Source organism: Aquarana catesbeiana, linkage group LG13 (assembly GCF_042186555.1).
Source record: "Aquarana catesbeiana isolate 2022-GZ linkage group LG13, ASM4218655v1, whole genome shotgun sequence".
Classification (NCBI taxonomy): domain Eukaryota; kingdom Metazoa; phylum Chordata; class Amphibia; order Anura; family Ranidae; genus Aquarana; species Aquarana catesbeiana.
Genome location: NC_133336.1, coordinates 60,710,154 through 60,854,332, shown reverse-complemented (window position 1 = coordinate 60,854,332; position 144,179 = coordinate 60,710,154). Strand labels below are relative to the sequence as shown.

The 144,179-nt window shown below is 43.0% G+C and overlaps 2 protein-coding genes and 1 long non-coding RNA gene across 6 annotated transcripts; all 3 read right to left on the bottom strand.

Annotated features, from left to right (window-relative positions):
• Window positions 1-25,085: 25,085 nt before the first annotated feature.
• WDR89 (WD repeat domain 89) lies at window positions 25,086-143,283 on the bottom strand. Of its 4 annotated transcripts, none has more exons than XM_073610182.1 (3): window positions 59,932-60,068; window positions 31,761-31,906; window positions 25,086-28,186 (listed from the first exon to the last, which is right to left on the bottom strand). In XM_073610182.1, the coding sequence occupies exon 3, from the start codon at window positions 28,148-28,150 to the stop codon at window positions 26,981-26,983; it is 1,170 nt and encodes a 389-aa protein (XP_073466283.1). In that variant the 5' UTR covers window positions 28,151-28,186; window positions 31,761-31,906; window positions 59,932-60,068; the 3' UTR covers window positions 25,086-26,980. The 4 variants fall into 4 exon arrangements, with proteins under 4 accessions (XP_073466283.1, XP_073466281.1, XP_073466284.1 ...); XM_073610180.1 differs by lacking the exons at window positions 31,761-31,906; window positions 59,932-60,068 and adding exons at window positions 108,809-108,898; window positions 143,237-143,283 and having other exon boundaries at window positions 25,087-28,186; XM_073610183.1 differs by lacking the exons at window positions 31,761-31,906; window positions 59,932-60,068 and adding an exon at window positions 105,417-105,555 and having other exon boundaries at window positions 25,087-28,186.
• Window positions 85,832-98,119, bottom strand: LOC141116989 (uncharacterized). Its single transcript, XR_012237078.1, has 2 exons — window positions 97,284-98,119; window positions 85,832-96,876 (listed from the first exon to the last, which is right to left on the bottom strand). It is a non-coding gene; the product is annotated as an uncharacterized lncRNA (long non-coding RNA).
• On the bottom strand, window positions 104,141-143,907 carry SGPP1 (sphingosine-1-phosphate phosphatase 1). The gene is made up of 3 exons (XM_073610178.1): window positions 143,237-143,907; window positions 108,809-108,898; window positions 104,141-105,872 (listed from the first exon to the last, which is right to left on the bottom strand). Exons 1-3 carry the CDS (start codon window positions 143,795-143,797, stop codon window positions 105,321-105,323), a joined length of 1,203 nt encoding a protein of 400 aa, XP_073466279.1. The 5' UTR covers window positions 143,798-143,907; the 3' UTR covers window positions 104,141-105,320.
• Window positions 143,908-144,179: the final 272 nt, after the last annotated feature.

Here is a 144,179-nt window from a genome sequence, read left to right as displayed (position 1 = left end):
GTATGAAGGTTAAACATAATGGGAGCAGATTTGTGGTTGGACCTCATAACCCACAATTTCAATAGAGATGGACCACTCTCACACAAAAACACAAAATAAGCATCTCTGTGATGATTAGGTACATTACATTAGGTAAGGCCTGTCACAGTAGAACAACACACCTAAGGATATTTGAAAACTGCATTACCTCTTTAAGAAAAATCTTCCCTTCGTTTAGTATAATGTCATGGTGGTTCATAAACAATATGCCAACATAAGCCATATATATAGGAAACTTGGTAGGGACACCACTTCACATGACCATCTCCTCAGGCTATATACAGTAGAATGGCCATTCTGAGCACATGTACTGAAGTAAAGATAGCCATTATTCTTTATGGCCCAGTACATGGGCAGTGATTCCACAGCTCCAAGCACTGCAGACACTGTTTTGAGCCCTGGGGAAACAGAACATGAAATATTAGCTTATATCTTTTAAAATGGCCTGTTGAGCAGGTCTAGTTTTCATCTCGGCTGCAAACACATTCCATCATAGTTGCCATGATCCTTAGATAGGCCATGAATCTTAGTCTGCAAATCTTAGCGTGCAATCCATGTTCCATGGTTCCAACTCGTTCCGCTCTCTGAGCCCTCTACAGCCTCCATAATAAACACACTAACCTGTCTGATCCGTATGAAAAAGACTACAAGTCCCATCTTCCAATGCAGCAGAGGGACTTGCATATCTGAATGGAGCTCAAGTGCAGTGATGTCAGCCTTGTAGTTCACAGATTACTTCCCCCAGACCCATAACGGTTGGTACATACTAGCCTTAGGCTAGGGAAGGAGTCTGCAGGAACCTGGGCATTGCATCTGTGTTGCATTGATTGTGACTGCAATGCTCTGAAGGCTTCAGTGCAAAGAATTAAAGTAAAACTATAGGAAAAACTTTTTTTTTCATCTTGGATAGAGTACGGGAAGGTTATACCCCCTGTTGTTTTTTATTTTTCACCAACTGTGTCCCATTGCGTAGATTTCTCTTCACTTCCTGTCCCTTAGCCAAACAGGAAGTGAGAGGAAATCCATGCTAATTAAGGGAATTCTTTGGGGACCCAGTGGTGACCCAGTGCCCCCAGTGGAAGATTTCCACTTTTTTTTTTAATACTTTTCTATGGACAACCCAAAATTTGAAATTTTATTTTACTTTCACTTTCAATGATAATGGTAAACAGGACAAACAGAGAGGGTGAATCTCACTAACGGGGCGAAGACAGCAATAAAACCTGACAGGTGTTCTACTTCATCTCCACTCTGTCCATAACTAAATTTAGTTATACTTTAATGCATGCACATTTTTTTTTTTATATTCTCAATGTGGGCGCATTTATTATTTTTTTTCTCCCAAAAAGTAGATTATGCCTTTAAAGGATAAGTTCACCTTTAAAAAAAATAAATACATGCACATGCAGGTAATAAAATGTGCATTTAATATTTTTTTTCTAAGGAGCCTGCAGAGCATTGCACCTACGATCAGCAGATGGCAGATGCAATCTCAGGCTCCTTCAGACACTCAGCATAGCTGTCTGCTCATACGTTGTATAGGCAGGCAGTTACCTGAGAGCAGGAAGATCAATGAACTATGAGAATGCTCACTAGTGCCCTCATAGTTTATTGAAATCTACAAGCCTTCTGCCTCAATGGCTGACAGCACTTGTAAGCATTCATAAACAGGAAACTGTGAATAAACGATGCGGCTGTGTGGGCAGAGCCCCGCATTTTTAAATTGTAACAGCGGGCGCGGGGAACGGATCCCCTGCCCGCTGTCACAGGGAAGGAGGATGGGGGGGAAATCGGTAGAGACTGCAGATGCTGGAACATGTTACAGGTTTCACCCTAAAACTGGGTGGTACATGTAATGTGTTCTAAAGGTGAACTTATCCTTTAAAAGCTCACAATGGCTGACATGTTTACCTTAGGCATAGTGGTAGTGTTTTCTAGATAGAACTAGAAGTTTACGGTATGACTGTACTTGGGGCCTGCAGTTCTATAAATCACTTCCTGTATCTTTCTGCATAATTTATATTAGTCACAACTGAATTTTAGATGCTTTGATAGCTTCACTGCTATTAGTCTGATTGAGTATTTTAAATTACCTTCAATTACCGTAGCAGTGCAGAGTATATTTCCTGATACTACAGAAAGGAACACGGATCACCTTCTTTATTTAATGTTTAGCTGACTTACAAATCCAGTCTGTTAAAAAGTAAAATATTACTTTCTTGCTCCATCACAGAATCAAACTTCTTTTCATATATGTTGGACAGTGCACAGAGGGAATCGTCTACAAATCACAAACACGGAGAAACACTGAGTGTCTGTAAGAGGAGAGTAACAGCCTGAAAGAATTCAACAGAGTTTATTATTAACCTTGAGAAGAGAAAAAGAATGAGGCGGTGTATATGGCATTATCAGCCAAGTATTTTGCCCAAAGCCTTTTTAAAGCGGAACTTTACCCATAACAGTTTGATAATAATCAAATTTAACAAAAGAACATACGTTCCACATTAATTGTTATGCTACTAAAATGAATATACGCTGTAAACTACCTTCAGTATTGCTCCTGTTTCTTGCTGCTGGAGGCCGCCATTTTGTTGAAGCCCACAGCAGTCACTTCCTTATTGGAAACTCTCCCCATCTCCTTGGTTTCGAAAACTATATGTCAATTTCTTCAATCAAAATATTAGCTTAGAAGAGGAGGTGTAGAACGCGCTGGAATGATGCGATCAGTCACTGTTGTAGGTTATGTGGAGTATAGGCAGATGGAAATAATTGGTTTCCAGAGGTTCGTGCCCAGTTTTAGGAAAAGGTGGTTGTCAGGATGCACATGCCAGCAAACAGAATAATCCCTCTGCAAGAACTCTTGGGCACAAGCTAAAACTGATTCTCTTTCATGCTCGTAAGAATTGGGCACTGGCTAATAGATGTGTGAACTCACACGCAAGCACAAGCCGCCGTGCGCGCCGACGCTTGCATGCACCTGTGACAGACACTGGCGCCAAACAGACTCTTTAAACCCAGCCAGTGCTCAGATTCAATGCTGCCTTGTCTTCAGCCTCCTGTGTATCTGGCATCATGTGAACCTGTATCCTGCTTCCAGTTATCATCCCGGCTTGTCTTGACCATTCCCTGACTTCCACCTGCATCGACCTCGGCTTGTCCAGTGGCCATTCTTCTGTCTGCTCCTTTTGGCTCCAGTTCCACTGAATGGTTCCAGACCCGGCTTGCTTCCTGACTACGTTCCTGTCTGTAACCTGTACCCGATTCTTCAAGTCTGTGTATGACCCAGCCTGCCTGACCCTGCTACCCTGCCTGCTGTCACCAGCACCAACTGCCTGCCTACCTGTCTACCTGCTGAAGCCATCTGACGACTTCACCTGCCCAGCAAGGACATCCGCCGTGCTGCTAGAAGGACTTTCTGGCACTCGTGCGACTGCACTCTTGTGCCTCCTGTCTACACTATCACGGGCCCCGAGTTAGAGGTGTAAGAGAGGCCTTCCTCATCCTATCAGGCTCTGCTACCAGGTATGTGATAGTGGTGGCGAGCCGCGTTCAGGCGTGGGCTGCTACCTCAGGGTACGACCTTATGGTCGGCTCAACGTGTGTTTAGAAAGAAGTAAAAGTATTCAGTATAGGTAAGTATAATTGATATTTTATTGAAATTTCAGCAATAGAATGAGGCCAATGCGTTTCGGGGGACTAAGGACTCCCCCTTCATCAGAGCTGCTAATACAAGTGGTTATTGAATGATCCTGTTGGAGGGTGCCTTTGGCACATGGATTAGACCGCTAGATGTCCAAAACGCTGGCTGTGTGTTCAAAGACAGCAACCGAACACACAGCCAGTGTTTTGGACATCTAGTGGGAGTGCCTGCAAATTGCCTGAAATTTTCAAGTCTAAACCATTTCCTCCTTCTAGTAACTAGCTAACTTACATTGACTAAAACAAAAACGCTCAAGCCTGAATATTCCTAAAAAAATTGCCTGTAAATGCTCAGGTGTGAATGCAGACTAAAAGGTATTTATTTAAAGGTTTATTTTTGTCTATTTTAAAAGTATAGTCCACCTTTCTAACCATACACCCATATTTAGGGTGAAACATAGTCACATTACGCAGCCCCCACCCTCAACTGCCTCCCACTTACCTGAATCACAGAGTTCTTCGCCCTGCGACCAACTATTTTGCTTTGAACATGGTGCAGCAGTGTGTTGCTCAGCCCCCACAAACACCTCATCCATTCACAGAGGCCAGAGGGACTTGTAGATCTCAATACAGCACTGTAGTCCACAGTTTACTTCCTTCAGCCTCAGAAAAAAAAGGTCTGTACCTGTGTATGAACCTAGGACTGGAAGAACAGTCTGCACTGCACCATCAATGCACTGATTGCAGCTGCAAAGCCCTGCAGGCTCCGATGCAAAAATGTACTAAATGCACATTTTTTATTGTATTAGTGTGAATTAAGTTGTGGGTTAATATTAGTTGCAAAAGGTGAAAAATGCCTTTAATATAAGTACAATTCTGTTCTCTTTAGGGGCTTTGTGCTGCTGTTATAATAGACTGGGTCCCCAACAGCCACAGACAAGGAGATGGGTCTGGATGCAGATGGACTCTAGTCCAAAGTGAAAAAGTGGCTCCTGACAGCTGTAGAGATAAAAATTTTAAATAAGGGATGAGGGCTGTAAACTCTGCTTCAGGCGAAGTGTGTGAGAATGCTATGGTAGGTGTATTGCCGGAATGACAAACCATTTCTGAGAATTCCACTGCTGTGTTTTCTTATGAGATATATCTAAAATGAAATGTGATTCTTACACATTTCCTCTTTTGTTTTTGGAACTGTAAGCTAATAATGCAATGATTATGGAAGTATAGAAATAAGCTTCATGAACTCCTAAAAAGTTTAGTAAAATATTCTTTTATAGATTACCGAGCTGCGTTTTTTTTCTCCCCACGACCAGTTGGCTGTAAGTCCAGCTAACGTTGCATGGGCAAAAGAAAAAAGCAATTGTTAGATCGGCGGCTCCCGCTGTATTTACTTCCTCCATTCTGAAATCTTCTCAGTGCAGCCTACTCTTGTGAAGTAACTACCTGAATGGCCCTTACTCCAACAGTACATGGATGGCCCATTCAAGTCTATGAGAAGTTACTGTGCTAGGAGCACCAAGCAAATGTCTGTAAACATTGTGGGATGCCATAGCTTTCAGAACGAGGTTAGTTCCAAGGGGGAGGATTGTAGCATATAGTAGATGAAGTGGGTAGGGAGTGGGATCTAGTTGTGAACTTGTCCTTTATAGTATATGTAAACCTGAAAACTAAAACCTCCATATAAGCTTTAACATGTCATTTCCAGTATTTGTAAATCTGCAGTTTTCATTCAAATATTATCTTGTAGTCCTGCTGTGAAAGTCCTTGTTCAGGTTATTCTATTCATTGGAGTAATGTTGGATATATATTTTTTATAGACATGAATTCTGCATTTGCTTCTGAAGAGGTGGAATGTATCCACGAAACGCGTCAAGCTTATTAATGCAGTTTTTTATTCAATCATGTTTGTAATTTTCCTTTGATTTTATTAAGTTTGTGCAATAATGCATTATTTCTTTTTTTATATGCATTATATGCCCATCAGCTCGTCATACCTGCTATGTACCATGTCCTATGCATATTGTTATGAATACATTTCTTTTGATCATGTAATTTATTTAATTTTTCTCTAACACACATCTCATTCAAAGTCCCAAATTTCCCCTTTTCCCCAATGTCCTTGTTCAGGCTCATCCTGCGATGGAGTGACAATGCTTTGTCCTTGTCTCCCAATTGCTCTCCAGTGTTACCAATCCTCCTACGAATGGCCATGCCCACACCAACTGTGCAGGTTTAATCTGATGTCACCATAAGGAAGCCTTCTCTGTGCAATAATAAATTGCAACCAACACTGGAGTGAGTGCATGTAGAAAAAGCGTGGCTGCAGGTCAATAGGGTGATCAGTAAAAAAAAAAAAAAATTGTGAACACAGGATTTAAAATAAAATGGCAATTGTTTATGATACACAGTGCTTTAAAGCAGTTGTAAACCCCCCCCCCAAAAAAAATAAAAATAAAAAACCCTGTAAGACAGAGGCATAATCAGCTAGTATGCATTGCATACTAGTTCATTATGAAACACTTACCTTAAAACGAATCTCTCTCAGCGGCGCCCGCACACCGCTGAGATGGCAGACATTTTGTTCACGGGCTCTGGCGCTGTGATCAGCCGGAGCCACGATGATGCAATCCGGGAGCCGCCGGTCACGGGACAGGGTCCTGAAGAAACAGCACCAGCGGCCGTTTCTTCAGAGCCAATGCGCTGATGACGTCGGCATATATAGTAAAGATCACCTAAACGGTGGACGTTTAGGAGATATTTACAGTACCTACAGGTAAGCCTTATTATAGGGCTTACCTGTAGGTACAATTAAAAAGGAAGACTTTACTTCCTTTTTAAGCTGGCCACACATGGGTCCGTTTTTTTCATTCAACCAGTGGGTTAAAAGAAAAAAAAACTAACCTGATTCCCCTATCTACACATTTTATGTGGATGTGGGAATCCTACAGTACATTTACTGCGACTGCTGGATCATGTACATGATTGAGCCTGTTCTGGGTTAGGGGTGAACAGCACGCCACTCCTGTGACTGCTGTGTCCACCAGACACAGTGAATTGCATATCCCAGTACCTGGTCGCCTTTGGATCATGTGATCGCGATGATCACAATGTCAACAAAGCTGTTATGAATGAGTTTCAGCTTTGTTTACTCTTGAGTAATGCTGTGATTGGCCCACAGCTATCACATGGTGCCTGGGCCAGTCACAGCACACTGTGACACTTAACTACTCTGATGTAAGTATTAAAAAAAAAGTAAAAGAAAAAAAAAAATGTTAATAAAGTAAAATGCTAACGTTTAAATAAATTGAATGCATTTTTTTAACATGCTGTCACCAGTCAGTATCCTTGGTCACCGCCACACAAGTCAAATGATGCCGCTATACTGGTGACAATATGTAAAAAAAAAAAAAAAATAACATTTCTTAATTTTTCGAAAAATTGCAACTTTAAAAAGCTTGCCACGCCTCTTACTAATTGCCCCAGACTGTCTACTTTCCAAAAAGGGTAATTTGGGGGGAATTTGTATTGTCCTGCGATTTTAACCACTTCAGCCCCGGAAGGATTTACTCCCTTAATGACCAGGCCATTTTTTGCGATACGGCACTGTGTAGCTTTAACTGACACTTGCGCGGTCATGCGACGCTGTACCCAAGGATTAAGTTAACTATTGAACAACTACAGTGCTCTCAGTCAGTCCAATACAGGTATCTGTCCTATCTAATACAGGTAATTTGCTCCCACTTCCAGGCATAGATACCTGCGCCACCCGCGGGTATCTATGCCACTTCCCGACCCCCCCCCCCTGTCTTCTGGGAGACACACAGGTCCCAGGAGACAGCAGGGACCAGTGGGAACACACAACACGAGTCGCGCATGCGCAGTAGGGAACCAGGAGTGAAGCCCCAAGGCTTCACCTCCTGATTCCCTTACCGAAGATGGTGGCGGCAGATCGGCTTCGGATGCCGACATCGCGGGCGCCCTGGAAGGTAAGTGTCCATATTTTAACCGCTTGACATCCGCGCTATAGCCGAATGACGGCCACAGCATGGACCTGAATTTCCGGGAGGCTGTCATATGACGGCCTCCCCTGTGCACGCACCCTGCGAGTCACTGAGACTCGGGTGATCACCGATCTGAGTAAGGGGCCGGTCCCGGCCCCCATACAATGTGATCAGCTGTCAGCCAATGACAGCTGATCACATAATCAAAACAAAAACTCTGATCTTTTTTTTTTCTCCTCACGCTAACAGCCGATCAATAGCCGATCACCTGCTTATCTGCAAGGGACATCGGTCCCGAAGAGGAAGAGGCAATTCTGCCTCATATGTGCCACCAGTACCCCCTGCCAGTGCCCACCAGTGCCACCTATCAATGCCCATGAGTGCCACCTATCAAAGCCCACCAGTGGTGCCAATCAGTGCCACCTAGCAGTGCTGCCTATCAGTGTAACCGATCAGTGCCCGTTACTGCCACCCATCAGTGCCCATCACTGCCACCTATCGGTGCCCATCAGTGCCGCCTCATCAGCGTACATCAATAAAGGAGAAAAATTACTTTTTTTCAAATTTTATAACAAAATAAAAAAAAAAAAAAATTTTTATTTTTTTTAAATTCGGTCTTATTACATTTTTTTAACAACAAATAAAAACCACAAAGGTGATCAAATACCACCAAAAGAAAGCTCTATTTGTGGGAAAAAAATGATAAAAATTTTATTTGGGTACAGTGTTGTATGACCGCGCAATTGTCATTCAAAGTGCGACAGCGCTGAAAGCTGAAAATTGGTCTGGATAGGAGGGGGGTTTAAGTGCCCAGTAAGCAAGTGGTTACAAGTCAGCACCTGCAGTATTTGTAGCTGCCGACTTAAAAAAAAACAAAAAAAAAAAACGGCGGAACTCCGCTTTAAGGAGAATATCTATATGTGCCCAATTATTGGGCAACTATTAGTGTGCAGAATTATTATGCAACTGAATGAAAAATGAAAATGTTCCCATCTCCCATATTTAAAAGGAGAAGTCCAGCCTAACACTAAAATCGCTACATCTATAGACATCCACGATCTAACACTAATCTATCTAACCCTGTAAATAAGAAATCAGTATACATACCTTTTCTGATGCTAATCCGACCCGATTCCACGCTGAGCTGTCAGCCGCGGCTTCGCTGTGGAGACGGGTACAGAAGAGGCAGCCGACAACGGAAGCCCCATTAGTAACTCTATGGGTGACGTCACTTCCCTTTCATTTCACAGCCGTTGCCGGTGCTGTGTCCTCTGCAGAGCGGCTTCAAAAAAGGTATGTATACTGATTTCTTCTTTACAGGGTTAGCTAGGTTAGTGTTAGATCGTGGATGTCTATAGATGTAGCGATTTTAGCATTAGGCTGGACTTCTCCTTTAAATAAAAATAAAAATCAGTGACCAATATAGCCACCCTTCTTTTCAATAAGTCATAAGCCTTCCATTCATGCTGTCTGTCAGTTTCTTGATCTGTTGGCAATCAACCACAGACACTGTTCAGAGAGGTGTACTGTTTTTCTTCACCATAAATCTACAATTTAAGAAGGGCCCACAAGTTCTCAATAGGGTTTAGGTCAGGTGAGGATGGGGGTCATATCATTATTCGTACATCTTTAAGGCTTTTACTGGCAAGCCACGCAGTGGAGTAATTTGATGCATGCGATGGAGCACTGTCCTGCATAGATATCATGGTCTTCTTGAAAGATGCAGACTTTTTCCTGTACCACGGCTTGAAGAAAGTGACTTCTAAAAACTGGCAGTAGGTTTGGGAGATGATTTTCAGTCCATCTTCAACCCAAAAGGCCCAACTAGCTCATATTTACTTTATTACCAGCCCATACCAATACCCCTCCTCCACCTTGCTAGCATCCGAGTTGACGTGGAGCTTCTTGCCAGTTACTGATCCAGCCACAGGCCCATCCATCTGGTCCATCAAGAGTCACTCTCATTTCATCAGTCCATAAAACCTTTGGAAAAAAAAAAAAACCTTTGAAAAAAAAAAAAAGACGTTTCAACCTATGTGTCTTGTTCCGTGGTAGTCGGGTTTCAGCCCTCCTTACCTTGGATATGTCTGGGAGCACTGCACACCTTGTACTTCTGGGCAATCCTTGTAGGTTGCAGTTCTGCAATAGGACAGCATTGGGGGATGAGCTCCTAGTAGCTTCATGTTAGATTCTTCTCAAATCATTGGTAGTTAATTTGCATTTTTTTTCTTCAACGCTTTTCTTGCAACCCTGTTGACTATTTGCAACAAAAACGATGATGGTTCTGTGATCATGCCCCAATATCTGAGCAATTTTAAGAGTGCTGCATCCCTCTGAAACACTTTTTACAATTTTTGACTTCAGAGTCAGGTAAATCTCTTTTTTTGGCCAATTTTGCCTGCGGAAAAGAAGCCGCCTAATAATTATGCAAACCTTGATATAGGGTGTTGCCCTCTTTAGGCCACACCCCCCCTCATTACACAAATACACATCACCTGATATGCTTAAATCCGATAAGCATTCAAGTTTATACAGCTTGGAGTTAGACAATATGCATAAAAATGATGATTTGGTCAAAATACTCACTTGCCTAATAATTGTGCACAGTGTATGTATATATATATATTTTTTTTTTTTACATTGGCCTTGATTTAAAAAAAGTGCATTTTAGTATATGCACACAAAATGAAAATGGGTTTGACAGTAAAGGGGTTAATGCCTTACCCCAGCAGGTACTTACCCTTTCCTTCTCTCCCCGCCACTCTAATCACCCACCAAAATACCCGGTATTTCTGGGTATGGAAGAGCATGGGGATTTGTTCACCTTCCCCCATGAAGACACTGGTGGTGCTTGCTGTTTTTTGGTAATGGGGAACCCATCCAATTTACAACAGGTCATTTGGGTTTTTGATCCTTCAGGTGCATTGCCAGCTTATTCATATTGAATTGGCTGCCTTAAACCTACGTTCACACCTATGTTTTTTTTAGTGCGTTTTGCAGTTTGTGGAAACGCACTACAGTCCATTTAACATGGTTTCCTATGGTATGCGTTCACATCTATGTGTTTTTCAGCAGGCAGGAACAGCTCTAGGACATTCTGAGAATGCGTTCCATTTTTTTGTATTGATCATGGAACCCTGTAATGAAACGGGACTTACCAATCCTTCCGTTTGGGAAAGAAACCCAGGGCCAGAAAATCCTCAGAAGGGTAGGTGGCACGTTTCATTACAGGGTTCCATGATCAATACAAAAAAATGGAACGCATTCTCAGTAAACACTGGAACATCCTGAAGCAGGACCTTCATTTGAGTGACACTTTACCCTACAAACCTAAGGTCACCTATAAGAGGGCCCCCACCCTTAAAAATAAAATAGCTCCCAGCAAGCTAAGACCTATAAAGAAAGATCATCCTCTTTGCCTCATTCCACTTAAAGGGATGTATAGGTGCAACAAACCCCGTTGCAAAACCTGTCATTTTGTCAATAATGGACAAAAGAGCTTCACCCATAAGAGTAGGGTTTTTATGTTTGACAACTTTCATAATTGCTCCAGTGATTATGTGGTCTATTGTCTCATATGCCCTTGCCAGATGTTATATGTCGGTCGCGCAATTCTTCCGTTAAGGCGACGGTTTGGGTGGCACTGCTGCCTTGTCGAATTGGGCAACGACCAACATAGCGTACCACGTCATTTTCTGGAACACCATGCCCGGTCTACAGTGGGCCTTCAGGTTTGGGTCATTGAGTCTATACCCAGGGGCTCCTCCGAAGCAGAACGTTTCTCGCGACTGTGTGAATGCGAAACGTTCTGGATGTATACCTTGGACACACTTGCCCCTAATGGTTTAAACGAGGAACTTGAGATTAACACTATCTTATAATCCCTTGTTGCATATTTCGTCCGAGCACACTTGACTATTCCCCCATTTCAGTCCCCTCTTTACCATTAAATATTATATAATAATTGCCCTACTATATTTCTCCTATACGTTGCTGTTTCATATATGGTGAATGCGGGTACCTGTATACCTACATACATTGAATTTATTTTAAAATTATTACCACTCATAAATCCATATTGTGCACCTAGGTGCCAGCTAGAGGTTTGGTTTTTAGCCAAAAATGTCTTCATTGGTCATCCCCGTTATATATTGTATTATGCAGTAATTATTAATTTTTATATTTTATGTTAATTTCATTTTAATATTAATTTTCATCATTATTAATAAAAAATGTTATTTACTTTATTCACTCATACTTTTATCATTCTCACATATTATCCTTATTATGATTAATCTTCTATTGTTATTATGATTTTGATTTCTCCTAATACTATTGTTAACAATATGTGTATCAATGTTATGTTATTTTGGGAAGGTCAGTGAATTTCCTGCCATATTTTTACTATCAATTTTATTATTACTGTTATTCTATTTTAATTTTCATTGTCACCATAATATTTTTAATTTTTATTGTACATTTATATCTTTTTGTAGATAATTGGTATTATCACATTTTGTAACGCCTAGATTTTTTAATGCCACACTTATGCCCCGTACACACGGTTGGATTTTGTTCTGACATTCCGACAACAAAATCCTAGGATTTTTTCAGACGGATGTTGGCTCAAACTTGTTTTGCGTACACAGTGTCACACAAAGTTGTCGGAAAATCCGATCATTCTAAACGCGGTGACGTAAAACACGTACGTCGGGACTATAAATGGGGCAGTGGCCAATAGCTTTCATCCCTTTATTTATTCTGAGCATGCGTGGCACTTTGTCCGTCGGATTTGTGTACACACGATCAGAATTTCTGACAATGGATTTTGTTGTCGGAAAATTTTATATCCTGCTCTCAAACTTTGTGGGTCGGAAAATCCGATGGAAAATGTGTGATGGAGCCTACACACGGTCGGAATTTCCGACAACAAGGTCCTATCACACATTTTCCATCGGAAAATCCGACCGTGTGTACGGGGCATAAGAGTTCTTTTGTTTTAGCCACTAGTGCGTTGTCTTGCAGCCGGCGCACGCACATATAAGCACCCCCGTCTGTTCCCTATCACTACACTTGAGAATGGAGCGCGAATGCGCCCCACAGGCGCTGCGCATGCTCTGAAACACGTTGTGTTTCCGTCCACCCGACTGACGTCACACGCTGGTTCAGCGAGCTGCTCTCTCCCCTGCATGAGTGGCGGTTCTCTGCCCTCGTTCGCATCCATGGAATACCGGCTTCTCACCAGCTTGTGCTCCAGCCGCAGCCTGTCTTTAGTCATTGACTCACAGAGAGCATCATTCCTTGCTGACATGTAAGTGGCTACTATTTTTGTTACCACATTGAATAAAGCAGTTTTAACTAGAGGCGCTACTCTCTCTCTCTTTTTCTCATGTGTTTTTCAGCTGGTGCATTTTGGAAACGGTCAGGGACTTTTTTTTTCCTGCAGCAGATTGCGTTTTGCGTCTAATAGACTTCAATGGAGCAGCACCAAAAATGTAAATGTTGCATTTTTAAATGTGTTTTTTTTTCTCTTTACCAGTGTATAACTGGTTGCCAAGGAGCGGGCCGGGAAGCCAGCCGTTGCATCCTTAACAACCCAAGAGTCATCAATGTAAAAACAAGAATTGTCGGAAGAGGTGGGGGGGGGGGGAACAACATGGGGTCCCCCCTAAATCTATACCAGGGCCTTCAGGACCAGACCCCCCATGTTGAGGGCATGTGGCCTGGTAAGGTTCAGAAGGGGGGTGGCACTTGCTTGACCCCTCTCTTTTCTGACCTGCCGGGCTGCATGCATGGATAAGGGTCTGGTGTTTGGGGGGGGGGGATTTTTTTTTGTAATTTTGGCGTGGGGTTCCCCTCTAAAGCCATGCCAGGCCCCAAGGGCTTGATATGAAGTGGGGGGGACCCCACGGCACTTTCCTGCTGGCAATTTTAATTTTTTTTCATTCAGCTGCCACTGGGGAAACCCGCTGACAGCTGATGACTCATCAGTTGTTAGAAGCGATGGCCGGCTTCCTGGCCCGCTCCTTAGCAACCAGCTATACACAGTGTGTTAAAAAGAAACAAACAAATGCAAAATGCATGAAAACTGTATGCAAAAATGCAGGTTTAAAAATGCAAAACGTGCCTGAATACCGCATGAAAAGCATAAATGTGAACGTAGACTAACACAGGGCGCTTTAACACACCACAACAGATCACTAACGTGGTAATCAATCCTCCGTGAGATCCTCCTGCGAATTGCCAGAAGCAAATCTTGGAATGAAGAAGAACCTCGGCTGGATTCACACCTATGCATTTTTAGTGCTTTTTGCATGTTGCAGATTTGCACTACAGAACGTGTTGCATAGGAAACCATGTTAAATGGACTGTAGTGCAAATCTGCAAAATGCGTTAAAAATGCATAGGTGTGAATCCAGCCTTAAAGGGTTTACAGCAATACCTATAAAATGACTGTTCACTACATATATGCTTATGCAATGTGGATCTGCAAGGTATGTGACCTGAGTCACTGACAGGAAACTCCTGACTCAATTAGGTGACGGATTGGGTCAAGTCAGATTAGGGTGTGAAGCTCTCTTATCTTCTCAGCAATTATTACATAAATGAGTAACATCGTGTAAATTACCTGGGTGCATAATAACACAAATAGATTCACGCCTTTGGAGATTGTAATATGTTGTCGATTACATGGTCATCTTGGACGAAACTGGTCATAAATAGTTAGAAAAGCTACGCTAAGCAGTATTTGCAGCAAAATTTCATACAAAATAGTAGAACCACCACCCTTTCTGTAAAATAAAGAACTTTTGGGTAATAGCTGTAAATAAGTCATCAAAAGGTTTTTTTTTGTTTTCTTTTTTTAAGGCTATTAGAAAGCATAGCCCAAGGGTGCCCTTCAGCACCGTTAAATGTAGCATCACCTTCTCAATGCAGAACTGAAGTCCCCGTGCCATCCTTTTTGTGCCTTTCTTCAGGCTCCATAGTTCCACCAGTCACAGTTTCTTTCAGTTCCCAAAGCTCCTAATTATGCATTGGGAGACCATAGATGTTGCAACCGCAGCACAGACACATAGGAATTACCCTTGCCCTTTTCAGATGCTGAAAATAACATGGAAATGTACATAATGAACTATTAAGAGCAGAGAGAAAAGCTCTCTTCCGCCAAAAAAAACTAATTCGGCCATTTTCAATGACAGTTCCTCCAGAGTTTGTTAGGGGGGTTCCTTGAGCAGTGGCCGATTGTCCTACCATCTAATGGTGCCTGCATATTTTCCAAGGACCTCTTTAATTATCTGTAAGCGTGGTATTATTCCCACTGCTGCCCCAATGAGTCTGTTCTTTCAACTGTCTTAAAGCAGAATTACACTATATGAGCACCACAACCCTAAACGCTTTTTAATTTTTAACATTTAAAGAAAACTCACCCATCTATCCATGTCTCCATCCTTTATTATTGATAAGAAATCACTTACAAAAACACACCCCTAGCATTTCTGGCCATGGCCATCTTCAGTAAGGGCAGATGATTCATGCAGCAATTACTTCCTGGAATCCATCTGCCCTTATGTCTGGCATGCTGACATAAGGGTGTGCTTAGCTGAGAAAGCCCCTCCAGAAGACTCCTGGGATGTATGACCCTCCTTTCCTGAAGGCTCCTGGGATGTATGGCCCTCCTTTCCTGAAGGCTCCTGGGATGTAAGACCCTCCCTTCCTGAAGATTCCTGGGATGTAGGACATATTTGCCTAGGCCCAGAAGCCAGGAAGTAACTGAAAAAAAAGAAAAACGCTTGCCGACCAGTCGCCGTCATTATACAGCGGCAGGTCGGCATGTTCCCGCGACCTGTCGTAGCTATACGTCGGCTCCTTTAAGTGGGATAGCAGACGCGTGCGCACTGCACTGCGGGTGTGCCGATGCTCGTGGCTGACGATCATCCCGACCGTCGGCCATAAAATATTTTTTAAAACTTTCCATATCGGTGCTGTTTCAGTATCGGTTTTCGGCCTACTGTATTTTTCATTTTCGGTATCGGTTTCGGCACCAAAAACCCATTCGGTGCACCCCTAATTATTTTTTTGTAAATGTCCTTCACTGGTACCAGTAATGGCCGATCAAACCGTTCTATCAAAATATTCTATAATCTAGGGATAAGGTACCCACTTAGCCCATAAATTCTTATATAGAATGAAGTTCCACTTTACTATCACTGACCATAACACAAGGAGCAATTTCTTCAATGCCTCCCAATGTAAGGTCACACCTCTCCTACTAGCCACAATGTAAGGGGCTCCTTCATTGAATTATGTAAGGGGGCATTTCTCCACTGACCACCAACGTAAAGGAGCCTTGTCTGCATTTCTTTTATATTATTTTTCATTTTAATTTTGTAAAAAAAAAAAATACTGGAAATCCTTTTATCAAATAAAGTAGAGGGTGTTAAAAAGTATTCGCATTGGGTGTTAAATATTGGATATGTCACATACTTATTTTATAATTATATCTACAACATACTAAACGTTCTCATGCACTATGGATCATTTTTTGGCAGGGGTTTTCTGTGACCTGAAAATATTCTTAAGGGTTCTGGGCTTAAAGGGTTGAGAAAGGCTGCTTTAACTCTTGTGAGCCTTTAGTTCCACTTTAAAAGTGACTGTGCAGGCATTCTGAAAGATTGAAAATAAAGTTCCCTGCAATAAAAGCTTTAATACTTTCTGCTCCCAAAGCCCGCGACACCTACCTTCACTCAGCAGTGTAACCCTATTAGACTTTACAAGCATCACTTCTGAAGTGTCTTTTTCTGTGTCACACCATGCTCCCCATCCTTCAAACTACATCACTGCTGAGTGCTGTAGTGACATCGGAGGACGCAGGCATGGCATGCAGAGGATAGGCATGCTCGTTTACCCAGCTAGCAGCCTGCAGTGATAATCAAAGTATTGCTGGTGCTATGTATTAACACTGCTTTCAAAAAAAGTTGCTTTAAAATTAATGTTAAAAAAAAAAAAAAAGGTAGGACTTGCATGAACACAATCCAGAGATGTTTAAAAAAATATGATTTTTTTTTTTCTACAGCTTACCTGTAAAATCCTTTTCTTGGAGTACATCACGGGACATAGAGCAGCTATTATAACTAACTGGGTTATACGCCACTTACTGGTGAATGGACACTGGCAAAATCAAACAAGATGTCCTCCCCTATATAACCCCTCCTACACAGGAAGTACCTCAGTTTTATAGCAAGCAATAAACTTCCTAGACAAGAGGGGAGGGATCTCTGTGTCCTGTGATGTACTGCAAGAAAAGGATTTTACAGGTAAGCTGTAGAAAAAATCCTATTTTCTTTATCGTACATCACGGGACACAGAGCAGCCATAATAACTAACTCGGATCTCCCCAAGCAATGTTTTTATGGGGAGGGAACCCATTATGACCAAAGAAACACCATCAGAACAACAGGATCTATATTGCAGCCTGCAGCTGTGTCCAAATGCCACATCCTCCTTAGTCCTAACATTCACTCGATAAAACCTAGTGAATGTATGCACCGAAGACCAAGTAGCAGCCTTGCAAATCTGAGCCATTGATGATGAACTGCCCATGAAGCACTCACTCTTCTGGTAGAGCGTTCCCTTACTGGAAAAGGCAGGGTTTTTCCCCTTAATCCATGCGCCTGAACAATCACTTGGTGGATCCATTGAGGAATAGTCAACTTAGATGCTGCCTGTCCCTTGGGTCTTGGGACCTTCTGGCAATACAAACAGAACATCAGTCTTCTGCATCTGAGCAGACATCTTCAGACTGCTACTATTACTGTTTGTAATACGCTGAGATCAAAGGCAGTCTCCTCCATGTTCTTGACATCCACCTGGTAAAAACCCTGTGGATGTATAAACTTAAAGACCAAATAGCGGTCTTGCACACCTGGACCACTGACCCCTGATGGCGGATGGCCCAAGATACTCCCACACACCTGGTAGAGAATCTCTCCCCAGAAAAAAAATGGATTTTGCCCATTAAAACCATAGGCATCATTGATAAACTGGCAGACTACTACTACCTCTACCTACTACCTAAACATTCGACCTGGATGCTGCCTGCCCTTCCTGGGCTCTTCTGGCTGCACATATCAGGATTCCTGACCTGTGCCGAAAACTCAAGTAGACCCTGAGCGTCTGAACTACCTCTAGAGTAGGTAGTGATCTTTCTCCTGCCGACTGTGGATTAGGAGAAAAATTAAAAAAAGTAAGACACTGTCCTGATTCAAGTGAAAACTAGAAACCATTCCAGGCAATAGAGATGGATTAGGACGCAACATCAGAGTATGATGCGAGACCAAGAATGGCTCCTTGCATGAAAGCCGCCAGCTCTGACACTCCACTTAGTGAAGTGATAGCAACCCCAGAAGCCATCTTCCGAGATAAAGGACTAACAATCTCCCAACTGGTTCACAAAACGGCCTCTGCAAAAACAGCCAAGAGCAAATCCCAGTCCCAAGAACACAAGAGTGGCCTGACATGTGGGACTGTCTACGCTACATGCCGTATGAAGTATGAATCCAGGAGTGAGAAACAATGGCCTCTGGAAAAAATGGATAGGGTTGAACTAGACCCTTAATTGGTACTTAAGGCCAATCTCCTTTCCTCCACTGATTGGAGAAAGAAAGAAAGAAAATGTCCCACTCATATTCCTGTGGGTGCCACTCCCTGGCTTCACCCCAGGCACCAAAAAAACAAAAAAAAAAAAACAACCTTTCCAAGACCTGTAATTGAAGTTCCCCGAAGCTGGCTTCCAGGGCTCAACAGTGCTGAGATACAGGACTCCACTGGACTGGGAGTGTTCAAGGAGCGACCCCTGCAAGCCTCGCTAGGTCAGCATACCAAGCCCTCCTGGGCTAATTCGGATAACACTTATCAGTGTTACCAGCTCCCGGATTCTTTGCAAAAGATGTGGAAGAAGTCAAAACAGAGGGAATAAGGGAGAACTGGTCCCTAAGGTGTTACCAGTGCATCTGCCCCTATAGCCAGTGGGACTTTCGTCCCAGACACAACCTATTCCCACTTGTTGTAGAACTTGAAATCTAGTAGATCCACCTGCAGAGTTCCCCTTGCCATTTTTCTTTACCTGGAATATGTACTAGTGATAGAGACAGCACGTGTACCGTCTCATACAGAATGTGGTTCACCTTCCTGAGCCATATAACTCCTGGTGGTTGATATATATGCCTGCAGAGGCATTTCCGGATTACACCTACAACTGGTTTGTCCCAACATCCAGAGCAAGGCGTACTGGCCAAAAATCCAAGATATCGATGGACAGTATTTTTTCCTGTGGAGACCAAGTCCACTGAACTATAGCCACCTTCAAACTACCTGGAGAAGCTAGCATCAGTGGTCATCTTCCCCATCCCTTCTCCAGATTTTGAACCATCCACCAGCAATCTTAGCTCTGCAATAACCCGGGAACAGAGCCCTCTGGCAATCCAATGCCTGGATCTTCATGTTCCAGACAAAGAGAATGATCCTCTACCAAAAACCTGGAGTAGGACTGTATGTAAGGAATGTGCCTTAACCTTGATACAACTTCCTCCTGCAGAAATGTATCTAAGGAAATTCTGGAACAGACGGCTTCTTAAACAAAGATTATTGAAGTATACTGAGATTAGCGCATCTGCATTTTCAGCAAGTCCAGTACTGGGCTGGGAGCCTTGTGAACCCTCAGAGCTGCGGCCAGCCCCAAAGAGCAGTGTCACAAAATGACGACTTTGCACTGCAATTTGTAAAAACCCTTGATGAGCCTGGAAAAAGACGGCACATGAAGATATGCGTCATTGATGACAATGGACCCCGAAATCTATCTCTCGTAGAGGTCAACACTAAATGGACAGAGCCGAACTGAAACAGAAGGATGTCCAGCGGCTTTAGCTCTAAGCTAAACCTTATGTACCCGTTTGGTCTTGGGACGGCTACTGGTTGAGGTTTTTTTTTTCTAAATAATGAGCCCATACCTTCTGCTCCAAGAGTCAAATTCAAGGCAAAAGACTGACGGCTCTGTGGCAGACACCAAAGGCCAAAAGAGGTGTACCTAACCTACCAAGCTTTTGCTGGGTAAAGATGGAGCAAAACCACCTCAGAGACTGCCCTAAGATCTTCTGGCCTGAGATACACTCAAACCACAGCAGCCTCAGATGCGTCCCTCACACAGGTGGGGAAAAGCTTACAGCATCTGGTATTCCCGAGCAGTCTCACATCCATATACTAACCAGGCTTGATCCTGCTTAGGCTTCGATCAACAGAGATTAGGCATTATCAAGGTGATACGGCCACAGTCTGTCTGATGAAAAATAAATGCGTCAGGAAAACACTGCAATGCCAAACACCACAGTGGCTCAGAAGCCTCTGACACCACTGTTCATCGGGGGATGCGGACACCGCCAGATCACCCCCGCTAGATCACTGAACCTGAGAGCAGTGCACCTGCCTCTCCTTTCTGGAACCATTTAACTGGTGTAACAGGTAAAAAACGTAGCAACTATATTAGCCAACCTAAAACACAGGCCTAAAACAATGTTAGTTTACCACTATGCAACCCCTTACGTATGTAAGTATGCAGGTACCCAGGCATGCCATTATGTAGGTACTGAAGTATGCAAATATGCAGGTATACAAGTATTCTTGCCATTCATGCACTTATGTATGCAGCTCAAGGCAAATAAGCACACATGCATGTAGTCCTGGGCAAATATGCATGTAGTCCCAGGAAAATATGCATGTAGTCCCAGGCAAATCAGCACGTATGCATGTAGTCCCAGGCAAATCAGCACGTATGCATGTAGTCCCAGGCAAATAAGCACGTATGCATGTAGTCCCAGGCAAATAAGCACGTATGCATGTAGTCTCAGGCAAATAAGCACGTATGCATGTAGTCCCAGGCAAATAAGCACGTATGCATGTAGTCCCAGGCAAATAAGCACGTATGCATGTAGTCCCAGGCACATAAGCACACACGTATACAGCTTAATGTAAATAAGCACCTATGTATGCAGACACATGTAAATAAGCATATACGTATGCAGTACAAATTAAAACATGCCAGTATGTGTTTAAGCAATATGCATTTATGGAAGCATGTAAGCATGTGCTTATGCAACTATGCGATTAGGCAAAACACGCACTTATGCAATACGTGCCCATGGAAACATGCATTGACGCAATAAGCAGGCCTGCATTTATGCAACCTATATTACACAACACGTATCTATGCAAACATGTATAAACATGCATCTTCATGCAACCATGTATCTTTAGGCAACCATTATCTTTATGCAAAAACATGTATTTTTATGCAAATGTGTTTTATCAACCGTGCATTTCAGCAACTGTGCGTTTTAGCTAGTTTGCAAGCATGCCCTGCTTCACTGCACTTGGCACCATGCTAGTCCTGCAGGATTAACCAAGCACATATGCATCCAATGCAGCCTCTATGCTGTTTCAGAGCAGCGAAAAAAGGAAAAAACACGCTTCTACAGACCAAACGCCTGTTATACTTATACTTTAGCCATGCTCATGTTTTTCCAATCGTGTATATTTAAACATGCATTTAAGCAACAAGTTTGCAAGCATGTATACTACACGCTGCACCTGCCTTCCGAGCAGTCAACAACACTTTAAAGTGAACTGCTATCCATCCAGGGGTGTATAAACTTACAGTTCCCCCAGACAAGCAGTAAATATGCAGCATTTAACCATGACTTATCTGCCACACAGTTCTCCCATAGTAAGTACTCACTTTTTGTTAGTATCCATGGGCTGCTGTTATGTCTCCAGAGTCTCTGCTGACCACACGGCCTCCCTTCCACTTTCTGCCTATATGAAAATAGGCCATACTGAGCAAGCCTGCGCCCTCTAGTGGCTGGAGGAGAAACAGCAACCCACACAACTAAAAAGTACTTAGCATGATTGAGCTGAGCACACTGCCCCCAGTGGCCACTGGGAGAACATACAGGTTTTTGTTTTAAAAAGAGAAACTGCAAAAATGCAGACTGACCATTCCTGCTGCAGGACTCATAAACAGGAGTTCAATCCTCACCCATCACGGCAAGCTGTCATAAAAGACCTTCAGAGACTGGGTCCCTCTTAATCTGGGGTCACTCCCCTGGACCTGTATAGCACCCTGCATGAAAGCACCTTGGTCAGAACAAACACTGCACAGGGTTCCATTACACAGGGTCCAGTGCCATAAGGCTGCATTACAGGCAAAACCTCAAGGAATCTTCTCTCCTTCCAATAAGCCTCGGGTACCATCCATTTTGGCTGATAGCTTTTTCGAATGGATCAGATTGAAGTCCATGATTCTTAATAGAACCGTCCAGACCTCCAAGTATGCTCCAAGAGCACATGTCACATCCGTGACCATCCACCTAACAGACACTGGCGAAAAAAATGAGGTACTTCCTGTGTAGGAGGGGTTATGGAGGGGAGACTTCTTGTTTGATTGATTTACCAGTGTCCATTCACCAGTAGGTGGCGTATAACCCAGTTAGTTATTATGGCTGCTCTGTGTCCCTTGATGTAAGATAAAGAAATATACTTTTATTGTGCATTTTGCTTGTTGTATATATAACTCTAGATGTTCGTCTAAGATACAATCATTTAAAAGTACAATGCAAAAAATGAGAGCCAAAGTAAAACCAAACTTCAAACATATGGGGTCATTCACAGCAGATGATTTGGTCATGCATTTTTGCTACATTAAATATTTTCACTAATGCATTGCATTAGACCAGCCCAGGGGCCGGATGTGGCCCTTTGCTTGCCTTTATCCACCCCTTGGGGCACTATTCCATCCACTGACACCAACAATGGGGCACAATTCCTGTCCCTGACCCCAACAATGGGGCACCATTCCTCCCACTGACACCAACGATGGGGCACCATTCCTCCCACTTACACCAACAATGGGGCACCATTCCTCCCACTGACACCAACGATGGGGCATCATTCCTCCCACTTACACCAACGATGGGGCACCGTTCCTCCCACTGACACCAATGATGGGGCACCATTCCTCCCACTGACACCAATGATGGGGCATTAATTCCCTTCACTGACACAAAAGATAGGGCACGGTGTACTCCCACTGGCCCTAGTTCAGCCCCCCTAGAGTCTGAAGGACAGTAAACTGGCCCTTTGTTTATAAAGTTTGGGTACAAAAGAAGGCTTGTGTACATGCATGTTCTGGGAGCATAATCCTGAATTTTGGCCATTCATGTGGATTAAAAAAGGGGTTTTCAAATGTGCAGTGCATATAAAACACAGATCCAAAAAAATAAATGCAAAAAGACAAAAAAAAAAAAAAAAGGCTTCATCCGGTGAACATGTTTCCTTCATGGTAAAAAGATTACAAAAAAAAAAAAAATATATATATTTTTTTTTTTACCATGAAGAGGACAAACGACGTCTAGTTTGCCCTTGAATATAAATAAACTGTTCTGAATTGTTGGGGGAATCAGAACAGTTTATTAATATTCAAGGGCAAACTGGACATCGTTGGTCCTTCATGGTAAAAAGATTTCATATTGAATGTATATAAAAGAAAAAAACCCACACACCACAAGCACACTTCCTCAAAACTTTGTTAGTTATGGATATTGTAGCTTTTGTTGCTGTCAGTGTACCCCTTGGTGAGATTTTCCCTCAATTCCATGGGTTCATTCTAAACCTTTCCACATGAAATATAAAATGAAATGTTGATTTTAGCGAAGTTGTATCCATCTTTCATCTATTAAACAAACCTATAGTCCAAATAGTTGTTAAAACATCATAGGGCATACACATAGCTCCTTTTTGCAAATCTTTAAGGGCCAGTTCACACCAGAACACAGTGGAGTAAACCCATGTTGTGTGTGTTATTGGACAGCATTTAAAACACACTGGTGTCAATATTATGTTGACACCCACAATGCAGGTTGCAAACGCAGTGCGTTGGCCCACACAGTAACAAATGGTAACAAAGTAATATGCAAAGCGTTTGCAGCACGTTTCCAGAATTAGTGCATGCATTACTTTTGGTGCGGTGTGATTTCAGCCTATTTGAAATGAATGGGTAAAATTGCACTGCAAAGAACTGCATGGGAATCGCACAGGAATGCATAGCATGTTCCTCTGCGATTCCCTGTATGACTCGCCCCTTAAATCTAGTTACGACTGCAGCATCTTAGTAAGCACTACTAAGGGAGTAGATTATGCCCCCAAAAAATAAAATACAAACGGCAGTTGGTTCAAATCACTACATCTACACAAAACTGAATTGTTTGTAGTGGTCTGGGCATTTAAGAGTAATTGTGTTGGCTCTTACATTTGCCTTTGATCTCCTCCTTAATATAGAAAATAATATGCCAATTGCTTGGTCAACATCCTCCAACCAAGCAGTGTTCTAACGTCACCAAGAAAGCAAAATAAAAGGGTGGTACGGAGCCCGGAAAACCTTTTGTACCAATATTAGGGTGGGGCTACACCAACTTTCCTGCAGAAGCTTTTGTGCATTTCAACCAAATGTCCTCATGGGACCTCTAATAAATGTGTACTGTAGCAAAGTTTCCATCATTTTTATCCTGACTGAAGGTTAATGAAGGCAGTGTGTTGGAAATTTTCTTGGTTGACTGGCAACTCCATTAAGTGGGATCATCAGGGAAATCAGGGAAAGCTCAAGAACCACACCTTTCTGGAGCCTCTGTGACCTCTTATAGCTACTGCAACAAGAACTCCCCTAAGCTATAGTGGGAGAAACAAAAATAGGGGATATATAGGAGAGGTCATTGCTAGCTTGCTTTTAAAAAGGCACAGGCTCCAAAGATGGTCATCCTAAACCTTGCTTTACTACCTAGTAAATTACTGACTTGAGACATGTTTGCAACTACCCAGGCAATTCCAACATGCACTTGCTAATTTTTGATAGCTGTATGTATACATACAACCTAAAAGCAACTATCGAGAAGGGTCCCCCCCCTTCCTACAGTGGTTCCAGCGTTCTCCAGTTCCTCACAATCAGTGCTTGTTTAGCTGCTTTTGAGAAAAGGGGAGACATTGGGGGTCTATTATACCCCTGATATCTTCAAGAAAAGTACCTGCCAAAAGCTCAATCACATTTGGGGGGGTTGCGATTGCAATAAAGTTCAATTTAAAAAAAAAAAAAAAAAAACACACATGCATGTAGGTCCCACACGCATATGTAAACAATTGAACTACAATGTGAGGTATTCCCACTAATGTGAAAGCAATAATTCTAGGGCCAGCATTCACAATTGACTCTATACTGCTCTATCGGAACTATTTACGCAATTAATTTTTTATCATTTTTTCCCCACAAATAGAGCTTTCTTTTAGTGGTATTTGATCACCTCTGCGGTTTTTATTTGTTGCGCTATAAACAAAAGAAGAGTGACAAGTTTGAAAAAAAAAAAAAAAAAAACACAATATTTTTTACTTTTTGCTATAATAAATATCCAATTTTTTTTTTTAAACAAATTTTTTTCCTCAGTTTAGGCCGATACATATTCTTCTACATATTTTTGGTAAAAAAAGAAAAAAAAAAAAAAAATCGTAATAAGCGTATGTTGATTGGTTTGCTCAAAAGTTATAGCGTCTACAAAATAGGGGATAGATTTATAGCATTTTTATTATTATTTTTTTTTTTTTTTTACTAGTAATGGCGGCGATCTGTGATTTTTATTGTGACTGCGATATTGTGGCGGACATATCGGACACTTTTGACACATTTTTAGGACAATTCACATTTATACAGCGATCCGTGCTATAAAAATGCACTGATTACTGTATAAATGTGACTGACAGGGAAGGGGTTAACACTAGGTGGTGATCGAGGGGTTAACTGTGTTCCTAGGGAGGTGTTTCTAACTGAAGGGGGAGGGGACTCACAAGGGGAGGAGACCGATCGGTGTTGCTCTATACTGAGAACACACATCGGTCTCCTCTCCTCTCTGACAGGACGTGGATCTGTGTTTACATACACAGATCCACGGTCCTGCCATGTTACCGGGCAATTGCGGGTGCCAGGCGGACATCGCCAACGCTGGGCATGTGCATCGTGTTCCCAGTGACACGGTGCGCGCGCGCCGCCGGCAATCGTGGTGGCCAGGGAAGGCGAGGGCGTCATATGACGCCCTCCCAGAACGAGAGCCATTAATTTAAAAAAACTAAACAGTAAAGTTAGCCCAATTGTTTTGTATAATGTGAAAGATGTTACGCCACGAGAATCGTGAGAGAATTGTGATCTTTATTCTAAAGTAAAAAAAATTGTGATTCTCATTTTTCCCCAGAAGCGTGCATCTCTAATACCTAGCATGTCATGCTTTAAAAATTACGCTCATGGAACGGCAACAAACTACGTTATTTAAAAAGCTCCATAGGCAAGGTTTTAAAAGCCTTTATAGGTTACCTGTTTGGAGTTAAAGGAGGTCTGGTGCTAGAATTATTGTTCTCGATCGGACGTTCGCAGCAATACCCAACATGTGTGGTGTAATTGGTGTTAACTTATGCATGCGTTTGCCATTGCACACGAGCATGAGGGGACTGGGGACACTTTACATTTTTTTCACATTTTATTATTTATTTTATCTCCACCCCCTTACTTTGCTGCCTGTAAAAGCCATCTAGCAGCCAATTAGCCGCTGGGATAGCTCTTGCAGAGAAGAGCCAATCACCTCTTGAAAAAAAAAAAAAATGCCGGGATGACGCCTGAAGCTGCAGCCATCATCTCGGTATAACCACTTGGAAGTTAATCACGTACATGTACATGATTTGCCGGCAAGTGGTTAATGTTCACCTGCCTACATTTTTTTAATCCACTGGACAGCTTAACATGCAGCCCTCACTAAGGTGCTGCTCATGTGTTCTGATCATAGGCCCCGTATGATGTACCTAGGTTTGTGTCACATTTATGACTGAATATTGATTGATTTGATTACATATTAGCTTCAATGGTTGTACTAAGTTTAAAAGGGACTTAATCAGAAATTAAAATGATATAATGGAAGCAATTTAAATGGAAGCAATTTAGGGACCATAATTAGAACTTCTGAGCCAGCGACTTGGTAACTAGGTTTACCAAACTTCCCAGAACTAGTATATGGCTGCTTCCATCTGAGCCATATCACAAAGGTCCCCTTTAATAATATTGAAGCAATTATACAACATATATAAAGCGAACAGTAATTTCATATACAAAACAACATTTGATATTATTACAAAATAGAGGTTTGCTTCTCATTTCAGATGGAATTTATTTAGAAGTCTTTGTTTTTCTTTTGCTTCGTGGAATAAGATTTGGAGTTGTGCACGCGAACCCTGTGCTGTACCGAGGAAGTCATTTTCATGGAGTCTCTCTTTCCAGGGGACAAGCCCTTAGCTTTCAGTTTCCATAAGAGCAACTGAGCATCCTCTCCACCAGTTAGCAGAGAGTTGTCGTCAACACACCAGTTGAATGACCGCACAGTGGCAGTATGTCCTCCCTGTAAACTTTTTAAACACGTCAGGTTATCAGAGTCGCAGCTTAACAGATGGATATCACCAGTGTGAGACCCGGCCACAAGAAACATAGAATCTGTTTTGTCATGATAGAGTCCACCAATGAGATAGTCAATAGAACAGCTGGTGACTTTTTCCCTCATATCCTCAACTTTACAAAGCGTGATGGCTTCATCGGTGTCCACCTGGGCAAGATCCCACCAACAGAATCCTTCATCATGTGTCAAGCAATAAATCTGGTTGTAATCTTTGCCTGCCCAACCAACAACACTAACTGAAGAATCAGAATTGTAAGTGGAACTCAAGGCATCGTCTTCATTATCCTCTGCAATATCAAACACATTAACAAGGCCATCAGTGGAACCCGTTGCCATCAGGCCTGGCTTGTTTGGATGAAAGCGCACTTGAGTGATGTCATCATTGTGGGACTCAGAATAGATGCCAAGAGATTCTCTAGAATTGCCTTCAGAACTATATCTTGCATCCCAGAAGACCAGAAAAGAGTCGTCGTCTATTTTTTCAGTACCGGCACACAAAACAAGGTCATTGCAGCTAATATCAAAGCTAATAAAAACATTTGTTGGGTAGCCATTAAATATCTGCGCAGGTTCTGAACCAGAAGCTCTAACATCCCACAGTTTTACAGTGGCATCGCTGCATGCAGAAAACAGCAGGTTGTTGTTTGAGTGGGAAAAGCGAATACCACTCAGCACTCCAGGGTGTGCATTATATTCTTGAAGGCAGGTCATGGTTTCCTTGTTATATAACCTAATTGATTTATCAGAACACAAGATTGCAACTGTCTGATTGTTTGGTGCCTCCACCACTGCGCTTGACACGCCAATGTCAAGTATATAAGTCCTGTTGTCTTTCATAGCCGATCGTTTTGCTACGCGAAGATCTGAAAATTGCTCTTCTAAACGCTCCATGGTGGAAATGTATTTTTATCCTTCGCATAGAATGATCTAGAATAAAGATTAAACAACATTGTTAAAGAGGAAACAAACCACATTCTTAATATTCTCTAAGGCTCCATGCACACTAGGAGCAGAAAAAACCTCAATGTTTTTAGCTTAAAAAACGTGGCATAAAAGACACAAATAGAAAGCATATTGTACAAAGTTTAGGTGAGTCTATGAGAGTTTAAGAATTTTAGTTTATAGGCGTTTTTTGCACTACACGCCCCTCTGCAAAAGTTTTACTCCCAAAATAACCAGAATTCATTTCACACTGCATTGCATTTTTAATAAAAAACGTTGAAACTTGACATTCAGAAGAGATAAGAGGAGTTTAGGAGAGACTGATGTTTTTATAGCTCCTAATCTTCTCCAGAAAACGCGATAGAGAAGGGTTTTTTTTCCTGCCTCTGAACGTCCCTGACAGAAAACGCCTGTAGAAGTCATAATGTGCAAAGACACATAGAATACAACAGAAGTGCTTCTAGAGGCAGGAGAAAAAAACATCAAACGTCTGTAGAATCAACGTTTTTTAAGTCCAGTGTGCATGGAGCCTAAAAGCTGCTAATGACAAGTAAGCTCTGTATTAATTAATTCTCTAGAAGAGGTAAAATACTGCTGCTGCCCTAAGCCAAAATCTCATTTAAAATTTACCAAATTCTGCTTTCTCTACATACACCAAAGCAAACATGCCGAGCAGCCCCAGGTCCATGAAACAGGCACCAACCTGCAGCAGGTCTACCTACCTCTCCAACTGTGGTAGGCGGGCTCACTTGCAAGTAAAAAGGCACAGTGGGTGAGAGGAAGTGGGCCACAGCATGGTGGCATTGGATATTTACATTAAGGGTCCTTTCACACTGGGGCGGTTTGCAGGCGCTATTGCGCTAATAATAGCGCCTGCAAACCGACCCGAAAGTGCCGCTGCTTTCATTCCAGTGTGAAAGCCCCGAGGGCTTTCACAATGGAGCGATGCGCTGGCAGGACGGTAAAAAAAGTCCTGCCAGCAGCATCTTCAGAGCGGCGAAGGAGCGGAGTGTATACCGCTCCTTCCCATTGAAATCAATGGGACGGCGCGGCTATACCGCCCGCAAAGCGCCTCTGCAGAGGCGCTTTGCGGTGATTTTAACCCTTTCTTGGCCGCTAGCAGGGGGGTAAAACCGCCCCGCTAGCGGCCGCATACTGCCGACAACGCCCCCGCCCCAGTGTGAAAGGAGCCTAACAGAGTATGCCCCTGGGGGTGTCGGAGCAAACTCAACTTTTATAATATATTGTATGTTAAGAGGGGAAGTGATTTTTGCCCTTTTTTATTTATTTATTCGCTTTTCTCTTGTTTTTCTTCTTTTTGAACAGAATATTTTGATGTGTATATAGAGCCTTGGATATCATGTAAATGTTATATATGGACATACGTCTTTGTCCTTAGTTGACTGTTAAGCTGAATTCTAATAAAATAAAAATGTAATTATTAAAAAAAAAAAAAAAAAAAAAAAAAAAAAAACAGGGTATGCCCTGTGGATCCTGGGTCAATGACAATAATTTGAGGATAAAAACCAAGCACCCTACAAAAGGTAAGAGACCCCACCGGTTTCTTTTCATCAGTTACTGACCACCCACCACAAAAAAAAAAAAAAAAAAAAAAAAAAAAGGGAAGAACTTTGACAGTAGAACTATAGTAATTTTTCAGAATGAAATCACTGCAGCACTCAACCCAATTAGCACTTCTGTGCCATATTTAAGCCTCTTTCACACAAGTGGTTCGATTGGGTCCGCCTGTCTTGTTTTTAAGGAGGACCTGATCAGACTCTCCATTCTCCTCTTTGGGTGGTTGAATGTAAATGGACTTATGTCCGTTTATACCCTGCTACCTTCGATCCAATAAAAACAAACGCAAGGGGATCCGTTCCCATTTGGCCGGACTAGATCGAAGGGCAGTCAGGTGTAAACAGACAGCCGGTTCGTTTACATCCAACTGCCCATATAGCAAAGCAGGCTGTGTCCATGTCTGCTCTGCAGAATTGGCGTGGACACTGACCTGTCACCCGGCCGCTCCGCTGAGAAAAATCGGATCTGGCCCATATAAAAAGGGGTATTATAGAGCAGGAAAGATCTTGGTGTCACCACTGAAAACTCTTCTTTTTGATCGTAGTCAGTGCTGGCCACACCTATCTCCTCTCTAGGCATGGAGTCTAGTTCAGTTCACATTGCCTGGGGAGAAGTGATGGAAGGTGCTGTCTTCCATCCTCCTCTTAGCTCCAATTGCCAGAAGAGTGTTAGAGCCCCTCTGATGGTGTCAAATAGGGTTGGCAGCATCAGTCCCGATACCGAACATTTGCGTGAGTACTTGCACTCGTGCAAACACTCCGATGCTTAATCCGATACCTGGACAGCCGCAGACATGATCGGTGCAGCAGTGGGGGCAGTTACAAGCACCAATCTCTCTGTATAGCTTTTCTGACAGCCGCTTCTCCTCCTCTCCCTCCCACGGCTGTCAGGGATATTGGTGCATGTAACTGCCCCCACTGCCGCACCGACTGTCCCTCGTGTCCTCCTCAGAGTCGCCCTCTATGCTCCCCCGGTTCTATATGATATGCTCCAGGTCCCCCTCTGTGCTCCCTGTGTCCTCCTCTGGGTCCCGATTAGTGGCGGCCAGTCCATAGAGGACGCATAGGCGCCGCCTCCCTTTTCCATGCATCCGGCCCCCCTGATCTACATATCAGTGGCGCCAAACCATGGATTTCAATTTGGCGGGGTGTTTTTTTTTTTTTAAGCACACGATTAGAGTCATAGGCTCTAGTAGGCTTCAAAAAAGGTTGGGTCGGAGCGTAGAGCATTGCGCTCCGAGCCCACCCAGTTGTGTGACGATAAGCGACTAAACTTTCGCTATCATCACACTAACGTTCCTCCCTGCCAATCAGGGGGCAGGTCTGAGAGACCCGTTTCCCGATTGGCCAAAGTGTCAGGCGATCCTATTGGATGCCTAGTGCTTTGGCAGAAGAAGAGACAAATGGCGGAGGAAGCTGGAGTGGACACTGGAGCCGCACTCTAGGAGTGGACGCCACAGCCCCGCCACACGAGCGAGTAATTGCCGGACCGCCCAAGGGGAGGGGGTGGGGGTTCTGTTTCATTGCCACCGGGGGGGGGGGGGGGTTGTTGTTTGTTTGCCCCCCCAAAGAACAACCCACCAGCAGCCACCAATCCCGATCCAAAAAAAAAAAAAAAATGAATAAATATTTAGCCACTTCCTGCCCGGCCTATAGCAGAATGACGGCCAGGTGGTGGTTCTGCTATCCTGAATGGGCATCATATGACGTCCAGAATAACATGCCGGTGCATGGCGTGTCAGTCTGATTGGCGGCTCTCCCTGTCGGAAGGGGGGGGTCTGTGCTGATAATAAGCACATTGATTATCAGCACAGCCCCCATCAAATGTACCCAGCAGCTGCCAGTCAGTGCCCCATCATTAACTCCTGTCAGTGCTTAATAAAGTGCCAATCAGTGCCCACCACAGTGCAAATCAGTGCCCACCATGGTGCCAGTGTCCATCACAGTGCCAATCAGTGCCCAGCATTAACACCTGTCAGTACCTGCCCAATCAGTGCTGCCCATCAGTGCCATCCATTAGTGTCCATCAATTCCACCTGTCAGTGCTGCCTATCAGTGCCCATCATCGCCGCCTGGCAGTGCCCATCAAAGCAGATTGTCAGTGCCGCCTCATCAGGGCCCAAGAAAACTAAATTTTATATCAAAACGAAGAAAAAAAGCTTTAGTTTGTTTAGCAAAAAATAAAAACCAAAAGAAAGCTCTATTTGCGGAAAGAAAATTACAAAAATTTGGTTTGGGTACAGTGTTGCAATTGTCAAAGTACGACAGCACTGGAAGCTGAATATTGTCCTGGGCAGGAGGAGGGGGAGGGGGGAGTGCCTGGTATTGAAGTGGTTAAAAGTTAAAAAAAAAAAATGCTGACACAATCCAGAGTAAATAGATACCAAACATGTTAGGGTTGAAAATTGCGCACACTGATGGAATGGCAACAAACTACAGTACTTAAAAATCTTCATAGGCAATGCTTTAAAAAAAAAAAAATAAATTTACGGGTTACCAGGTTAGAGACAGAGGAGGACTTGTGCGAGAATTATTGTTCACACTCTGGCAATCGTGGCGATAACCCAGATGTGTGATTTAAACATTGTTTACATTTGCGGGCACAGCTTACGTATGCGTTTTCTTTGCTGTGCGAGCATGGGGGTGCTTTAAAAATATATTTTCTTCTTTTTTAACACTGTCCCTTTAAAAAAAAAAAAAAAATCTGATCACTTTTATTGCGTCACAAGGAATGTAAACATCCCTTGTGACAGTAATAGGCGATGACAGGTACTCTTTATGGGGTAAAGACCCCAAATCCTTCCCTTGTACTTCAAAGTATTCAGATTGCCAAAATCAGCGATTCTGAACACTGTCTTTTTTTTTTTTTAATCGGCGCCATTGGCAGTCGAGTAAACCAGAAGTGACGTCGCTTCCCGGAATTTTACTATGGAGACCCGATAGAAGCTGAATCCAGCTTCGCTCGGGTGACAGCCTAGCTGGCGGACCTGCTGGATCATAGATCGGGTCTCCCGGTGGGACGGGAGGCCTGGGAATAGTGGCAGACGTCGGAGGGAGGAGGGGGTGGGGGGTAGAGTCCCTTCCTGCTGCCTGGGATAACGGGCAAGCAGCTGCTGAGCTGGATCGGTTATTATTACCAGATAGCCGACCGCCTGCTCTGAAAAACGGTACTGGGATATAGCCTGCAGCTACAGGCTATATACGTATATATCCACTTCCTCAAGTCGATGTACCGGTATGATGATTTGCGCGAAGTGGTTAAAAAAAAAAAAAAAAAGTATCGGTAATCGGTATTGGCGAGTACTTCTTGCAAATTAAGTATCGGTACTTGTACTCGGTCTTAAAAAAGTGGTATTGGTGCAACCCTAGTGTCAAAAGGGACTATGAGGAAGGTTTCCAGCATCTCTAGAACAGGAAAGTAATTAAAAGTGATTGTAAGGCCTCATACACACGGACGTTTCAAAAAACGAGCTGTAAAGCTAGTAACAACGCCTGGAAAAAAAGCAGCGTTAAAAGCACGATTTTATTAGCGTTTTGATTTGGCGTCAGTGCGCGTTTAACGTCGCTTGTAAGAGTTAAGGCGCTTTTTTTTTTAAAAAAACATCCCTCTGCTATTTTCCACTCCCAAATTACCCACATAAACATTTTTACAGCTTAAAAACGCCGATGCTAAAAAAAGTCGGTATAGCGCTAATACGCGTCTTTCAGCTTTTTTCGGCGTCAAAACAGCTCTAGCACTGGAGCCTCAGAACGCGCTGGTCCTTGTTTTTTTTTGGAGTTTAAAAATAACCATGCCTGTTACAGCTCAAAAACGCCATGGTGTGTATGAGCCCATTGAATAACATGGAGTGGTGTTCTTAAGCAGCAAAAAAAGCTCAAAAAAGCCGCTGTTAAAACGTCCGTATGTATGAGGCCTAAGGCTTGGATTTTTTTTTTAAAAAACAACATACATATATCATACTTGCCTCCACTGTGCAGTTTGTTTTGCACAGAGTGGCCCCGATCCTCGACTTCTGGGGTCCCTCGACGGCTCCTCCTCTTATCAGATAACCCCCTAGGAGAAGCATTCTCCTGGGGGTTTACCTTGCGGGCGCACTCCCGAGTCCATCATCATTCGGCATCCATAGACGCCGAATGTAGGACTCGGCCCCGCCCCCCCGCATCATTGGATTTGATTGACAGCAGCGGGAGCCAATGGCTGAGCTGCTATCAATCTATCCAATCAGGAGCCGAGAACCCCGGGCAGAGGGACAGCGTGTCTCCGCCAGGTGAAGTTCCAGGGCTCAGGTAAGTAAAACAGGGGGGGCCAGTCACTGCCAGGTGTTTTTTCACCTTAATGCACGAGGGTTTACAACCCCTTTAAAATCCACTGCAGTCATCAAAAAAGATAGGGTGAGCAGATCATTTGTATTTGACTTTTATTTTTTATTGACTATAGATGGACTTTATTCCTACAATAATTTTATTTGTAACCTGATATGCTACATCAGACTCCTACATGCCTGTGATAACATGACTGAATCACTTCAAGTGTGGATCAAATGTGCATTTAAATTCTGTATATTCTGCTGAAACACAATATATTCCCACTGAGCAAAACACTTAGAGACATAATTGGCAGACCTATTTGTCAAGCATTCAAGCTGACAGGATAAAAGGGAAATCACAGTCAATACGTATTATACCAGGGAAACCTACTGCTACTGTACAAATACAGTTCAACACGAACACAGAATTGCTGTAATTTGGAGACAGGGCCTCCCCTAGATGTTCGAGATAATACTGGCTGAGACCTTTCAGAATTTAATTAATGTTTGCTCTCGAATAAAGGTTCATAAGAAATAAAAAAAAAATACTACAGTATACTACATAAAAGAAAAAAAAAAAAAAAACACCACAGTATGAATTTTCACTATCAGGGGAAACAAAGTGAAAAGTAGGGTTAAGAGCAATTAAAAAAAAAAAAAAAAAGAAAGAAAATAAAAAAGCTGCCTTGAGTCAGATTGCTACAAAATACACCACATTTGTGGACACCCGACCATAACATCTATACTCTCGGTGAGATTTACTAAAACTGGTGCACTCCGAATCTGATGCAGCTCTGCATTGTAGACAATCAGCTTCCAACGTCTGCTTTTTCAATTAAGCTTTTCGCATTAAAACCTGGAAGCCGATTGGCTTCAATGTAGAGTTGCACCAAAATTTTGCAGTTTGTAATAACCCCCTCTATATTACCAAAAGTATGTGGACAACCCCCTCCAAATGATTGTGCCTAAAAGGGGTTTCCAATGGGGTATTAATAATGTTACAGCATACAAAAGACATTTCAGATAATAGTGTTTGTCCAACCTTGTGGTGACAGGTCTGGCCAGGCCCTTGTCTGTTCCAGCATGACGGTACCCCCGTGCACAAAACCAGCTCCAACAAAACCATGGTCTGTCCAATAGAGTGTGAAGAACTTGAGTCCTGCACAAAGCCCTGACCTCCACCTGAACACGGATTGTGAGCCAGGTCTACTCATACAACATGAGTTACTAACCTCACAAATGGACTTTAAATTTCCCACAGACACACTCCATAAACTTGTGGAAAGCCTTAACAGAGATGTGGAGGATGTTTAAGCCACAAAAGGGGACCAACCCAAAGTTTTGGAATGGGATGACCAGGTGTGACTTTGTAATGCTAACCTTTTCCTTTATTTTTGGATAGAGTAGAGAACGGTTAAAATCTTGGTCATCTTTTTTGTTGTCTATGTCCCATTGTGGGGGTTTCCCTTTTAAAGCGGAAGTAAACCCACCCATAAAACAGTTTCATTTCCGGCACGTAATGTAACAATCCCATTGGTTGTGCTCTCAACCAAACTGTCAAACTATCCATTGGCTGGTGTCAGAACTGATCACATGTGCAGCATCATGGCAGTTGTAAATTAAACAGAGGCAAAGATGGCAGCTTCCTTGGCTGAAAACGATAGGGGGGGTTTACTTATACTTTAATTCCTGTGCCTGTAGGAACAAGTGAAAGGCAATCTTTACAAAGTGTGTGAAATTGCTTCGTAGGCAGTGGTCACCCAGTCTTGCCCAGCTAAGGCAAAGACCTGAAGTAGTACACTAATGAGCTCATCTCTGTCTCTATACTTTCTTCTCCTATCAGCATGTTTGTTGCACCTAATGGGCTCCTTGTTCTGCTTCTCCCTCCTCATCTCTAAGGTCTGCTGTACAAGAGGCTGACGCCAAATGAAATTCAGATACACTGTAGGCAGTCAAAAGGGGATGCATTTAATGATGTATTAAGGCTCCTTTCACACTAGCTGACTCCAAAGTTGTACGATTTTCAGTGCAACTTTGGAGTCTGACTTTGACACGACTTCAATGAGAGTGTAAAAGTCGGATCAAAAGTAGTGCAGGAACCTTTTCTGAAGTCGCAATGACTTCTGTACTGTCAGTAGGAACGGCTCTCATAGAAAAACATTGAATTTCACATAACCTGTGACAAGTCGGATCCCAAATCACACAAGAGTGAAAAGAGCCTAATGAATACAGAGCTGCATTCATTTGTATGGTTAACATATTTGAACTGTATTATACAAAACCTATAAACAGAAAAAGATAGAGATATACAGTGGGGATGGAAAGTATTCAGACCCCCTTAAATTTTTCACTCTTTGTTATATTGCAGCCATTTGCTAAAATCATTTAAGTTCATTTTTTCCTCATTAATGTACACAGCACCCCATATTGACAGAAAAACACAGAATTGTTGACATTTTTGCAGATTTATTAAAAAAGAAAAACTGAAATATCACATGGTCCTAAGTATTCAGACCCTTTGCTGTGACACTCATATATTTAACTCAGGTGCTGTCCATTTCTTCTGATCATCCTTGAGATGGTTCTACACCTTCATTTGAGTCCAGCTGTGTTTGATTATACTGATTGGACTTGATTAGGAAAGCCACACACCTGTCTATATAAGACCTTACAGCTCACAGTGGATGTCAGAGCAATTGAGAATCATGAGGTCAAGGGAACTGCCTGAAGAGCTCAGAGACAGAATTGTGGCAAGGCACAGATCTGGCCAAGGTTACAAAAAAAATTTCTTCTGCACTTAAGGTTCCTAAGAGCAAAGTGGCCTCCATAATCCTTAAATGGAAGACGTTTGGGACGACCAGAACCCTTACTGGAGCTGGCCGTTCGGCCAAACTGAGCTATCAGGGGAGAAGAGCCTTGACGAGAGAGGTAAAGAAGGACCAAAAGATCACTGTGGCTGAGCTCCAGAGATGCAGTCGGGAGATGGGAGAGAGTTGTAGAAAGTCACTGCAGCCCTCCACCAGTCAGGGCTTTATGGCAGAGTGGCCCGACGGAAGCCTCTCCTCAGTGCAAGACACATGAAAGCCTGCATGGAGTTTGCTAAAAAAAACACCCGAAGGACTCCAAGATGGTGAGAAATAAGATTCTCTGGTCTGATGAGACCAAGATAGAACTTTTTGGCCTTAATTTCAAGCGGTATGTGTGAAGAAAACCAGGCACTGCTCATCACCTGTCCAATACAGTCCCAACAGTGAAGCATGGTGGTGGCAGCATCATGATGTGGGGGTGTTTTTCAGCTGCAGGGACAGAATGACTGGTTGCAATCGAGGGAAAGATGAATGCGGCCAAGTACAGGGATATCCTGGACAAAAACCTTCTCCAGAGTGCTCAGGACCTCAGACTGGGCCAAAGGTTTACCTTCCAACAAGACAATGACCCTAAGCACACAGCTAAAATAACGAAGGAGTGGCTTCACAACAACTCTGACTGTTCTTGAATGGCCCAGTCAGAGCCCTGACTTAAACCCAATTGAGCATCTCTGGAGAGACTTAAAAACGTCTGTCCACCAACGTATACCATCCAACCTGACAGAACTGGAGAGGATCTGCAAGGAGGAATGGCAGAGGATCCCCAAATCCAGGTGTGAAAAACTTGTTGCATCTTTCCCAAAAAGACTCATGGCTGTATTAGATCAAAACGGTGCTTCTACTAAATACTGAGCAAAGGGTCTGAATACTTAGGACCATGTGATATTTCAGTTTTTCTTTTTTAATAAATCTGAAAAAATGTCAATAATTCTGTGTTTTTATGTCAATATGGGGTGCTGCGTGTACATTAATGCGGAAAAAAAATGAACTTGAATGATTTTAGGATATGGCTGCAATATAACAAAGAGTGGAACATTTAAGGGGGTTTGAATACTTTCCGTCCCCACTGTATATGTATACTGTATAGAGATCTATTTTTTTTTTTTTAATAGTACAGCTCACCTATTAACAATTGCCACATCCAATAACATTTATGGACACTGTGGTTTATGTGTTGTATGTTGATTATAGCTCTTTAATACTTGGCCAGATGATATTTGCTAAGTGTGCTTGATTAGCAGCTTTTTGCCGTGAAATTTGAGCAACACAACCTTAGGAAATGGCTGGGATGGGAGCCAGTGTCAGGTCAGAGCTGGGTGACACTGTATCTAATGATAGACTCTCACAGTATACGTTACATATAACATTTCAGCTCTTTCTTTATCTCCAGCAGCTATCTATCTAGGTTAAAGATTGCTGCGCTATGTAGGTGTCTTATAAGTGCAATACACCTCTAGTGATCTTCAATAATTATTCTGGTATTTTAAATATGAGCGATAGGGAGATTACCCTTCCAAGTTAAACCCAAAAATGTAACACCACACTCCCCCCCCAAAAAAAAGGTTTAGCCCCCCCCCCCCCCCCCCTGCCCTCATGTACACCATTTTGTTTGATTGTAAAAGTTATATATAGGTGTGCATGCTGGAGCAAGAAGGATTCTAGGACTATTAATCCCACTGCAAAGGAGGGCTTTTAGTTTTGCCAGAATCCAGTTTAAAGCTCTGTTCACATCTAGGCATTGCTATTTTAAAGGCGTTTTTTTCCAGCGTTTTTGCAGAGTTGTTGTACAGGCAAAACCAAGACAAATTATTGTGACTTTGTAATCATTAATACAGGCAGTCCCCGAGTTACGAACACACGAGTTACGAACGACCTCAAATGCCGGCCACTTGTGCTCTACGCTGGTCCTGGATATCTCTGAGCACCTCCGGACACACCCCATACTGCAGTACTACATGTACTGCATGGCCAGAAGAGCCCCAGATAACATAACAAGCGCCCGGAACATCCCACATCCATGCACAGGCGGAAGTTACACTTACAAATGCAGTGTTCCGACTTACGAACAAATTCCACTTATGAACAAACCTACAGTCCTTATTGTGTTCGTAACTCGGGGACTGCCTGTACATCATAAATGTAATTTTTTTAAGCAGGGTTAAGTACCTGAATTTGACCTGGTATCTTGCAGTCCCCTGTACAGCAGCAGAGCTAGACTAAGAGGGAGAAGCAGTACAAGGAGCCAATCAGCTCATGTGCTGACAAGAAGCATGCCGATAGGAAGTTTAGGTAAAGTGACAGAGAAATTAGTTAAAGGAATTTTTCATTTTAGTATCATACTTACCTAGGTGGATGCAGCATCGGCTGAGACCAGAACACTCAAAGAACACCTATCGATTGGTTCTCGGGAGCCCCCTGAGCAGAGAGCTGGTGACTATCAGTCACTACTGTCTGCCCTGCCCCTCCAGCGCTCACTGGAGCACTGGGCTGTGGAGAGGGCAGGAGTGGCTCGCTTAAGCTCTCAGTAGCTCGCTGAGGGGCTGAGCCGGGTGCAGGTCCAGGCATGTGGGCAGATCCAGATCTTTCCCAAGCCTGAACCAGCTCTGTGATGTCAGCCCACTGCAGAAACAACTGCACTCCTGTGATCCACAGGAGTACAGCCAAAAGGTTGTACTACTCCATTCATTGTCCAGTTACAAGTTGGGGGGGAAGGTCCAGGATGGCCTTGGCTTAGAGGAAGTAGGTTTATCTAGTGGCAGAAAAAAGTACTGCAGACAAACTCTCTGAATTGAAGGCGAGTAATGCTGCAAGAGCTGCTCGTGCATATTTTTTATTGGGCTATTCATTTTTATCTTCTTACATTTTACTCAAGTTTTACTTTAAGGGTTGCTTTCAAGGAAGGAAGATATACAATATCAAATTTTCCAGCAAAAATTCCCTTGAAAGCATGCATGGTGACAGGGAAGGACTAGGTACAAGTTAGAAGATACAATCTGCATCGTGACTAATGAAAAATATATATCCTAAATCCAGCAGGAAAAAGGCAAGGTCATTCTTCAACTAACAAAAAGATTAACATGGGCAGTAGCCACATCTCAAGGACAAAAGGAGTAAAAAAGAAAAAAAAAAACACAGCACACACACACACACACACACACACAACAACCCCTTTAAGAAATATAAGCTTTTTTTGCTTGAAATCACACAAACTAAGCTGAAATACAACAAATATTTCTACAGAGGCATGCAACTCATACACTGATAGCCTATGGTCTACAGAGCCAGAGAAAAATAGGATGCAATAGCAGCTGGTCTGTGTGACATTGAGATTTGTAAACCTGTGGCCAGTCAGATTAAGGATAATCCACGTGTTGTGCTGAGATTAAACCCAGACAGCCTATACTCCTAACTAAAGGCGTATGTATGTAATATAATGAGGCCAGGGAAACAGAACATGGCATATGTTTCCAATACCACCAAAACAGTCTACGTGTACAAATCAGTTACTGCAAAAGTTTAGACAAAAGGGCTACATAAACTAATAAAATACATATACAAGAACCATTTTACCTGACAGATCATTTTATGGGCACGTAGTTGGGGGCACCCAGTCATCTCGCTCGGAAATTTGCTTAGGCTTCATTCACACGGCCGTAAAAGGAAGGGGGGGGGGGGGGAAGCATATACAAGTGTTTAACCACTTGACCTCCGGAAGATTTAACCCCCCCCCCACTTCTTGACCGGGCCATTTTTTGCGATACAGCACTCACTGTCTTACTTTAACTGATAATTGCACGGCCGTGCAACGCTGTACCCAAATAAAATTCGTCATTTTTTCCCCCCACAAATAGAGCTTTCTTCTGGTGGTGTTTGATCATCTTTGCGGTTTTTATTTTTGGCGACAAATTTGACAAAAAAACAAAACACCCTAACAATATTTTTTACTTTCTGCTATAAAACATACCCAATACATTTATTTTTTTTATAAATCTAATTTATTCATCAGTTTACAGTGAGGGAAAAAAAAGTATTTCATCCCCTGCTGATTTTGTACGTTTGCCCATTGACAAAGAAATTATCAGTCTATAATTTTATTGGTAGGTTTATTTTAACAGTGAGAGACAGAACAACAAAAATATCCAGAAAAACCCATTTCTAAAAAGTTATAAATTGATTTACATTTTAATGAGTGAAATAAGTATTTGATCCCCCATCAGCAAGATTTCTGGCTCCCAGGTGTCTTCTATACAGGTAATGAGCTGAGATATCACCTCGTGGAGTTTCAATGATCATAAGAACGGTGAGGAATAAGCCCAGAACTACACAGGAGAATTTTGTCAATGATCTCAAGGCAGCTGGGACCATAGTCACCAAAACAATTGGTAACACACTACGCTGTGAAGGACTGAAAACCTGCAATGCCCGCAAGGTCCCCCTGCTCAAGAAAGCACATGTACAGGCCCGTCCGAAGTTTGCTAATGAACATCTGAATGATTCAGCGGAGAAGTGTTGTAGTCAGATGAGACCAAAATCGAGCTCTTTGACATCAACTCAACTTGCCGTGTTTGGAGGAGGAGAAATGCTGCTTATAACCCCAAGAACACCATCCCCACCAACAAACATGGAGGTGGAAACATTATGCTTTGGGGGTGTTTTTCTGCTAAGGGGACAGGACAACTTCACAGTATCCCTCAGCCAGGACATTAAAATGGGTTGTGGATGGGTATTCCAGCATGACAATGACCCAAAACACAAGGCCAAGGCAACAAAGGAGTGGCTCAAAAAGAGACACATTAAGGTCCTGGAGTGGCCTAGCCAGTCTCCAGACCTTAATCCCATAGAAAATAGGTGGAGGGAGCTGAAGAGTCGAGTTACCAAAACGTCAGCCTCGAAACCTTAAAGACTTGGAGAAGATCTGCAAAGAGGAGTGGGACAAAACCTCTCCTAAGATGCGTGCAAACCTGGTGGCCAACTACAAGAAACGTCTGACCTCTGTGATTGCCTACAAGAGTTTTCCCACCATGTACTAAGTCATGTTATGCGATGGGCTCAGATACTTATTTCACTCATTAAAATGCAAAAAAAAATTTATAAAAAACTTTTTTGAAATGCATTTTTCTGGATATTTTTGTTGTTATTCTGTCTCTTACTGTTAAAATAAACCTACCATTAAAATTAAATATACACTGATCATTTCTTTGTCAGTGTGCAAACGTACCAAATGAACAGGGGATCAAATACTTTTTTCCCCTCACTGTTGGCCAATATGCATTCTGCTACATATTGTTTGATTAAAAAAAAAAAAAATCCCAATAAGCATATATTGATTGGTTTGCAAGAACACAGGATAAATACCTTCCCTTCTGACAGAACGGCAATCTGCCTTGTTTAGCTTGCCGTTCTGCCTGTGTACTGTCTAATCAGTGGGTGACGGCAGAAATCGAGTCCGCGGTACACATCACAGTGGAAGTGGGTCACCGGCGGAGCATGCCCTAGACCTGGAAGTGTCAGATCACATACCAAGTATGTGATCTGGGACCAAATGGCCACCCTGACGCAGTACATGTGCGCTGGGCGATCCGCAAGTGGTTAATTGCGTATCTGAAAGCAGCTGCAATGTTTTCAATAGAGCCATTCACACAGGTGCTTAAACATGAGCTGCTTTCAGATCCATAACACAGAATCCAAAAATCTGTACCCAAAAAACATGCTCTTTACGCGTTTACACACATATACGCTTGTAAGCGCGTACATTATCAAAACGAAGGGGAAAAATAAATGCTAATAAAAACAAGTTATGTACGCATACATATCTTTATGCATTTAAGCGCATCCTTATGCAAGTATTATACTGATCACTGCCCAGGAACTTTTCTCCTAGAAACACATATCTAACAACATCAGTAAAATGTACAGCCGTTTTAATGAGACCATATAGTATTTACTAAACAAGAACGTCAGATACAGCCAACACATTTTAGGGGATGGGCCTCCTTCTTCAGGGCTAGTGTACATGGAACTTCGAAAAACATGTAACGCTATATGTGCACCTCCCTCTACTAAAGAGGGAGCCCCCCCCCCCAAAAAAAAAAAATTGCATTGGCTGTATCTTACCGACTTTCTTGTTCAATAAATGCCATTAGTAAACGGCAAAGTAAGATGCCAGTTTTTACTAGGTTCTCCCAATTACATACCCATGAAGTCCTTTGACAGGTAATACAATTCCTGTATATGTACTCCATCGAACACAAGGCTTCCTCTGTTTTCCATGGTGAAGCTAGTCAGGTCATCTGCCCGCCTCTCCACCTTGGCTAATCAAAAAAGTTTTAATAATGTGAACAGAGAAATAAGTGGTGGCCTTGTAACTTGTGACAAATAACAGATAGCAGATGCTAGATGCTGTAAGCCGCCCAAGAACCCCAATATCTTTGGAAGAATGGGTCAGCTAAGGAAAAAAGGGACTTGTTCCCTGAGGGCAGTAGCCCAATAACAAAAAAGGCAAAATAACCACCCAGCCTTGTGGAAAAGGTCAGATGATTCCCACCTGTGAGGTAACTAAAGAGTCAGTTCCCAAGGGAAGCAGTGGTAGGCAGCCATAGACAATGGCCCTGACCCCTCCCATAAGATAAATTGTAAACGGTTTGACACGCCTTCAAAGCAGGACATGGAGCAGGAGAATCACATTCCCACAGAAGGTAATGAGAAGATCCTCAGGGAAGAAAAATGGACTTGCTTACAATATACATTGTAGTGCAAGAAAAAAAGAAAAGAAAAAAGGAGGGGGCTGCTACAAGGAAGGAACAGGAACAAAGGCATAACTATGGCTGCCAGAGCAATGGATAGAAGGCGGCTCAGCTCTTGCAGAGGGCCTATAAAAGGAAGTAACCCAAGGGCTCAGTGTGGGAAAGAGCACCTGAGGAAGGTTCCAGGGGTGATTTAACTTCACAAAATGCTGGTGGTGAAAATTCTTTAGCAGCCTCTGCTGTGATGTCTGAGTCCCCTTTGCCTTATGAAATGTAAGCATGCCAGACAATTCAGGTTGTAACTCATGAATGTAGTTCCAAAGTGGAGGAGAGGCAGGGGAGTGTTTACGGCTGTTGGCACTCGCAATTTCCAGAAGTGGTGATCACCTTTGCAGTAGATCAGACATAGTTGAAAAATATTCCTCTTTAGACAGGCTGCACGTTTCACAACTGAAGGAGTGGTGTCAGTGGAAGACCCTATTATGGAACAAGGGAACTACTTAACCTGAGAGGAACTTGGAGTTTCTTCAGGGCCTACAGCAGAATTCCCACCGTTTGTCCCATGTGCTCCTGCATCCAAGCACCTGTAATCCACCACCGCTAACTGACTGAGGGGTTTCAACATGTCTGGTATGAAGGAATCAAAATAACCCAGGTCCTAACCAAGTGTCTGTGGCTATGTCTCTAGCATATCAGGCAGCGGGCGAGACAGCAAACAATCAGCTTGCATCGACTTCCGAAAATGGTAGCCAGACATGGGCATTGAGGAGTCTTGTAAGCACTACGTCACTGGCCAGAGACGGACTTCTGGTAGTGAGATGAAAAGACTGCTGATTTTAAGCAGGTGAACACTAGAAGGCCAAATAAAGCGAGATAAAAACAGCTAGGGAAAAGAACACTGGAAGTGAAGATTACCCCCATAACCTATATACCTACACTGCAGTATATCTTGTAGAACAACAAGATATTTAACAGAGTAGAATACTACAGATCTAAATAATGATGCAGCAAAATTATATTATAATATATATATATATATATATATATATATATATATATATATATATATATATATATATATATATATATATATATATATATATATATATATATATATATATATTAGGGTTGTCCCGATACCACTTTTTTAGGACCGAGTACAAGTACCGATACTTTTTTTCAAGTACTCGCCGATGCCGATTACCGATACTTTTTTTTTAATGTCACGTGACAGTTTTTTTTTTTGCTATTTTTTTTGGGGGGGGGGGTGAACGTTGTATGTGTGTGTGGTTTTTTTTTTTGTTTTCTTTTACAATTTTTATTTTTTACAATAATATTTTTTTATTATTTATTGTTTTTTTTTTTTTTTAAATCAGCCCTGTTGGGGGGCTTTGGTGAGATATCAGGGGTCTTAACAGACCTCTGATATCTCCCCCTTGAAACAGAGAAAGAGACAGAGGATAGAGATTCCCCAGTCCCTTTCTCTGCAGTGTCAGCTGCACTGAGAATGAATGGAGAGATGACAGCGGCTTCTCTCCATTCATAAACTGACACATCGTAATCACAGAAGATTACAATGTTTCAGTTATGTGAATGGACAGAGTCAGCTGACTCTATCCATACACAAAGGAAGGAGGGGGAGGACGGAGGAACTGAGGGGGAGAACGGAGGGAACAGATGAGAGAGGAATGCAGGGGACAGATAAGGATAGAGGAACGGAGGGGGAGAGATAAGGAGAGAGGAACGGAGGGGGAGTACGGAGGGGACAGATAAGGATAGAGGAATGCAGGGGACAGCGGAGAGGCACAGAGGAACAGAGGGAGCATGGAGGAGGATGCAGTGACAGTCAGCTGTGAGCGATCACCGCTGTATGTCACTAAAGCTGGTGAAAGCCGCTGGGGGAGAATCCTGTAACTCCCCCACGCGCCGATCACAGCTGTCCTCCAGGTATCGGGGGAAGCATCGGGAGCATTTGCCCGAGTACAAGTACTTGGGCAAATGCTCGGTATCGGTGCCGATACTAGTATCGGGACAACCCTAATATATATATATATATATATATATATATATATATATATATATATATATATATATATATATATATATATATATATATATATATATATATATATCCTGGAACTTGAACATAAAAAAAAAAAATACAGGGAAAAAAAAACTTTGCCCTAATCACTGGTCCCATCATGGTGGGCATACCCACAAAGGGGGTTTCAGGGTCTGGGTGCCACAGGAATGGACCACGGCCCTGGACCTGTATAGCACCCTGTGGCCAAATCACTCATTGCACCACGTACCAAGGTGAACACCAAAGGCAGGATCCAGTGCCCGAAGCAAATATTACAGGCTGGCCCTGCTACTGCGGGGTCAGGGTACAGTTCCTAGGATGTACAGTACATCTAGGGTAACTATGAGGCAATAAGCAGTTGGATCTTAAGGCTGGGTTCACACTAGTGTGAATTGGATGTGGGTTTCCCCGCATATATTCGCATGACAGGAGATTGTGACCGTCTCTCTAGGGAGCCAATTCACATAGCTCCATGCCGGCTGCGCAGCGACTTGCACAGGAGTCCTGTGTGTCTTTGGCTCGGTTTCAGGGCTGAATTCAGGCAAAAATGTGGTCCTGATTTGTCCCTGAGACGGAGAACAGAGAAGCACCGGACCCCTGCTGTGAGCCGCATCCGGCAGTAGTGTGAACCCAGCCTTAAAGAAGTGTCAGTCAATGAAGGAAGGGAAACTAGTGATAAATAGAAAAAAATAAATAAATCTTCTTTCACAGGAGAAGGGGTCCATCACCCAAGTACACTAGAAAAAAAACCTGAAGCCTCACAGAGTGTGTGGGGTTATATGGGTAACCTAAAAGGGGGGGGGGGGCAGTCCCAGCAAAGCTTTTGCCAGTGCCCATTCACTTGAAGATATCAGCATAAAACCCATGGTCCAAGAATCAATTCCTGTGTCCCCTAATCTTTTTATAAAGCTATTAAAGAGCCTGTCACTTTGCCCATTCAGAACAGTCACATGTGCTTCCAAGGTGGTCACTATGGAGAACCCCCCATGCTTCCAGGAGGTTTACTATAGCTCTAAAACTTGGAGTAAAGCTCTATTGTAAATCACATCAAATAATCAGTACCAATTCCATAAGCCATTCCTTCTAAAATCTGAGGGCACAATAAAATCCAGAAAAAAAACCAAAAACATATATTTGCTGGAATGCCGACAAAAGACAGCCACATTTTTAACTTCAAAACTGCAGGCGCCAAGCTCTTCCTCTACAGGGCAGGAAATGGTTTGTAAGCTTCGGAGAGACAGACCTGTAAGATCTATTTGGTTTGCATCAGGGAGACAGGAAATAGGAGATCTTCCTAATAAAAGCACAAAAGAATTCTAGAATGAAGGTGAATCACTCAGACTGTTGTCAGTACCGCAAGAATTCTTCTAAAGGAGCAATATCTTCTATACACCGGGAAAGAAGCCTAATAAAAGCCTAATTTATCAGAAACATCTCAAAAAGCGGAGCTCCAGGCTGCCTCAGAAAATATTAACAGTCAGCAGCTACAAATACTGTAGCTGCTGACGTTCAATATTAGGGCACTTACCTGTCCAGAAATCCAGCAGTGTCTCACCCGAGCCGCTTTTTTAATTGGCTACTGGGTGCTGCCGCGGCCATCTTAAAGAAGGGAAACCGGCAGTGAAGTCTTGCGGCTTTACAGCCTGTTTCCTTCTGCACATGCGCAAAGTGCGCTGTGCTTTGTGAATGGGCCGACTGCTGGGGAAAGAGGGGGCCCAAAACCAGGTACCTGCACCCCCCTTTCCCCCAAAAAGATGCCAAATGTGGCAGCGGAGGGAGGAGGCAGATAAGTGGCGCTCTGCTTGAAAAAAAAAAAAAATTATATTTATTTTTTCTTCCCTGTACTTATCTGTTACGTTGGGTTGTTGGGTTGTCCTTAACTAACACTCTCACCTGCCCAGAGAATCCAGTGTTCTGCTGCGATTTATTGATCTGTAGCCACAGCTTGGGCCCTGCACCACCATCTGATGACATCAGGAGCAGACTTTTTCAGGTTCTGTAGTCAGCTGAGTCTGCCCACCACCTGTTGGGGGGGGGGGGGGGGGGGCGATCGGGCCAGACAAATCCTGGGCCAGTGTAACAAATGAGCAAGACGAGGTAAGCACTAAAACAATAACCCAAAATGCACTCTCACTAAAAACATGCAGTTCTTTGTCCAGCAGCCGCAGTGTTATTCATTTTGAATGGTACCCCAACACACCTTCACAAAGGGTTTGAGCTCTCTACAAAAAAAAAAAAAAATTCAACCTGCACTGTTTTTGTGCTTTGAAGGGCTGCCCAATGCAGCGTGCTGCAACAGATGGGGAAAAAAAATAATAAATCACCTCTGTTGTGTCACATGACATTGTACTGTGAAGCCCTTAAAGCAGGGGTCTCAAACTGGCAGCCCTCCAGCTGTTGCAAAACTACAAGTTCCATCATGCCTCTGCCTGAGGGAATCATGCTTGTAACTGTCAGCCTAGCAATGCCTCATGGGACTTGTAGTTTTGCAACAGCTGGAGGGCCGCCAGTTTGAGACCCCTGCCTTAAAGCAAAACTTTAGTTTCAAATTTGATTTCAACCCCGAAGACCAGTGCTTGGATGGAGCAGACCTTCTACAGAGGACAGCATCAGAGAGGAGGTGTGTACTGCAACAATAGCATTTTTAGGTTTGGTACTGCTGGGTCACTTTTTGAATTTGCTGCTGAAAGGGGAGTTTGGCTTAAAGAATAACTAAAAGGCAAAACTTTTTTTGTTGTTGTTTTGAATGTAGTGTAGAGGGATTAGAACACCTGTCACATCTTTATTGCGGTCTGTGCCCTCATTGAGGTGATGTACCCCAACGTTCAACCAGGGTACCTTCAGGTTTCCTCAGGGGTGCCATGACAAAATGTCCATAAATTGCCAAAAAAAATGTATACAAGCCAGCTTTTTCATTGTGCACCATTACAACCTTCCAGCCACCGGTGTCTCAACAACCAATGATATCACAAGAACATTAGGCGCCTGCACAGCATCCTTGTTTGCCCTTCCATTGCTCCTCTCCGTCAGCCCTGGTGTCACATTAGATGAGTGAGGGCGGGAAACTGAGGGAGAAGAGAAACATTGGAATACTAGCGAGTACCAAAATGCAAAGGGGTATTTAACTTTGGAAGAATGAATCACCTCTAATTCTGGGTGTCCTGTGTCTGGGGTGGTTGCTGCATAATGTAAAATGATTTGTTTAGTTTTTACATTTTAGAATGGGGTACCTCGGGATTGTTTATCATTTTAAAGGATGTCTTGGCTGAAAAAAGGTTGAGAAACACAGATTTACCCTCTCCGTTAGAGAAGTTTACTATTATCACCGAAAGTGAAAGTAAAAAAGAATCCCAAATTTTGGGTTGTCCCCAAAACAGGAATAATAGGGATAATTTCCAACAGAGACACCAATTCTGGTGACAACCAGGGATTCCCTAATTAAGATATTTTCTCACTTCCCGTTTTGGCTACGGGACAACGGAACAACCACAAAAAAACCAACAACTTTACGGTTATAGCCCTCCCTTACTCTATCCAAAAATTGGAAAAATGTTTTGCCTTTAGTTCTACCTTTAACCTCCCTGGCGGTATGATTCTTTCGGATTTTAGGTGCTGAAAGCGGTACAATTATTTTGCATGGAAATTTGGCGTTTTATATTGTAGGTCTGTAAATCTTAACAATAACACACTTAAATCTGTCCAAACCAGAGTCTAGTAGATATCCCGGGTATGATAAAGTTTGAAACACAAAAACATAAATTATAATATAATAAATAAAAATAAATAATTAAAAAAAAATTTAAAAAAATAGTAATAAAATAAATTTCCCCACAATTCACTAATCGCTCAATTCTGCAAGTGTTCTAATTTACTATCGCTGTTTTCTAGCTGGTCTAAAGCCACTTTTGACGTAAAGGGACACTTTTTGGTTGCTATGGACAATCTCCAGTTTCCAGGCAGAAAGAACAGTGTATATCATGTAAAACTGCATGCAGGGCATGGGCCAGAGCACTGGGGACAAAAGGGATGTGAAATCATTTCATACAGTACTGTAATCTGTAAGATTACAGTACTGTATGTGTTATGATTTTGACAGTTTTTTGAATTTGCCGCCAGGCTCCGCCCCCGTGCGTCGCGCCGCTCGCAGGGAACGGAGCCTGGCACGGAGAGGCTTTGGAGGAGGACGGAGCCCTCGGACACTGCGGGGGACATCGCAGGATCCCGGGGACAAGGTAAGTAAAGCCGCCCCAGGATCCTGCAATGCGATCCCGAGTGTGGCTCGGGGTTACCGCTAATGGTACTGAATTTTAACCCCGAGCCACACTCGGGAATACCGCCAGGGAGGCTACAGAGGGAAAAAAAAAACACAATCTAATAATGTGCAGTTGAGCCACTTGTTTGGAATGCACGGAAAGCACTGTAGAACTGTCTACATTACTCCATGGCAGCCAGACTAATACCCGTAGTGGAAAATAAAAGTCCAATCTGCAAAAAAATGATGGATACAGGTCTTATTTTAGACCCTCTGGCACACAAGGCCCACAACGAGGAAAGCTGGATGGTAAACGATGGACTGCATGCCATGGTTCTGGAGTGCTGTCTGTATAGTGTATTGAAAGATATCTTTGTCCTGGCGTCATACCCTGGGCAATTAAAATAAACTTCACTTCTTGAGTGTTATTAGTATTGATTTATAGAGTGCCAACATCTCCTGAAGTGCGATACACAGAGAGCAGGACAAACAGAGGACATAGCCAGATCATTCTAGCTTATCCAAGAATAATAGAGAATATGTCCAATAGGAAAAATACACATACCAAAAACCTAATGGAACAAACAAAATTGATAAATATAAAAACCATAAATTGTGTAGCACAACCCAATCCTAACTGTCTAAAGGTTTATTCACTATATGACCAAAAATATGCAGACATTTTAAATAACGGAGTTCAGGTGCTTTTAGAAAAGGGTAAATTCTGCACCATACAAAGATATCCAAGACAATTGCACACTTCCAACTTGTAGCCACAGTTTAGGGGGAAGTCTGGTGGCCTGAACAAAGCCCTGACCTCAACCCTACTAACACCTTTGGGATGAACTTTAATGCCAATTTCGAGTCAGTTCTTTTCATCTAACATCAATAACTGACCTCACAAATGCTCTCTTGGCTGAATGGGCTTAAATTCTGAAGCAGACACTCCATGATCTTGCAGAAAGCCTTCCCAGAACAATGAAGGCAACTTCATATTAACGCCCATGGTTTTGGAATAGGAACACCAACAAGCTCACATAAGTATCCAGTTGTCTACAAACCTTTGGCCATATAGCGTTAACCACTTCCATACAGGGCACTTATACACCCTTCCTGCCCAGACCAATTTTTCAGCTTTTGGTGCGCTCACAATTTGAATGCCAATTACTCAGTCATGCAACACTGTACCCAAACAAAATTTTTTATCTTTCTTTTTTTTTCACACAAATAGAGCTTTTTGGTGGTATTTAATCACCACTGGGTTCTTTTATTTTTTGTGACATAAGTGAAAAAAAGAGTGAAAATAAAAAAAAAAAAAAAAAAAAAAACAAAAAACAAACAAACCCATTTAGTTTCTATAATAAAATTTTGCAAACAAGTAATTTTTGTTCATAAATTTGGGCCAAAATTTATAATACTACATTTCTTTGGTAAAAAATAAACCAAAAGAAGTGTATATTGACACAGCAGGACTCGGCCCCACCCCCGTGTCACTGGATTTGATTGACAGCAGCAGAAGCCAATGGCTCCTACTGCTAATAATCTATCCAATGAGGACCCAAGACAGCGGCTGGAGATGCTGTGCTGGTCCCCGTCGCTGGAACAATCATTTTCAGGTAAGTAAAAGGGGGCTCTGGGGGGCTGCTGCACTACAGAAAGTTTTACAACCCCTTTAATGCAATACCCATGCCTTTCACAGGAGACACTGAGGGCAGCAGGAGCGATAGGTAGCACTATGGTGGTGAGTCACACAGCCACTCGCACTCAAGCATGTTCTGACATGTTCAAACATGCACTTGCTTGGGTCGCAGACCAGTTGACTCGATCTTTACAGAGTAGTAGAAGAAATAGCACATATGTGCATTTCGTCATTGGCAGAAAATGAGTTACAAGAATCTGGAGCAGCAGATTAACATCAAATTTTGCATGAAAATTGACAAAACTGCAAAACTCTCGGCTACAAACAGGCTTATAGTGAACATACCATGACGTAATGGAAGTGTTTTAGAATGGGATAGGTGGTTTAAAGCAGCGGTTCTCAACCCTGTCCTCAAGTACCCGCCGACAGGCCATGCTTTGGGAATTTCTCTTAGATAAAATAGCTGTCCAAAATACCAAGACCCTGCGCATTCCTGAATTGATAGTCATCTATACTAATGATTCAATAGTCCTGGACAGTTTCTTGCATAGCCACTGCCAGGCATTTAATAGCACACCATTGATGGTGCTCAGCACCAATACCATTATCAAGATTCCAGTTTCCAGCTCCAGCTAAAGCAGTCTATTCCTATGGTTCCGGAGGAGTCCATTCCAGAGGTCACAACCAGAGACCCCAACTACCTGGACACCCTTACACCTGCCATGTGTGGCACACTGCCTGTTAAGACTCTATATCACTGATATTAGAGTCCACCGGATCCGGTAAGAGCACACACTTACCATTTATCTGTTGTTGTTGGTTTCCCTGATGTTGCCCATACGGACGGATCTACATATCCATTGTCCCTATTTGGAAACTCACCATCCTGGGTGGCTGTTCGCGTGTTCACACACCGTTGGACATTTATCACTCATATTATTACACTAGCCAATAGGGCTGAAACTACTAATCGATTAATTTCATAATCGATTAGTTGTTGATTATTCGATTACTATTTTCATAATCGATTAATCAGACAGCAACATAATGGGGTTAAAAAAAAAAAACTAAAATGAGCCCTTTATAGCATAAAAAGAGCAAATAATCGTTACTGTAAATATAACTTTCACAGTTCTACAGTAAAAAAATGAACCCCTTACAGTAGTGATTATCTAAAGAGCTAATTTTATTTTTTTTAACCCCATTATGTCACTAAACATCTTAGACCTGCTTTACACCTTTGTGTTTTTGGTGTTTTTTGCAGAAATGCACTACAGTTCATTTACCGTATTTATCGGCGTATAACACGCACTTTTTTCCCCTTAAAATCAGGGGAAAGTCGCAGGTGCGTGTTATACGCCGATCCCGAGCTGTCACATTTTCAAAATCGAGGACCGCGATTTGAAAATGGCGCCGCCGGAGCCGAAGTACACAAAGCAGGTCCTCGGCTCTTTCCGGCGGCTCTCGTTTACTTTCGGCTCCACTCGTAGTCCCGAGCGGAGCTATCCGAACCTACTCGGATAGCTCCGCTCGGGACTACGAGTGGAGCCGAAAGTAAACGAGAGCCGCCGGAAAGAGCCGAGGACCGGCTCTGTGTACTTCGGCGCCGGCGGTGCCATTTTCAAATCGCGGACCGCGATTTTGAAGCCCTGGAAGCAGGGACAGGGGATCCCAGGCTGCACTGACAAGGCTGCACTGACGAAGGCTGCACTGGGGAAGGCTGCACTGGGGAAGGCTGCACTGGGGAAGGCTGCACTGGGGAAGGCTGCACTGGGGAAGGCTGCACTGGGGAAGGCTGCACTGGGGAAGGCTGCACTGGGGAAGGCTGCACTGGGGAAGGCTGCACTGGGGAAGGCTGCACTGGGGAAGGCTGCACTGACATGGCTGCACTGACATGGCTGCACTGACATGGCTGCACTGACATGGCTGCACTGACATGGCTGCACTGACATGGCTGCACTGACATGGCTGCAATGAAGGGCATTTAAATTTAAGTTTTTTTTCCCTTCAACTTCCCTCCTAAAAGTTTTTTTTCCTTAAAATTCCCTCCTAAATTGGGGTGCGTGTTATACGCCGGTGCGTGTTATACGCCGATAAATACGGTACATGGTTTCCTATGGGACACGTTCACATTTATGCTTTTTTCAGCCGCTGCGTATTTGGAAAGGGTCAGGGACTTTTTTTTTTTTTTTCTCTTAACACAAACCATGCTTTTTTGGTTCAATATACTTAAATGGAGATGCTGCTAAAAAGCACGTAATGCGTTTTTGCTGCAATTTGTGTTTTTAAATTTGCCCAACAACAAATTGTGCATAAAAAATGCAAAAACGCAAAATTGCAGCAAAATCACGTGTGCAAAAATCAAAACGCACAGCAAAAAGCACTGCAGAAATGGATCAAAAGCAAACTGCATAGGTGTTTATCAAGCCTTATGCTGGCCACACGGTCAATTTTCAGACGAGAATATTCAAAAGAAAAATCTTTGTACATTCGCTGAATGAAAAAAATTGATCTGAGTCTGATGATATTTAGCAGATTCACCCTCTAATAGTATATCTCTTCTAATAGTATATACAGTATATCTCCTCTAATAGTATATACAGTATATCTCCTCTGTCTTATTCTCAGAGTGGATTAGAGCTTTTGCTCCTTAACCATAAAGTTGGTAATTTATATTTACCACTGCATTGAGATATTTAGGAATTTTTTTTTTTTTTAAACTTTACATATTAAACTAAATTATACACCACACTTTTTTTTAAGGTTATTAACCAAATAATGGATTAATCGAAACAATAATCGGCCAACTAATCGATTATGAAAATAATTGTTAGTTGCAGCCCTACTAGCCAATCAGAACTCTTGTTTGTCACTCCTTCAGCCTAGTGTATTTGTTTTTATAAACTTTATAGTTTATGGACTTTTTGCTTTACACAGACATCACGTCATTTTGTTTGTTATGCGCTACATTTTTTTATTATCAAAATACCAAGCCATTGACTGATTTAAAGCACCTGTGCAAGATAAAGGAAAACCTGCAAACATGGCCTATTGGGGGTACTTGAGGACAGGGAACCACTGGTTTAAAAGGAGGGACAGAAAAATGTCCACAATGACGCAAGAGGTGGGCAGCCAAACACACAAAGGACAGATACAAATATGGACAGAGTGCAAACCCTCATACTTTCAGATCGAAGATTGAGTGTGCAAATGATGGCAGAAGAATTGAACATAAACAGGGAAACAGTTCAGCAGATTCTAACGTGGGATTAGGGAATGAGAAAGACTTCCGTAATGATGGTGCCTCGAATTTTGACAGAAGATCAGAAAGAATTTCATCCAATCTTTTGAAGAATGCAGAGGTGTATGATAAGGTTATTCAGTAGATAAAGCGGAGGTTCGCTGAAAAAAAATATATATATATTAAAAGCCAGCAGCTACAAATACTGCAGCTGCTGACTTTTAATATATGGTCACTTACCTGTCCAGGGAGCCCGCGATGTCGGCAGCCGAAGCCGATCCGTCCTTTCGGCTCTTGGCTGCCGCCGCCATCCTCAGTAAGGCCATCCTACTGCGCATGCGTGAGTAGCGCTGCGCGTCCTCTCAGGTCCCTGCTCTGTTCTGGGACCTGTGTGTCTCCCAGAATACAGCGGGGGAGGACAGGGTAGGCGCCAGAAGTGGCATAGATCACCGCAAGCGCCGCGGTGATCTATGCCAGGAAGTGGGAGCAAATACCTGTATTAGACAGGTATCTGCTCCCTCCTCCTCCCTGAAAGGTGCCAAATGTGACGCCGGGGGGGATCCAAAAAGTGGAAGTTCCATTTTTGGGTGGAACTCCACTTAATATGCCGCGCTCACTGAAAATAATAACGTACAATACACAAAAAGCTATAGTGAATTCCTGTAGGTTCTACCGATAATGTAAACATCGAAATAATTTTTTTTAGCATAAATGCACAAAATAACAAATTAATAATTAAGTGAATAATAAACCACACTCACTAAAATATAGGGCAATGCATAAAAGACAATAGTGAATCCATTAAGAAATCATGCAAACAGTCTTAAAGTAACATAAAGCACTGGTGTGAATCCTTGGATGGAAAGGTCAAACAGTGTCAAAAGTCCCACACCGTTTAGATAAATTCAGAATATATCAGATGGAATCCCCGTGTATAACAACTTCCCTTTATTGAAGAAACACACCATGTGCCTTAACACCCAATGACAATGTCAGCTTACCAAAGGACGTGTGACTATTTAGCATAGAAAAGTCAAAGAGCGCTTAGGGTGGGGGGAAAATCCCAACGATGGAATACAGGACTCGCCCACAGATCTCTCCAGACCAGTCCTCAGCAGCTTGTGGTCCCGGAAATAGACAAAAACAGAGCCCTAGGCTTGCATAGTATAAAATCCTTGAGATACTTTATTGTAAAGGATGTTAAAACATGTGTGCCTATCGGTTCAGTAGAACTATGTACCCCACAATGCAATGTGGGAACATGCACGGACATGGTAGCTCCACCACCTTCGATTCGACCCTACGCACGTTTTGTCATAAACTACGTCACCAGGGGCCCAAAGATAAGGTTATTACAGGTCCATTCCAGGAATAAAATTGTCACATCTTGTATATGTGCTTTTTTTTTTTGTTGTCTGGATGGGGCAACTAGGCCCCTTCAGATAAAAGAAAAAATAAACAAAACAAAGAGATTATTAAAAGGCTAAAGCCACACTATTGCGGGTACACATGTAAATCGCACACGTTCCTGCAGCCAAAATGCTTAATGTCACACCCACCCTTCAGAAAACGTGTTGCAGTTTCGGGTGCATTTAAAAAAAAAAAGGGGTCGGGGACAGGAAACACAAGGATGTGAACCTAGCCTAAAGCAACACAAACTTGACAAAAAATGAACTAGTTAATTCCCTAGCATGGCCCCTTCCTCCTTGCACAACCTTTTATGAAGCTGCCATGGAAGGAGTGAAGAGGAATACTACAGCGTGTCACTCGAGTCAGCTAGGGCTGCCTGGAACATGCACACAAATTTAAAAACAATAGATCCTACTTGGTATGGTCCATGGTCAGAATACCACAGCCAAGTAGACCTGAATTAGAAAACAATATTATGGGAAAAATATGCTATGGGAGCTTTCCCTGATCCTAAGTTACTATCATTTTTTTTTTTATGAACATGATGCAGTAGGGAGTGAACAGATATTTCACTTGTGAGGAGGTAGGCCATTAGTTGCTCAATGTATACTGTATGGAAAGGTTCACATTAAGAGAGGTATAAGGTCAGCACAAAACGCACATATGTTTCTGCTTGCAACAAAACACTATGATGCCAAGTTAAACATATAGCACAACCCAGAGGGCTGTAGAGTACGCAAGAAAAATAAGCCTCAGCAGCTGAGATTTTTATCAGCCTTCTGCACTCGCATTGCAATATTTATATTGAGTTCCACACAAATCAGATTAAAAATAAATCTTGAATATGTATGGGTAATCCAGATCATCCAACTGCACAAAATTTCCTGCTTATGGCTCCACCTGCTGGAAGGATCGAGTATCACACCAATGCCACATTCCTTTTAGTCTATTTTATTTATTATATAGTAAATGCTCACTGGTGCTTCTGTAACATAACATTATTGATATTTGTGTGTATCCAGATATAAGCTGAATGCTGTAGACTTATGATAGTCTACTGGTAGAACGGTCTTAAAAAAAAAAAAAAAAAGGAGAGACCTATCACAACGAAAACTTTTTGCGCAAAATTGATTCCTCCACCCCCCCACAAAAATAAACAAAGTAATATAAAAAAGAATTTAAACAGTGGCCAATGGCACCAAGTCCTGTTCTAAAGCAATTCTGGAAGGAGTATAGGCTGGATTCAACCACAACTACCAAGCAGCAAAGTACTTATAGTATGGATTGATCAGGATGCGATTGTTTCATCACTTATTCCAATCCACATGCACCGCTCTACAATTCTCCTGACAGTGCCACTAGAATCACCAAAATTTATTGACTTCCAGGATATGGACAGTATAGAAAAAAAACACATTTCCATCATGCCTTGCAGTGTTCAAAGTGGTTACAACATATTAACCAGGCCACAGACCATTACCTGGAGGTGTGTTTCTAAGGAAGGAATCGCACCTTGGTAATGGGTGCATTACCGCCACACACTGTAACCCGCTACTATTCCTTTTTAATGCCTCAATACACTAAAGCAACACACCTGCACTACACTACACTACTACACGTTGCAGTGCGTTTCATTACAAACACTTTCCCTTTCAGTCCATTGATCCTGCTGGGGTGTGTTGACAGCCCATTCAAAATAATGCAAACTTGTGGATCTTGGTGGCACTTTCAGGAAGGTTGAATATTGCATCTCGTGGTACTTATCATGCCTCAAGGTCATTTCACACAAAACTAATGTCAGATTTTTGGTAAATGTTGAAGAGGTTCCACCACCTGCCGATTTCTGTTAGTGAGATCTCTGGGCCGAGTTCCTGGGGTAGCACACCTTCTATATTCCTTTATTTTATGGAAACAGTAATGGGATTTTGAAGGTGCCAATCAGAAGTACAATGAGGAAAATTGACATAAAATCCACATATTTATTGGTGCATAAAATGTCTAAATGTGCATCAATGTTTAAAAGTAACAAAGTTTCCACAATTCAGCACGATGATGAGATTACATTCCAGGTCTTATATGCAGGTATCTTCATTTTCAGGAAGATAATGACTTCCAGAAGTTACTTGTTTAGCCCATATGGGCTTCACGTTGGGAGGTGTGGACACACACACACACAATGATAATTCAACAATATATTTTATTATATCATTTCGAGTATGTTTTTTTTTTCACATATGCAGTAACTTCTAGCATTGTTACTTTTCCTGACAAAGTCCGTTCGGGCGAAACATGTTGCAGTAACTACTCAACGTTTTTATCTATCTGAAAATGAAGATACCTGCATACAAGATCTTGAATCTCATTGTGCTGATATACATGGAAACTTTTGTTAGTTTTAAACTTTGATGGACATTTTAGAAATGTACGTACCAATAAATAAGTGGATTATATGTACATTTTCCTCAGGGTTATAATTTCTTGTCACCTTCAAAGACCCATTACTGTTTAGCCTTATACACACTAGTAGTTTTTTTTTCGTTCAAGCCAGCGGGTTGAACAAAAACAAAAAAAAACACCTGAAGAGCTCAGGAGCCGCTGTACTAACAATCCGATGTTAGTACCCAATCTCCCCCCGCTGAGCTATTGTGTTCTGACAGGGAGACGACCCCCCCCCCCGCCAGAACTCACCAGTTAGCGCTCTTAGCCATTGGCTGAGAGCACTGAACGGGAGCCGATCGGCATACCTTTTTCGGTCATGCCCCTTCTTGGTTTCTGTCGGACCGGCTGACGTACACACGGGATGAATGTTGCTCGGTTTCTATTGAACCGGCCGATGCCGCCAGATATTTGGCCCGTGTACACGGCTTTAGGCTCCGTTCATACTAATGCGATTTCTGATGCGACTTGAGTACATCGTGTTGGTGTGAACTGAACTAATAGACACAAGGTAAATTGACTCGTCTGTGTGCTGGGACTTGGTTGGGCAAGGCTGACCAATGTATATGATGCAATTGGACCCCTTAAATCAGAGATCTTCACACTACGGCCCTCCAGCTGTTGCAGAACTACACATCCCATGAGGCATTGTAAAACTCTAACATTTACAGACATGGCTAAGCATGATGGGAATTGTAGTTCCTGAACAACCGGAGGGCCATAATTTGAAGACCCCTGTCCTAAATCTTATGGTTTGAGCAATGTTGGGAATCGCATGGAAGACTGAGGACATCTTGTGGCAAAACAAGGAAGCTCAGGGGGACTGCTTTGGGCTGTAGGTTAGTATTGCAGCCTGATTTTTTTTTTTCTTTTACAGCTAGGAGGTGCACAGATTGAAAAAGAAGTTACCCTTGAACCACGTGGGCCAATCAGGCATCAATCTTAAATCCGAATATAGATTATAAAACTTTCCTTATAACAATGTGTTGAAATGTGTAGCAGTAATAATAGATCACTGTAATAGTGCCTGGATATTACCATTATTGATAACCCCAATCACTACATACATCTATTATTGAGCTGACATGACCCCCCACACTCACAAGTACTGTCTCTGCCTGTCACACAGCTGTCCCAAATCCAGTCCAGCATACTGTAGCTGTGATTAATCTCACCTTATCACAGATTCTGGGTAACCCTCAACCGATACAAAAAGTCACCGACCACCAAATCGCAATCAGCACACCGCACAACCCATGTGCACACTACGGCCAGACATATTCACAGACTGCGCATGCGCACCCTCCGCCCATGTCTGCCACCATTGGTTAGACGAAGAAAAACATAGAGCGTATTGCCGTGTAGAGGGAGATCCCGCCCGGTGGCGTCACTCGAGTAGGCGGGCTCTGTGTGTAGCGTACGGAAGAAGGGCGGAAGTGTTGCTAATCGGCTTCCTGTGTGACGGTCAGCTGATCTCAACAAGGAAATGTCCTTCTAAAGAGGACCTGTCATCAGTGTGTTCAACATCCAACCCCATGTGTCCGCCTATAGTAAACCATACCCCGCCTTCTCAGAGAATAATACACATCCCAGTGTGGAAGGAAGTAATACATTACGATAAAACTTTTCATACATTTTTAATATTTATTTTTGTATTTTTTAACCATATATCTTTAAATATGTACATTTTATACTTTTAATATTTTAACAGTAAATGTAAATTTTAAAAATATATTTATTTATTTTATATATTTTTTAATATGTATATATATATTTATCAGTGGCGGCAAACAAACCGCCAGCCAGCCCCGCACTTACCCCACCCAGGTCGTGGGCAGCTTCTCCGGCTTCTCGTTCCTGGCCAATCGGGTCATCTCTCCTCCCGGCCAATCCAGTCTTCAGACCCGTTTTCTGTCCTGATTGGCCGGGAGAAGAAGCAGGAAGACAATAACGCATGATGATTTGCTAATGTCACAAGTTCCCAACCTTTTTGAAGCCATTTAGAGCCTCTGGCTCTAAACATATGCTTCAAAAATAAAAAAAAAAAAACCTCATAGAAATCTGTGCCCTGCAAGGAGATTAGTGGGCGGTGCCCCTGCGTCCCTTATGGACCAGAGCCACTGAACATTATATAATTAAAAAAATAATTATAATAATTTTAGAATAATAAAGAGAGAGTAAGAAATATCATTGTATCTCAACATCAATGGGAGTAATAAGTATCTTATAGTCAGGGAGAGTAATAAACATCTCATTGGCACAGGAATAATAAAAACATCCCAACAGCGGGAGTCATATACATCCCCAACAGCAGGAAATGCCCTTCTAAAGAGAACCTGCCTTTAGTAAGTTCTACATCAAAAACTCCATTGTCCGCCTATAGTAAACCATACTCAGAGAATGATAAACATCCCAGTGTGAATGGGAGTAATACAGTGAGAATAATACATTGAGATATAGTGTTCATATATTTTAAAATATTTTTTTAATTTATTTTTGTGCATTTTTAAAAAAACATATTTTCAAATATTTACATTTTCTATTTTATAATAAACATCCCAGTGTCCCATTTTACTATAAGTTGGATTAATAAACATCCTGGTGTTAGTGGGAGTAAAGGGGTGGGCTTTAAAGCCCACATGCTGCACATGTGCGTCCACTACGTGCTCCCACCACAAAGACTGAACTGTCTTTGATAGCTCATCACCATTAACAATCGGTAGCTGGTGGAACTGACTCCCAATCATGTGACCACTGTGACAGCCAATCACAGTGGGGATATGATCGCAGAGCTTTCCCACTCCCTGGGCATTCAGAAACTTTTAAGGGGACACCGGGGCAGGTGGGAAGGGGTTCAAATTTTAGTGCCAGTGTGGGTAATGAACATCTCATGGTCACACTGGGAGTAATAAATATTCCAATTTAGTGGGAGTAATAAATATCTTTGTGCTAGTGTGAGTAAAGAATGAACCGGCATCAGCGGGAGTAATAAACGTCTTATGTCAGTGGGAGTAATAAACATTCTAGTTTACTAGATACTAGTCTAGTATCATTGTGTTAGTGTGAGTAATAAATGACCCAGTGTCAGTGGAGTAATAAACATCTTATATCAGTGGGAGTAATAAACAAACATCCCATGTCAGTGGGAGTAACAAACAGCTTATGGTCAATGGAAGTAATATGGGAGTAATAAACATCCCGGCATCAGGAAGGAATGGTGCTCCTGTGTCAGTGCAAGCAATGGTGCCCCATCATTGGTGCACAGTGGTCATTTACATCTTAGGCTCCATACCCCCTCCATTCCTTATAGTGATGTCACCAGTGGCAGTTGGTGGCTTTTTCTTTTGGGGGGGCGGCACTGACAGCAGCGTCCCCCCCGGAAGACTGCAGCGTGACACACACCAGCCCCCCCCCCCCTGCAGAGTGACACTGACATCAATCCCCCCCCGGAGAATGGCTTTGTGGCACCTACCCAATCTAGAGCTGGCGTGCTGCGGTGTCCCATCCTCATCCCCATCATAGTAATTCATGTGTCCGGCGTCTTAAAAGGGGCTGGACACATGGATAGGGAGGTGGGGGGTGGGCGGCACCCAAGCGGCCACAATGCACGGGCCGCCACTGGATGTCACAGCTGGGACTATACAAGAACCATTTGATAGTGCCTGTTACCTTGCTGGGAGCTCCCACTCTGTATTAGGATTGCAACTAACAATTATTTTCATAAACGATCAGTTGGCCGATTATTGTTTTGATTAAGTGATTCATCGGATACAAACCCTCAAAAAAGTGTGGTGTATAACCGGTTTCCTACCGACTCACGTCTTTTTACGGGGGCAGAATGGCACCCCTGCACGAAGCCCTGTGTATATATATGGGGTTCCCTTTAAGAGCCACTGGAGGCACGCCCGCTGCACGGTGGGGGACCCGATGTGCGTGGCCAGCGGTCGCGATCTCCGCCTGCTGCGAACGATCCCGTATGCACAAGAGCCAGCACGGGGATTTGTGTGTTTCACACACAAATCCCTGTCCTGTCAGGGGAGAGGAGACATATTGTTTGTTCCTAGTAAATAGAAACAAGGATATGTCTCCTCCCCTAGTCAGTCCTATCCCCATACAGTTAGAACACACTGAGGGAACACACATTTAACCCCTTGATCGCCCCCTTTTGTTAACCCCTTCCCTACCAGTGACATTTACACAGTAATCAGTGCATATTTAAAAATGTGTCAAAAGTGTCTGATCTGTCTGTCGCAATGTTGCAGTACCGCTAAAAATCAGATCACCCCCATTACTAGTAAAAAAAAAATATATATTAAAAATGCCATAAATCTTTCCCATAGTTTGTGGACGCTATAACTTTTGCGCAAACCAATCAATACATGCTTATTGCGATTTTTTTTTTAACCAAAAATATGTAGAAAAATATATATTGGCCTAAACTCAGGGCTTTTTTTCAGGGGGAACGCGGGGGAACGCAGTTCCGGCACCTCCAGCAATGAATGTATGTAATGGAAAGGAGTGCTGGGGTGTGCTGGAGGGTCTATTGATACTGGCTGCTTAGGGAATCTATTGTCGCTAGTAAGGATCTATTTTTGCATGGGGGTCTATTTTTGCTGGGTAGGTCTATTGTTGCTGGAAGGGATCTACTGTTGAGGGAGAGGTCTATCGATGTTGGCTGCTGGGAGATCTGTTGATGCTGCTGGGGGTCTATTGTTGCTGGGGTTTTTTTTGGTGTGGGGGAGCATTGTTGCTGGGGTGGGGGAGACAGTCTATTGATGTGTATGGGATCTATTGTTGCTGAGGGATGCCTATTGTTTCTGGAGGGAGGTCTATTGTTTTGGGGGGGGGGGGGGGGTCTACTGTTGCTGGGGTGGGGTCTATTGTTGCTCACAGCAGGGATTCTATTTTACTGTCTTGTTATCATTAACAAATTCTGTTATCATTAACAAATCACTTAGTACAAAATGATATTTGGTTCTGTATTCTCTGAGAAAAAAAGCCCTGCCTAAACTGATGAAGAAATTTGTTTTTTAAAAACATTTTTGGGGATATTTATTATAGCAAAAAGTAAAAGAATATAGTTTACTTTTCAAAATCGTCGCTCTTTTTTTGTTTATAGCACAAAATATAAAAACCACAGAGGTGATCAAATAGCACCAAAATAAAGCTCTATTTGTGGGGAAAAAAAGGGCGCAAATTTTGTATTTTTTTACAGTATCGCATGACCACGCAATTACCAGTTAAAGCGACGCAGTGCCAAATTGTAAAAAGTGCTCTGGTCAGGAAGGGGGTAAAACCTTTCAGGGCTGAAGTGGATAATTTAGTTAAAAGAGAAGTATGGGGTTTTTTTTTTCAGATTCATACTTACCTAGCTGGATGCAGCATCTGTCCCCCGCCGGCTCTAACACTGAGAGCCGAGCAATCAAATACCACCGATCGCTCGGTTCTCAGAGCTCCGTGAGCAGAGAGCTGATGACTGTCAGGCAGAAGCTCTCTGCTTTCCCCCCTCCTCGCTCACTGGAGCGCTGGGCTGTGGGGAGGTGGCGGAAGCAGCCAGCCCAGGCTCTCAGCGGCTGGCTGAGCCGGGTACCGGTCCAGGCAAATAGGCGGATCCCAACCATATGGTCGTGATCCTTCCCGAGCCTGGATCGGCTCGGTTACATCAGCTGATGGTGGGCCTAAGCTCTAAGCTCGTCTGCTGAAAATGGTTCTCAGGAGTACAGAACGAACTGCTCTCCTGTGATCCACAGGAGAAGTACAGCCAAACAAGCTTTGGCTGTACTTCTTTAATACAAAAAGTTTCAAAAAGACAATTTATTCTTGAATATTTCTATACAGTGGCAAATATAAAATGTTTATTATTTTACTTAAAAAAAAGGAATATTTAATATCACTTTAAAGCATAGTTCCACCCAAAAATGGAACTTCCGCTTTTTGGAATCCTCCCCTCTCCGGTGTCACATTTGGCACCTTTAAGTGGGGAGGGGGGAGCAGATACCAGTCTAATACAGGTATTTGCTCATACTTCCGGGCATAGATAGCCACAGTATCCGCAGATATCTACGCCATGTCCGGCACCTCCTCCACCCCCCCCTCCCACACACAGGTCCCAGAAGACAGCAGGGACCAGTAGGATCACGCAGCGCGACTCGCGCATGTGCAGTAGGGAACCAGGCTGTGAAGGCTTCACTTCCTGATTCCCTTACCGAAGATGGCGGCACCTCCACCCGAAAACCAAGGGACAGATCGGCTTCGGGTGCTGACATCGCGGGCGCCCTGGACAGGTAAGTGTACATATTTTAAAAGTCAGCAGCTGCAGTATTTGTAGCTGCTGACTTTAAAAAAAAAATTGGCGGAACTCCGCTTTAAGGCAGCACACTGAAATCAATGGGCTTCCAAAAAGTCCCAAAAATCAGACAAGTCACAATTTTTTTGCTGCAATATACTATTGTACATTGTGCGTTGGGGGTGCTATTCAAAATCAGCGGCAATACATCAACGCATTTAATACATGTTGCCTTGTGTTTCAGTAACACGCATGTTGCTGCAACGCATAGATGTAAATTGACCCTAAATAGTATCATTCTCACTGTGCTTTCAATTTAGCTGTGCAAAAAAAAACTAATTAAAAAAACAATATTTATGAAACCTTCCTGCACTTCAGAGGCAACGATGTATGTCCATAGCAATTATAATCATATTTAGTTTAATGTCTTGAACCTAGCTACAGCAACGGCTTCCACTCTGTTCCTTACGAACGGAATGGGAGGAAGGGGGCGGAGATTTTTTGGAAGCCAGAGGCATACTGAATGCATTTATTTTATTAACCAATACAGTAAATATATGTAATTTGCAAAACTATGTAGCTGCGTTTTGTTTATTACCTTTTTTTACCACTAGAGGTCAGCTAAGTCCTATCATTATGCTTGGTATGTACCGGTAAACTATAATCTAAAGCCAAAACTTTATACAAAAAAAAAAATAATAATTTCAAAATACGGCACGAGATTGTTAAATATTTATTATAAAAAAGAGACGTAACTATAATTGTTTGCACTAAATTAGAATTAAATTACAATGCAATTATAAGAATATCATTTTGCGTGGTGCTGCTCTTTAATAGTGAGTAGACGACTCAAGTGTGTAATCCTACCGGATAATATGTTTAGGGAATGGAGCCAGATATGGCATCCTCCCATACATCTCCTGCAAAAGAAGTTCATTTATAGGGTTTATATACACTCTAAAGTAAATAACTTTGCCCCAAGTTGTCTATGAAGACCATTTTTGTATTTATAAAAGGTGATCAAGGAAGATTCAAACTCTCTGCTTTACCTGTTGACTGTTTTCACGGTGACAGAAATTGATGGGAAATCCCAAACTTCACAGTTATCTTATCACAGTAAGAGACAGAGAAATTCTTTAAATTAGTATTAAACCCAAAAGCAAACATTTATTATATCGCAACTTATCAACTCTTATATGTGATGGCTGCATTCATTTTCTTTTTTGGCCTTTTTCACTTCTACTTTCATGTGATAATCCAGCCAGCAAGTCTGATATTTTATAAAAGCTCAAACTTTCCAGCAGAATGTATTAGCTCACACAAACCATTTAACACTGGGAGGGGTGATTAAAATTATCAGCTTTTTTTTTCATGTAACTGATTACAAAGCATTAGCTGGAGTATGGCTTCAATTAAAGGATAAGTCCACCTTAACACTAAAATCTCTACATCTTCAGACATCAGGCCCACCCCAGGCCCTATCAGGGAACCCTATATTAACCTGTCCACTGCAAGCCAGCAGTGCTGATCAACCATTGTGTGTTAGCCTCTGTGTGTACTAGCTGTGTTTCCTACATCTGATTCCTGTTACCGACTTTGGCCTGTTCTTAACTATTCCTGTCTGCTCGTGACCCTGACCTTTGGCGTGTTCCCAACCATCCCTGTTTGCCTGTGACCCTGAACCTTGGCGTGTACTCTGTTGTCCTTGTCTGCTTGTGGCCCCCGACCTTGGCTTGTCCCTTACTTTCCTTGTTGTTCCAGCCTGCTGCCTCCTTCCTTTTCTCCTGTAGTCTACCGTGAGCGTGAGCTGTGAGACCCTGGGGGCCGCGACCTGGAGCCAGACTGCAGCGCAGTCCATCCTTACCATTAAAGGCTCTGGTGAACACCTGCTGGCTCTTAGACTCCGCGCCCTGGGGAATCTATGCTCTAGCTCCCAGTGGGATCTGTGTCAGTGATCCAGTAGACCTGCTTCCTGAAACCTCCCAGGGTTCAATCCGCAGCAGTCAGCTGTAGGGTCCACTTCCTTGCGGTGCACTCCTGATCCCAACGGTGTGCATCTGTCACCTGGATACAGGTGACCTGACATCCATGATCTAACACTGACCTATCTAACCCTGTAAAGAAGGAATTTTTTGAAGGAGATCCAACCCAATTCTACGTTGAGCTGTCAGCTTCGGCTTCGCTGTGGAGACGGGTGCAGAGGACTGTAGTAGATTTTCATATTAACCAATATATATTTTATGTTATTCATATTAATTTGCATATGTTTTATTGATAATATAATTATTATTCATATTATTATTATTATTATTATTATTATTATTATTATTATATAGTAGTGGTTTTATCAATATTATTATTCAGTAAGTAAAGCAATAGTTATTAATCTTTATTAAAGTATACTATGTTATTCCATAGATATAGAAAGTCTTCATTTAAATGTTGAACTTTAGATGACCTCTGCTTTTTTCTGAGTGTATTAGGATACTTCATAGTTTTTAAATTTACTAATTAGAAGAGAAAACACTGACAGCAGTTGATCTACAGCTTGATAAGATAATATTCCTTAAAGATAATAAATAATCATTGTCTAGAATAAGTGATAAAAACTTCTTATACTAATGGTTTTAAAATAATTATTTGGAAAATGGGAAAGTTATGCACAGTACATTTATTAAGTTTGACAGGATCAAACAAAGGTCTGCTTGTGCCCTCATTAAAACTGTTAAAATACATTGAATAGGATAACAGTCACTGATGTGTGTGTGTGTGTATATATATATATATATATATATATATATATATATATATATATATATATATATATATATATATATAGATATAGATTTATTTATTTATTATATGGATAATACAGTACCTTTTTTTGAAACCAATGTATGTATACATACACATAGGATTGTATAGTGAAAAACAATAAGACATAACACATTTGGTGGGGTTATTGAAAGTTCATTTTCCCAAAGTCGTAAATCTGTTATCCTTGAAGTTCTGAAGCCTTATCAGGATGAGGAGGGTTGATTTAACACAGCTGGTTGCCATACTGTCTCTACACAGGTGTTTTTAATTGGACAAAAACATTTATAAATCCCTTTAATGAACATATAGGAATTCTGGGAATGGTTGTAGAACAGGTGTCAGAATTATGTCAGAAATATGGTTAGTTACATTGATGTAGATCTTAGCGACCAATCATATCTAGGAGAGATGGCTAAGATAAGACTTGTAAAGGTATATAAATGCAAGTTTTACAATTGTTAAACAGACAAGTCAGATAGGAGCTCATAAGGCTGAACTCTATGTATGCTGCCCTATTGCACGGGTCATAGATGTCAGAACCAATGGGCAAATATATGTCCTTTTGTTGTAACTTGTCTCCTTGTACAAGTCAAATAAAGAAAACCTGCATCACTGAAGTCCTGCCTGGTTCGATACATTATTATTCTACTTCAGGACACAGCCGACAACGGAAGCCCCATAGTAACTCTATGGGTGACGTCACTCCTCATTCATTTCACAGCCGTTGACAGCTGTGTCTTCTACAGAGTTTCTGCCACTGGAGACTGGACCGGATCAGCTTCAGAAAAGGTATATATACTGATTTCTTCTTTACAGGGCTAGATAGGTTAGTGTTAGATCGTGGATGTCTGTAGATGTAGCGATTTTAGTGTTAGGGTGGACTTAGCCTTTATTTACTGTTTTTAAATCTGTTAAGTGTCACACTCCTTTCCCCCCAGACTGACAATGCTGTTGTCTACTGTGCCTCCTGTGCTCATTCATCCGGGGTGGTGTCTCACTAATACAGGAGGTGTGTTACTAGCCAGATCACCAGCCAAATAAAAGAAAGCTGATGTACCACATCTACAGTAATGATTGGTAGCCTGCAATATACAGTATTACATTTTTGGTTTTGGGTTTAATACAGCTTTAATAAAGACAATGGTACCAATGACAACTGTGTAAGAGGGGATTTCTTTTGGAAAGATTACTTCTTCTTGTCTTTTCTCTTGCACTCACAATGCAGCTATGAGTGCTTTGGAGGCCAATGGTCGGAGCACTGTCACATGGGTATGGCCCTGGCGATTGAAAGCACCAGAACAACTTGGAGATTACAGGGGGGCGCTGCGAAGGCAGGAATGGGGGAGATTTATGTGCTGTTAAGATTACATGAACAGCAAGATATGCCTATGTTTGAGCCCAACACATGTGCATTTCATCATCATGTCTGTTGTTCTGATAAGTGTACTAAACATGGCTCCCTGCACATTAATGCTTTTCAAAACACCCACTACCAATTACAAGAGCATTTCGCTGTAACCACTGTCTGTAATGTAAGGGGATTTTCCCCAATGCCAGTAAGGAAAATAAAAACCTGAAATAAACATTAACCTTCCCCAATTCAAAAAACATATTTTTATTGCTCTATGTTTCTTCACTAGAGAGATTTCCTCTCACTTCCTATCTCAATGACCTGATGTAAGTCCCACCCCACTGGGACACAGATGACACTAAAGAACCTTGAGAAGGAATAGGTTAGAAGCATTGACTATATGAAGAGGGGCGCAGTGACTCAGGTTAGATGGCTCTCATGTACAAAGAGGCCTCTGGGAGGTACTTCAGATAAAATCCAAGAGATTTAGAAAAGAAGTGTCACACCAATGATTTAAGCCTGCATATTTTTGTTTGAATATATGTAGCCAAGTCCCGGGCCTCTCCAGGCCTAATGATGACCTCGAGAGTTAGGGACAGCTGACATCCTTCTGCGTAGAGTGGGTTACGAGGCATGGTGGGTGTAATGTAAGATAGATTCATGGGCGCCAGACACTTCTTGAATGCAAAGAGATTTATTGTCTCTTAAACAGAACTGTGGGAGAGAGGTTTAGGGCCAGGACACCCTTTAGTAGTTGCAATGTTAATTTAGCAGACTCCGAGACTTCTATGGGTAGACATGCAGGGAAAGGCATCCAGCAAGACACCACATCTGCATGAGTAAGACTGCTGTCTCCTATGGCAATAATCTTGAAACAGTTTCTAACAAAGATTGTAATGAAATTCTTCACTTTTTCTACAATCTCCTATTGTAGATCTTCGCTCAACTGAGCTCCCAGTCTTTCACTAGACTTGCTGATCCACTGCCACTGGATCCCCTGCGCTCTTCCAATCTTCTCATTTAGTATCTTCCTCAAGCGTCACCCCCGTGTCCCTGCTGGGTCCTTAGCTTGGCACTTACAGATACTCCTCAAGCGTCACAACACTGGCCATGCTCCAGGTCGTTTATGAATAAATAGGATTGGTCCCAGGACAGAACCCTGGGGGACCCCACTTTCCACCCCTGCCCATTCCGAGTACTCCCCATTTATCACTACCCTCTAAACTCACCCCTGTAGCCATTTTTCAATTCATGTACTCACCCTATGGTCCATGGCAATGGACCTTACTTTGTACAGTAAACGTTTATGGGGAACTGTATCAAACGCTTTTGCAAAATACAGATACCCCATGTCTACAGGCCTTCCTTTATTTAGATGGCAGCTCCCCATAGAAGGTTAATAGATTGGTTTGACTGGCTCACTTATTATTTGATAGAGGTTACAGCACATGACTTCTGCTTGTTTATTGGTTGCTAGAGGTTACTGTACATCAATACTGCACATCAATACTGCTCAATGATTGGTTGGTAGAGGTTACTGGAAATCCTTACCACTCACGAATTGGTTGCTAGAGGTTACTGCAATTATTACTGCTTACTGATTGGCTGCTAGAGGTTACTGCATATCCTTACTGCTCAATGATTGCCCACAAGAGGTTAGTGCACATCATTACTGCTCACTGATTGGTTGAGATCCTAGGACTCCTAGAATCAGTGGCAGTGCTGGGGGGTTGATGGGATCAGTGGCAGTGGTGGTGAGGGGGGTGGGGGGTTAGTTAGGAAGCAGTACACTGTGGCAAATTCTGAATCACGTAGAGTAAAGCTTGAAATCTTTGTGAAATTTGCAATGACCACCATGTAATGGGGGATTTTATGCCACCCACCATTATAAAGAGGGATTTCTACACTGACACCGATGTAATAAGAGCATTTACACCAACCATCAGTGTAAGGGGGAATATAAAATGGCCTCCCTGTAAGGGGGAATTTACACTGACAACCATTGTCGAGGAGATTTGTACTAACCACCAATATAAGGTGACACTTCTACACCAACCATTAATGTTAGGGGGGATTTACAATGACCACCAATGTAAAGTGGGATTTACACTGACCACCAGTGTAAGGGCAATTCTGCACTTACCACCAATGTAAAGGGAAATGTACACTGATTACCAGTGGCGGCCCGTGCATTGTGGGTGCATGGGCGCCGCCCCCCTAAACACCTCCGCCGCCCTCCCTATTCATGTGCCCGGCCCCTTTTAGAACGCTGGACAAATGAAATACTATGGTGGGGATAGGCGCGGGGGGATGTATCTTGAAGCACGAGATTAGAGGCTCTAATTGGCTTCAAAACAGCATGGGATCAGGGCGCAGAGCACTGCGTCCCGATCCCACCCTGTTGCGTGACGTAGTGAATACATTTTCGCTATTTTCCCTGCCAATCAGTGAGACCTGTCTCCCGATTCGCCAAAGCATTAGGCAATCCTATTGGCTGCCTAACGCTTTGGCGGAAGAGGAGGAGACACGGCAGAGAAGGCCTGAGGAGCTGAGCAGACACCGGAGCCGCCACTTCCCGCCACTGCAGGAGATCCCTGTCACTCCAGGAGAGGAGCAGAGCCCCGCCACATGAGCGGTAAGTGCCACCAGAGCAGCCGCGGGAGGTTGGTGAAGTGACAGCCGGGGGACGCGCCTGGCTGCATATGATGGACACAGTAGCTGTATTTGCTGGGCACAGTGGCTGTATTTGCTGGGCACAGTGGCTGTATTTGCTGGACACAGTGGCTGCATATGATGGGCACAGTGGCTGTATTTGCTGGGCACAGTGGCTGCATATGATGGGCCCAGTGGCTGTAATTGATGGCACAGTGGCTGTATTTGCTGGGCACAGTGGCTGTATTTGATGGGCACAGTGGTTGTAATTGCTAGGCACAGTGGCTGCATATGATGGCACAGTGGCTGCAATTGATGGCAGAGTGGCTGTATTTGATGGGCACAGCGGCTGTATTTGCTGGGCACAGAGGCTACATATGATGGACACAGTAGTTGCATATAATGGCACAGTGGCTGCATATGATGGGCACAGTGGTTGCATATGATGGGCACAGTGGCTGTATTTGCTAGGCACAGTGGCTGAATATGATGGCACAGTGGCTGTATTTGCTGGGCACAGTGGCTGTATTTGATGGGCACAGGGGCTGCATATGATGGGCACAGTAGCTGCATATGATGGCACAGTGGCTGCAATTGATGGGCAAAGTGGCTACATTTGATAGGCACAGTGAGGTTGCAATTGATGTTTTTTTAAGTATTTTTTTAGAATTTTTCAGTTTGTTTGCGCCCCCCAAAAATTTTGAGCACCAGCCACCGCTGCTGATTTGTAATGAAGAATCTACACTGACAACCGAAGTATTAGGGGATTTTACATCAACAACCAATAAAGGGGGATTTCTAAACTGGCCACCAATGTAAGGGGGGATTTAAAGTCACCACCAATTTAAAGAGGGCTTCTACATGGACCACTAACGTAAGTGAGGATTCCAAACTGACCATAAATGCAAGTTTGGATTTTTTTTTACCGATTACCAATATAAAGAGGCCATCAATGTAATGGGGATTTACACTGACCACTAATGTAAGGGGGATCCTTCACACTGGCCACTAGTGTGAATGAAAGGATTGTACACCAAGCCTCAATGTAATGAGAAGATTGACACTGACCACCAATGTAACTGAGACATTTATTAATATTATTATTATTATCATACAGGATTTATATAGCGCCAACAGTTTGCGCAGCGCTTTACAACATGGGGCAGACAGTACACTTACAATACAAATCAATACAGGAGGGATCAGAGGGCCCTGCTCGTTAGAGCTTACAATCTAGAAGGGAGGGTCAAGTGGAGACAAAAGGTAATAACTGTGGGGGATGAGCTGATGGGGAAAAAAAAAAAAAGTACAGTTGTTAGGTGTGGGTAGGATAGGCTTCTCTGAAGAGAAGGGTTTTCAGGGATCTTCTGAAAGCTAATAACGTAGGAGATAAGCGGACAGATTGGGGTAAGGAGTTCCATAGGATTGGAGAGGCTTTGGAAAAGGCCTGGAGGCGAGCATGGGAGGAGGTGATGAGGGAGCTAGAGAGCAGGAGGTCTTGAGAGGAACGAAGAGAGCGAGTAGGTTGGTATTTAGAGACTAAGCAAGTGATGTAGCTGGGGGCGAAATTGTGTATGGCTTTGTACGTAGTTGTTAGAATTTTGAATTTAATTCTTTGGCCGAGCGGAAGCCAGTGGAGGGATTGACAGAGAGGAGTGGCAGACACAGAGCGATTGGTAAGGTGGATGAGTCTGGCATTGGCATTCATAATGGATTGAAGAGGTGATAGACTATGTAGAGGTAAGCCAATGAGAAGGGAGTTGCAGTAGTCAAGACGAGAGATGACCAGCGAGTGAATTAAGAGCTTTGTTGTGTCATTGGTTAGAAAGGGGCGTATTTTGGAGATGTTGCGGAGGTTGAGGCGGCAGGATTTGGACAGTGATTGGATGTGTTGCTTGAAGGAGAGTTCAGAGTCTAGGACTACACCTAGAACCTTGGCATGTGGGGATGGGCTTATAGTTGTGCCATCGATTTTGACAGAGAGATCAGGGGAAGAGGCATGGGGGGGGGGGGGGGGAATTAGAAGTTCGGTTTTGGCTAGATTGAGTTTGAGGAAGTGGTGAGACATCCAGACTGATATATCTGAGAGTAAATTACTGATACGTGAGGAGACAGAGGGAGTGAGCTGAGGGGTAGAGAAATAGATTTGGGTGTCATCAGCGTAGAGGTGGTATTGGAAGCCATGGGAGGCTATCAGTTGACCCAGGGAGGCAGTGTAGATAGAAAATAGTAGAGGTCCAAGAACAGAACCCTGAGGGACCCCAACAGAGAAAGGAAGAGGAGAGGAGGAAGTGGAGTTATAAGAAACGCTAAAGGTGCGGTTGGATAAGTAGGAAGAGAACCAGCGAAGTGTACAGTCACGGAGACCAAAGGTGTGTAGTTTTTTGAGGAGGAGGGGGTGGTCAACCGTATCAAAGGCAGCAGAGAGGTCCAGGAGGAGGAGTACAGAATAGTGTCGATTGGTTTTGGCCGTTAGTAGATCGTTTGTTAGTTTTAGGAGAGCAGTTTCTGTGGAGTGATGAGGACGAAATCCAGACTGAAGGGGATCGAGAAGGCCATTATCAGCGAGGTGGACGCTCAGTCGGTTGTAGACCAGACGTTCGAGGAGTTTGGATAAGAAGGGGAGCAAGGAGATGGGGCGTAGGTTGTTAAGATTTGATGGATCCAGTGAGGGCTTTTTAGCCTGGACATTTAGCCTGCGTTCACATTTGTGTGTGTCGGGAACGCATGCAAAATCACTTTCCTGGCACCACAAAAATGTGCTGCCCTTTAGCAGATACACAGCAGTTCCATTAATTGTTAATGACACCCTCATGCATCTGCTGAGATGTGCGTATTCACATGCACCAAAATTTACGGCGCTGTGGCACCATGTTATTTTGAAAAAGGGTTCCACCTCCAATTTGCTTACCTTTGCACAACAGGCTGATGTTAGGATTAATGACCACAGTTGTAGGCAAGACTTGCAAGTGTGCCCCTTTACCTCCCCAGTGGGCAGCATTCAGCAGAAGTGATGGTGGATATGACCTCAGGGGGGCATGATATACATTTGAATGCTGCCTCTATTTACATATCAATGCTGCTGGTCCACAACTATTTACATATTAATGCTGCCACTATTTACATTACAATGCAGGTTATTTACATGTAAACACAGGTTCTGCAGGTGAGTCATCTGTACACAGCAATAGGGCAGAACCTAAGCAGCATTAGTAACAGAACTTCACACTGAGATATCAGGACACAGCATGGGACTAAAAAGGGACAAGGGAATTTAAACTGGGATAGTTGGCGAGTATGAGGCAGCTGCTAAGGGCCCCACAACAATGATGGGGCCCAGGGCAGCTGTCCCTTTTGCCCTGCCTAAAAGATGGCCCTGCTTGTCTTATCTAATGCCACCAGATACCCGGCCACCTAGTGAAAGAAGAGAAAAGTGCAGCAATTCCAGAAGACGTCAGTTGCCCCTGGAAGACGTCAGTTGTGACGAAACGGCGTAGGGAGGAGCGGCGTGCTGACGTCACCACTAACCACGCTGATCCCGGAAGCGACGGGCAGCAGTCTGAAGCCGGCCGGATATTGGTTTTAAACAAGTCTTTTACACTACGATATTGTAAGTGCATTTCTTTATTATTTTAATAAATTGGTTAAAACGTGTTACGCTATGGAAGCCTCTTTTATATATTCCTTCACGGGGGACGAGTGCCCATCCATCATCTAGAGGATTCTCGGTGAGGGGACACATTGGGATCCGTCTGCATTAAAGACCCAAGGCTGGGGTAGATAGCCACACGCCTACACGATCTCCCTAACGAGAGATCAAAGGAGCTGGTAAGGGGCAGCATTTATATAGGTGGAGGAACCCTTCTGTCATCACGCTTTCCTGGGTGATATGGTCGCATGTTGCACACCGCATGGATGCTTGTCATTTCGTCCTTTGAAAGATTACTCTGCCAGTGAACTTTTTACTCTATGTACTTTGGAATTGGACTGTATATGTTCATTGATTCATGGGTTATTTCATCACATTTGATTTATGATGACAATCAAGTTTTATTCTTCACTGTTAGTCACACTGCATTGGGTGCAATGTCTGTATGTATAGAGGTGATTACTATATCTTCATATTATTTGCAGCGCAGCTAGTTTTGCTTTTTTTGCTTTTTTTAATTCCAGAATTAGGCAAAATCAATTGATCTATCAATTGGCCAAAGCAACTACCACTTGGCAAATAAATTTACTCGCAACCCTGTCTAAAAATCAGGGTGCTACATCTAGTATATCTGAGAGAAACAGACCCCACCATAAGGACTCAGTATACTGATAGGGTAGGGTGACCAGATGTACCCGGGTTCACTTCACGGAACAGTCCCTAATTTTAGGGGACTGTCCCTGGGGAAAACATGTCCCCAATTTGTTCCCAGCTTTAAAGTAAAAATCCAGGTTAAACCCAACTAGCCTCAAAACTGTCCTCTTCCCTCTTCTAACACCTATGCTACCTGTGTAAGAAAAATGTATATACTTACCTGTTTTCTGGCCATTCGGACCGTGGCTTCAGAGAAGAGGGGGAAGTGCCGACAATGGATGGGCCATTGAAGCCTATGGGTGATGTCACCATTCCAGGCTTTACTATCCTCTCCCCTGCAGCCGCCACTGGCTGACACAGGGGAGATCACATGACTGATCAGTGCCCTGATTATCAGTGCAGCATATCAGTGTCCATCAGTGCATCATCTCAGTGCAGCAGATCAGTGGCTCTTCATCAGTGCAGCCTCATCAGTGTCCATTAATGCAGCCTATCAGTGCCCATCAGTGCAGCCTATCAGTGCCCATCAGTACAGCCTCATTAGCGTACATCAGTGAAGAAGAAAAATTACTTATTTGCAAAATTTTATAACAGAAACAAAGACATTTTTTTCACAATTTTCAGTCTTTCGTAGTTTGTTTAGCAAGAAATAAAAAAGGCAGTGGTAAAATACCACCAAAAGAAAGTTCTATCTGTCTCAAAAAAATGATAAAAATTTCAAATGGGTATAGTGTTGCATGACCACGCAATTGTCATTCAAAGTGTGATAGCACTGAAAGCTGAAAATTGGCCTGGGCAGGAGGGGGGTAAAAGTGTCCGGTATTGGGTTGGTCAATGATCAAAAAATATGAATCAGAATCAGCACACTGCTATATGCCCTTACAGATTCCTAACAAACTTTACATAAAAACAGGGATTTTTCATTCACATGCACTGAAATACATGTTCAAGCTGGCCAACTGTGTAAACGTAATCCCTCTCTGGCCAGTCCTTACTCTACCCTGCAAAACGCCAATTACCTACTTGCTTATAGCATACTTCAGTGAATATTGTGCCAATATGAACAAATAAGACACAGCTCTAGAAAAGCTACAGACTCAGGTCTGGTCACTGACCTGCATCAGCTGTACTGCAAGATATGTCTGTGCTCAGATTCAAATAGCATTAGACATATACAGTAAATAACTCATTAGGTGCCTAATGGACATGAACATTTGAATACCAAAAGTTTGAATACACTTTTACACATCCCTAGCCAACTTTCCATACAAATAGGGATTTTTGGTTCACATATATTGCAATACATGTTTAAGCTGGCCAACTACGTCAAAGTAATCCCTCTCTGGCCAGTCCCTACTCTACTCTGCAAAAGGCAAATTACATACTCACTTATTGATGATGTCACATGCTCATATCAAGTGGTCTACTGGGTCCCTACCCTCCCAATTTGTGTAGACATTTTTGCAGGTGGCAAGGATATGGATTATTTGTTGCCTTGCTCTTTTTTGTGATGGTGACCTGCAGTGCACATCTGGGCTTGGAGCAAGTATGTCAACACCTGGGTGCAGAGCCAGAACAAGGGGGTAGGTGGGCCTCCAAGAGGAGCAGATAAATGCGGCCTGGGACATGACTTGTTAAATGAGCATGTTGATGATTACCTGTGCAGAGAGATGCATGGGGGTGGCTGAGAGGTGACATGTTCCATCTGATGCCACAGACTCCTTCCTGTCCTGCAACTACATAGTGCCTTCTACAGCTGTACAGGTGCTACCACTGGAGATGAGGAAAGGGAATTAATCAGCATTGGGTGAACTGTAGGGACTCACCATCAACGCCATACCAAGGTCCGTTTGGTCCCAAGAAAGTTTGTATTGGGAGGAGGGAGAAATTTTTGTTTGTAAGGCACCCTGTGCTTTACTTATTTTTGGCTTCTACATGTTATACACTCATGACCCAGAGCAAACTAGCTTTAGGTGTCATTAAACCAAACCCCTTTAACCGCTTGACCTCCGGAAGGTTTTACCCCCTTCATGACCCAGACATTTTGTTGCTATTCAGCACTGCGCTATTTAACTGGTCGATCATGCAAAACTGTACGCAAATTAAATTTATATCACTTTTTCACACAAATAGAGCTTTCTTTTGGTGGTATTTGATCACCACTGAGTTTTTTTAGTTTTTATTATATAAACAAAAAAAATAGAAAATAAATATATTTTCTACTTTCTGCTATAAAAAATATTCAGTAAAATCAAATTTTGTCATAAATGTAGGGCAAAATGTATTCTGCTACATTTCTTTGGTAAAAAATTCCAATAAGTGTATTTTAATTGGTTTGTGTGTATAGTGTCTACAAGGGGGCATTCTGATGGGGTCACCTGATATAAGGGGGCGCTCTGATGGGGTAAATTATATAAGGGGGCATGCTTATGGGGTCACCTGAGATAAGTCGGCATTCTGATGGAGTCACCTGATATAAGGGGGCATTCTGATAAGGTCATCTGATATAAGGGGGCTTTCTTATGGGGAGACCAGTTATATGGGGGCACTGTCATGATCAGGGGTCAGGCTCGAAGACCAGTTGCTATAGCAGTAGCGGAAATACCACCAACCAGTAGGATAGATACACAGGCAGTCACCCTGGCTCACCTGAAGTACTAAGTACTAACCAGTGTTCACCAGATCTCCTGGATTTTGCTGCGTGTTAATACCAGGTCGCAGTCCTCAGGATCGGCCCACCAAGAGGTGAGCAAGCTGGCGTCCAGTAGCGGATAAGCAGGTAGGGATCAAACAAAAGCGTAGTCAGTAACCAAATCAGAAGGTCAGTATCGAGTAGTTGCAGGTTGGGATCAGGCAGAAGCGTAGTCTAGGAACAAGTAAAGGGTCGATAACGAGTGGTAGCAAAATATGGACAGCAGCGGGGAAGACAGGAGCAAGATACTGGCTAGAGAGCACAATAATCTGGCAAATAGGAAGTGCAGAGACATGGCTTTAATCAGGAAGCTCATGGGAGCCATTCTCAGATGTAGCACGCTGGTGTTTAGGCAGGGTTGCTAACAAATTCTGTTTGCCATGTAGTAATTGTCCTGGCTATTTGTTAGGAGAGCCACTGATTTCCCCCTAATTCTCGAATTTCTGCACGTTTCTCTTCTGTCACTAGGTGGCATTGTAGCTGGTGACATTAGATAGACAAGGGCATAGCAAGGACAGATTATGAATGGATGGAGTGTCTCAGCCAATGGGCAAGGGTTTCTTTAAGCCCCTTGGCCTGCTGGGAGAGCCTATTTATTTGGGTGGAGTCAGGTGATCGGACGGCTGTCTGGGTGGACATGTGTTATGTCGCCCTGGACTGCTAGGCTGGAAGCCTGAGGCCTATCCCAAGGACACCTGGCTGCTAGGCTGCCTGAGGCCTATCCAGGAGCAGGAGAAGCAGCATAGGGTTGGGACTGCAGGACTGGAGTCTGACCAAGTAGAAAAGGTTCAACCGGACAGGGAACCAGTTGTGGTCAGAGGTAGAGGGGAAGCTGTCGCCACTTAGGGACCATCCACCTCGTTACCGGAGACTACTGTGAGTAAGCTAAAGCAAGTACCTGAGCAGTCTTCTCACCAGCCCGGGATGGTGAAGAAGTGGGAAAGCATCAGCAAGTGCAAAGCCAGGGACCCAGCAGGATAGCGGGGGTGACGCTTGAGGAGTATACAGTGGGATAGCTGTGGAAGAGCTCAGGGGATCCAGTGAGAGACTGGGAACTCAGTGAGTGAAGATCTACAGTGGGATACTGTGAGATAAGTAAAAGGATTGTTCTGTGTTACCAAGAGTTATGTACAACTACCGTTAGTGGCTGTTGCAAGATTAATTGCCATAGGAGACAGCGGTCCTACCTACACAGAAGTGTTATCCGGCTGGAGGCCTTACACTGTATAGCTGTCTAGCTATAGAAGTCTCGGAGTCTGCCCATTACCATTGCATCTACTAAAGGGTGTCCTGGCCCTAACCCTTTCTGTTAAATCTTTTGTTTGCATTCAAAAAGTGACTGGCGACGATTATTCCACTTGCATCACACCCACCATGCCTGGTAACCCACTCTACAAGGAAGGATGTCAGCTCTCCCTCACCCTTGAGGTCACCGTTAGGCCTCTGGGGCGCCCGGGACCTTGCTGCACAAATATAACAAATAAAATAGACTTACTGTGGATGGACCCCTCACTAATTAACACTAATTGTCATTGGGATGTAATCCATTGTGTATGTTCTTTAGAGCTCACTGAACTATCCTAATTCAGAGTTATTGTGTTCCACTCTTCATCATGATGATACTACCTGCATTGTTTGGACATCATACAGAGTCTTCTTTGTTTCCCCTGGTAACTGATACAGACATAGGATAATGTACCCTATGTGACGCATACTCTGGGATCCCAGTGACCTGAAATGATTAACATCTGGTACTTTACAGCACAATTTTTCTCCCTACAATCTACCATAGATATAGGTTTGTGTCTGCATGGTACCATATGCAGTATAATCACCCATTGTTTCTGGGGAAGCAGAATAAGGTATGAGAAATGCTCCAAAAAATTAAACCTTCCTACTATTGACCATTCGCATATTCTTGAAAAAGTGAAGATTGGCCGCGCACTGCAGATAGTATCCATAAAAGTCCTTTATTCGATAACATGGGACAAACAGCACTAGGATGTACAATACAATGCTACCTTTGATTTTTTACCACTATGATGATGCTGGGATCATAATGTGCTCCCTAAGCTCCCTTTACATTGAAGGTAACCATAAACATAACACACCAATTGGTCATCCCGCTGCTGTACAATCTTTATACAGAATCATCATAATGATGTACCCTGGCTGAGTGTACACAGTGTGGCCTGTGCAGACACTATGGCAGTGATCTTGGATCTGGGAAATAATAGCAATGAACTGTGAAAATCCATACTGGGCAATTTAAGATTTCCTCAACCTTTCCCCCTGATCACCTGTCCTGGGGTGTTGCCCTAGAAATTATTGTTTGCTGACCTGGCCTTTTATATTTGTACAGCACTGATCTGTAAAGCACTCCTTGTGTTTCTAAAGTTAAATAAATACTAGGCCCCAATTTGAACAGGACCCCTAATGCACACATTAAAAATCTTGCAAATAAACACTAGAGTGCGATTTATTCACAGAAAAAAAAACACCCCAAAAGACTATAGTACCTTTGTGCGCAATATGAATTGTTGATTTACAGATTTAGGCTGGGTTCACGCTGCCGTGCAGAGCAACTCACAGCAGGGGTCCAGTGCGTCCCTGTTGACCGTTTCAGCCAAAAATTCGGACCTGAAACGGACCAGAAGTCGCACAAAAGTCCTGTGCAATGCGCTCCGCAGCCATCCCAGAGCTGTGTGAACCGGCTCCATTGAGAGCCAGTCACAGTGTCCTGACATGCGTATTCGCAATAGTGTGAACCCAGCCTTAAAAACGACTGTTGGGGGTCCTGTTCAAAAAACTTTACTAGTGCAAATAATTTAATACTGTGCACATAGGAGTTGCAATCTTTTTGGGGCTTTTTTTCTGCCAATAAATAAGACTTTCTTGTTGATCTCTAGGATTTTATAATGGCTGTTGGTGGTCCCTTTTCAAATTGTGGCCTAGTGCAAATAATTTAACATGACACACCCAGTCACAACAAATTTTGGGGGCTTTTCTCAGGGAATAAATAACACTGTAATGTTGATTATTTCACTCAATTTCACTTTGCTCACAGAAGTACAACAATCTTTCGGGGTGTATTTTTCTACGAATAAAAACCCTCTAATGTTGATTGCTATTTTTTTTTACAGCTGTTTGGGGTCCTGTTTAAAATTAGGCCTAGTGCACAGAATTTATTAATGAGAACCTTGGCACAACAATCTTTTGGAGAGCTTTTTTTTCTTGCAATAAAAAACACTGGATCATTGATCTCTACATTTTAAAGTGGCTGGGGTTAAAATTTGACCTTGGTACAAATAATTTCATACTGTGCACTTGTGGGTACAATATTTTTGGGTGTTTTTTTTATGAGACTAAAATTGCATTCCATTTTTATAATGGCTACTGGGGGTCCTGTTGAATTTGGCACCTAGTGCAAATAATGAAATACTGCAAAACACAGGCACCTTTTTGGCATATTTTTTTCCATCTTTTTACAGCTTTTTTTTCTGAGGGAAAAATGTCACCGTAATGTTGATTCATAGATTTAAAAGTGGCTGTTAGGGGTCCTGTTTAAAATAGGTCCTAGACTAGAACAAATAATATTTTACTAACCATAAAGGGTTTTTTTTTTCAATCTACAAATGAATGACTCAGATGTTGATTTCTAGATTTTACAATGGCTGTTAGGAGTCCTGCTCAAGATGGGGTCTAGTTCAATTAACTGAACACTGCGTATATAAGCACAACAATCTTTTGGGGCTTTATCTGCAAATAAATTACATTCTAAAATTGATTTTGAGTACTTAATGCAAATAATCTTTTTGAGGTGTTTTTTCTGTATATAAATGATAGTCTAACCTTGTCCTTGTGAGATTTTAAAGTGTATGTTGGGGGTCCTTTTCAAATTTGGGCCTAGTACAAATAATGTATTACTGCAAACATAGTCTTAGTCCTTTTGGGGGTCCTTTGTACAAATTAACGGCACTCTAATGTGTCCGCTGTCTACATGTATCCACTGTCACCTGCCAGCATCCAATCCACTAAAAACAGAAGGATGGGGATACGTTCGCCATCCGTCCGGTGTATCGAATGATTATCTGATGGAAACGGACATGCAGTCCATTTCCATTTAACCTCCTATAAAGAATAGCAGGCCTTGTTCGTGACATGGACCCATCATCTGCCTGCTCAGCGGGGATCAGTGGACAGTTTCCCCCCGTTGAGCAGGAGGATCCGCTTGGAAAGGGGTCTAATGATTGTAAGCTTCAAGGAGCAGGGCCCTCTGATTCCTAATGTATTAAAGTGTATTGTACTTGTACTGTCTACCCTCAAGTTGTAAAGCGCTGCATAAACTGTTGGCGCTATATAAATCCTATATAATAATACCGCTTTATATGTTAGTACCTCCAAAGTCTGTACTTATGCACATATACCATCCCAACCAAAGATTTTTACTTATTGCCGGGGCTACAGCCTCTTATAACAATGAGAATGAATAGAAAAATAAACTGATTATACTTAGCTGTCACTTTTAGGAAACAAAAGCCTAGATCAATTTCTGAAGAAAGAAAGCAGATAAACATCTGCAATAACAATAGGAATATGTATAATGCTGACCTGGAGGCATTTTTTTTTCGCTTAGAAAAGCCATGCTTTAACTTTAAAAGGAGAATGAAACAAGACAAAAACTGAGAATAAGCAGCTGTGACAGACTTTGTATCTTTGTAGGATATGTAAGCAGCCAGACAGCTGTACCGGCAGCTGTTGTAGAGACAATAGCCTTCTGTTTACAGAGAAACCATGGCTTACTAATAACTGAGGCCTGTGTTCAGAATGTGCTTGTCCTTAAAGAGGACCTATCATAAACAAAGAATATAGCAGATCTTACCCAACTGTTATTTGCAGGATTCAAATGCTGGAGACCAGTGCTCTGGCTGGGGAGTTCAACTCCCAAAACACAAGTCAATAGTGTATAAAGCCAGCTATTCTGTGTACTCTTGGTAAAAATTATTTTATTGGCTACATATAAAATGACACAGCATCAACAATGCAGCGCGTTTCAGCTTACACAGCCTTCCTCATAGCATAAACAGGGGTGTCAAACTGGCAGCCCTCCAACTGTTGCAGAACTACAAGTCCCATGAGGCAATGCAAGGCTGACAGTTGCAAGTATGACTCCCAAAAGCAGAGGCATGATGGGACTTGGAGCTCCGCAACAGTTGGAGGGCGGCCAGTTTGACATCCCTGGGCCATAACCGCTATGAGGAAGGCTGTGCAAGCCAAAAACACATTGCATTTTAATGCTGTGTCATTTTATATGTAGTCAATAAAGGAATTTTTGCCAAGGTTCCACCGAGTAGATAGCATTATACACTAGATCATAAATAAAGAGTCCTTTCTCCTGGCAGGAGAAAAGCGGCTTCAAAAATACACCAAAGATGCGTTTTTTGCAAATGTGTTTAGGAGTGTCAAGCACTTGGGCATTTATTTCATTGACCAGAATAATAATTTATTAATTGAAGTAAAAAAAAAAAATGTAGATTTGGAGGAGACAGAGCAACAGAAGTTAATATTTGGAAATTAGGAATACACGCGTCAATAGAATTTTTTTTTAAACTGGAGTTTATTGTCAAGTCCAGCAGTGACTTTTGGCTTTGAGGAAGAATCAGACAACACTCGGTTCCATTACTGTAAAAGCATTTTATTTATTTTTAGCAATCATTATCATAAGCATAAGTTTTGTGCTTTTTTTCAGTGAAGTCATAGTCATATTAACAAACAATTAGATCTTTTTCTTAAAAACACATTTACATGTCAAGTGCTCGAGTTTATACAGAAACGATCAAAATCAGGCAGCCAGGCAACTAGCATTTTTAGAAGGTCAGCAAAGGAGGCCCCCCCATGTGTATATTGTATTGCCTCTTTTTAGCGTAGTAACAATCAAACACAAGGAGCAAGTACTTTGCAAACAAGAAATTTAATTTGTCCCCAACAGATGTTGCCTGGCAGGATAAAGCAAATTTTACCCCAAACTAATGAGGAAAACGGTCTTGTTGTCAGTGACTTCCTGCGCTCTTTAGGTATGTCAAGTTTAGGGTTAATGATAACACTAGTTATCACTAACACGCAAACCGTGAACATTATGGTATAAAAAGGGTACATATTTGTCCACACTACAAAAGTGCAGTTACTGGGGTTTACTAAGGCTCTTTTCACAAGGGGCAGAATCCGGTAGCGGATTCACCTGGTCAGTGGGGAACCTGTCCTCTGATTTCTGTTGTTGAGCAGGTGGATGACAGGTCCATGTCTGCTCCGTTATGCAGAGCAGACACAGCATGCTGTTCTCTATGGGGCGGTTGAATGGAAATGAACCGCTTGTCAGTTTCCATCTGTCATCCGATCCGCTAGAAAGATGGGGAATGGATTCCCATCCGATTTTTGGTGGAGCGGGTCAGAGGTCCCCTGACATCCGCCGCTCCATAGAGAGCAATAGAGGTTCCGATTAGGTCCGCTTGAAAGGGGCCTTAAACTGGAGAGTGCAAAATCTGCTGCAGCTCTACATAGAAACCAACCAGCTTTCAGCTGTATTTAGAAGCTGATTGGCCACCACGCAGAGCTGCACCAGATTTTGAACTCTCCCATTTTAGTAAATTGACCCCATTGCATCTTTTTCCTTGTGCAACTAAAGTGAAATATAATTGTCTACTATGGGATAGTGAATTATGTAATGCATTACATAGGAAGCAAACAAACTTCATTATTACACTGGAAATGTATGTGGAAAAAAAAAAATTTCAGTAGGTAGTTTTTTTGGTGGAAAATAATGTATACGTTAAGTCTGCCAAAAAAAATTTAAAAATTTGACTTGCCTGTAAATTCCATATCTTGGGAATATAGTACAGGACACAGGCTGAATATTCATAAACCCCAAGTTTAGAGCTGGTACCTTCAGGTGATTGGCACCCCCCCCCCCCCCCGGGTCACTTTATTGATGCCTTTAGAGCTAAAAATCTGGTGCTGCTGCGGTGCAAGGGAAGCCTTTTCACTATGAGTTTTGTGCGTGCCTACAGAAGAGCGATTGTTCACCTGGTTTCCACCATTGCTACGGGTGATGGTATTACCCTGAGGGGCACTCATGGACTAGGGTGCAGAAATTGGATAATCACATCTGAGAAGGAGTACACAGCAACCTGGTGGCGGACTGTCCTGTAGCAAAGTCCTCATGGCAAAAGGGCTCTAGCCAGAATTGGCAGTTAAGTGTGTGACCTCTGTGGTGTGATGCAACTCTTTGTCATCCACCTGAGACTAAGGTCTGTGTGGTTGGATTTTAGTGGCAAGTTTGAAAAGCTTACACTGTAAAAGTGGATTCCAAATAGTCCCAGGTTTCTATGGTAACGGTCAGAGATACAGGGTGGCCTTGTTGTACCTGTCCACGCTGCTGGACCTATATAGGGTCCAAGCTTTGCCCATCATGGTGCACATACCACCAGAAGAGTCTTTAGGGTCTGGGTTCCATAGAGATGGACCATGGCTTTGGACCTGTGTAGCACCCTACAGCCAACTGCTTCTATTGTATTAGAAGGCAGTGAAGAATTAATGGAAGACTTGAAGAGGAAATAAAAATCTAATTAAGCTAAGAGTGATTTCTCCTTTCGGAAGAAGAGGTCTATCACCTTAGGACACTAGCAAAACACCAAAGGTGGTATACCTTATACAAAACACTTTGTTGTATAGGGTTATGGGGGGATGCAAAGGGGGTGTGTCCTGAAAATCTTGCCAGTGTCCAATCACCTGATGGTAAGTCTATAACCCAGGGTCTATGAATAGTCTGCATGTATCTTGTACTGTATGAATAAAATACTAAATGTATTTATTTTTTTTAAATAACATGTTATACTTATCTGCTCTACGTAACGGTTTTGCACACAGCAGCTCTGTTCCTCCTCTTCTTGGGTCCCCTTAGCTCCTCCCCTCTGCTGAGTGCCCCCATAGCAAGCTGCTCACTCCCGAGCCCCACCCCGGCTGTCATTGACAGCCGCAGCTGCCAACAGCTCCCTCTGCTGTCTCTGTCCCAATGAGGCGGCAGAGAGCCGGGAGAGCAGCTGCTCTCGTGCACATCAGTGGATCGAGATTGAGCACAGGTAAGTATTGGGGGGGGGGGGGGACTGCACTCAGGTTTTTTAGCTTCATGCATAGAATGCATGAAGGTAAAAAACCTTAGGCCTTTGGAATAACCGTTTACTTCTTTTCCTGTCTGCTGGCAATTTCTTGTTAGGTGTACACTGACTGCAGTACATACACAGGGCAGTTTACATTTCCGGCATCTGTGAGATGCCAAGAATGGAGATGAGTGCCAAGAGACTCAACTGCAACTCCAATAGGCATACACATCAGTGGCCTTCAATTGGCCAAAGCAAGAATGACACCATAATGTGCAAATATAATAATAGACGTCAATAGCAAATGTGGTGTTAAACTGGTTTTCAAGATTGAAACGAGCTTTACTTTTTCCCCGAGGGTTATGGAAGTTTCGGTTCATTAACCTGGACCTGTTTCTATGCCAAATCAAAGAATATAAACCTTCAGCACTGAAAAAAAATAAAATAGAGCAGGGAATGGTCAAAAAACACACTATCCAAAAGGTTGACTTTAGATAAATATTAAAGTAGGTCTATACCTTAACTTGATGACATTTCGGTTGCTTAAAGCGGGATTCCGCTTGCACTGATTACTGTATAAATCACACTGGCAGGGAAGGGGCTAACACTAGGGGGCGATCAACGGGTTTAAATGTGTGTTCCCTAGGTGTGTTCTAACTGTATGGGGATAGGACTGACTAGGGGAGAAGACATATCGTTGTTCCTACTTAGTAGGAAAAAACGACATGTCTCCTCTCCAATGACAGAACAGGGATTTGTGTGTTCACACCACACACAAATCCCTGTGCTGGCTCTCGTGCACGCAATCGCGCGTGGCCGGGGGGCGATCGTGACCGCCGGCCACGTGCATCGGGTCCCCCGCCGTGTAGCAGGCGCACGCCCCCTCTGGTGGCTCTTAAAGGAAACCCCGTACAGGGTTTCGCACAGCGGTGCCATTGTGCCACAGTATATGTGCGTGAGCCGGTCGGTAATCGGTTAACATACACTGTGCAAATGCTTCACATAGATGGGTTGCGATTTAGATGCAGTGCCGAATTTGCAACCACACGTAGTGTGAACCTAGACTTATTTTTATCTTTGCACTGCTGATCTTCATCAGAATTTTTGTAGCTAATTTCTGTTACAGGAATCCATTCCAGCATCAGCTACATCATTGCTGGAATTGGGAGGGGGGGGGGGGGGTTTATAGCCTTCATTAAAATCAATATGACATGGTGACAATGCAGGACCTTAATTAATAGACATTGTAAAGCGTTGTCACACTATAACAGGATTAGCCTGAACAAAAACAAACATTCATGGTAGGATCGTCAGGTATTATCGTAATAAAACTGCACATTTAGGGGGCGTCGGCGGTAAAACAGCGCTATTTTTAGCGCTGTTTTACCGCGGTATTCGGCCGCTAGCGGTGCGGTTTTAACCCCCCGCTGGCGGCCGAAAAAGGGTTAAAACCACTCGTATAGCGCGGCTATAGCCGCGGTATAGCCGCGCTGTCTCATTGATTTCAATGGGCAGGAGCGGTTTAGGAATACACCGCTCCAAAGATGCGGCTGGCAGGAGATTTTTTCTTCTTCTGCCAGCGCACCGCTTCAGTGTGAAAGCCCTCGGGCTTTCACACTGAACAAACAGCGGAGGCTGTTTTGGGGCGGTTTGCAGGCGGTATTTTTAGCGCAATAACGCCTGCAAACCACCCCAGTGTGAAAGTGGTCTTAGAGATACTGAAAATGATTTTAGAATGCATATGTTAGACTCTATGAGAGGGGGGTCATCTACTGCCTTCACCCTTAGGCTACAGGCACAGAAGAACTGTTGTGTTGCTAGAAAGCTAATGATATTAGTTTAAAGGCAAGATGAAATGTGAAAAGCGATCTTCTTGCAGACATTTTGTTTAGAGAGGAAAACAATGCAAAACTCTATAATTAATGTTTGATAAAAATATTAGACCTGTAATGGGAAATGAAGTGCATCTCATCCAACATCCCCCTTCTGTAAGCTTCTATCACACTAACCTAGAATGCAAATTTACTCAACAAAAAGGCTTGAAGGATAAGTTCACCTTACAAAACAATAATTATTACAGGTTAAAAAAAAAAAGTATAATTTCTTTTACACTGCAGCCTGTAAAGCATTTTACCCACGATCTGCTGATGTCTCAGTCTGCCCATACCTCCCGTATGGACACTTCTGACACATTTTTGGGACCATTGACATTTATACAGCGATCAGTGCTATAAATATGCACTGATTACTGTATAAATCACACTGGCAGGGAAGGGGTTAACACTAGGGGGAGATCAAGGGGTTAAATGTGTGTTCCCTAGGTGTGTTCTAACTGTATGGGGATAGGCCTGACTAGGGGAGAAGGCATATCGTTGTTCCTACTTAGTAGGAAAAGACAACATGTCTCCTCTCCCCTGACAGAACAGGGATTTCTGTGTTCATACACACAAATCCCTGTGCTGGCTCTCGTGCATGCAATCGCGTGTGGCCGGTGGCAATCGTGACCGCCGGCCATGTGCATCGGGTCCCCTGCCATGCAGCCCCCTCTGGTGGCTCTTAAAGGGAACCCCATACGGGGTTTCGCACAGCAGTGCCATTGTGCCGCAGTATACATGCGTGAGCCGGTCGGGAATTGGTTAACATACACCGCGCAAGCGGTTCGCATGAACAGGTTGCGATTTAGAAGCAGTGCCAAACCCGCAGAGAATTCGCAACCACATGTAGTGTGAACCTAGACTTATTTTTATCTTTGCACTGCTGATCTTCAGCAGAATTTTTGCAGCTAATTTCTGTTACAGGAATCCATTCCAGCATCAGCTACATCATTGCTGGAATTGGGGGGGATATATACTTCATTAAAAGCAATATGACAAGGTGACAATGCAGGACTGTAATTGACAGTGTAGAGCGTTGTCACACTATAACAGGATTAGCCTGAACAAAAACGTTCATGGCAGGATCGTCAGGTATTATCGTAATAAACCTGCACATTTAGAGATAGTGAAAATGACTTTGGAATGCATATGTTAGACTCCAACAGAGGGGGGTCATCTACTGCCTTCACCCTTAGGCTACAGTCACAGAACTGTTGTGTTGCTAGAATGCTAATGACGATATTTGTTTAAAGGCAAGATGAAATGTGAAAAGTGATCTTCTTGCAGACATTTTTTTTAGAGAGGAAAACTTAATGCAAAACTCTATAGTAAATGTTTGATAAAAAAATATTAGGCCTGTAATGGGAATGCACATCCCCCTTCTGTAAGCTTCTATCACACTAACCTAGAATGCAAATTTACTCAACAAAAAGGCTTGAAGGATAAGTTCACCTTACAAAACAATAATTATTACAGGTTAAAAAAAAAAAAATGTATAATTTCTTTTACACTGCAGCCTCTAAAGCATTTTACCCGCCATCTGCTGATGTCATATGCTGCAATGGCAGAATCCTGCAGACTCAGTCTGCCCATACCTCCAGACAATTACTAAATTGCAGAAGAATTCATGTACTACGAGAGCTCTCACCAACACCCTTGCAGTTCATTGAGAAATAGCTTATATAGCTTATAGAAATACCTTATCCTTTACCCAATTATCTTAAAACTGTCACAAACCTGTTACTTTAAACATCTGACTAAAAATGTATCACTGTCTTTCATAAGCCTCCTTACCGTTCTTTTAGAGCAAATCTATTAATAAAAAATAAAATGAATGCCAAGAGTATATTCAATACTTACCAGTCACATTGGCGAACTCTGATCTTTAAATGATCTTTAGCATCTGACACTTCCTGTGGCCAGATACCAGTCCTTATATCACCACTGTGTTCCACAGAGATGTAGGAGCTGGTCAATGATCCCATGAAGTGCAACGGGAATGTCCGACACTCCCTGGTAGTGTCCAGTAATTTTTATTAAGGAAGCTCTCCTCTTCTACTTTGCAGATTTTGGTAGCGCAGGCACCTTGATAAATAGGGAACTATTAAATGTTATATCTCCTGTAATTCTCCCGTTAACTGTATATCTCGTTAAACTAAGGGTTTCGACATTTTTCACAAAACTTAAAGTGGAACTTCTCTTTCAATCAACACTGAATATTTTTAATCCTTATGCTAATAGCCTTAGTAAACAGATAAGAAAATATAATATTTACTTGTGTTACTTTTTTTTGTGACAGGTCTTCAGTTACTTCCTGGTTACCAGGCCTAGGCAAATGTCATATCCCAGGATTCTTTAGGAAGGGGGAGGAAAGAGAAGATGGGTTTTCGCAGCTGAGCACACCCTCCTGCCTGCATGCCGGAGGGCAGATGGACTCCAGAAAGTAAAAGCTACATGAATCATCTGCCATTATTCAAGATGGCCACACCTAGAAATGCTTGGGGGGTGTTTTTCAAATTGATTTCTCAGCAAAATAAAGCATGGAGACATGGATGGACGGGGGAGTTTACTTTGAATATTAAACATTAATTAAATAGCATTTTTTGGTTTGTGGTGCTCAGACGCAGTGTAGTTCCACTTTAACATCTGCCTGCTCATCATATGTTTAATGTCCTGGTCCAAGTTACACATCTTATTTTTGTTCAATAAATGTTTATTTTATCAAATAGTAAAGTAGTAGAGGCATATGATACATCCTGCTGACAGATACAAATCTTATTTCATGCACAGTAAGAGAACCCATTTCATCCAGTGGCTCAAAGTTGAAAACATACAGTTCAGTGAACAGGGAGAACCCTCATGTGCACACAACAGCACATGGCCCAGTACTAGGCCGATTCAAAAGCAACTAAAATACTTTCACGTACTGTTGGCAATAGTTGCCAGAAAAGCACAGTTATAGAAAATAAAGAATCACTGCCAATGTATTTTTAACTTAAAGGCTTTAATTCAAGCAATAAAGAACAAGTGTAAACAATGACTAATATTATATTTGTGAGCATGTCCTAGTAATCTGTTCACATATTGCAATTGTACCAAGGTTCTGGCAAGGAAGCAAATAAAAAAGTCTAAAAGAAATAAACCCCTAAGTAACCAAAGGTTGTAAACCTAAGCCTTAATTTGCAGTGAATATCACTCCGTCACTATGAAGATTTATAAACTCTCATTTTAAGAGACTGAAAACACACATGCCCCTATTGCTGGGGACACCCGGTTAAAGGATAAGTTCACCAGTTAGCATTTGTTGCATCTGTATTTAGTGTGTAACATGTTCGCCCACCCCCTGAGCCCCCTCTGACAGCGGGCAGGGGTTCTCCCCCGCAGCCGCTGTCTCATTCAAAATCAGCAGGGCACCACCTTCACAGTCGCATCATTCATTCAACTGCAAAGCCACTAATCAATCCAAGTCAAACTACAAGTCCACTGATCGCAAGTGCAATACTTTGCAGGCTTCAGTGTAAAAAAATAAATGCAACATTTTTTTTTTATTTACCTGCATAAATATGTGCATTTATTTTTTACTTAAAGGTGAATTTAGCCTTTACAATGGAATGCATAGTGGTTTGGAACATATTTTCTCTATTATGGCCAGTGCCACATTTTTTGTAATGTCAAGTAAGTCCTATAGTTTATGTAAGAGAAGATAACATGAAGTAAAATGTTTTAGTTTCTCCTTTAGTTCCAGGTTGAAATAGAAATGTGGGAGTTAAAATAATAAAGTAGAATGGTTAGTAGAGGTGACTATAGGTAATCATTTGTGTGCATTTGAATGTAAAAAATTTACTGTGACATGGTAATAAGAATAGTAATTTTTTTTTCTCCCCAGATCTAATTATGGCTCTGGGATTCTGTATCAATGGCAGCAGAAAAACACAATCAAATACAAAAAAAAAACCCAAAACATAAACCACATATGCACAGTACCTAGCAGCCATTTTCCAAGATCAGAAGCCCATTATTTTTGCCTATAAATCATCCCCGTAGTATTAAAATGACCTACACATGCGCAGTGGAGAGCCTCCACATTAGGTGTGACAGCAGAGTGTCAAACACTACTAACAGCAATTTAATACTGGTCTTCGCAAATATGACTTCAGCAATGTCAAATGATGTATTAGGACTAACAAAGAATGGTGCAGAAAACAGGTGCATGCACTGTCACTGCACCAACTTGCACTTCAACAAATGGGCACACTATTGCTAGCATTAAAGTGGCAGTAAAATAAAAAATGTTTACTCTGCAAGTGAAGAGTATAATGTGGCAGTTTGTGTCACACAAAGACTTGCCTTAAAACGAAGCCCTACAGTGGCATGCTGTCACCACTGACAGGGCTTTAATTTTCATCCGGTCTTCATTCCGGGTTCGTGGGCTCCAGCCATGAACGGCAGAGCCTCGTTGTCATCACTCCTGGGCACGGGAGCAACAGTCGGGCCAAAGCGCTCTGAAGAGACGGCATACTCAGAATGGCTGCAGAAACAGTGAAGATCTCCTAAATGGTGAACATTTAGGAGATATACTTTGCAGCTACAGGTAAGCGTTACTATAAGCTTACCTGTAGGTACAAGTAGTCACACAGTGTTTACTACCGCTTCAAATTTTGCATAGTAATATTGTGTTCTTTTGAGGCATTGGATATAGCAATCTCCTTTTCATATATGCAGGCCATTTCAGTTTTGCATTGTGCTGAAAGAAGCCCATTGTGTACACACCTCAATGGGGTTGATTTACTAAAGCTTGAGTGTCAAATCTGGTGCATTTGACAGGTGGTGTAATTTGTCAATGTGTTGCCACCTCTCCAACTGTTTTTAACTCTTGAAAGCCCTCAGCATCACAACCCCATACATTACACTTGGTCGCAGCACGCCCCTAATCACTTGAATAGGTTGATTTTGGCAGGGGTACGGCCCCACATACTCAAACCGTTTTTTACCTTTGTCCATGGTAGAAAAGCAAAGCATGCGTAACCCACCTTCGGTCACCACAATAGAGGAAGGTGAGTGGTCGGGGGAGGTTGTAAAACCACGACACAATGACTTATTTTTAGCTCCCCCAACCATAAGTGTAAACAAGGCCTTAAGAAAGCAATTAGTAGCCATCCAAATAAAATGTTAAAGCCGGCTTACTCCATTTGGTCCCAGGTTAACACTTGTACGATGCGGGAACACTGCGAATCCACTGCAGGTTCCCGCATCGCACCTGATTCGCAAGGCAGTTCACACTGCCATATGCGAACTGCTGGGACTGTCAATACAATGTTGATAGCACCCCCATTTCAGCTTACATATCGCACTGCGACCTGACAGTTCGGATAGGAATCAAACCGCATGGGTGTGAACACCTATGCAATCCAATTCTGGTGCAGACCAGAAAAAGGTCCTGTGCGAGTTTGGTCTGAATGTGATGCAAATTCAGCCATATTATCTGTATGGCTGAAATCGCATCGCACAGACATCTCATGTGATTTGCACTGGTGTGAACCGAGCCTCAGTCACAAATACCCCTGGTCATGATGCACTTTATGTTTATATATATATAACACGTCATAATGCAATCGCTTTAGGAGAGGGATTACCCATGCATCTTGAATGTGAGAATGGGGAATCGATTAATTTTCTTTGAACCGACTGGTTGAATGAAAGAAAATGAACCATGTATGCCCTGCCATACTCTTGGCAAACTAAATTAGCTTATCTTTAAGTTTTCAGAAGGCTGCTCTGTCACATTTTACATAGCATCCTAGATTTCATTGAAATGAATATTGTGAAAAAAAAACTTGTAGCTAAAAAGTTATTCTGCACGGCCAGCTTGTACCAGAAATGCATTGTAGGTCGTTATTTCCTCTATCAGAGATATATATATCTCTGATAGAGGAAATAACAGCGTTGCATGACCACGCAATTACCAGTTAATGTAGCACAGTGCTGAATAGCAAAAAGTGGCCTGGTCATGAAGGTAAAATCTTCCAGAGCTGAAGTGGTTAAAAAAAAGTGAACAGTGCAATGAACCGTGATCGGTGCATCAGCACTTCAGTAATCTCATTGCATTGCAGAGCACACCAGCCGCTGTAACATGCAGTGGTTGGTGTGGACAAGCCCTTAAGAATAGGTAAGCTGCAATATAATACATTCCCCTCTTGTGTGTGAAACCTGCATTTAAAAATGACTAATAAAGAATTCTCTTCCCAAACACTAGTCAGGTAATTTTAACAACCAGTCCAGATAACTTTACAAGCAGGGGGTCAGGGCCAGAGTGCCATATGCAATTTTACCATACCTAATCAAATTACATGTTCAGTTGATCTTCTTATTAAAAAAGTTAACACCACCTCTACAGGGAACAAACTTACGTTTTTCTGTTTCCAAATGGTACCTAAATGCTCTTTTAAGCTGGGTACGCGGGTCTTTTTTTTTTTTTTCCCCCCATTCAGCTAGTGGACTGAAGTGAATAAAAATAAAAAACAAATCCCTGTACACAAGCGAGGTGGATGCAGGAATACCTACTCTTTCACACCAGGACATTGTATTCTGACAGCCGGGACTCTCTGCTGTCAGAAAATACTGATCAATGCTGCAAGCCACTGACTGAAGGAGGTTTTCCAGTGGGTCTGTTCAACGAAAGCCAATTGAATAATCTGCTTTGGTTGAATAGGGAGGGTTACACACACACACACACACACACACAAAATTCTGCAGGTCCCTGGGGTGAACCAGCCAAATTTTGCACCATGAGAACCCATTTCAGGTCTAAAAAAAGTTTAATTGCCAATTTCCTGTTGGAAGATTTGTCAGCACTTTGTCCTGAAAACACTTTGCTATTCCTGTTCTCCCTCTCTGAAGTGCATTCTATATTCATATGGAAAATATGAGGGAGCCATTGACATTGCCACACACAGTAGCCATTTAAGTAAACAAAGAAAAAAAGGACTAAATTTGCTGAAATGAGATGTAGATTAAAGTAAAAAAGAAAGTACAAAGATTAGCTTTCTTAAATCATTTTCTAAGAACTGTTTATTCTTTAATCTCAAATTATCTTAGCAGTTTGAAGTTCAAAGTGGAGTCTGGCATCTGACCTATAATCTTATGACACAATTTAAGGTGACAAGCTTTATAGCAACCCTGTTGATAAACTGATGTAACTGTACCCCAGGCGATCTATCGCTAGTAAAGAATGGTGTAAAATCTCACCTCTTCTGCCACCAAAAGACACGGTTAATGGAAAACTGTCCTCTGAAGACCACTGTAATGGCACTTCCAGGAGTGTCAACAACCCGAGTCCTCCCACAGCTATCACTGGTCCCCCTCATCCTGACCTCAATTTCAATAGACGATAATTAGCAGGAATGCCAGCAGGAATAACCAGCCAGAGTTGAAGGGGACCAAGGAGACTAGCGGCTGGAGAGGTGTTAACCATTTTCTTTGCAAGCAGGCATACTATTGATTTTGAGTTTTAAAAGATCTCAGAGGCACTTGAGAGTCAGATAGGGTTTTGATCTTTAAACAGAATGGTTCAATTAGCGATTGTCTTGGGTACAATAAAAAACAAAAAAAGGGTTTAGTTCATGCTGGGGGATTCCAATTACACATCATTTTTTTCAGCCAGACGTGACCGGATCCTCCATTCTCCTCTATGGGCAGTCGAATATAAAAACTGACTTGTGTCCGTTTACACCCGGCTACCGCTGGGTACGATCAGATACCAAAAAACAACAAAAACAGAAAGGGATTCATTCCTCTCTGTCTGGCCATATCACAGGATAGTTGAGTGTAAACGGGCAGCCAGTCTGTTAACATCTGGTTGCCCATAGAGCAGGCTGTGTGTGTCCGCCCTGCATAACTGGACAAGGACCTGTCATCTGGCCACTCAGCTCAGCAGCGGACAAGCAGATGGATCCCCAGATGAGAAAAACCAGATCCAGCCTATGTGAAAGGGGCCTTAGGCCCCTTTCACACGATCGGACCGTTTAGGTCCGCCTGTCAGTTTTGACGGCGGACCTGAACGGGCGATCCATGTTAGCCTATGGAGCGTCGGATGTCAGCGGAGACATGTCCGCTGACATCCGACCCCGTCCGATCCGCTAAAAGCAGACGTATGGCTCTACGTCCAGATCCGTTGCTGGCGGATCGGATCGGGTGAGATCTGACGAAAACGGACACGCTGTCCGTTTTCGTCCGATCCCTCCATAGGCGGCAGCGGCGCCTGACAAGCCCCTCCCCGCTCAGTGAGCGGAGAGGGATCTGTCATCCGCCGGCTCAGCGGAGATCAACGGACTGATCTCCCGCTGAGCCGGCGGACCGAGGCGGGCTCCGTAGAAACGGAGCCCGCCTCGTGTGAAAGGGGCCTTAAAGCTCTCAATAATAGTATCCATTTGCACTCTACTTATTGAATTTTAGGACCCAATGTGAAGTTTATGAATACCACAACACTCAAAGTAAAGCCTGGGCAGATATCAATGTTTTATCAGTTCTTTGACCAAAATAAAGAATTCGATAATCTGGCACTGAGAACAGAATGTGGACACAAGTATAATGAAAGCTAAAAAGAACATAGCCGGCTGGTTTAATAGTCATCCCCATTAGAAAATTCCAATAGCCTGGTTATCAAGTAGATCCAATGGCTTAAGTAGGTTGAGTTGCTAACCCAAATCAAGTATGGGCCAGTCCACAACCCAAGAGGCGAGAGCTTCCTCAACTATGGCAAAGCTGTGATCACAACACTTCCAAGGCTCCCTCGGGCATGCACACTCTTCTGTGCATTTTTTGAAACATTCACTAGAGGGTCAGCAACTCCTCAAAGGTGGCCTCCAGCATGGCTCAAATGTACAACGCTCCTCGTAAGGTAATTACCAAGCTTGAAAAACTGTTACAGGGACAGCAGCTAGGAGAAAGGATCAGCATGGTCCTCTATATCAGAGCATCTTCCAAGAGCCCTTCTACACAAACACACTGTGCAGACAGGCTCTTGGGAGCCAAGGAAGCAGGATTGTTTTGCTAGGATAAATTAATGCATTTGAAAAAGGGACAGAGAGAGCAGACATGCTTAAAATCTCACTGGATTTCAGGCAGGATGACTGGGTATTTCTGTACCTGCAATGTTTTTGCAAACAAAACATGGGGAAAAGTGTATGTATTGCAGAGGTTGTTTTTTTTGTTTTTTGTTTTTTTGGGGGGGGGGGGGGGGGGGTGTCTACACATACACTAATATTGGTGTCACTGTCCTTATAGTAGGTAAAAGTAATAGATGATAAATACACTGTACACAATTGTGGCATGGGTGGGACTTTTAATTAATTCGAAACATGGACTGTGGTAAAGCCCTGTTATCGTTCAAAACCTTGCCACAATCCACAAGAAAATAATTTAGGTAGGATAAAAACTGAAGTGTTTTTTTAGAAGATATTTTAGGTTGGATCCTTGCTAGAAGTAACAAACAAACCCCACCCCTCCTAAATTTGATCATCATTACCGCCATGGTATCACAAACACAGTAAAAAAAGAAAAAAATGTTCCCCTCAAACCTTTACGTACATGGAAAAAACAGCTGGTGGTCCGTTATAGTGCAATGATTGCACACACAAATAAAAAAAAAAAATAAAAAGGAGTCAACAAGCTCACTTAGTCTCTATTATAATCACTAGCAATTGCTTTAATGCCCTGCGCCATGGTAAGATTTTTCATTACACTATGATCTCACAAGCCATATATGTATATTTTTCTGCCTAAGTAATGGCAGCTCAGTGCATTTAATATAATCATTGTACATAAACATATATTATATTATACAATAAAAGTATTTTGTATTCTAAAAAGTTTTTCCATGATGACATAGGGTAAAACATCCAAACAAATATACACGTGAGATAGAACAAAATTCTGTAATTAGCATACTATTAAACACTCTGTAAATAGAGATTTCATATAGAAGAATAAATAAGTTCTTATTTGGGAAGGACACCTTAAATGAAAATATTGCTAACTGCTTGGCAGCTGAGTGGAAATGCACAATGGTAAAAATGCTGATTAGAAAAGCATGAGAAAGGTTACATTTACATTCTCTGTACATACAAGTCATAGGTACATTCTCATGAAAAATGTAGTTCTATACACATTCATTGAAACTTCTAGGTGCTGCAAAACAAATAGTAAAAACCTCTATTAAAAGGGAACTGAAAAACGAAGGCCTCGTCCACACGGGTGGTCATGTGACTGCTCCTGGATGTAAACTATTTGCTTTTGAGGACAGCGTTTCTTGACAAATCTAACCGTCCCGTGTACATGCCCTCACAGTGCTGCTGAGTTCAGAGGGGGTGTTTAGCTCCCTCGCAATCAAGCCACCTATCTGGCCTCATTTGCATGTCTGAAAGACAACCTTTTGAAAGTCTGCATTTCACCTCTTCATATATTAACAGAGTACCCCCTTCCATTTAGCATTAATCTAATAAAGGTGCAATTTCAGATTACAAATAACATAAATCCAGAAGAGATCTTGTATCACACTCAGAAATAGAAAGAATGACTTCTAAGAAGAGTTCTAGTTATTACACAGAGGTGGTAAAAGCAGATGTGAAATTTCCATTTATAAGCAAAGGGCAAACAAACATCTAACTGGCTGAAATAAGCCACCGGACATAGCTGTAAGTTCCGTCTTATCAGCTCTATAAGTGCTGCACAAGTCAAACAAACCAGAAAGATGTTGCAATCAAAGTACAGAGACCATGTTAGTATAGCTCTTCTAACATTTAAATGCTCCAGAGACAAAAAAAAAAAAAAAAAAAAAACACACACACAGCAAAAGTCATGGCTGAAAAATAAATCTGAATTTTTTTTTTAACCTGTTGCATTACAAATAATTAAATCTGAGGATCTGCATGCCACCTCCTGGATTGCTGCCTGTTAATTTCAATTTTCACTTTTATTTCGTACCGATATTATAGTTTTGGCTATACTTCCAGCTCTCCTACACAGTACCCATCCTGCTTCCCTACCCCTTCTGTCCAATCACAGAATGCTTTGTAAACAAATTCACAAAATAAAAGGTGTTCTGCGAATAGACAGAGAAGAGGAGCAGTGGACAGGATGGTTTGTGCGTAGGACAGTCACAAGCCTGCCGCTGGAGTGCTGGAAGAATAACACTCTGTGCTAAATGAAAGCATATAAAGCAGGCAGCTATCCAGAGGGTAACATGCATCTCCTTAGATTTAGGCTTCTTTCACGCTAGCCGACTCCAAGGTTGCGCAATTTTCAGGTCTCACGATTTAGATGGTAAGTCGCACAAGTGTGAAAGAAGCCTTAACCATTTTTGATCCAAACACTCTTTCTTCTGAGAGTTCCTATTTAATGTAAATACTAAACAGTATACCATACACATGTACACAGTTATGGGCAGCCATTCTGTGAGCCATACTAAAACTGATAAAAATGCAGTCCATTAGCAACTGGCAACAATCTTGAATGAGTTTTTCCATGAAGAGTACAAGTGTCTGATATCACATTGTGGTTGTGCATCAGCATAATAGCAGCTGTGTACAGAATAATAAGCACTTTTAAAAAGAAAATTTGTATGGCTAAGCATAAGGCTACACAACTGATCTCTTTGTGTCTCATTAGCAGCACACAAATTCCAGCGTGTTACAAAAGAGGTGACTGCTAACAAGCAGGTAAATCTCTCAGGGACTTGTTTACTAAAACTGGAGTGGGCAAGACTCATGAAGCAGCTCCACGTTTTCTTGTTAAAGCTTAAAGCGTTTGTTACCCTTAAAGCGGGATTCCGTCCCTGAAAAAAAAAAAAAAAGTTAGCAGCTACAAACACTGTAGCTGCTGACTTTAAATAAGTACTTACCTGTCCTGGGTGCCCGCGATGTCGGCCTCCCGACCCGTCTCTCGGCACCGCCATCCTAAGTAAGGTAAACAGGCAGTGGAGCCTTGCGGCTTTCACTGCCAGTTTCCTACTGCGTATGCGTGAGCGGCACTCTGTGAATGGCCCCGTGGTGTTCTGGGAACACACACAGTTCCCAGAAGACAACGGGGCCGCTCACGGAGAAGCAGAACACACCACGGAATAGAGAGAGGCAGATTAGGAAGACTGCCTAGCAACAAGGGTTTAGGCAAGTTTAAAACATTTTTTTTTTCAAATCTTTTTTTCAAATTTTTTTAGGATTTTTCATGCAATTTTTTTTTTTTTTTTTTTTAGGGTGACCCTCCACTTTAAGCCCTATACGCACTATCAGTTTTTCTGCTGATTTTTGTCTTCAGATTTACCAAAACCATGTAGTGCAAGGGCCTGCCTGATTGCATACAAATTGAAACTCCTAAGGTTTGACCTCATATTATATGGTTTTGGTAAATCTGAAGGAAAAAAATCAGCAGAAAATCTGATTTTGTGTATGGGGCTTAACACTTTATATTCCTGATATGTCCCTTTTGCTTCTCCATGCCTAAAAGAGGGTAATAAGAAGCTTACTCTTGTTTGCAGTGCACTGCCAACAGTAGATGGGCCTACTCTTGCCCAGCATAAAGTTATTGGCCATCTTACTCAATTCTGGTAACTCATGACTAACTTCGTACACTTGAGACATTTGGAAAGCCTGCTGCACTCATGGACCATATGAAGAATTGTAGAAAACAATTACATAATAAAAACAAACTTCTTACAAATATTGCTAGTTGCATGCTATAAAGCAGGGATATGCAATTGACGGACCTCCAGCTGTTGCAAAACTACAAGTCCCAACATGCCTCTGGGTGTCATGATTGTGGCTGTCAGAGTCTTCCTATGCATCATGGGACTTGTAGTTCTGCAACAGCTGGAGGTCCGCTAATTGCATATCCCTGCTATAGAGCTTAAAGCGGACCTTCAGTCATTTTTTTCATCTTTCCATCTATTAAATCTTCTGCCCTTGTTTTAACTTTGGATAGTAAAACATTTTTTTTCTGCCAATAAATACCTTATACAGCCCACTTCCTGTTTCTTGTCTGGAAAAAAGCCTAGGCTTATGACATCATGCACAGCTCTCTCTCTCACTCTCCTGAGAGTTTGCTAGGAAGGGAGGGGGATGAGTCATATAGGAGGGCCAATGAGAGCTGCGGGGCTGCAGAGCCAGAGGTGTACCTCTGTGTGTCTGTGTAAATCCAGGAAGTGAAAAAGCAGCAGCTTCAGCTGCCCACAGTTAAAATGATTGCAACCAGACTCAGTGGAGGGAGATTTCTGCAGCATAGTTGGCAAGTACAGAATTACAGTGTATATATATATATAAAATATGCAAAGTGGTTGGAGGGATTCTTCAGAATGGCAAAGATGTTTTTTATTACAAATTATGTGAGCAGACTGAAGTTCCTCTTTAAAGCATAACTAAAAGTCAAAACTTTTTTTTTTTTTAGTTCTGTTTAACACCTGTCAACTTGTATTGCTGTCTGTGCCCCCATTAAGGAGATGCACTCTCTATGTGCCCTGAAAATACCTAATATTCCAAAGGGGACACTAGCTCTGGTGACCTTGGGGGCCCCTAGGGATTCCCTTAATTTCTAGGGATTTCCTCTCACTTCCTGATTGGCTATGGGACTGGAAGTGAAATTTCCACAATATATAGGACACTGATGGAAATAGAATATTACTGGCAAAGCTCAGTCATTCACTTTTCTATAGGAAAAGAGAAGATTCACCACTCATGTAGTACATGCTACTGCTATGGTGCAGTTATTTGACTCAGGGAGTATAGATCTAGCCTAATTATGTATGTGGCTAGTTTTAAGCTGGGCATAGACAATTCAAATTCAGCCGGTTCAGCAGGGACCATACAAATATCGATCTGTGCTTGGCTGTCCCTATTTGACTTCTGTCAAACAGCACTGGAAAACGTTGGTCAAACAGCAGCTGCAGCCACTGATCAGTGTATTCTGACAGCAGCAGAAGCCACTATCACAATACAATGTCCCAATGCTTGTGTGGGTCGAAAAATCTGTTTTTCGCTCAGCCCATCAGCTGAATGAAAAAAAAAACCCAACCAGTTATGCCCAGCCTAAGTCACTGCAGACAGCAAGGTAGCGCCAAAACAAAATTTCATGGACGTCTTAAAGATTAGAAGAAAGCAAGCTGCATTCTCATCAGCTGACTGACCTCACAGAGCGGTTATCTCAACTGTATGAAAGGGACAGGTGCACTTCCAAAAACTGTTAAGTGGTCTCTTTATTATGGAGTCCACTTATGTACCATAATTATGTTGCCCCTCCCAATAACATTAGAACCTAACTTAAACAAGTATGTAATGTATCATGCTCTTCCATGTACATTGGATGGACAATGAGAATTTTCTTTTATGTACCGCTACATTGTAATCATGTAAACTAAAAAAGCAACAACTATCAGGCAGAAAATTAAATTTCAAATTGTAATTTAAAGTGCATCTGCTGCTATGGACACATTTTTACATATTAAGCAGTAAAAGAGCTTAAACATTTCTTATCGATTTCTCATGCTGCTTGTACTGTGACATTATTCATCCTCAAAAGATCACAACTAAGACTCTAAAGTTGGTTTCTAGAAGCTTACAAGCACCTGGCCTTTGTTTACGTTAGAAGGCAAGATTGTGTTTCTATAGAAAATAAAAGGGGGCGAGAAACTGGTTTTACTGCCTTGGTTATAAACTTTGAGGATGAATTTCTCTGCATGCCTACAGCTACAGAGGTTAGTGAAGGTTTTAAATTGCTTTCACTGCTTGTTTATAATATGTAATATGTAAAATACTTTTAAGTACACAGTATGGGCACAGGAAAGCAGGCATGGTGAAAGAGTACACACACATATTTTTTATATATATTTATTAGGGCTGGGGAAAAAAATCGATTTGAATCTTGAATCAAGTTGAGAGGTCAAATCGATTCAAACTTTCAGCAAATCGATTTGTTTTTCACCAGGACTGGCGCTGACACCGCGCTGCTCCTGAGGAGCTGCGGGCAGGAGTTTTTAGGCGAGGCCACGGCTTCGGCCTAGTCCGCGAGGCCGGATGCCACGGACTAGGCCATAGCCTCACCTAAAAACTCCTGCCCGCAGCTCCTCAGGACCGGCGCGGTGTCCAACAAAAAAAAAAAAAAAAAAAAAAAAAAAAAAAAAAAACTCGATTCAAGTCATGAATCGAGTTTTTTTTTTTTTTTTTTGGAGAAAATCGCCCAGCTCTCTCTCTCTCTATATATATATATATATGTCCCTAACGTCCTGCAAGCGCACCGCCCGAGTGTGAAAGCACTCATTGCACAGATAGGGAGGCAGTTTTCAGGTGCTTTTTCTAGTGCTAAAACACCTTAAACTATCACACTTCAAAATAATTTAGTTTAGGGCAGATGCTAGTGGGTTCAACAAAAATGATGTCTTCCATGATATAAAAGAATGGAGACTACAGCAACCAAAGTGTGACAACCTGAAAAAGCCAAAAGACATGATATTCAAGGGACAGAAACAGGTAGATCTCTCAAAAATATTCCCTAAAGATACCTGGATATTGACCATCATCTACAGTTAAAATATTAGTCACGAGTGGGCTTGCGCAATGAAAAAGAAAGGAAAATGTTTTGCATGCACTCCTTGATCAAACATGGTACAACTGTATATCTAAAGCCAAAACTTTTTTTTCGATTTTTGGTGGAGTAGGGAATGCTTAACACAACTCAAAGTTTTTTTGTGTCCTATTGGGGAGATTACAATTCACTTACTGTCTCGGGACACAAAAGTGTTACTTACTCCTTTAACCAAAACGAGAAAAAAAACGTTTGGCGTTTTAGATTCACTTTACATTTAGTGGTAAGCAATTTTAAAATACAATCATTAACACGCATACAATAAAACATGGCTAAATAGATATCATCTCTCTCAAGATAAAAAACACAAAGATCTTTTCTGCCTTTTTAAATGACAAACAATTAAAACTGCCAATGCTGTTGGCGTGCAAAAATATTTTTCTAGATCAAACTAGGTTCTGGATGTTAATCTTTACATCACAGTATACATGGTGCTTGTGATTTTAGCAAAAAAAAAAAAAAAAAAAAAAAAAAAAAAAAAAAAAAAAAGGCACAATTATTAAGCAGTATAATACAGTACCTGAATTGAAAAAAGTTTCAAAAGTTAAAAACTAAAAAATACAAGTATACATTAAGCCTCTTGTTAGCTGCAATTAGAATGAAAATGAATGGACCATTTGTCAGCTCTGTTTGGCCCGATTATATAGATACCTGCCCAGCGATGGTTCTGAGAACATGAGTAAGGATTATTAAAAAGCATTGGAGTTTCCCCTATAAAAAAAGTCATAAGGGAAGAAGCAGGTCATCTCAGAGCAACTTAACCCTTTTTTCAAGGATTCCATTGATGAGGTCTGTGCTAGATGATGCTACCATCATTGGAGCCCCAAACATGTAAACGTGTAAGGGACAAAGAACATGACTGAAAATCCAACCACCCCATAAGTAAGGTATCTGTATGGGAGTTCCACCTGCATGCTTTGCCTCGCCTTTCGAATATCATCACAAGGAATGCCAAAGACTTTGCAAGCCAACGGGATGGTGACCATCTTCATGACCGCTCTGATTGGTAACAATATGACTAATCCAATAAAGACCCGTAACAAGGCCATTCCAAGCAGGTTCACAGTGATAGCTGGAATAGTAAAAGGCATTGAAGAAGGCAAAGGTTCTGGCATGAGGCCCAGCATGTAACGAACATGGGAACCGCAAGCGACTCCAGCTCCGCTGCCGAGAACCTGCGCTGTGTCTCCCCGGGAGGTGCTCCACGTGTCAAGTGTAAAGGAGAAGATACCAAGGGCAAGGTGTAGGCTGATGATGATGAGGGGGGAATACTCATAAGTAAGGTTGAAATTGTCAATAAGGTCCAGAGCAGGTAGGAAGACTATTAAAATGATAATTGCATAAAGGACGCCAACTACAACATCCTGTGGGGGAAAAAAAAAAAAAAGTATCACTTGAGTAAAACATTCTAAAATATTCTAAAACAAAATTTTAACTCCATGCAGATAAAAACAAACACTAACTCATCAAGCTAAGTATTAAACAACCATCACTTTTTTTTTTTTAATGTAAGCAGTGTACCTGTACCTGCAGCACAAGGAACCAATCAGTTGGTGTCAACAGAAGGAGAAAAAGTGACAGAAGAGTATCAGTCTGTGGCTTCTCCTTTATTGTCCAATCACGGGTTGGGGGCAACCACAAGACCTAAATGTATTACTGAAGGTTTAAGTTGAATCTGCTAATATTTTGAATTCCCTGGTTCATCCCTCTCTCCATCAACACGCCAATGATATTTTTAACCCTTTCCCAATACCGCCTCCCAGCCCTTTAAGTGGTCGAAATGCTGGGAGGCGAAGGCGTCCATTCTGATCATGTGGTCACATAACTGCATGCGGCCGTTGGTAAGTGTTTAGCAGTGTTCATTATATACCTAGATTTAGATCCTGTGATGTTATCAATAGATTTCTTCACTTTTCTATGCAACCCAGGCAGATAATAGCTGGTGGGAGAGACTGTATTATACCTTCCTAAAAAGGATAGACCATTCCTCGTAAATACCTATAGGGGTCTCCATGATTGAAACCAAATGAATGAAAGGGGTGGGCCAGACCAGTAAGGCTTGGGGAGGAAAGGGCTAGATAATACTGGACACCCTCCAGCTAGGAAATGAGTTGGGCTCCATTTGAACTGCTTCAGTGTCTAATGCATCCTGTGAAGTTCAGTGTGTGGTAAAATCAGAGTAAGCATTTGGGCAGAAGTCTGTGCAACTCCGTACAACATAAGGTAAGACTGAAGTTCAGCTCTAATTACAGTAGAGAAAAGTCAGGTTAGCCAACCAGGACACACTGACCATCCAGGTAAGAATGGAGAGAGAGAAATACAAGTCCTTTTATAGTTATACTAGTTCTCAAAAATGTATTTCATCTGCGTATTTGGTGGTTTGGCTGAAGTTCAGCTTTTAAGAACTTTGATCTATCTGAAATAAAAGGAAAAAAAGTGTTGCTGAAATCATTAACTACATCCGGTTAACTAGGATGGGGGTTGTTTTAGTATACGAGTTATCTTTCTAGTTATTACAATAGTGGGCAAACTAGGTTTCACCATTGGAAGTCTCATACTGACAACCACTAGTAAGGAGAGCTAATGTACTATTTCCGCTACCTGTCAAATTGTGCTCCTTTTATTTTATATCAATGTATGAGGTCTACTCCTAGTGAATGTGTGCTGAGCACATTTTAAAAGCATTTCAAAACTTCTGACAAAAGCAATTCACTTATCACTGAAAGTATCTAAATGTAAGCATTCTCATGGATGTGTTTACTTAGTTATCAGTCTGAAACCTCTATAAACTTGTCCTTACCAAGTAATACAGCTCTGCTCCTATGATTAGCCCCAGTTTACACTACTGCAGCTGCGATTTGGTCTGATTTTCAGTGCAATTAGGTAGTGTGACTTGGTTTTGGCCAATGATAAGCATATCTGCTGTGACAGGGAAAAAAAAAAAGCACTGAAATTGCATCAAAAACACATCAGTTCCCATGTAAATGCGTTTTTGGTGCACTTCCATTGCATGTCTATGGGGCCTAAATCATGCTGGGATCGCACACAGGACAGATATGGGCTGTGCTGCATTGATGTGAACGGGCATCATTGTAATCAATCTAATTTCAATTGTCCTAAGATTCTGCACAACTCAAGTCGCACCTGAAGTTGCACTAGTGTGAAGCAGGCCTTAGTGTGGGAAAACAAGAGCTGTTAATTGGTCTTAATGGCTGGACTTGAGCACTCGTGCGTTCTATAGAAAACACAATAAGATCAGAACTGTGTGATAATAGTGGGTGGGCTACTAATACAATAATATGGGGTTAGGTCAGCCATACATACAAGATGGAGGAGTCAACACTGTCAGCAAAAGCCGCAGCACCATTGGCTGTCTGAATCCCCGAACAGTGATTGTATCTGATAGGATACATTCACTGTTCAGTCAACAATTCACTTCACTTTTTTTAGTTGAAGTTTATTGAGCTGCAGGGGTGATGACAGGGCCCCCTCACTGCTCATATTTGGGACGATTCAGCAGGAATTAGTTGAAATTCAGCCATGTATGGCCAGTCTTAGGCCCTTTTCAAACAAGATGGGCTTCACCAAGAGTGCTTGAAGGCAGATGACAGGTCCTTCTCTATGGGCAGTCAGATGTAAATAGGCCTAGATCCAGACCAATTTAATCAGACAAAGGGGGATGGATCCCCATCTGGCTGTTTTTAGTGGATCAGATTGGATGTTGGCAAATGTAAAATGGGCACAAGTCAGTCTACACCTGCCACTAAATAGAGGAGAATGGAGGGTCCGATCGCGTCACCCTGAAAAACGGACAAGCGGACCAGATCGAACAGCTAGTGTGAAAAGGGGCCTTATCAGTAATGTGCATTTTTTACCTCCAGTCACATGCGCCTATTAATTCAGAGAAGAGAGAAAAAGGAATTATTGCTGTGAGGATAGCAAAGGAAATCAGAAATGCTGATCACTGTTTGTGATGACTTGGACAGGATGCCACTGCCTTTTTATAAAAAACATTTGCCTAACTATAATCAGTCTTATGTTTAGGGAAAATTCCTTCCACGTGAAGACCTGAAAAAATATAAGCAACCAACTATAGTAGGAACTGTTCTAGGGGGTAATAAAAGTGAGAACGTGGCTCTAGTGTTATTACTGTATGCAAAGGCAGTGTAGTCAGGACATTATTAAGGGATGTCAGAGCACTGGGACTTTTAGTACAATGGATGGTTGTTACTATAATGAAGTTCACATAGGCATTAAAATAATATGATTGTTAGTGTAGCAAAAGTGATTTCTGGCTTACCAAAATGGAATGCATTCCCATATAAATACGACTAAGGCACACCAAGCAACACCAGCTCAGGGCAAGCAGCAGTCCATAAACAAATGGATACTTGAGAGAAGGGGAAAAAAAATAAAAGCAAACTGTCAGTATAATGTAAAAACATTTTAAAAAAAACAATATCCTTGTAAATAACAAGCTTATATAATGAGTAACCAATTCTTAATGCCTAACATGAGCATTACATTGGGAGAAAAAGTAGTGTGGTAGTAACTGAAGAAATCACCTACACAGACAAAAGATAATTCTCATATTTCCTCTGGATCAACTGTGAGCATAGGATTGTGTATGGAGGATTGTATACCTTGTTTCCCCTTCTATTGGTTGAACTGGATGGACTTGTGTCTTTTTTTCAACCAGACTAACAATAACTAAGATGATGTTTATTTAAAGACAGGGAATACATATGGATTTATTTCTAAATGTTTTCACTAAGGATTCATACATTTTTCTAATAGAAATATAGTGAATATGTGTGAATCCTGGATGAAAATTATACGAATATGTGCAAAAATAGTGTTTTTTGCATGTTTTATTTATGTCAGAATTTTCTGCAAATAGATAGAAGCACCCGGTATTAAATATTTACCTCTAAAATTAGGACACCAGGAATGAATAAGTGATGTATAAAAAGTATGTTTAAAAATGTTTAACTATTCACAAAAATGATTTTGTTTTTCTTTCTAAAGGAATTACACTCGGGCTTTGTTCACCCATAAGAGGGCCATGTTAACCTGCACATGGATGCACAAGGTTTCCATGCATCCCTGTGCAGGCAGTCCCACTGATAGCAAATCTGGATGTAGTGGCTACACGGACACAGCCACCTAATTTGGTAGCCGTTTGGGTGCACGGTCTCAAACGAACACTGCATGCGTCTGGGGCCATGCACACGCACTGCCATTTAAATTGGGAACAGTGGCTGTGTCTGCACAGCCGCTGCATCTCAACTGTCATGGAAGTGACTGCCTGCCTGAAGATGCATGGAACACCTGTGCAGACAAGTATGGCCCTCACATGTACGCTGTAGTATGCCATGTGAATGAGGCCCAATTTTGCAAATCTATGGGAATATAAATGCAAATCTGTGGGAATACATTCCTGACAATACACAGCAGAAAATACAATATCACAAACTGAAACTGTAAAAAGAAACAAAAAAAACTTCACTCTCCCCTCCGGTGATGACTCAAACTGTACACTGTAGCTTGGAGGCAGCTCACAAGTTCAGAGGCAACAGCAGAAGCTGATCTGTGAGAAATAGCATACGTACAAGTAGCCAAAAAAATAAAGACTTGTCTTAATGATCTTGGCTGTTTGTGCACATGATGCTTCAGACATATCATCCCCTGCTGCAGCCTCTTAAAGTGGAGTTCCACCCACTTATACAATTCTTCAGCATCCCTCACTAAACTGTGCACTGTAAACGAATTGAATATTTTTTAATTTTTTTTCTCAGCACCTACTGTATATCTGCTGTATTCATTTTTCACTTTCTCCACCCTGGCCGCGGCCCATCGCATCATTTCCTGTTTGCAATGCCTTCTGGGAAGGGGTGGCAACTTCCTCTAAAACTGCTGTTGCTATGGAAACCTGACCTGAAACCTATTACACTGCTTGTGCTGCACTGAGCATGTGCGAGATCTGCAAGGATGAGATCCAGGAAAAAATACAGTCTGGCTTCAGATGCCCAGACTTAAGATGCCCACGGCCTGCTGTAAGTTTATAAAATAACAAACTACTGCTATAAACTAACAAAACAGACCTTAGTTTACAGACTAACTTTACTAGAATACATTAAGATTGTGTATTATAGGGGTATTTTTATTTAAAAAGTATAATTTTGACTGGAACACCACTTTAACTTAGACCCCTTTCACACTGAGGCACTTTACAGGCGGTACAGCGCTAAAAATAGAGCCTGTAAACTGCCTCCCCTGTCTCTCCAGTGTGAGGGCTTTCACACTGGAGCGGTGCGCTTGCAGGACGTTAAAAAAACTCCTGCAAGCAGCATCTTTGGAGTGGTGTATACACCGCCCCTGCCCATTCAACTGAATGGGCACCGCTGCCGAACCGCTGGCAAATCGCTGCTGCAGTGGCGCTTTGCGGGTCGTTTTAACCCTCTTTCGCCCACTAGCGGGAGTTAAACCCGCCCCGCTAACGGACGAAAACGACTGCAAAAATGAAGGTAAAGCGCCGCTAAAAATACCGGCACTTTACTGCCGACGGCGCCAACGCCTCAGTGTGAAAGGGGCATTAGAGATTTACATAATTGTGTAATTTATGAATTTATGAACCAGAATCTTAGTACACAAGAAAATGCCTACAATTAATGATGCCTGAACAAAGATGGTGCTGACCTTCTGAGCAGAAAGGCGACTGAAGTTATTGTCAGAAGAATTAATACAAACTCACAATTACCCCTACACTTACAAAATTACTTACTATGCATGAATTCAATGCATAAAAATGATAAGACGTTAGATTCAAAGCAAATTTGTCAACCACTGGTGAACCTAAGAGCCAGCTAAAAAAGATAGAAGCCTTTTTTTTTTGCGTAGCGTGGGTTGTCAGCATCCGGGGCAAGGCAAGTACTTTGAGCTGCCTAAGCTACTTACAGCAGAGTGGCCAGCAAAAAACCCAGACAGAAAGCCATTATGTCAGAGCTTTAGCCTGGCTGGGAAGAATGACAATAAAAACCAGATATAGGGGGAAATCCCCACCCCATGTAAGCAGCAGAGGTAAAGTTGTTTTTTTTCTATTTTTAGATTATAAAGGGCTTCTCCACCTTCACATATTGTTTAAAAAAAAAAAAAAAAAACACACACAAACACAGACCCTCCTAACAGCCTCCTCACCTCTGCCATCCCCTGTGCACTCATCTGTCTTGTGTAACATCAGCTGCCGCGCCAACCAGCATCTCCATACATTGGAAACATCTGTACACAGCACTGGAAACTGTGTAGGAGCATAAATTGCAAGGGCTCCTGGCCATTAGTTAGTGTGGTCATGTGACAGTGCCAACCAATAAGAAAAGGGCAGCGCTGTTACATGACCATGCTAACCAATGGCCAGGAGCCCTTGCAAAGATTATGCTTCTGCTTCTACACAGCTTCCAGGGCTGTGTACGGATTTTTAAAGTAGAGCAGAGAGAACCAGTTTAGGATCCCAAGGGGACACAGGAGACAGCACACAAGGAGAGATGTGTGCTACACCCTGAACAAAGGCCCTAATTGGATTAAGAGGCCGATGGTCTCTAGAACAGGACAGCCAAGATTTGTCCTTGGATGGTAATCAAGGCCAGATGCTGATCCAGAACCAACTGGAAAATGGAAAGCAACCGTCATACAGAGCACTATCTAGAAGGCAAATTCCTTGACTCGCATCAAGCAAAATAAGCCTTATTGGGTATGGTAGACTTTGAGAAGATGATTTCCTAGACTTCAAGATGGTTTTGTTTTAGTTGATGGAGTCCAATAGGCCTCTGTCTCTTAAGACAATGGCAGACTTTAAATAATTTTTTAAAGCGGTAGTTAACTTTAGGAAAAAAAACTCACCTAGCAGCAATAGGGTCGCTGAATCAAATCCCGACCACAACACCATCTGCCTGGAGTTCTGGAGTTTGCATGTTCTCCCTGTGCCTGCGTGGGTTTCCTCCCACACTCCAAAGACATACTGGTAGGTTAATCAGATCCGGTCTATAATAAATTGGCCCTAGTATCTGTGTATGTGTTTGTAAGCACGTCGGGACCCCACGGGGTAAGACCGCACTATATCAAGATGCAACTCAACGTGCTAGTATGCATCTAATACTAGCACATTATGAAAAACCTGCCTTGAAATGAAGCCCTTCATCAGCGCACCATCACTGCCGACAGGGCTTTCATCTTCACCCGGTCTTCCTTCTGGGTTTGCGGGCTCAGACCACTTAAATGGCTAAGCTGCAATGACATCACTCCCGCGGGCGTTATATCCACCGCACAGAGTATGACAATTCCTTCAGAGTGCATGCGCCAGTGTTATCTTGTAAACTTTGAAGCAGATTCCTACCATATATGCTTCGTTGAAATTTGGATTTAAAATTGAAGACGCTCTGAACACCAACAATGAAGAGAACGCATCCAGGTTTCCGTACAGCATTGAAATTCACAGAAAATACAGAATTGCAGACCGAAAAGGAAAGGCATTTTTAAGAACATTAAATTACAACATGGCTTGTATGGCAGTTGTATGTGCTATATTTTTTTTTTTCAGCCAGGTAAAAAAAAATAAAAAAATAAAAAAAATAAAAAAAAAGAAAGAAGAGGAGGATTCCTTCATCCACTCAAGCAAGGTGGATGGAGTTAAGCCCTCCCTGCATTGTATTGGAATAGTGGAACTCCTCCGCTGTCACAATACACTTAGCAGCTGCTTCAGGTGCATTCACTAACATTAGGGTACATTTAAAAATAGATCTTTTTCATATAACTGCATTAACTGGGGTCATTGTTATTTTCAGCATGCAGTTCAACTTTTAAGGACGAAGGAATAAAAAATAAAAAAAAGCATCTTCAAGTGCTGGCGTTCAGCTTGTTATGCAACATTCATAGGTAACTGAAATGGCAGCTTTTAAGTTTCCTAAATAATTTAGTTGACACAACAAAGAGACGACTTTGTTCTGCCATGCACATCCACTGCAAAAATGTCAATCATCTATTAGTGGCACCGATTAACTAGATTACAGCATTACGTTCAAACACAGATCAAGGGTCAGTTCCCTGAAACCCGGATAAAAGGGTCAGAAACATGAATCGCTATATTTTCCTAATCTGATCTAAAATAGATTTTTTGTTTTCAAGAGATTACCAGAGCAGAAGACACTGAAAATGGAGGTTGTGTGCAGAGAAGCAAAATCTGTCCAGGAGTCGCATGGAAGAAACTACTGACATTTTCCTGCCTCACATGGCAGCAAAGAGCAATGGACTACATGGCAAAGTTGAAAAAACTGGCATTTCTGTACAGGCGTGGGTACGTCTGTATACATAGTTAAAAGCCCTATCAGGTTAAAATAAAGAGTGTAAAATCAAAGCAAAAGTAGTAGTATACTGTTCTCTCTGGCAGCCCATGTTTCCCATCTCCCCCTCCATTCCAGTACTGCAGGCCATGTCTTCAAGGACTGTTGGAGGTCTGTGTGCCTATCCCTTCACCCTTACAGGGTCACTTCAGAGTGCATTTCTACTTTTTCAACCATAATTGGATAACACCTACTTTATTTTTGTTACATGTCCTCATTCACATAAAAAATAAATAAAAAAGGCAGTTAATCCTTTTTTAGATCCCCCCCCCTACAGACTCCAATAAGCAAAATCTCTTAGTTCTCTATTAACCCTTTCATGACTAAGCCTATTTTTGAAATTTGGTGTTTACAAGTTAAAATCCGTATTTTTTGCTAGAAAATTACTTAGAGTTCCCAAACATTATATATATTTTTTTAGCAGAGAATCTAGAGAATAAAATGGCGATTGTTGCAATATTTTTTATCACACGGTATTTGTGCAGCGGTGTTTTAAACGCAAATTTTTGGAAAAGGGACACTTTCATGAATTTTAAAAAATCCAAACAGTAAAGTTACCCCAATTTTTTTATATAATGTGAAAGATGATGTTACGCCGAATAAATAGATACCAAACATGTCACCCTTTATAATTGCACGCACTCGTGGAATGGCGACAAACTACGGTACCTATGAATTTCCATAGGCGACGTTTTAAAAATTTTTTACGGTTACCAGGTTTGAGTTACAGAGGAGATCTAGGGCTAGAATTATTGCTCTTGCTCTGACGATCGCGGCGATACCTCACATGTGTGGTTTGAACACCGTTTACATATGCGGGCGTGACTTCCGTATGAGTTTTCTTCGCTGCGCGAGCTCGCGGGGACAGGGGCACTTTAAAAAATTTTTTTATTTATTTATTTTTTTACTTTATAAATTGTGTTTAAAAAAAATTTTTTTTTTTTTTACTTTTATTGCTGTCACAAGGAATGTAAACATCCCTTGTGACAGTAATATGTGGTGACAGGTACTCTTTATGGAGGGATGGGGGGTCTAAAAGACCCCCCCCATCCCTCCTTTACACTTCAAAGTATTCAGATCGCCGAAAACGGCAATTCTGAATACTGTGTACTTTTTTAAATTCAGCGCCATTGGCAGCCGAGTAAACAGGAAGTGACGTCATGACGTCGCTTCCGCGTTTACAACAAGAAGGCTGGAATGAAGCCGCTCACAGCTTCGTTCCAGCCCGCCCCCAGCCGCCGAAGGTACCCGATTGGACACCGGGCCTCCCGATCGCACGGGAGGCCCGGTAACAGCGGCGGGAGGGGGGGGGATGTCCCCTCCCGCTCCTCCGGTATAACAACCGAGCGGCTTTTAGCCGCATCGGTTGTTATACACGGGTAGCCGATCGCCCGCTGTAAACAACGGTACCGGGATGATGCCTGCATCAGGCATATAACCCCGGAAAGCCGAGTACGCATATCTGCGTACGGTCGGCGGGAAGTGCTTAATGAAGGGGTTGGGAAGTGGCATTTGCCTTAATTAACCGTGTCTGTACTGTGCTGGCAGATCACTCATCAATTGTAAACTAGATTTGAAAACAGTCTATCCCAACAAAGGTTTAAACATTTTGAATAAATGAATGAGTGACTTGTATAGCACTACCTATGCGAACTGAATTGCCTCAGGGTGCTTTGCCGCCGGTGTCCATCTGCGGTATAGCGCGGTCCTTTACCCCATAGGGTCCTGACTCCAGGCAGATGGTGTCGTGGTCGGGATTTGAAGCAGCGACCCTACTGCTGCTAGGTGAAAGTGCTAACCACTACACCACTGTGCTGCCCTTTTGAAGCTGGCCTCCTGCATTGTATTAGAATAAAAACAGACAACAGGGAACCTGAGAAAAACTTAAACCCCGTACGGGAGACATCAGCAGGTTAAAAAAAAAAGGCCAACATTCGGCCCATGTGTATGCCACCCTGTCCTACAGAAGCCAGCCGTTTGGTGGGCTTCTGTCAGACAACCATGCTGGAAAACCAGCAGCCAACAGACTCCGGATTAGTGCTCTCAGCCAATGTCGGAGAACGCTGATCGGAGTGTACTGGCGGGGCGGGCGGCCGTTCCCCTGTCAGAACACAACAGCTCAGCGAGGGAGATCGCTGTGCTAATGTCGAATGGTTAGTACAAGGGCTCCAACCGGAGCTGATAGTTTTTTTTTCTTGTTCAAAAACTCAGTGTGTACCAGGCTTTATAGTCATCCATGACACCTTCTAAAACTGGCTGTAGATGGATAGAATTTCAAATGAAAATTCTTAGGAAAAGTCTTAGGAAAATTTGTACAAAAATTCTTGTAACATGTTTTAGAATATTTGTTTGTCATTCGAAAGATTATTTGCTTTTAAGATTTGATTAAGGAACTAATGGACTTTACTGAACGAGAAACACAGCACTGTTAGAAATTCCTGCCCCATCAAATATCCTCATAACTGATCAAAAATCGATTGTCAATTTGACCCCACTAATTATATATATATTAAAAAAAATGATCAAACTTTTATTAGAACCTTCTTCTCCTAGGAATTTTCATTCAAAATTCTACTCATCTATTGCCAGCTTAAGAAACATCTAAGATCAGGAACATGGAGCTTAAAGCGTTTGTTACTCCAACATTTCATATGCCTGATATGTGCCTGTTGTACCATGTACTTGTATGAGGAAAGCATCCTATTCTCTTTGCATTACTGCCAGTCCTGTCCTATTAAAAACTGACCACGCTAAGCATAAGAATACAGCGTGGTAAGTCCTCTAGTTATGCTGGGAACGTAGTGTACTCTGCTCCAATAATCAGACTTGTCCTGACACACCTCTCCAGCACAGCCTTTCACTGGGACGCTTAATGTGCTGCTGCTTCTCCTCTATGCAGCTGAGAACAGAGGGAATGTGATCACTTAAAACAAAAAAAGAAAAAAATATGTATTGATAATGTTTTTTAATAGCTATACATGTTTTGCTTTTCATTTACATTTTAAAGTGAATGAATTGTTTTACAAGGTGATCGTTTACAACAACTTTATAAAATTAAAAAAAAAAAAATTAAAAAGCTTTTATAGACATTGTGTGTTTATTCTAACTGTAAATGCACCTCTATTTTAGCCTAAGGGGAGCATTTACGGGCTAAAAAAAAAAATCTGCACCACCACCACATTCAGGATAGGAGCTGAAGAACAGAAAAAAAAAAATGCTTGATACACCTAAACGTGTATAAAGGCGCCTACAATGCTTGTGCTTGAGTGTACATCCATTCCAATGGCTAAGAATAGATGAATATTCCAGCCGATGGAAGCCATTAATCCTCCAACACTTTGAAAAAACTTCGAAAACGTGTGTAAAGTGTGACTTTGAGAGCTTTTTTAAAGACACTTTTCTTCCGCTAGGAGAAAAAAAGTGTTAAGGGGAGCTGAACGTCAAATATATTTTATAACTTAATTTTAGGGAAACTGTGTAGATAGAAACTCAAACATAAAGCAGGGTTTTCTCAAAATCTGACTGCAAACGTGGAAACGCTTTAAATGTTTTTAATTAGTTTATCATTTTTATTAAATTAGTAGCTCTACCTCATAATTTAATAACAGGGTTAACCTATCATTTTAAATAGTCCCCAATACCTATGTCTAGTATAAATGTATAAGTTTTGCTTTATACATTTTCATGAAGACTTGAATAAAGGACTGAATTAGCTAAAACTATTTAATTACACTGGATGAATATCAAATTGTGTACTCCAATCAACCGTGATCTTAGTAAGCTGCAGAAAGTCTTGGTTCCCCATAAATAAGTTATGTGAAACATGCAACTCCAGCAATTTCCTCCCAGACAGTGTTATGGAAGGGAACCACTTTGTGCAGCAGATGACAGATGTGCACAGCTCAGACTTATAAAGGAAAACCACACAATGATAAAGAATAAGGAAGCAACCAGAGATCTTGTGGCCTGCACTTGCACCTGCAGATCCCATGAATAAAGACCACTTTGTACCTTAAAAAGGCACAGTCCATCTTTTAAAAGGAATAAACATACCCACATTGGTAAAAAAAAAAAAAAAAAGAGAAGAGTGCCTTTATTACTTTTGCATTGAAGTGTCCGCAGGATTGCAACTGCGATTAGCAGATCACAGGTGCAATACACAGGTTCTTGAAGACTTTTCCTATCCATTGGTATATACAGAGGTACAGGCCTACCTTTATGGGGTGGAAGGTAGACATCAGTGGACTACAGTAGACGTGTAACATGAGACATATAAACAAAAGGTAGAACTGATCCTTCAAACGATCGCTCTTTCAGAATACGGTCATTAAAAAAAAAAAAAAACATTGCCAATTATCTTCCCCTCCTGTCAAAGCAAATATCGCAGGTGCAGACGACATTATTTATGTTCATAGCTGTGATTTGATATGATACTGTACATATACCTCAGCCAGAGATAATAAGTCTCCAGTGTCCTGAAACACACACACACAGACAGACGATTTTGCATAGGGGGCAGGCCTGCACGCCGCTTCTGCTGTGATTAGTCACAGCACAAGCTGTGTCTAATCCCTGTGTCCATTCAGACACAGAACCGCAGTCCATCCCCCACCCCCTTTCTCTACTCATTAGCTGACAGACTGATTGACAGCAGCAGGAGCCAATGGCACTGTGCTGCTGTCTCAGCCAAAGAGGATGGGAGTCCTGGGCAGCCGAGATACTGCTGCTGGCTCCAGAGGGATCTCAGATAAGTATTAGGGAGGCTGCCGCACACAGAAGGCTTTTTATCTTAACTGGTTCCCGGCTAGCCGTCGCAGTTAAACTGCGGCAGAATGGCACGAGTGGGCGAAAAAATGTTACCTTACGCCGGGCCGATCAGATTGGTTTCAGAACCAATCAGGCGCAGATCAACGATTTCTTTCTTGAGCCTGCTGATTGGTTCTGATTAATGAAAAGCTTCCCCTGCTTGTAAGTGAAAAACACAGACGGGGAAGTGATGTTATCTCCCGCTCTGGAATTCTTTTCCCTTCCAGAGAGGACATCCAAATGTGAGTTGCACCAACACTACACTGACACAGTACACGTAAGGCACACATTCCCCCCCCCCCCAGTTAACCCCTTCACTCCCTGTCACTGTGTCACCCAGTGCAGCGTTCATATTTTTCTTTGATAACTGTACTGGTGTCATTAGTGACACTTATCAGCGTTAGGGTACTTAGTAGGCCCAAATAGGTCTAGGGAGCCCCCCGAAACACCCCTAAGGTTTAACCCCTTGATCACCCCTTCACCAGTGATCACCGTATTAGTTTTAATGGGTGACACTGGTTAGTTAGTTATTTTTTATAGTGTCAGGGGACCAAATAAAAGGTTTAACCCCCTGATCACCTGGCGGGTGATGCAGTGGGGCAAAAAAGTATTTAGTCAGCCACCAATTGTGTAAGTTCTCCCACTTAAAAAGATGAGAGGCCTGTAATTGTCATCATAGGTATACCTCAACTATGAGAGACAAAATGTGGAAACAAATCCATACAATCACATTGTCTGATTTTTGAAAGAATTTATTTGCAAATTATAGTAGAAAATAAGTATTTGGTCACCTACAAACAAGCAAGATTTCTGTCTCTCACAGACCTGTATCTTCTACTTTAAAAGGCTCCTCTGTCCTCCACTCATTACCTGTATTAATGGCACCTGTTTGAACTTGTTATCAGTATAAAAGACACCTGTCCACAACCTCAAACAGTCACACTCCAAACTCCACTATGGTGAAGACCAAAGAGCTGTCGAAGGACACCAGAAACAAAATTGTAGACCTGCACCAGGCTGGGAAGACTGAATCTGCAATAGGCAAGCAGCTTGGTGTGAAGAAATCAAGTGTGGGAACAATAATTAGAAAATGGAAGACATACAAGACCACTGATAATCTCCCTCGATCTGGGGCTCCATGCAGGATCTCACCCCGTGGGGTCAAAATGATCACAAGAACGGTGAGCAAAAATCCCAGAACCACACGGGGGGACCTAGTGAATGACCTGCAGAGAGCTGGGACCAACGTAACAAAGGCTACCATCAGTAACACACTACACCGCCAGGGACTCAGATCCTGCAGTGCCAGACGTGGTCCCCTGCTTAAGAGCCCTTTCACACTGCGGTGGTTTGCAGGTGTTATTGCGCTAAAAATACCACCTGAAAACCGACCCAAAACAGCCTCTACTGTTTGTTCAGTGTGAAAGCCCGAGGGCTTTCACACTGAAGCGGTGCGCTGGCAGGAGAAGGAAAAAACTCCTGCAAGCCGCATCTTTGGGGCAGCGCGGCTATGCAAGCAGTTTTAAAACCGCACCGCTAGCGGCCGAATACCGCCGCAAAAACGACGGTAAAACAGCGCTAAAAATAGCACTGTTTTACCGCCGACGCCCCCACTACCCCAGTGTGAAAAGGGCCTAAGCCAGTACATGTCCGGGCCCGTCTGAGGTTTGCTAGAGAGCATTTAGATGATCCAGAAGAGGATTGGGAGAATGTCATATGGTCAGATGAAACCAAAGTAGAACTGTTTGGTAGAAACACAACTCGTCGTGTTTGGAGGAGAGAGAATGCTGAGTTGCAACCAAAGAACACCATACATACTGTGAAGCATGGGGGTGGCAACATCATGCTTTGGGACTGTTTCTCTGCAAAAGGAACAGGACGACTGATCCATGTACATGAAAGACTGAATGGGGCCATGTATCATGAGATTTTGAGTGCAAACCTCCTCCCATCAGCAAGGGCATTGAAGATGAAACGTGGCTGAGTCTTTCAGCATGACAATGATCCCAAACACAGCGCCCGGGCAACAAAGGAGTGGCTTCGTAAGAAGCCTTTCAAGGTCCTGGAGTGGCCTAGCCAGTCTCCAGATCTCAACCAATAGAAAAGCTTTGGAGGAATGGGCCAACATACCAGCAACAGTGTGTGACAACCTTGTGAAGACTTACAGAAAACATTTGACCTCTGTCATTGCCAACAAAGGCTATATAACAAAGTATTGAGATGAACTTTTGATATTGACCAAATACTTATTTTCCACCATAATTTGCAAATAAATTCTTTCAAAAATCAGACAATGTGATTGTTTCCACATTTTGTCTCTCATAGTTGAGGTATACCTATGATGACAATTACAGGCCTCTCTCATCTTTTTAAGTGGGAGAACTTGCACAATTGGTGGCTGACAAAATACTTTTTTGCCCCACTGTATCAATTAGGTTTTCGCGTCAGTTAGGGTCTGCGTCGCCCTAGGCAGCGTCAGATTAGTGCCAGTAGCGCTAATACCCACGCACGCACCATACACCTCCCTTAGTAGTATAGTGTCTGAATGGATCGATATCTTTGATCTGATCAGAACTATATTAGCGTCCCCAATAGTTTAGGGTTCCCAAAAACCCAGCGTTAGCGGGATCAGCTCAGATACTGGCTAGCACCTGCGTTTAGCCCCTCTACTCAGCCCACCCAAGTGCATTATCAATTGATCACGGTCACTTACAAAACACATAACTGCAGCATTTGCAGAGTCAGGCCTGATCCCTGCAAACGCTAACAGTTTTTTTGGTAGCGTTTGAAGTAGTCGCTGACAGGTTTTTCCTGGGAGTCTCACTAGTTGTACCAGTAGATTTAGAGGCAAAAATGTCCAATCAAAGGTACACAGATGGCAGGGACCACTACTCCGTCGTCAGAGCTAAGGTCAGGCGTACCCAACCCCGTTCTTCTGCTGTTGAGGTGCAAGAACCGCAGGGCTCTCATATGTACCAGAGAGCCAGTACTAGTGCTGCTCATTCTTCTGGTGAACTGGCAAGCACCAGTGGCCTAGTACACCCTGGTCGTAAATCCAGCACTGCAGTAACACTTGGTGATGTGGCGAGTCCCATAAGTGCAGTTCAAGCTGGTGAGGTGGCAAGCACAACTAGTGTCCCGCAGCCACCAAGACGACAAAGACAGGCCCGTCGGCCCATAGTTCCCTTCCTGCTACATTAGCCAATGCGAATTGGGAGCCCGCCACTTCTTCAGCACCCCGTTCTTTTCCCCATTCACTGGCCAACCCAGAATAGAGGTGGAAAACAGTTGATTTTTACGTCACTTTTTTTTCGCTTTTTTTTTTTCGATTTGTATTCGCTGTTTTTCATGGAAGATCTCTATAGAACCATTGTGGACCAAAGCAATTTGTATGCTGGTCAATTTATCGCCGCTAATCCCCAGTTGACCCTTGCCAGAGATTGGAGACCTATTACGGTATCCAAATTTAAGACCTTCCTGGGCCTATCCCTCCTCATGGACATAGCTAAAAAAAAGTGAGTTGCGGTCAAATTGGTCCACTGACCCAATTCACCATATGCCCTCGTTCTCTGCCTCCATGACCAGGGCATGATACGAGCAGATTTTGCAGTTCATGCATTTCAATGACAATGAACTCTGTCGTCCTCGGGGTGACCCTGAATACGATCGCCTCTACAAAATTCGTCCCCTCGTAAACCACTCCAACCAGCAGTTTGCAGACTTGTTTACTCCTGATCAAGTTGTCTGCGTTGATGAGTCCCTGATTAAGTTTTCTGGCCGCTTGTCATTCAAACAGTATCTTTCCAGCAAGCATGCCAGTTATGGGGTCAAGATGTATAAGCTCTGTGACAGGGCAACAGGCTATACATATAGTTTTATGGTTTGTGAGGGAAGAGATAGTCACGTAGAGCCGGAGAACTGCCCAGACTACATAGGGAGCACTGGCAAGATTGTGTGGGACTTGGTGTTACCCTTATTCGGAAAGGGGTACCACTTGTATGTGGACAATTATTACACAAGCGTGCCCCTTAGGCTGGGGGAGAGAGCCTGCTTGAGATGTAATCATTTGCTCGCTGTGAAGTGGAGGGATAAGAAGAATGTTATCGTTCTGTCCTCCCTTCACGCAGACACGACAGTCCAAATTCAAACGGCGACTGGTGTTGTCGACGAATACAACCTTAACATGGCAGGATTGGACCTCAACGACCAGTTGTTGGCGCCGTACCTATATGCCCATAAGGCCAGATGATGGTATAAAAAGAAGTGTCTGTATATTCATTCCAATTGGCTCTGCTGAATGCTTGTGCTATACAAAGCTTCAGGACGAACTGGATCCTTCCTTAAAGATCATCGCAGCCCTTCTGTTTCCAGACGTTGCTGTGGGCCAACTTCCCTATCCAAATGCAGTGAGCCGGCTGCACGAGAGGCATTTTCCGTATGTCCTCCCTGGTACCCCTACCCAAAGAAATCCCCAAAGAAGATGTCGTGTCTGCAGAAAACGCAGATATAGATGTGACAGCTGCTCTTATTGTCCCTGCCGTCCTGACAATCCTGGTCTTTGCATTGGTGAATGTTTTGAAAGCTACCACACACTAATGGAGTATTAGTGTAGGGGACAGCATTGCACAGTCCTAGGTACACTTACACAGGGTCTCGAAAGACGAGATGGCCATCACATTTCGAGGGACCCAATCTGGAATGTTTAGTTTACATAAAAGTGCAAAAAAACAAACAAAAAATTAAAAATAAAAAAGCCAAAAATAGTTTTAATTTTTCTTCTCTCTATTGTTCTCTCTCTATTGTCCACTCACTTGTTCCCTCTCTATTGTTATTGTATTTTAGAACTGTAATGTTTTATTTTTACTATGTTTTATTGTATTTGCAGGTATGGTATGTCTTACTGTTATACTGTAATGTTACTTTGCTTTCTTGTTAACCATCATTTGCTTAGCTGGTATGCCAGTCAGCTGCAGCACGGGTTTATTTATTTTGACAGCAACAGTGTTTGCTCCCACGATACGTAAAGCTGTGACTCCAGCGCTGTAGGAGGTGATTTCACCACTAAAATTAAAAAAGAGCATATATGCCGAAGCATGGGGGCAAGGGTAGAGGAATGATTTTCTTTTTATCACACTGATCTTGGTGTGGTCAGATGCTTTGAGGGTAGAGGAGAGATCTAGGGTCCCAATTTTTTCAAAAGAGTGTACTTGTCACAACCTATTGCTATCATAGGGGATATTTACATCCCCTGAGAGAACAATAAAAATAAAAATAAACAAAAAGCAACAGTTTAAAAATAAAATAAAAAAAGCAAAATAAAAAAATAAAAAGCCCCCCTTGTCCCCCCGTGCTCACGCGCAAAGGCGATCGAATATGTAAATAGCAATTGCACCATGCATGTGAGGTATCACCGCGAAGTTCAGATTGAGGGCAGTCATTTTAGCAGTAGACCTCCTCTGTAAATCTAAAGTGGCAGCCTGTAATGGATTTTAAAAATGTATGTAGTTTGTCGCCGCTGCACATTATATATAAAAGAAAAAGATTTTTCATGTAAACTAAAAAAAGTGTCAGAAAGGGTTTTGTCTTCAAGTGGTTAGAAGAGTGGGTGATGTGTGACATAAGCTTCTAATGTTGTGCATAAATGCCAGCCAGCCAACCCCCCCCCCCCCATGACCCCTTTTTGGAAAGTATACACCCCAAGCTATTTGCTGATAGGCATGTTGAGTCCATGGACAATTTTATATTTTGCCACTAGTTTTGGGAAAATTATGAATTTTTTTTTTTTTTTTTGCACAAAGTCACTAAATGATATATTGCTCAATCATGCCATGGGCATATGTGGAATTACACCCCAAAATACATTCTGCTGCTTCTCCTGAGTACGGGGATACCACGTGTGAGACATGGTGAATATTTTGCAGCTTTCATTTGTTTTTGAAAATTAAGAAAAAAAAAGAAAAAAAAAATGTATTTTTTTTCTTTTATTTTAAAAAACTGACAAAAAGTGAAATCTGCAAAGTACTCAACATGCTTCTTAGCAAATAGCTTGGGGTGTCCACTTTCCAAAATGGGGTCTTTTTTTGGGGGGGGGGGGGGGGTTGTACTGCCCTGTCTTTTTAGCACCTTAAGAAATGTCAAACTAAAAGCTGCGTAAATTCCAGAAAATGTACCCTAGTTTGTAGACGCTATAACTTTTGCGCAAACCAATAAATGAAAGCTTATTATTGATTTTTTTTTTTTTACCAAAGACATGTGGCTAAATACATTTTGGCCTAAATGTATGGCTAAAATTGAGTTTATTGGATTTTTTTAATAACAAAAAGTAGGAAAAAAAAAAATAAAAAAAATCGCAGAGGTAATCAAGCAACATCAAAAGAAAGCTCTATTTGTGGGGGAAAAAAAAGGACACAAATTTTGTTTGGGTTCAGCATTGCATGACCGTGCAATTACCAGTTAAAGCGATGCAGTGCCAAACTGTAAAAATTGCTCTGGTCATTGAGCAGCCAAATCTTCCGGGGCTGAAGTGTTTAAAAACGCTTTTAAAATGCAAATGCGGCATGTAAACACAGCAAAACAGACGTTTTAAACGTAGGTTACTATCTGTCAAGTTAAATCATTCAGGAGAGGTTGGAAAAACGTCCCGTGTACATGAAGCCTTACACATCTTGCTGCCAGCAAGAACCTGCGTAAATCAATACGGCTGTGTGAATGAGGCCCAAATTACAGAAAGTAAATACACTCTGCTGTTCACATTCATTACTCTGTTCATTTATAAGCAGAGACAGCTGGAAAATGACTAGGTCCCAGCAGCACCATTTCTTTCCCCTCTGCTATTCTTCAGAAAGGAGGCCCATTGTTTGTTATGCTTGTTAGTAAAGAGAACCCAGGACTGAGCGTTGACAGAAGCTTTTAGATTATGAACAGGCTCTTTGCTGAAAATTTTCACGTGGGTTTTGACAAACACAATCCGTATTTGATGAACTGAATTATTTTTTCTCTAAACAAAACTGTCATGAGAATGTTCAAACTGTAAAATACGGTGATTAGCTATGATGTGCTCACTCTGCATTGTGGGGTGCAGTTTGCGTTCCATAAAGCTAGAATATCCAAAAGATAAATGAGGAAAGAGATAAATTTAGAAAATGTTTATAAATTTGGATTCATTTTGAACTGTACCCATCTGGTACAATGTTAAAGTAAAACTTAAGGCAAACTTTTTTTTAGTTTTGGATAGCGTGGAGATGGATTAGAACCTCTGTCAGGATTTTAATGTCCGTGTTCCCAATGGAGAGATTCACTCTCCTTATTTGCCCTGTTTATCATAATCATTGAAAGCAAAAGTATGTCCCAAATTGTGGGTTGTAATAGAGGGGGGCACTAGTTCTGGTGACCTGTGTGGGCCCCAGGGGATCCCCAAAGTTTTTTTCCCCCCTCAAAATAGCAAAAAATGAAAAACGTCTGTAAATGAAGCGCGGCTAAACGCGAGTTACCGCGTTTGGCACTTGAAATGCCTCTAAATTCAGCTTCTGGACCCATTTTTTTGGCATTCCAAAAAAAGCCTCTAAACTTAACTACCTAGATACAACTGTAAACGACCCTGTGTATATGTACTGATAAGATAACAGAGGAGTTCAGGAGCAGTTAAAAAAAAAAGACCAACTGCTCCTAAACGTTCGTTTAGCAGCAGCAGCGTACATAAGGCCTAAAAACAAAAAAGCTGTCTGTTTGATGTAAGAATGTCATGTTTGTGCTAATATTTACGTGCAAACATACCCTATTGGCTACCTCCGCTGATTACACACTGTGTTTACATTTTCCCCAAATGAGTCATTCATGTGGTGGCAGCTCTTGCACATGTCCTCGGCTGATTCTGAATAGCTGAAGACTAAGGTTGTTGGGCACATGTCCCACTAATGCATAAATGACTCGTTAGGCGAGGGCTTGGCAGGAGGTGGTGCTACAATGGCGTTTCCAGGTATGCATGAATGGAGAACAGGGAGGGAGGATAGCATGTTGATTCTGGGAAAGTGGCACAGATACCCGTGTACTAGTACTGATTTATATTAGCAGATGAGAAGAGCTAGGAGAGACTGGCTATGCATTGTGATTGGCTCGGCAGGTTCATGGAGGATGTAGGCATCACCTATACTGAGGTGAATCAGGTAATGCAGGACACCACTCAATTAGCGCCAACCAATAGTGTGTCAGCCCTTAGCAGTGGGAGCCAAAAAGGTCTTTGTACACTGTACACATGTAAATGGCTGCACAAAATGTTTACATGCGTACAAGTACAGATAACAGAATTCTTTTTTAGGGCCCATTCACACTTGTGCGACTGTGACATGACAAGTCGCAGCCTATTGTTTGCAATGGCACCCATTAAGACCGGTGCAACTCAAAGTAGTATCAATTTTGAAAAGGTGTCTGCACTACTTTGATGCAACTTTTGATGCAACTTTTGATGCGACTTTGGTCCAGAGAATGTTAAGTTGGATCAAAGTCGCACCAAAAGTCACACCAAAGACTTTGGAGATGGACTAACGTGAATGGAGTCTAACTGCTGTGCAACAACACACTGCCCAGGGTCAGATGTGTGAATTGGCCCTAAAGGCTTCTGTGTTGCTGTGTAAATAAAATACATGCGCTGTACGCCCCTTTTGTGAAGTCCGCATGAATGAGCCCTTATAAGTAAGCAATACCAACTCTTACTTATCAACACGGCTCAGACAATCCGATTCCTAGGATGCAGTAATGAGGAACAGAGTTTTCTTTTCTTTCTAGCTTTAGGGCTGGTTTACACTGTTCCTGCATGGTAAAATATCAGCGGGCCTTGTGCCACTATTTACTTGTGTTACTTTTATATTAAACTTTATTAAAATGTCACAGTAACATTTCACTCATTTCTATGAACCACAGCTGAGCCGCGGTGCATTAAAATGCAGACAGAAAGAGCGTCAGCGTGGAATGGAAATATGCAGATGTGTTGTAGATTTAGGCTGGGTTCACACTAGCTGCGGCTCACAGCAGGGGGTCCGATGCGGGTCTTCACCATTTCAGGTGTGAATCAGGTCCGAATGTTTGGCTGAATTCACACCTGAAACCGACCAGAAGACGCACAGGACTCTTCTGCAATTCGGACCGTGGCCGCGCCAGAAATGTGTGCACCGGCTCCATTGAGCCGGTCACCCTCCCGTCATGCAAATTTGATGCAGGGAAACCATCATCCAATTTGTATCAGTGTGAACCCAGCCTGACACAACACAGCTCATACAAAAAATGATGGACTTCTGTCAAAGGGCATTGTTGGAAAACTTTCATTCGATCAGCACCTGCAATGACCAGAGTACTGTGACAGCAGAGGAGTCTCTGATGTCAGATACAATAGAATAAGGAAGATTTCTCGCTTGGGTGGATGGGGAAATGCATTTTTTTTTTTTTAAATCAACCCGCTCCGCTGACTAATCAAAAAAAATTGAGCAACCTATGTACAGCTTTAGAACGGCAAAACACTTCCTCCCCATATTACAGAGAAGAGAGGGGGAGGTTTTCTGTAGTCACAACACATGTTCTCTCCTATGACAACAATGCTACTCTTTCATAGATACAGTACAGCAAGTGAGCATCGTCACGAAAAGAAGAGTGTTATTCGCAGGAAAACCAGGTAAAAATAAAGCAAAAGAAAAAAGACTTAAAAAAAAAATCTGCAGAAATAGCACATCTTAAAGAGGTGCTTAAGCCTGTAAACAAAAAATGTATAAGTCAGCAGCTACAAATACTGTAGTGGCTGACTTTCCCAGCCTTCGGCTGCAGGCGCCAGCATCTTAACTGTGGGCTGCTGAATTCTGACTTCTTGTGGCTTCACAGCCAGTTGGCGCATGTGTGAGTCGGGCTACGCCCCGCTATTGGTCCTGCAGTCTTCTGGGACCTGTGATGTGTCCCAAAAGGGTGCCGGTGAAGGAAGGGAGGGCCGAACTTCTGAAGTGGGAGCGGGTACCTGACAAAACGAGGTACCGGCTCCCCCACGAAAAAAAACACATTCCAAATGTGGTGGTGGTGGTGGTGGGGGGGAGTTCTGCTTTAAAGTGGTTGTAAACACTTTACTACCACTTTAACCTACAGGTAACCCTCAAATAAGGCTTACTTGTAGGTACTGGAAAGATCTCCTAAACCTACACGGTTTAGGAGAGATTTACCATATACGCTCGCACCGACGTCATTGGCGCACGCGCACTGAAGAAAGGGCACGATCGTGCCGTTTCTAAAAAGGCCCGTAACCTGACTGGCAGCTCCCGTATGCATGTGATGTCACACGACTCTGGCCAGTCACAGAGCCGGAGTCCACGGCCCCGGAAGGAAGAGGGGTGAAGACGGATGCGGCCACCAGTGGGGACAGTGTGGGCTCCGTTTTTAGTCAAGTGCAACATAATGGGCTAGTAAGCGATGCATACTAGCCCATTATGCTTTTACTTTGCAGGGGGGAAAAAGGAAGTAAAACCCATCAGTGTTTACTTTCTCTTTACGCAGCCTTTTTGATAGCTGCCCTTTACAGTAGAAGTTTAGGTTATACAATGTTTCACCCTGCCCACTGTTCCTCATTGCCTTGCAAATATTTTAGTAATATTTGCTATTTAAATACCCTTTTTCCCCCTGTTTTTCTGTGGTCAAATAACTGCAAAGCCTTGCAATAATTGTGTAACTGGCAGAGCTGACAACAGGGCTGAATTCTATACAGCAGTGACATCACCCATAGGCATCCAAAGCTCTAGGTGTTGTGAAGGGGGGGGGGGGGGGGGGGCAATGTGTTCCCTGGGAGGGGTATTTTTCAGTGGAGGCAGTGGATTCACTGGAGGAGAATAGAGATCGTGATTCAGCTTAGCTAAAACACGACCTCTCTTTTCCTCCCTGACAGAGCAGCGGCATGCTTTGTTTACATCGGCACACCGCTGCTCCGACTCTCCAGCCAACGATCGGGCCATCGCAGCCGCTGGACCCGCTAATTTGGCTCCAGCTGTGTCCAATCACAGCAGGGGCAGCGCGCGCCCCCTAGACCGCGTGCACGGAATCATGTACAGGTACGTGATTTTGCACACCCGGGCCGCCCTGCCGCAGTAAATGTACGTGGGGCAGTCAGGAAGCAATTATACTGGGATTTATGCCAATTTGTATGCAGTGCAATGGGGCAGCATAAGTGAGGCAGCTTTTTAAAGACTGAGTGTTGTATAGCCCAACCTCCTCATGTAAGCTCCCTAAGACCGGCAATTTGCTCGATTCCCCCATTAACACAGATAGTGTTGACAGGGGAATCCCTCCTTTCAGGCCACTGTGTTCTCCCAGTGGGGAAAGCAGTCCCTGCCGGAAGAACACAGTGATTATTGCTAGCGGCTATAACAGCTGCTTGCAATAATCGTCTTTAAAATCCAGCAGGCTGGTTGTACGCAAGTTGGTTGATCGATCAACTTGGGTACATTTAGCCTGCCCATATGTGGTTTGAAATCCGGCCACACCCTGCTAAACCGGTGGACATTCGAACTGTCTGTGGCTGGCTTAAACTGCTTATTGTTTATTTTCGTAGTGATGTAGCTCTGGCAACTCCTTGCTAAATGCTGAGCAGTACCAAGTACCCAAAACAGCCTCAAGCATTTTTGTAAATTACAGGCAACAGCTGACTGGTGGGGTGTGAACAGTGCACACCAATACCAACCTAAATTAAAACCCAGCTGAGGTGTATATAATAAATCTGGAAAACCTTTTTAAAACCCGGATCTATCTAAGGGTAGCTAGGGAAGAAAAAAAAATACCATCCCCCCCAACCATTTCTCTCCAGAGCAAAAACAACAAAAGCGCTCTTATTCCACTAGACATTATACAGTAAAGGTCAGAATGAAGCAAGGACTGAATACACCATCAGAATCCCATACACGCTTATGACACGCAGAATGACACGGGACGGTGAACGTTGCACCTCCTAGTCCTTGCTCATACAGAAATCCTTTTCTAAACAGAATGAACCACGTGATCGTCATGACTAAAGGTCACCGGGTGAGACATCTTATCTCTCTCATCTGCTGACTGTCAAAAGTAATATCCGCTGCAGTGGAAATGCAAAGCATTTTTTAAAATACACAACTTACAACATTGTATTCTCAGCTTACACAAGGCTATTTTATCAAAGCTTGCAACACAAGAATAATGAAGTCACTCGAAAAAGGAAAGGCTTTTTTTCTTTTTAAGCATCTTAAAATAAATCGATAAAGCACTCTTAGCATTTATCCCCACCTATTTGTTTAGTCAACTGAATAAAAAAAAAAAAGATAATAAATTTTAAATGGGTCCCATGTGATTTGTACAAATCACTGAATGGCACAAAGTATGCCTCTTAAATTGTTACTAAACCCACCACAGTGAAATCAGTCTGTATATGCATATGTAAAGCATGCTTGTTATACTCACTGTGGCCATTTTCTCTGATCCTCCCCTTTTTCCACTGTCCCCAATACATCTGCTGATAGAACAGAGCCCTGGAGGCACTCTGCACGTGCTCAGTTTGGTGTGTATTGCTAGAGAGATTTTTGTTTTGTGCATGTGATCAACACAGGGCCAATCAGCACTGTCCAGACAGAAAGTCAGAGGTTCTGCAGCCTCATAGGACAGTCAGAGGAGAATGAAATCTCCTCCTACAAGCTTTAACCAGTGCTCGGCTGGACACTGATAGAAGTCACAAGACTGCTATATACTGCTGACGAGTGAAAAGGTATTTAGCTGTTCATATTTTGTAAAATAATTGCATTTCCAGGTTCTGTGTACTGTGGAAGTACAAGCTATAGTGAATCCTGGTGGTCCTGGGTTTAGTAGAACTTTAACTTGCTGTATAGTAACTTTCTGACTGCATGACAAAGTAATTGTCATTAAAAGTAATTTTTTATTAAATACTTACCTACGCAATGGTTTTGCAGAGCAGCCCCGATCCTCCTCTACCTGCCCCCCCCCCCCCCCCCCATATTCACTTTATATTGGTATAATTTTATTGCTTATTTTATCTTCATCAGCGCTGTACTATATTACTTTACTTGTTCACAGATTATCTGATGTGCTGGCAGCTACCACTATTTGTATAAGACGGCGCGTTTTTTTCACAATTTTTTCTACACACCAATTTATACTATGAAAGATAATGTTATGCCGAGTAAATTGATACCCAACATGTCATGCTTCAAAATTGCTTCCGCTCATGGAATGGCGACAAACTTTGACCCTTAAAAATCTCCATAGGTGACGTTTAAAAATGTCTACAGGTTACCAGTTTGAGCTAAAGAGGAGGTCTTTTGCTAAAACTGTTGCTCTCATGTGTGGTCTGAGCATCCTTTTCATATGCCGGCGAGACTTACATATGGGTCCGCTTCTGCGTGCGAGCTCGGCAGGACGGGAGCTTTAACAAAAAAAAAAAGTTTGGGTCACTTTTATTCCTATTTCAATGAATGTAAACATCCCTTGTAATAGAAAAAAGCATGACAGGACCTCTTTATTGTGAGATCTGGCCTCAAAAAGACCTTTAATCTCACATTTACACTTAACTGCAATAAAATAAATGTATTCCACCCCCCCCCCCCAAAAAAAAAAAAAAAAAAAAAATTAGATTCCGCCCTTCAAGACCAATGGGCGGAAGTGAAGTTTGACGGAGACGACCGAAGCACAGCGGGAGGGGGACACCTCTCTCGGCCACCGATAAAAGTGATCTTGTGGCAAATTCACTGTGGAGACCACTTTTATCTGAAAGAGGACTGCCCGCCGTTGAAGAAAATACTGGGGTTATGACAGCTATCTGCTGCCATAACCCCGGGATTCTACGTCAAAGTACAGAGGTATGATGGCGGCTGGTCCGTAAAGGCTTAAAGTGATTGTAAAGTCATTTTTTTTCCGTATAAAAATAAACATGTTATTCTTACCTCCTCTGTGCAGTAGATTTGCACAGAGGAGTCTGGATCCTCTTCTCGGGTCCCTCCCTCCTGTTGAGTGCCCCCACAGCAAGCAGCTTGCTATGGGGGCACCCAAGCGGAGCTGCAGCTTTGTGTGTCCATTTAGACACGAAGCTGCGGTTTGGTGCCGCCCCCTCTCTCCTGATTGGTTAACTGAGTTTGATTGACAGCAGTAGGAGCCAATGGTGCCACTACTGTGTCTCAGCCAATCAGATGGGAAAGTCCTGGATGACAGACACTTGTGGACATCGCTGGACAGAGATGGGGCTCAGGTAAGTATTAGGGGGGAGGCTGCACACAGAAGGCTTTTTATCTTAATGCATTAAAACTAAAAAAAAACCCTGACTTTACAACTGCTTTAAGGCTCCCGAGAACAAGTAATTTCTCCTATTTTACGTACAACACCTTACATAAAAATGAGCACGTTTAACCAGTATGACAAAGAATGCATAACTGGAAGTGAGTTTTGAAAGATTAACAAACAGTTCGGAATGAGCCTGGGGGGTATAGACTTAGATAATAATAATCAAGGCAAACCGCCTGGGAGGAAAACAAACCATAAAATAGTCAGAAAAAAAAAAGTTAGAGTCTAACTGCGGGGACCAGCCATATGGAAGGAAGAAGTTACAAAGTGAGGGATATAGCGAATTAAAGTGGTACTCTAGGCAAAAAAGTATTTAACCCTTGCAGTGCAGGAGAATCCCATTAAGGCCGTTTTTTTTTCCTCAATTTTCCTGGAATACGGATTTAAAATGAAAAAAATTATACTGGAGTTTTTTTGTTATAAAGAACGACTTTTTACTATTATTAAACATTACACCAAATTTTGTGAGCATTTATCGATCAACTGTCTCATTACACAAGCAGTGATGAAAATAAGACAACAAAGAAGATTCAAAGAAGCTACAGTATAGAATTATCTGTAATTGCTCATTCACACAGGCGCTTAGCCCTGTATAGCATGATTTATGTTTATTTTTGTACTTGCAGCGACCCGTGTGCAGACAAGCCCACACAAGTGAATGGAAGCTAATCTTCTGTAGACTCAGCCACACAGCAGAGTTTGACAGGTAAGCAGAGACGGGTGAACAGACCAACTCAAAACCTACGTATCCTGTCCCCGGGTACCTGTCAGACTTGGCTGTGTGGGCGAGTCTGTACAGCCAAGGCACTTCCATTAACTGATATAGGCAATGGTCCAGCAGGAGGGATTCCAGCATCAAACACTGTCTGTGTTGATGGGGGTATCGAGAAAAATTCTTTCTGGCAACAATGAAATTCACCGGCCTAATGCTGACCATAGAAAGTAAATTATTATTTTTTTTTCGATCAAAAAAAAAAAAAAAAAAAAAAGCGAACGGATTCTCCTATCCACACAAGCAAGCTGAATGGAGGAATGCTCCCTGTTGTGCCATTGTATTCTGAGAGTGGGACTCCTCTCTCCTCTCCATCAGCAGCTCCAGCCAATGATCGACATTCCTGTTCAACAGAAGTCTATCATATCAACTTGTTGAGCAGGAACAGCCATAGATGGATGGAAATTTGACTGGTCCCTGCTCAACTGGACACATTTCAATCCATCTACAGCTCGCTTTAATCAGCAATTAGGTCTAAAATATTTTTTGTTCAAAATAAACATGCTGGCCAGGACAAATAGCTGTGAATCCCAAGAGGCTACTGGAAAGTCTTAGGTTTCCAAAATATGTATTGGTATTTATACATATGTATAAAAAAAAAATTCTACTTGCTCCATTAAACTTTATCAACTACAAGGAAAACTGCCGTACAAAGCAAAAAAATGATATCAATAAACAGGTAAAAGTGTCACTTTGAACTACAAGGCAAACAGCTGAGCTGACCCTGCAATAAGAACATTCAATCAGAAATCTTAACCACCGAGATAAGATATCAGCCAGACAGTTAGTGATTGCACTGTATAGTATTTAATGAGTCTGCTGATGAAGACTTTGTTAAGTTGGCCATAGACTGATCGAAATTCATCCAGTTGAGCAGGGACCGGCCGAATTTTGGTTAATGTATGGGCAGGCTGGTTGTACTGAAGTCAAGTCATCGATCAACATCAATACAACCAGCCTGTCAGGGTTTTGTGGTCAATTACTGGCATTGGCTATAGCTGTGGCAGTGATTATTGTATTCTGATAGCTGGGAAGCCTCCTGCTGTCAGAATACGAAAGCTTTGCAGGAAGGATTCCCCCATCCACACTGAATGTGTTGATGGGGAATTAAGCACTTTTCTTTTCTGCACCCGTGGTTGCAGGAAAGATAATAGCTCAATTTATGGCCTGCTTTAGAAGTAGTAGTATAGCAGAACTTCAGTGTAGCACTGTAAGGCAGGTCAGAACTACGCAATTAGCAAATATGGCTTCCATGTTCAATAGGATTTACAACCATGCAAAGAAACAAGGTTTTTTCCTAAAACATCAACACACACTGATAACGTTTATATAATGCTGATTATATATTTTAAATGTACTGTATATTTAAATAACTATTGAAAAGACAATTCATTCACCTTTAACCCTATGCTGAGTCGGCTATAGGTGAATGCAAGTTCATTTGACTCACTGATAGAAGAATTGTAACTGGACATTAGACAGGGAACTGTTCAAAGCCAGCCATAGATGTGTTGATGGGGGAAATCCCTCCCACACACAGCTACTGTGTTCTCCCAGATGGGGGGGGGGAGGGGGGGGCAATCACAGGTTCCAGAAGACTAAGGGACCATACACAAGGCGCAGAGTGGCTCGTGCATGCACAGTAGGAAACCAGCTGTGGAGCCGCAATGGAAGAAACGGCTTGAGGGAGGACATCGCTGGATCATTGGATAGGTAAGAGTCCTTATATTAAAAAAGTACAGTATGTGTAGCTGCTGACATTTTTTGGGGGGGGGGCCTGGAGCTCCTCTAAGATATAACTAAAGGAAAACTTTTTTTGCTTTTAGTTTTGGATAGAGTGGAGAGGGAACAAAACTCGTCATGGTTTTTTTTGCTGTCTGTGCACCCCATTAGGGAGATTTGCCCTCAATGTTCCTGTATAACATTATCATTGAAAGTAAAAGAAATCCCAAACTTTGGGTTGTAATCAGAACAGTAATAGAGGAGAAAATTTCCAATGGGGACACTAGTTATGGTGACACCCTGGGATTCCCTCACTTTGAAGGGATTTCTGCTGACTTCCTGTTTTGGCTATTGAAGAGGAAGCGAAGGGAGATCTGAAAGAAAGAAAGAAAGAAAGAAAGAAAGAAAGAAAGAAAGAAAGAAAGAAAGAAAGAAAGAAAAAAAAAAGGAAAGAAGGAAGGAAAGAAAAAAGGAAAGAAGGAAAGAAGGAAAGAAAGAAAGAAAGAAAGAAAGAAAGAAAGAAAGAAAGAAAGAAAGAAAGAAAGAACAGTGCGACGTGCCGCGATTGGTTATCAGTACTGCAGTGATCTCACCTCATACCAGCTGCTACATTGTAACACAGGCAGGAACAAATACAACACACATTCCCAGGGCAAAATTGGATATCATTGTTATTGCCTTGAGCAAAAGTTTTTGGCAGTCTCTTTGCTATTGCTTAGATGTTCATGCCAGATTTGCCCTGGTATATAACCAGATTGCCTGCAGAATGTGCTTGCTGGATTGTGGTAAGAGCATTAGAAAAAAAATTTTTTTCAAACGCGGCATTAAAACGCGGCAAAACAGACGTTTTAAACGTGGGTTACTATCTGTCAAGTTAGATCATTGAGGAGAGGTTGTAAAAACGTCTCGGGTACATTAAGCCTAAGATACAAGTCAGATTTCAGGCATCCCCTGCAACAAAAAATGTCATTTTTGGTGAGATACTCCCAGTAGGAAATCGCAAAATCGCGTCTAAAGAGATGCAGGCCCAGCAGGTTTCCTCATTAGTGCTCTGCAGGTGCACAGCTGATTGACAATTATGAAACCACTCCCATTAGATTACATTTTCCCACACAGACACAGAGAAAAACAAAAGGTATTTCTTCAGAATAACAAAAGGTAGCAATCCAAACAAAGGTTGTTATAATCCTTGCAATGTTCATAGATCACCCAGAGGGGAATGTTTTTTTTTTTTCCCCCAACAAAAGTGGAGTTACGCTTTAGGAAACTGAATGTTACAGATTAGAAAGATTGGTACCAATGGTATCTCCCTCAAGCTCACTATCAGAAATGCGCTCAAGAGGAAGAACTCTATGGGTAAACATAGTTTAGATAAAGGTGCCCAGATGCACTCTTCTCACCTGCCATAAAACTCTAAAACTGAAACTTTGAACATTACCTAACATACATAAGAGAATCACAGATAAGCAGGAAGAAATGGCACCTTATCTGTCCAGGACAGAGATTCTGAACTGCTACTCTGAATTTCCAACTTACACAGATGTCCCTCAACTGCTGAAACTTGAGAAGCGCACAGAGCTCCGATCAAAAGAAAGATGTGGCATTTTCCCACCAGCCATCTGGGCTGTCAAATTCTGAGCTTGGTACTAATTTCCACCAACCTACAGAAGTGTCCCAAAGATCAGATAATACAGATTACTTGGTAGACCCACTAAAAACCCTCTCAAAAGAAAAAGCAGCTAACAGTTCTGATGAGAAGGAAGATATGGCACCTTCCCTCCCAGTGTTAGATTAATTAGAACCCTGGACAAAAATCAAACTTGGATCTTCCCCCTTGGCTGAATACTGCAGGCTCTCCAACATGACCCAGTTAATAAGGCATCAAAAAATGTTCTACTCCCATGCATTTCTCTACCTCTACAAGATGTAAAAGAGACTATATGCAAAAGTTAACAGAGAAGCTCTGGAGCAGATTGTTCTCTAGAAGATCCCATAGCTTAGATCAGGAGATACAGCACCTTCTTACCCACCATCTGCCCAGATCCAAGATTATGAATCTAGAACAAAATACAAAAGTCTTTATGGGGGAGATTCACTAAAACTGGGAGTGCGGGCGCCATTTTTAGCGTCGATTTAGCGGCGCTATTCGGCCAATAGTGGGGCGGTTTTACCCCCCTGCTAGCGGCCGAGAAAGGGTCAAGACCACCGCAAAGCGCTGCTGCAGCGGCACTTTGCCGGCGGTATAGCCGCGGTGCCCCATTCATTTCAATGGGCAGGAGCGGTGTATACACCGCTCCTTTACCGCTCAAAAGATGCTGCTAGCAGGACTTATTTTACCATCCTGCCAGCGCATTGCTCCAGTGGGAAAGCCCTTAGGCTTTCCCACTGGAGTGTGAGGAGCGGCTGTTTCAGGGCGCTTTGCAGGCGCTATTTTTAGCGCTTTAGCGCCTGCAAAGCGACCCAGTGTGAAAGGGGTATTACTGAACAAGCTTTAGTTAGAGGCTGATTGGCTACCATGCACAGCTTCACCACATTTTTGCATTCTCCAGTTCTAGTAAATCAATGCCTATGTGATGAAACTCTAGTCTAGGACGACTCATAGCTCAGATGGGGCCACTTCTAATATACAAAAGGTGACCCAAACCTCTAGCAGTTCTGGTCATGATGGACATGTGTCCCCTTCATATAGTAATATACATAGGTGACCCTGTGAGAGGTGACTTCTAGAAGCTATGGTCAGGATGAAGGCCCTTACTTATCCACCATCTGCCTAGGGATAAGATTGAGGGTGGAGATGTGTCCCCTATTTATAATATACACAGGTGACCCAAGAGAGGGGAACTCTAAATGTTGGGGTGAGGGTGGAGCTGTGTCCCCTGACTGAGGAAATTATACAGTAGATCAGATAGCTCTAGTCATGATAGAGATGTCAACCTTACTTATAACACACATAGGTGACCCCCTTAGTGTAGGACCACTAGAAGCTCTGGTCAGGATGGACATATGGAACCTGCCTATATTAAAATACAGGGGTGTCCCCCGAGTGGAGAAGTGGCCCCTTTTCATATTTAAAAAAAAAAAAAAAGTCTAGAAACTCTGGTCAGGGTGGAGTTGTGGCCCTTTTTTACCATCTGCCCAGAAATAAAAGTCAGGGTGGAAATGTGGGCAATCTTTAAAAACACAAAAACAAAAACACAATAACTCATGTGGGTGACACCAGAGTGGATGACCTCTAGTTTGGGGGGGATTGGATGTGGCCCCTTCTTATAACACACATAGGTGACCTCCCTGAATGGAGGCTCACTGTAAACTCTGGTTAAAGCAGCGTTCCACCCATTTTATGTACTCTCTATGGAATCCCCCTTTCTCATACTTTTACCAATGTAAATCCTTTTTTTCTAAATGTTAATACCTTTTAGATTCTTTTTTTCTCCTTTACTTCCTGCAGTCCCCGCCTAGGTGATTACTTTACTAGGCGATTTGCAAGGGTTCATGGGATAGAGGCATCATGTACCCCGGGAGTCCTTGCGAATTGCCTACTGCCAAAATCTCGCATTGGCAACCTGAGCCATGCAGAGGCATTAATGCGCAGGCGCGAGTTTGGGAGGTGCATGCTGGGTAGCCAGTTGCACAGAAATCGCGGAACTGAAGACAGGGGGGCTTCAGACACCCACAGCTAAAATGGAAACTACCTGCTTTCCGAAATCTGTAAGTGCTAGTTCACCAGATGCAGTTCCGTTAGCTTTTTTCTGCGCTAAAAATGCATGCTCAGTGTTTTCCATGTATCCCAATGGCTCTAGTTCACAGCAGCGCAGTCAGTTTCAGGTCACTGTTTGGGGGACTGGAACTCCGCTTTAAGATGTACATGTGACCCCTTATCTCCCCCAGAATAGGACAAGGATATGAAGAACCAAATATGACTCGTTGGTCTATGAGTTTGGGACAGCAGAGGCCCTAGTTCAGCAGCCCTCATCCACTTAGGCAGTTGTATCTTGGTGGGGATGTGACCCTTTTTTATGTCCCCTTATTATAGGATTGGGGGAGTAGATGTGACCCCTTGTCTCCCTATGGATAAGAGAAGAGATGAAGACCTTTTTTTATCTCCCCATGGATGGGACTGGTGGCGGGCCCCTTAGTATAGAGTTGGTGGTGGAGATGTGACCCCTTATTACTTCCCTATGGATGGGATTGGTGATGTGGCCCCTTATTCCCCTATGAATGGGGATGTGGCTGCGGCCCCTTAATATCCCACTGTAAAGGGATAGGGGTGGGGACGTGCCCCCCCGTCTCCCTATGGATGGATTTGGGGACGTGGCCCCCCTTCTCCCTATGCATAGGGGTGGGGACGAGGCACCTCGTAGTGATGTGGCCCCCGATCTCTCTATGAATAGGGGCGGGGATGTGGCCCCTGATCTCTCTATGGATAGGGGCGGGGATGTGGCCCCTCGTAGTGATATGGCCCCTGGTCTCTCTATGGATATGGGTGAGAATGTGGCCCCTCGTAGTGATGTGGCCCCTGATCTCTCTATGGATAGGGGCGGGGATGTGGCCCCTCGTAGTGATGTGGCCCCTGGTCTCTCTATGGATATGGGTGAGAATGTGGCCCCTCGTAGTGATGTGGCCCCTGGTCTCTCTATGGATATGGGTGAGAATGTGGCCCCTCGTAGTGATGTGGCCCCTGATCTCTCTATGGATATGGGTGAGAATGTGGCCCCTCGTAGTAATGTGGCCCCTGATCTCTCTATGGGTAGGGGTGGGGATGTGGCCCCTTGTAGTGATGTAGCCCCTGATCTCTCTATGTATAGGGGTGGGGATGTGGCCCCTGATCTCTCTATGTATAGGGGTGGGGATGTGGCCCCTCGTAGTGGTGTGGCCCCTCGTAGTGGTGTGGCCCCTGATCTCTCTATGTATAGGGGTGGGGATGTGGCCCCTGATCTCTCTATGTATAGGGGTGGGGATGTGGCCCCTCGTAGTGGTGTGGCCCCTGATCTCTCTATGTATAGGGGTGGGGATGTGGCCCCTCGTAGCGGTGTGGCCCCCGATCTCTCTATGGATAGGGGCAGTGATGTGGCCCCCGATTTCACTATGGATAGGGGGGGGCCCTCATAGTGGTGTGACCCCTGATCTCTCTATGGATAGGGGGGCCCTTGTAGTGATGTGGCCCCCGATCTCTCTATGGATAGGGGTAGTGATGTGGCCCCCGATCTCTCTATGGATAGGGGGGGGCCCTCGTAGTGGTGTGACCCCTGATCTCTCTATGGATAGGGGGGCCCTTGTAGTGATGTGGCCCCTGATCTCTCTATGGATAGGGGTAGTGATGCGGCCCCGATCTCTCTATGGACAGGGATGGGGATGTGGCCCTTGTAGTGATGTGGCCCCTGATCTCTATGGATAGGGGTGGGGATGTGGCCCCCGATTTCACTATGGATAGGGGCAGTGATGTGGCCCCCGATTTCACTATGGATAGGGGTAGTGATGTGGCCCCCGATCTCTCTATGGATAGGGGGGGGCCCTCGTAGTGGTGTGACCCCTGATCTCTCTATAGATAAGGGGGGGCCCTTGTAGTGATGCGGCCCCTGATCTCTCTATGGATAGGTGTGGGGATGTGGCCCCCGATCTCTCTATGGATAGGGGTGGGGATGTGGCCCTTGTAGTGATGTGGCCCCTGATCTCTATGGATAGGGGTGGGGATGTGGCCCCTCGTAGTGATGTGGCCCCTGGGTCTTACCTGCCCCTTATTCCCCTATGAATGGGGATGTGGCTGCGGCCCCTTAATACCCCACTCTAAACGGTGATGTGGCCCCCCGTCTCCCTACGGATGGATTTGGGGACGTGGCCCCCCTTCTCCCTATGCATAGGGGTGGGGACGAGGCACCTCGTAGAGATGTGGCCCCTGATCTCTCTATGGATAGGGGCGGGGATGTGGCCCCTCGTAGTGATATGGCCCCTGGTCTCTCTATGGATATGGGTGAGAATGTGGCCCCTCGTAGTGATGTGGCCCCTGATCTCTCTATGGATAGGGGCGGGGATGTGGCCCCTCGTAGTGATGTGGCCCCTGGTCTCTCTATGGATATGGGTGAGAATGTGGCCCCTCGTAGTGATGTGGCCCCTGGTCTCTCTATGGATATGGGTGAGAATGTGGCCCCTCGTAGTGATGTGGCCCCTGGTCTCGATATGGGTGAGAATGTGGCCCCTCGTAGTGATGTGGCCCCTGATCTCTCTATGGATATGGGTGAGAATGTGGCCCCTCGTAGTGATGTGGCCCCTGATCTCTCTATGGGTAGGGGTGGGGATGTGGCCCCTTGTAGTGATGTGGCCCCTGATCTCTCTATGTATAGGGGTGGGGATGTGGCCCCTGATCTCTCTATGTATAGGGGTGGGGATGTGGCCCCTCGTAGTGGTGTGGCCCCTCGTAGTGGTGTGGCCCCTGATCTCTCTATGTATAGGGGTGGGGATGTGGCCCCTCGTAGTGGTGTGGCCCCTGATCTCTCTATGTATAGGGGTGGGGATGTGGCCCCTCGTAGTGGTGTGGCCCCTGATCTCTCTATGTATAGGGGTGGGGATGTGGCCCCTCATAGCGGTGTGGCCCCTGATCTCTCTATGTATAGGGGTGGGGATGTGGCCCCTCATAGCGGTGTGGCCCCTGATCTCTCTATGTATAGGGGTGGGGATGTGGCCCCTCATAGCGGTGTGGCCCCCGATCTCTCTATGGATAGGGGTGGGGATGTGGCCCCTCATAGCGGTGTGGCCCCCGATCTCTCTATGGATAGGGGCAGTGATGTGGCCCCCGATTTCACTATGGATAGGGGCAGTGATGTGGCCCCCGATTTCACTATGGATAGGGGTAGTGATGTGGCCCCCGATCTCTCTATGGATAGGGGTAGTGATGTGGCCCCCGATCTCTCTATGGATAGGGGGGGGGCCCTCGTAGTGGTGTGACCCCTGATCTCTCTATGGATAGGGGGGCCCTTGTAGTGATGTGGCCCCTGATCTCTCTATGGATAGGGGTAGTGATGCGGCCCCGATCTCTCTATGGATAGGGATGGGGATGTGGCCCTTGTAGTGATGTGGCCCCTGATCTCTATGGATAGGGGTGGGGATGTGGCCCCCGATTTCACTATGGATAGGGGCAGTGATGTGGCCCCCGATCTCTCTATGGATAGGGGGGGGCCCTCGTAGTGGTGTGGCCCCTGATCTCTCTATGTATAGGGGTGGGGATGTGGCCCCTCGTAGCGGTGTGGCCCCTGATCTCTCTATGGATAGGGGCAGTGATGTGGCCCCCGATTTCACTATGGATAGGGGCAGTGATGTGGCCCCCGATCTCTCTATGGATAGGGGGGGGCCCTCGTAGTGGTGTGACCCCTGATCTCTCTATAGATAGGGGGGGGGCCCTTGTAGTGATGCGGCCCCTGATCTCTCTATGGATAGGTGTGGGGATGTGGCCCCCGATCTCTCTATGGATAGGTGTGGGGATGTGGCCCCCGATCTCTCTATGGATAGGGGTGGGGATGTGGCCCTTGTAGTGATGTGGCCCCTGATCTCTATGGATAGGGGTGGGGATGTGGCCCTTGTAGTGATGTGGCCCCTGATCTCTATGGATAGGGGTGGGGATGTGGCCCTTGTAGTGATGTGGCCCCTGATCTCTATGGATAGGGGTGGGGATGTGGCCCCTCGTAGTGATGTGGCCCCTGGGTCTTACCTGCCAGCGCCCGAGGCTGAGTAGGATGAGGCAGAGGGGGATGGCGGTGCCGGACATGGCATGTGTGGAGGGCATGCCGTACTCGGAGTTGTAGAAGACCTCCATCTTGATGACGGGCGGGGAGAGGGGTCTGGGCAGGCGGATGACATCCTTGGTACACTGGCCCAGGTACATGACCCACACCCACACGATGATCACCCTCCGGCCCACGTACGGGTCCACATTCCAAATCCAGAACGGGAAGAAGGAGATGTAGAAGAGCTCGTTGCCCAGCTCGGTACCGAAGGTGAAGAGGTAATAGAGGAGCCGGTTCCGGATGACGAACTGCTCACCCTCCTCCCCGGTCAGGGAGTTCCGCCGCTGCGCCTGCTTCTCCTCACCCCGCCGCTCGGTGGCAGTCCCGTTTCCCACCCCATTGGGGTGACAGTCCGTCTTCTTCTCTTCCTCCAGCGGCCTCCGTACCCCGCACAGCCGCTGGAAAGCGGCTACTTTATCCGGGTCCTGCAGGGAGTGGTAGAGCCGCTGCAGCCCGGTGAATGCCGCCGCCATAGCGCCCCGCATCCCTCCCGGCTGTCCGTCCAGCCCGTCCGCCGGGCACAATCTCTGCCTCAGCTCCGGCCTCGCCACACAGCGGACTGTGACTGGAGGAATGGGCGGGGAGCAGGCGTCATGTGACCGGGGAGGGGCCGTCTGCCGCCAGTACCTCAGGTTGTAACCTGCGCAGAGTCTGACAGGAATGTCGTGACATACGAATGTCGTCCGTCTATAACAAGTCAATACACAATCAAATTCCCCTTATACGATTCTTGGCTCCAGTTCTCACTCTTCATGAATAAGTTCCTCACATAAAAAGTTCTAACACATGAATGTGCTGCTGGCCATTTTGTGGCAGCGATATCGCTAACATCAGCAATTAACAGCGACTTGTAGCGAGCGATATAGT

Coding starts and splice junctions, on each gene's coding strand:
- WDR89 (XM_073610180.1), bottom strand. CDS start 28,150: ATGGAGCGTTTAGAAGAGCAATTTTCAGATCTTCGCGTAGCAAAACGA.
- SGPP1 (XM_073610178.1), bottom strand. CDS start 143,797: ATGCGGGGCGCTATGGCGGCGGCATTCACCGGGCTGCAGCGGCTCTAC. Junction 108,899..143,236: donor TCAGCCTCGGGCGCTGGCAG/GTAAGACCCAGG, acceptor CCTTCTCTCAAG/TATCCATTTGTTTATGGACT. Junction 105,873..108,808: donor TGGGAATGCATTCCATTTTG/GTAAGCCAGAAA, acceptor TTTCCCCCACAG/GATGTTGTAGTTGGCGTCCT.